At 42.7% G+C, this 108,981-nt stretch overlaps 1 protein-coding gene across 1 annotated transcript; it reads right to left on the reverse strand.

Moving 5' to 3' along the window:
- Positions 1-3,654: 3,654 nt before the first annotated feature.
- Positions 3,655-79,424, reverse strand: TMEM255B (transmembrane protein 255B; the record flags this gene model as incomplete). The annotated part of the gene is made up of 9 exons (XM_080363524.1): positions 3,655-3,822; positions 8,914-9,057; positions 14,312-14,471; positions 17,974-18,059; positions 21,945-22,025; positions 46,908-46,997; positions 66,540-66,602; positions 71,776-71,918; positions 79,358-79,424. The coding sequence occupies 9 exons, from the start codon at positions 79,422-79,424 to the stop codon at positions 3,655-3,657; spliced, it is 1,002 nt and encodes a 333-aa protein (XP_080219650.1).
- Between the last annotated feature and the right edge of the window lie 29,557 nt (positions 79,425-108,981).

Here is a 108,981-nt window from a genome sequence, read left to right on the forward strand (position 1 = left end):
TTTGCTGGTAAGGATCCCTGCTTTGTGTAGCAGAGAAGAGGAAGGTACTTTCTTAGCCATTAGACAGCATGACACCATAGCTGTGTATCATGACCAAATCCATCAGCAGTAATGCAGTAGGGCAGAAAAGACCAGAGCTTTATAGCTTTCATCTGGCCTACTCTTTTACACTTACAGAAGGACCTGTCAAAAGACTCCTTAGACTCATGTGTAACCAGATGCAAGTTTGAAAGGATGGTTGGTCACTGGACAGTAATAACTTATTGGTGGAGTGTGCATGGATAGGAAAACCCAGAAATAGTTCGACGTTTTTGCTTTTTTTTATTGAGCAAGGAAAACCATGTTATTCCAGAGAGTTCTTTCTATTAGAGTTGGTGACTCTGGATCAGCTTATGATATGATGGAGGACCCAAGACACATGAGTTTAGTATCTCCAGTGAGAGCCAGGAATCCTGAAGATACTGTGGTTAACAGCACTTCCACACTGCCGTGTTTTGTTTTCTGTGTGTTTTTCATGGTTATTTTAGTCCTTTACCAAAATATATCTCCCATCTTTTTTAACTTGGAGTATCTCTAATGAAAACAGTACAAACTTGGAAGACACCTACTATTTTTTAAATAGATGAAACAAACCCTGTTTTACTTTGTTCTTTTCAAAGGCAGCATGTCAGCAAAATAGTCTTATGTCTGGCATTTTGTAGCATTTCTATGGTAGTTCCCAAAAAACTACCATGTGGCATAAATGAATCACTAACGTGTCTGACCTTTGTGTTAATATAAGTGGTACTATTTATAAGGCCAGAATTATTTTGGATCCTGGAAACGTGAATCCTGTGGTACAATATGGTACTCTGCAGTTTCAGACTTAATATTATGTGAAAAATGACTATGATTCCATTTTCTAAACCAATCTAATTTGGAACAGAATTTTTTCCTGGACTGTGTATATGTGTGCATGTATGCAAAGATATTTTGTACAGACCACAACACCCCCAAACCCAAAACGTGGTTTAGAAGAGAAAGCCAGAGTTTGTAAGTCTGGAGAATCACATAAAGCAGGGTTTATTTTTGTGTCAAGCTGGATTGTTTTTAATACCCTACAGCCGTACCATGCTGGAGAAACAGGCAGCTGCTTCTATAATATGTACCACTGAAAAGAGGAAAAAAGCGATAAGCATTCCTTCATTCCTCCTCAGTCACTGTGCTTCACCCCAAGAGAAATATTGATTTGGTTTTTGTTCTGTTAGCAGCCTAGATGCTCAATTCAAAGGCAGCAAGTCTGTTCTAGGCTTTAAGTCCCCAAAATGAACCCAGGTGGATCCCCTGGTCATATTCATAGCAAGCAAGAAGTAGTAAATGTGTGGTTCCACTCATTTCATGACCAGGATCATTGTGCTCTTCACAGCATGGATTTCCACAAGAACGAACCATTTTGGGTGTGTTAAATTCATGTTTAAAGGAAAAGTAATTGTCTCCTCTGGCTTCTGTTTCTCTTAATCAGGTTCATGTAATTCACCTGATTAACGCTATGCATAAGGCACCTTGTCACTGATGTTCACATCGCTGGCCTAAAACTTCGCATCTCAGAAAATCCTTTTTGATCGAACAAAACATTTTTTTAACTGCCCATATAAATTAACCTCTGATCTTACGTGTGTCAATACTGAATCTGCTTTTTATGCATAGAGGTACAACAGAGGAATTAACAGAAATTTCTTGAAAGATGGAAAGTATTATGTAAAAGGCTGATCATTCTTTGTTCTATTTTCAGCTGGTCTGATGGTGTCACTTCCTTTCAGAGGAAACTGTCAAGTAGGCTGGTTTTGTTTATATAGGGTTTCTTAGTATTTTCATAATATGAAGCAGCTGCTTAAAAAATTAATGAGAAATACCTTCCTTCCCCTGCTTTGCTCTTTGGCCTTTCAGGAAATTTCTATAGCTTCATTGCTGTCTAGACTGGAAGATGTATACAGCAAGCAGCACCACCACCCTTCCTCCAGGAGCAAAATGCAGTGATGGGATGCAGCGATGTGGTGGGTTTTCATGCTGGTGTACCTGGTGTAGCTGATCCAAATGCTCCTGACCCAAAATACGACAGCTGTGTCCCAAGAGAGACCGCAGCTAATGCTGACGCACAGCAAGGAGGCAGGGTGAACATGACAGGGACAAGAATGTGTTCCTGTCAATGGCAGTGTGGATGGGTTTTGATAGATTAAGACCTGTTGCTGAATTAGTCAGGCTCAAAGGTATCTCAAGGCCACTTCGAGAACAGAGTCTGCTGCGAGAAAGAGGGGTGTTCCTCAATCACTAGGGTCCTGGCGTGGCATGAATCATCGGACGTATCATCAGTGAGACTCCAGAGCACGGACAGCCCACGATACTCATTTAACGAATCCATGCTTGGAGCGTGGACGCGTGATTAGAATATAGTTACGTATATAAGGAGACTTGTTTCTATAATAAATGGCTTAGCGTGATTCACATTGAATCGACTTGTTTTGCTTGGTCCTTATCTCGCTCTACATGGCACTGTTACAGGTAGCACTGCTCAGCCTTGTCAAAGTGTTTTTATACTGTACAATAGGAGAAAAATTGAAAAAAAAAAAAAATTAAGGAAATCTGACCCTTTGTCTGCTCTGTTTCAGTGGTTGTAAAATGACTAGACCAGGTCTTGATCAGTTTAAAAATATATAACTGGTGGGTTTGTTGTGGTCCTGATTCAATTAGAAAGGAGTTAATTCCAGCACTGAAGTGCAGCTTAAATACCTGTCTGGGAATTGCATTTTTAGCACACTGGCTTGACCTTTTACTAGATAGACTAGACTGGCACAAATTTTGGATAAAATAGTCCCAATAAAATTAACCTTTCTGTTTGAAACTTGAAAGAGGGAACTATTTGGTAGGGTACTTCTTCCTCTCTTCTCGTTTTCCTGTCCTTATGAATACACACAGCCTTAGGTACAGTACAAATATACACAGTCAATTTTATTGTAAAATAATTGCCACACTTTTTTTATTGATACCACACTTCCACCAAAAAGGGTTATTAAATAAATACTACAAGCAAACAAACACCTGCTCTCTTGCTACCCAAAGTAATTGACCCGGAGACCTACTTACTACCCACTCAGACAACACAGACTCGAACCCCTCTATAGTGGTTTATGAAAGCAGAACACGTATTGAGCGTATTTTCTTCGTATCTCCTCTTAAAGAAAATTCACTCTGCAGTGTACCAAGAAGGAAGCATCTCATGTTTACGGTAGAACCATAGAATAGTTTGGGTTGGAAGGGACCTTCAAAGCTCATCTAGTCCAACCCCCTGCAACGAGCAGGGACATCTGCAACTAGATCAGGTTGCTCAGAGCCCCGTCCAGCCTGGCCTGGAATGTCTCCAGTGGTAGCTGGAAAGTAACACTGCATTTGACTGCAGGCAAACTGTGTGGTGACTGTTCACCCCGCTGGTGGTTGTGCCTGCCATTACGTTTCCAGGGTCCTCCGCTGCTCACAGTGAGATGTGGGTAAAAGCAGAGTGGCCGTAACATGCTCTCTGCTGGGTTCCTTGGGAAGTCTAGAGCCTGCCCAGCACAGTTTCCAGAGATTTCTTAAAACAAAATAAAAGCCTACCAGCTACCTAAAATAAATGCTTTTGTTCTATGGTGCGTATGGTGGAGGCTTTTCTCCAGGCAAGAAGTAAGTCGGTGTATAGAGGGCTGGGGCATTGGGGGGAAGACCATAGCTGGAGCTGGACTGAGATGGCGGCTGAGTTTCTTCTGATAGAGAAATGTCAGTAGATGATGTTCCTGGAAAATTGCTGGCAGGCTGTATATAGACAAAGAAAAACACATTGTTCAGTAAAGCATTACAGTCCCATTTGCAGCTCTGAGTTCAGTGTTTGCCATGTAAGTGTTATATAATAAGCCTCATGATTAAGTTTATCATGCATTGCAGCACAACGTTCATTTTAGCATGATGGTGTCTAGTGAAACAAGACAGATTCCATCTGTAACCCAAGTCACTTTTAACAGACATTGCACATACAGCTAGGCAATAGAGCAGAACAGGAATTTCTGCAGGAAAAGGTGCTCTGGCTTCCTGGGTGAGGCACTGCACCCGGCTGGCTGATGAGGTGACGTGTAGCTGCTCATTTCCAGGCATCACTGTGAAATTTAAATTATCTCAGATGTAATTAATCTCAGTTATAATACTTGCATAAATGCAAGGTCCTACTCCTGTGCCAAATGCAGAATCCCATTAAGAGAAAATTTTACAGGTAGGCATGTGTCTCCCTGTAGGTATTACTTTGGCTGTCTCAGTGGCTGAAGGAGGCATGAAAAATAGATAGAGCTTAGGAAGCAGCCCATGTTCAGCAACAAGCAGATTTTGCTAAAACAAAAGAATGCATCTAGGGACTAATGTTCTGGATAAAATCCTACGACTACTTTAAACCAGGGTTTGTCATTGATTTAAAGCAGGTCAGGATTTCATCCCCTCCCTCATAAGCCAACACATGCCAGTCCTTAGGGTTCATCAGAAGAGTTGTGTTCAGCTCCCCTCAGGCTCAGGCCTAAAGTGCCTGGAATTTAAAAAAGAAACAGAACAAAACAAGAAATCATAACCATGCATCTTTTTCAAGGGAAATGAAAAATCTGGACAAGTAAACACTGCTTCCTGCTGCAGAAGAAGTAATAGTCACCATATAGAAGGCCAGTACCAGAGGTGGCACTGGGACAATGGCATCTCAGAACTGGCCAGGGCTGGCAGACCCCAGGCCATGGTCCTTCTCCGTGGGGCTCCAGCTCAGCAGGGATCAAACCCCCATGGCCAGGAGAAAGTTGTCCTGCATTTGTACCACAGGGTGAGTTAGTGAGTGAGAATGGGGACATCCTGACAGAAAGGTTGATTGTGCCCTTTTACTCTCCAGGAGGCAGTGCAGGTACACTGACAGACCTGCTAGTTAGACCAGCTCCAAACATAATAGCAGTTTTGAGTAGTTTGGTTTTCTTTAGTTTATTTTGAAGTTGTTGCTTCCCGTTCCCCCTCAAACTGCAGCCTGTTTCCATCTGTCTGCCTGGAATTGCTTCTGTAACGAGTTCTCCTCTGGCAGGAACGATTGGCACAACCCTTCCTGCTGTCATCACCACCAGTCCCTGCACAGCTAATCATTTACCTGACCAGTTGGCAGGCCTGTTACCACAACTAGTTGTGACTGAACTGTACCAGTAAGGGCTGAATGTTTTTGTTAGCACATGCCACAGTAAGCAAAAGAAATGCTGGTTACATCCCTGTCAAAATGCATTCTTGTTATCACCTTTTATTTTTTGCATTTGGCCAATTTCTGCTTGTGGACAAGGAAGGATGAGGTGAACTGAGAAGCATTTATCACCAGCTCAGGTTGTGATTTTTTTAAAGACTTTGTTTGTCCCTCCAGCAAACAGTTATTCAGTGAGATACGGGATTCAGCAGAGGACTAGGACTGAATCTGCTCAGTGATGGGAACCACAGGTGAACTCAGGTTCACAGCCTTTGAGCTAATGGAGCTTCAGTCCATGCAAATGTGGGAAGCACTTAGGCTGGGCTTGTTGGGTACCAGACTAACCCAAGGTGGGATATGTTCCCAGGAGGAAGAACTATGGCTGTAGATTTCCTCTGCTCGAGGTGAGAGTTCAAACTGGAGTTATTAGTTGGTAATTGATTGCTAACTGCTTTATTTAATTAACTAGCATCAATTAACTTTCTCTCCTCCTCCCCGCTCCCCATCTCTTAGCTGAAGAAGGTTTTGCTTCTTTTGTTGTACTGAACCATCAAGTGTGTGACCCTGCCCTAACTGGGGGCAGGTGCAGGGCAATGTGAAATGCAGGGGCTTAGGAACAGTGTTTAGCCAAACATTGAGCATGCCAAAGCAAAAACAGAGAAAAAAAAGTGCATCTTGGGGGCCTTATTTGGATCTTGGTCTACATGGAAGCAAAAACATGATACCTTTTGAGATGCCCAAGGGCACCCTCTGCCACCTGCTCCAGAAATATGTGCAAGTCTCACGTAGACTTTGGTCTACATCAGCCAGCCCTGTACGGATGTCTTGTGAACTTCAGGCCATCTCAGGTGCCGTATCTTTAGGCAACTGAACTGCACCCTTAGGATCCACAGCTCAGCCTCAGATTTTGACATCTCAGTCGAAGGTTCAAGGATGTAGATATCTAAGCGCACAGCATGGTGACATGTAGCAACCAAATTCCACCCCTAGTCAGTGGAAAGGCCTTTAGGGTACATTCATGCCACTCACATCATATCTCTTTAGCCTGAGTGAGAAGTGCCTCACTCTCTCTGATGACTCCGAAGGGTCAACCAGCTTAGGTGGAGTCTCCTGCACTGTGGATGCCCACATGTAAGTCCCCAGACCTTTTGGGATACCATGGGATATCCCAGACGTTCACACAGATGTGACATGGAGACTCCTGGGGGGACAGCAGAGGCCAGGTGGCTACCTGATCTCATTATCAGTCAGTACTAGATCGCTACACACCAACAGCCCCTGTGTTTAGCCAAATGCGTTCCTGCTCCAGGGCCTGTAGGTGCCTTAAGGACCAGGACCAGCTAAGCAGGGCTTGTGGAGGCCTAAATCACTGGGCACTGCTTGGAGCACTTACATGGGTCAGGAAGACCTACCTACAGCTCCATGGATTCAGCCCACAGCTCCCAAGTAATGGAAATGGATGACAGTCATGCTTCTGGCTGTTCCTTATCAGGCCTGCTTCTAACATTTACCCTTTTGTAGCTTTTAGTAAGTTTATTATGATTTTTTAACTCATATACTGATGCAGAAATTAATTCCCTCCAAACTACAACATGATGAGCTCATACACATAGGAAGGCTATTGCCTTTTTTTTTCCAGGAAAAGAATTAAGCACTCTCCTTTGTGGAGCCCAGTGCTTCCCACTAACCTATCCTGGCTTGGAGATAGCTGGTGGTGTCTGCTTCTGAATGCTATGAAAGGGAGAGAAGAAAAATGAACACATTTCTTAGAAAAAGCAGAAACCTAGGAAAAAAACTGTGTTTATTTTGGAATGCAGTTAAGAACTTGGGATAAATACGATGTATTTCTGTTTGTCAGTGGACAAAGAACTGAACAGTTACAATTGATCCTCATTACTACTTGTGTGCATCTTTTCAGCTTAATTGCTTTCTTTCGCCTGTTTTTATCCCTTTCTCTCTCTATTCTTGGCTACGTGCTAACAGAACGCAGCAGAGCAGCACAGCTTTTCAGCTAAAAGCAAACAAAAAAGGATCTCCAAGTGTGCTCTTTTTTTCCCCTCTCAACCCATGGTCTCCAAAGGCGCCTGGCCCCATTTACGTTGATAAATAAGATGTGCCAAGGACTGTTCTCTGGCTGTGAAGCCAACTGGCACAGCACATATCATATCGCTACAGCTGAACTCTTACCACCAAACCAGTGTGACTATATGCACACTGCCTACCAGGAAGGGTTCATTGCCCTCGCCGTCTCCTGACCCCTTCCTGGCCACTGCCGGGAGACTGTTAGGTGGTCTGGGCCAAACCCATACCAGGACCATGCTAACAATTCACTGGTCTGGATGGTCATCATGTCCCACTACTTGTGCCCAGTAGCTTACTGGACCTGAACAGATGTGGGGAGGCTGTGGGGAGCTGGTCCATAGCGAGTTCATGCTAAACATGCAGTGTTTTCAATTAAGAAGTATTGCAACACTTGTGATACCCACCAGTCTAGCACTGCACAATCAAAGTATAACGAGCCACTGGATTGAACAAAACACTCCTACTGTGCTTTAAAAATATGTAAAACTCCTATGATTACTCCAGGGTCTCGGTACATTCAGTTATTTACCAGCTCACCCTCACTCTGGGGCACCACTCCCTGCATTTTGCAGGCCAGGTCTGGCTGGATGCAGCACAGGCTTGGAGCACAACTTGCACCTCATCCTTCTGAAGGAGGTGAAGCTTATGTTGTAACCCCTACCCCAAGGGGAGAAAGCTGTACCTCCAGCAGCTTTTCCTCCTGCCTTCAGGCCAGCTGACCCAGGTCAGTAAGGCTCACCAACCTCTGCCAGCTGCCATGGCAGCTCTCTACCTGTCTCCCAGCAGTGAACCATCACAAGTGCTTATAGGAAGCTAAAAGATAAAAGGCTCCATCTTCTGATGAGCCCCTGTTGGTTCTTGTGGCAGGCGGCCATCTGGGAACTTGCTGGGCTGCAAGTGGCACTTGAATCCCTATGTTTAATAGCAGCTGATGGACTAATTCCTTAACCCCTCATTTATACTCTTCCACAATATCCTGTGGTATTTGAACCTTCTCTGGTGTGCAAAAACTCTTCCTATTTCTGGCTTGTCTTGCCAACTAATAGCTTTACTTGGGCAAGTTATCACTAATATCCAGCCACAATCCTTTCCATATCACTCAATTTCACAGACCTCATTTCCTCCCCTTTCTTGCCTCCTTTCCACCTGATGACTCCTGATCTACTTATCTCCATATTAACAGTAAGGTGGACTAAGTTGTGTAAACTTTTCTGCCAAAACCTGTTGTGTATCAGATGCTTCCTTTGGCTTCCCCTCATGCCTCTGTTGCTGCTTTATGTTGCTCAACACAGGGGCTACATTCACCTTCATGACTACTGCAGCCCAGCTCTAATCCCACAGTGGGATTCCTGGTCAGCAGAATCCAAAGGATGACCAGAGAAAGGATGAGATCTGAGAACAGACTTGAAAACTAGGCCCAGACTAAGTCATCTCAGAGATGAGTCTCAGTTGGCATGCAACCTCCTTGCCTCATTTCAAACCCCCAGGAGCCCAGATCTGCCACTGCAGAGTTTGTACTGAGGGGCCACTTATGCTTTTCTGATGGAGTAAAAGAAGGGTGCCATTTTGTACTGTACCTGAAGAGGTAATGGGTAGGATGGATATGTAGAAATAGTTGCTGCAGAAGGACAGAACCCAGCGTATGTCAGGATCTGTTGGGCTGGATTGTACAGGATCTGAGGAGGAGGTGCGGCACTGAAAGCAATTTGGGACAGAGGTACCTGTTGAACACAGGGGACAACAATATATCAGCACAGCACAGAGAGGGCTGGAGCAGAAACTGGCTGTTTTCCAACACAATACCAGTACTAGGAAAAAATAAACATAAAAACCAAACCAACAAACAACAAAAAAACAAACAAACAACAAACAAAAACAAAGCAAACCAAAACAAGCAAACAAGGAGCAGACAGAATGAGGAGGGTGTATCTGGAGTGAATTTTCTGGCCAGAATTACACAGTTATTTTAATAATCTTCCCTTGGAAAAAGACTGCTGGTACTTCCCTAGCACCAGTTACAGAAGCACTGGCAGGACTCCAGACCCGAGACAGCCTGAAGAGCTGCACAACACACAGCTTTGACAACCTCCTCTTATCCACTCCAGCACCAAACACCCAGTCCTTGCTGCAGACTCTTTCCAGTAGCAACCACCCATTGCCCTCATGTCTTTTCTCTCTGCTTTCCTACACTGATCGACAAAGATCTCCCTTTCCATACCACACGCTCATCTTTCACAGCTCCCTCTCACTTAGGAAACGGAGTTTGCTGCTGGCTGTCCAATACCATCCCCCCATGTGCATATCCCATTCCTGCTGCATAAAATTCATCATATCCCATGGCTTTATTGGCATGTCCCTTAACTGCAATGTGAGATGAGGTTTGCAGAAAGAAGTGTTAACACTAGCTCATATTAAACAAGCTGATACAACTGGGGGAGAAAAAAAAAAACAAAACTGAAAAAAACAGAAGTTAAATGTGAAAGGGGACTTTGTGTTAAACCCTAAAACCTTGTGCTACAAAACTATTTGTGAAGGACAGTAGAGCTCTGTGAAAGATTTTCATGTCCCTCTGCTTTGCAAAGCAAGACAAATCTAGTGCTTTCTTTTCTCTCCTTTGTTTTTGTTAGCAGATTCCTCTACATGAGAGCATGGAATTTTCTTTTTACTGAAATAATAAAACATAGTGCTTGCAAGACAAATGCTGAAGGCAACAGCCAGGATTTTTGGTTTTTTATCATTTCCTTTCAGATACATCAGTGAGACATACAAACCGCCGCATCCTCTGAAGATAGTGTGAGATCTCACTGTGACTGAGAAAGAGGCACAGTGATTGTGTTTGTAAATGGAAAACATCACCTAGGTCACCTCTGAGGTTACCTGACAGTCTAGGGCTTAGCTCTCTGGAGAAACTTATCACCCCAGGAGCTGGTGCAGAGAACAGCAAGGCCCAAAAGCAGATAGCCTATTTCTTGTGAGAAGGCAAGTCTCTCATCTTCAAGGTACCCTCACCAAAACACCTCCTTTCTACCCGCCCTGCTGGGTGGATATGGTGAGGAGAAACAAAGAGGCACATAAATATGGCAAGAAACATTTGTTTGGCCCAACATGAAACACAGATGGCTGTTCTGCACCTGTCACCAGTTTTCTGGTGTGGGTCCCTTTGCGTGCCACTGTCCTCCCAGGAACCTCTCTCAGTCCTCTTATGTTCTCTCCACTCACAGCAGCATCACAACAGTCATAGAAGACAGGTTTGGGGAGTCAGCCACCCCAAATCCACTGATCAGAGCACCTTATTATCAGGCTCTCTGATTCCACTCTGGAGCTAGCAACAACTCGCAGGTATTGAAGCTTTTATCAAGTATTCCAGTAATGACACTGTGTTAAATTAGTCACATACAATACAGGGGTAAGTGGAGATGTTTTTAAACTGAAACACCACCCAAATCAAAGAGATAAGGAGCTGATAACCAGCCAGGGAGCGCTGCCAGTGCCATGTGGGCACCTGGGGGCAGGGAACCGGGTGGTGGATGGATGGATGGATGGATGGATGGGTGGATGGAGGGGCTCTCTGGCTGCCCCCCACCCAGCCCACGTGTGTTTGGCTGTGCTGCTTCAGAGCAAGAGAGGTCAGCTCCACAATCCGACAGACTTGCCAAAGCATTTATTCCTGAGCTGCGGCTGCTGTTAAGGTCAGACTGCACCTTTAAGTTGTACAAGTTCTAAGGCACGAACACATTGGCAAGTAGCTCAGTAACTAGGGGTTCGTTTTGTTTTTCTTTACAGAGCAGGGTGAGGGAAGAGTAGAGGAGATAAGGGAATGATTCCCTTAGATTTCCTTGAAGACTCTCCAAAAAGAGACTAACTGAAAAAAAAAAGAAAAAAAAAGCTGGCAAGCCCCCAGCACCATACACAGTTCTGATTAGTGCAACCCTAAACTCAGGGCAGGCAGATTCCTTGGCAAGGTGTGTCAGGAAAACATCTACAAGATGGATAGGGTGTCAGGGAAGGGAGTATCTAAATGAACTCTTAGTACCTGCAAGTGAAGTTTTTCATGCATTTCTTTACCTCTGTCTTCTGTAAGAAATCATCAGGGTATTATTTTACCATTTTGCATATTATAGGTACATACCTATATGCATTATATCTTAACTCGCTTTTTGTTAAAACTGATTTTAAGCTAACTGCCCAGCCAATGTCCTACATCCAAGCACATGGTAGATCTGAAAAAGATGGTACCATTATAACCGCTGCAGTGCCCCCAGAACCCAGCAGATGACAGGGGACAGCACCATGGGTGACACTGAGGCCACTGAGAGCTGACACCTTGTGGGTCAGGAGAGGATGAAATGTTTCCCGCCAAGCCAGCACGGCCCTCTGGCAGGCAGCAAAATGGCGGGTAGCATGCCAGGGTCTGCAGGGAATTTGTCACAAGAAAGAAAAGCCACAACATGCAAGACAACTCTTCCTTTTTTCTTCTGTCCAGGAAATGTGATGGGTTTAGAGGCAGCGGCACTGTTTTGCAAACTCTCCCCTTTGTAACATGTTTTGGCTGCCGGTGTTCCCCAGAGATAAACATAACAGTTTTTGTTTGACTAGTCAGCCTGGCCCTGTGTTTTCTGGAAGTCAACCTCGGAGCAATGCCCTGAGGCCTTTCAGCGGGTTTTGCAGCTCTCCCTGGAAAATGCCATTGAGCATTTCTGTGGGAAGGTGACATCCTGAAAGAAAGAAAATTGTTCTTCCACACATTTCAAAGGTTTTTTCTCTTATTTCAGTCCCATGACCCTTTCTCTTCTTTTCTGCTCAAAGTTTTCTTGGCCCCATCTTTTCCCAAGAGTTAGTCCTTTCATAACAAAAGTGAACAGCAGATTAGCAAACCAGCTCTGGTCCGTCACTCAAAAGGATCCTGAAAAAGCAGAGGCAGGAGCAAGGAGTGGTCTCTGCATTTTGGATTGCTGCTTTACTAACACTTTAATAAGCACAGCATGGCTCCTGTGCTGCAGTAACTGACACAAACTCATCCTTCCCTTAAGCTAGTAAGGGTTTTTTTCCCAGTCCCGCTACAGAGGAGACACTAAACAGCTTATTCAGATCAGGTTTTTAGCCAGAGCCTGACAGACTCACTGCAGCTGAGCCCGGAGTTGGGGGAAGCTGCACATCCACTGCTGGTGTGATTTCCTTGCACAGTTTTATGCTGCACAGTCAGAGCACTCTGAGTTTGATCTAGGCTCTGTCTCTCAGCACAGGTATGGAGAGCCCAGTTGTGCCAGGAATGTCTCCCCAACTTGGGGTCCGTCGCGAGCACTGCAGTGATGGCCCCCAAGCAGCACAGAGGTATGCCTGGGCTGGAGCTCGTCCTGCTCAGCCTAAATCCCATGTAAGTCAGTTTTTGCGAGACAGATTAGGTGGAGTCAGGCTGGCCCTCTGCACCCTGCCTCATCTCAGGGGGAGTGCTAGCAACTCCCACAGCTACTCATCTGCCAGACAGGGGAAAATGCTTAGCAGCACTGAAAAGCTGCAGTGACCTACCAAGGACTTACAGTAGATGATGCCTGCATTCACCTCTTCAAGTAGCTGCTCTTCCCTTCGTTTCCCACTGTGGTTGTTTCTGCTCCCCTTCTGACATTGCTCCTCTCACAGGGAGGGAATAAATTAAGCTGGGAAAGCTGCTTCCACTCCCATCAGGCTGCCACAACTCTTCACTGTCTGGCTGCAATTTGTTATCAGATTCTTGCAAGAGTTCCCTCACATAAAGGATGGTTTACATACAAAGGCTCACTATGCTTGTTCGCCTTAAGCTGGAGAGAGGAATATTTCCAGCAAATGTTTTGCAACTCTTAAAAAAGGTGAATTTCAAATAATTCATACAGCCCTGCTCTGTCACAGGGTTCTAAGCACCCAATGCATGTTGTAGATAGCCTGGACATGCTTGCTAAGGGATGGTGAGTGGTCAGAGCAGGTCCTGGATGCCCTCCAGTCTGACTGGGTCCTTGGCTCACTGGCTGCCAGCTCTGAGAAGCCTCCTCCCTCTAGTCTGCCCACCCAGTGCACATCACCCATCTCTTGCTTTCTCTTCCCTGCTCCATCACCCTCATCTTTCCTTTCACCTGTCTTTCTGTTCCGTTTTCTCCTCCAAAACAGTCACCAGAAACATCAGGGTTCTGAATGACCTGTGCTGCTATCACACCTTGCCTCAGCTCCTACATCTCACCCCCATCCCCATGCTTCTGCCCCTTTAGTCTGGAAGACCATCTACTGTTCTGAGTGCCTAGTAAGTGGGGAGGCACTGGGTCTTCAGGCACTGCTGTAGCAAACATGACCACTGACAGTGATAATCCCAGGAACACCTACTTCACCCTTTTAACACATCAGAAAATCTAGGCAGATGAGGCAGTGTATCACAGAGTCCCTCCAAGCACACAGCCTCTTCTGAATGCAGTGGTGCACATCAGCACAACACAGTGGTGTGGCACAGGGAGCAGTTACAGGATGACATTCCTTAGTCAAACAACAGAGGAGGTTAATGTGACCTGAACACAACTGTTTAAATAAAGACTTGACTGCACTTAAGCATTAATCCCCATTCTTGGGGAAAGAACTACATAAGGTTAAACAGGCACATCTAGGACTTGAGTTTTACATGTTAGCTATAAACTAGCATCCTCAAACTGTGTGCTGGCACACACGTTCAGTGCTGATTTGTAAGGGAAAAAAAAGATGTCACAAACTGAACCGCCAGCATCTGTTCACACAGATGCCTGTTTTTTCCTTCCATTCATGTATGGACCGGGCTTGACCTACTTAGCTGTGAGCAGCTGGCAACAGCTTAGCCTAAAGATGTGACCCCAGACTCCCAGATCACACAGAAAACATGTTCAAAGTGCCTCCTTCACATGCTTACACTTCCTTGCTTTTAACCCTTTTGATAACATCAACAAGCACAGAACTCCTCATAGAAGGCAAAAGACTAAGCCTTACCATGTCTTTAAATGCCCCAAGAATGGCAGCCGTAATAATACCCAGAAACAACCCGATGATGTTGAGGACTGTGGAGGACCATAGAAGCCTATACAGGTGAACCACATCCTGACAGCTGCTCACACCGACAAATTCATAGTAGCTGGCGGACTGCTCTGAGCTGAAAGGGAATGCAGACAACGTCACTTCTGTGGGAATGGTTTTGCACATAACACAGGGCACCAGATGATCTGAAGCCCTCCTGATTACTTTCCTCTTTGGCAAAGTATTTCATCCATGCTCCCACCAAACACTGCTTAGAATAGAATAGAATAGAATAGAATAGTTTGGGTTGGAAGAGACCTTCAAAGGCCATCTAGTCCAACCCCCCTGCAATGAGCAGGGACATCTGCAACTAGATCAGGTTGCTCAGAGCCCCGTCCAGCCTGTCCTGGAATGTCTCCAGGGATGGGGCATCTCCCACCTCTCTGGGCAACCTGGGACAGTGTTTCACCACCCTCAGTGTAAAAAATTTCTTCCTCATGTCTAGCCTGAATCTCCCCTCTTTTAGTTTAAAACCATTACCCCTTGATCTATCGTAACAGGCCCTGCTAAAAAGTCCGTCCCCATCTTTACTATAGGCCCCTTTCATGTACTGAAAGGCTGCAATAAGGTCTCCCCAGAGCCTTCTCTTCTTAAGGCTGCACAACCCCAACTCAGCCTTTCATCATAGCAGAGCTGTTCTATCCCCCTGATCATTTTCTTGGCCCAGAAGAACTGGAGAAAGCTCTGCTATAGACAAAAACTGGCTCTGGTAATGCCAGCAATAAACATGTGCTTCAACTAATAGCAACCTTAATTTGGCTGATCAGTTGTCCGCATCAGCAGGAGCTTTTGAGCTTTGTTTGTTTTATTTTGTTTTTTTCTTGTGTGTCTCTGAGCACAGGCATAGACCTGGCATATGGATGCTGGTCTTATAATTTAGCTACCAGCTAAAGCATGCTTAGCACTGTTTTTTTTACCCCAGCTCACCTGGAAATCTGCTGGCATCTTTGAAACTGGGGAAGGCAAGTTGCTTAAGCATTAATTCAACCACAGGAAGGGAGATTTTGCCAGCTGGCTACGTTTATTTATGGTGCCTGTGGTTCCAAATTAACAGATGCAACACATTACAGTATAAAGATGTGCCTTTACACTGTAGATAGTACTATCCAGAAATCTTTATTTATATTTCTACACCGCACTGGTTATTGTAAATCAGACATGTTGTGAAGTCAATCCTCATTGTCTTGCTGAAAGTCAGAAATATCCTACTGCAAAATTTGAAACCACAGTTTCCTGCAGTTCTTTCCAGCACCTGCCTTAATGCCAGGGCACTAATGAGCTCCTAGAGCAGCTATTTGAATTGGAAAGGGTTTTTTAAATGCCAAGTCTGTTTTTGCACTGTTAGGAAATTGCCATCAGCTTATGGTGGAAACCAGAAATGTGCAGTTTGTGCTCACTATTCTCTTCTCTTCCTCCATCCCCAACACATGGGGCAGCAGTGGAGATCAGTTGTTAGGGAAAGCTCTGCAAAGGAAGGTAGCAGTGTGGAGAAACCCACAACACTTCTGGGAAGAACCAAGCCAAGCACAGTAATTCCTGGAAATGTCCAAGCATTTGCTGCGGGGCATGGTTCTGGCATTGCAGATCCACTACTGCTGAGTTCACTTGGGCCTTATTATGAGCCCATTGTTTAACTAAATAAACTTATAGCTTCAGCTGCCCTGAGGCTGAGGAAATTTGTGATCCTGCCTGTGTCTACTGCATGGCTGACACCAGGTCACTTAACTTCATGTAACTGTGTCTCCTACTTCTTCCTAGCCATCCTCTGAACTGGAATTGCCAAGTCTGTAGAGCAGTGAGATTTTCCATGCCAGTGCCATAAGATCTTGCTGTCCGCTGGGGATTGCTGACAATGGCAGAGCACACATCAAATCAAATCAGTTTATCATCAAACACTGGCACAGCAGGGATCAGTCCCAGATGTTTCAGACAAACCCTATGTCTTAGGAAGAATGGCACTGAGGATCTCCCTCTGGAGGGGGAGTATTCCTGACCTCTCCATATTGTTACCTTATGCTTTAAGGAACAGTTTCAGTCACTTCATTTGATAACTATGTATGCTTTCACCACTTTAAAATACGTCTTCTTTTCTGTATTGGGTTGAGCTCTTTGGTTCAGTGTTACTGTGCAACAATTAGTTGTGTACCATGGAAGAACGCATTCTTAGTGTAAAGACACTGTAACTATGATGTCCCCCCTCATTTGTCTATCATAGAATACATGTCAAGGTTGTGCATACTCTACCTTTCCTATGTAATTTGTTTTGTATACCTCCATCATGTCCAGATATAACACTTCTCACACAAGCAAAATACTATCACTTTCATAGGGGATTTTAATCCATTCCATAGACTTGCACTCACTTTGTGTGTCTTGTGTGCTAATACATCTGCATAGATGACCTCCCTCTAGTCCCAAATTAAATTTTGCTTCCTTAGATGAGTCAGGATCTGGGCAAGAGCTACTCTTCTATGCTCAGCCGTTGTGTAGAAGCCTCACTGTGCCAGCCTGATTACCCTACGTCTAAAATGTTTATGTCTGGCAGCATGCTACCAAAGGCCTATAGAGGGCTGGGGTTATTCAGGGCTGCTAGCATGTGAAAAGGACGCAAACTCCAAACAAAACAGGAGATGTAGAAAGGAAGAAAGATGAGAAATACATAGAGGGAAAGAAAGAAGAGTGACTGTGGGTGAACTGTAGAAGGCTGCAGAGGTTGCATGAGAGTGCAGGGTAAGATGATGCTGAGGTGTGTAGAGGGTGAGACAGGCAGCAGATCTGCTCTGGGAAATTCTCCTCAGTTTCTTGCATGTGGCAAGACATGGTGCTGCTTGCAGCTGAAATCTCTACGTGCCAGGTGGCCAGACAGTTGCACGGGTTTATTTCATCTGTCTTCCAGACAAACCCTTGGAGTTTGCTGTAATGTAGTTTTCCTAACAACTGTTTTTACTCGTGTTAAATCACTGCATGGCAACCCTGTGGTAATCTTTAGCTGATCTTCATAAACATATCCAGACATCTTCTCCGTTATCTTCTGACATCTCGTGTGTTGGTAATGATGAAGTAAAATGGACAGCTTCAGAAAACACTCTTGAGACCTTCATATCTATCCTATGGCAATTTAACAAAATCCCCTTCCTACAGAGGCTGTTGCTAACAAAAGAACTCTGCATATGCCTACAATGTGATCTCTGCTCATGGACACCTATGTTCCTATTCATTTTGTTTCCCTGAATTTGGCAGAAAAAAAAAATCATTAAATTTAATGAGAAAATTGCATTGCAAGATCAATAGTAAATCTTGACAGGGCTATAACTGCGTGGGCAATTTTGATCACAAAGTGAAGAGCTTATGGACATATTTAAAGAAAAAGAAACTGAAATAATGCTAACACTAATAGGCAAGCCCTGACCTCTTCTCTGCTGGCATCAGGACTTCAACCACAGAGGACCTGGGCTGCTCAGCACACAAGCACTTTGTCTTGCTTCTCCAGGCCTATGGGCACCCACCGCTGCCATTTAAGAGGAGGGACAAACAATGAAGGTTTTCTTGGAGGCCACTGACTGCACACAGGTACTTACTTCTCACAGTTGTACAGGTCACAGCAATAGCACGTGTTACTCTTTACTTTCAGCTGGCATTTGCTGTTTAAGGTATAACATGTCACCTGCCAAAAAAGAAGAGATTGACTGTTATTCTCAGTGTTTCAATATTGCGTGTATCATCCTCCTGACTGCAAAGAAGCAGCTAATGCAGTGTCAGGTTTTATCACGTGTTGTGCAGAAAGATCCTGAGATGTCCAAATCCATGACTCCAGGACATCCCTGAGCTCCCAGGAGTTTCATTCTGGACATCCGCCCCTGAATATTGGAGCATTTGCACTATGGAGCCCAGAGCCCCAAGCACTGACCTGCACCCAGCGCTGCCGAATTCTTCAAGCACTTTGCTGCTCTGCCTGGTGCCATGTTGCTAAGACACAGAGTCTGCAGGTGTGAGATGTGCATCCCTACGGCTGTGACACAGGGACCATGGGCCTTGAGAGAGACACCACAGCAAGCTACTGAAGTGGATAAGAATGCCACTCCATTGTAGTGGGAAATTGAGCGAAGAAGTCAATTTATCTGAACAGCTTCCGAAAAATGGGAGCTCACTCTTTTCAGTAACACCCTCCTGAAGAAGGAAATAATCAGGAACAATAACAAGAAGAACAATCTCCAAACCCACAAAGAAAACTGCTTAGAAAAGATCCAAGCACTCCAGCAAATAAGTACCATTTACCTCAGGCTCTTGAATAGAAAACTGAAAAGGTTTATTTGTGTGAGCAGGAATTGCAGGGATGGAGAGATGTTAGAACAATAAAGGTAGGCACACATAAGTCACTCTCTGTCCAGACAAGAAATCCTTAAGTGTGGTAAGCATTAATCACTTCTATTTGGCACTACATACCAATTGAAATATTTTATATTTATTTTTCCCGAGATTTTTAACTTACTGACTTCTAAATCCTGGAGAACTGTAAGGATTTTAAAGCTAGTAGGTCAGAAAATACATTCTTTCTACTGATTTATTTTGATAGAAAAAATGTACTGAAACCACTGAGAAATATTCCGTTAGCAAAATGCAAATAAAATGTATTATTGAATGGAAAATTCCTCATAATGAAAAAGTGGAAGGAGCCTGCTCAGGAATACGTGCCTGCTTTTGAAAAGCATCGGTCAGACAGTTTTGCTTATCCATGAATGTGTGTCTGAGGGATAGTCTCCACAGGAGACATTAAACCACGTTTTCTCAGTTTCTGAGTTCTGGATCTGTGCATCCTTTATAGTGTGAAAACTGCCACTGTTGATGAGCGTGTACTCCTCACGTGTTCCCAGCCAAAAGGAAAGCCTTGAACACACACTTAGCACCAAAGCTCACCTTGCAGCTGGTCACAGACTTGCCACACTTGTCCTTAGCAGGATTTGCTTGAGAAGTGGAAACTGGGTGACAAAACTAAAGTTAAAAAGAAGTTAAAATGGTGCCTTGGGATTGCTTTGCTGCCCAGGACAAGGCTGTACCTATGGTTAGTGTCTCATGTAAATCAGCTCTTCTAATCCAAAATGGAAGGATGGTCTCAGTCTAGGTTGCATATGGGAAATGTAGCTCACAGCTTGACAGGTGCACATCTCGCTTGCCACAAGAGTATCTCACTCTGAGATAGGACCTTGTTTCATCAGCCTCATTCTATTCTGTCTGAACTTATTGGAAAGTCACATCGGGGTATTGTTGGCCTGAAGCCACATTCAGCTGCAGCCATCCACAGCCTGAGCTGCAATTTGCTGCAGAAAAGGAGCGCGCTGCCGTCAGCCGCTGCCTCGGCTTCATAAGATCCAGCTCAGAAGTGACTGAAGCATCACATCTGGATGCTTCTCACAGCAGTTTGAAAACTGATCCTGGAGGAAAGAGTGCCAATGCACTTGCTACCATAGCCATTTTGTTGGGACACTCCAGTGCTTTTGTACTGAGTAGAACTTAAGATTTTGGGTTTGACCTCCTGTATGCTGTCAAAATGGCCTAGAACCTGCATAGTTAAAATATCCTTTTCCCTTTACACATGCATGACTGGGATCGAAGAACTTCGTAAGATGGAGTGGGCTGCTAAAAAGGTGGTTTGTTTGATGCATGGCTTTGGGGACACTTCTGATAGGAAAGAAAAGTAGTTTTCCCCTCTCCAAGTATCAATGGAGACAGTTTGCTCCTTTTTATTGTAGAAGACTAGAAGTACAAAACCACGAGATCAGCAAGATCTTAAATGTGTTTTTAGCTGCTTCTAGGCTACAAGATACATTAAATTATTGGCCAAGGGAGTTACTATTAGTTGTAGTTGTCTATTTTTATCACTGCATTTTAAAAACATGTAAAGAGCAAGACACTCCTTTTTAGGAGAACAGCAAATGAACCAAAATAAACAAGTTACTATGTGGTGTGAGCAAGGGTGGTAGAAACAGGCCATTTGTGGGTGTTCTGCATGTCAAGACCTATTACTTCATTTCAGTGATCAGACATTTAGCTTTTTCATGTTCTGGCTCTTTGTGTCTGTCTATCCCCTTAGCATCAGTTGAAGATATGTTCTCACCTCATGGTAACTGCAAGAAAAGCAAATTCCTTCTGCTTCAAGCAAAGAGAAGAACCAAAACAGGTAAACTACATGAGCTGGAGACCACTCACAGGATAGAGATGGCAATGAAAAGGTACTTTTTACTCAGGAAACAATCTGCCTGCCTAGTTAGGTGTTTTCCTGGCATGCAGAGCATGTCCCCAGCTCACTAGCTGGCTAACTTTGGAAAAGCAAAAGCCAAGTTCAAATGCCATGGATCATTAACTCTGAATTAGCACGTGCTGACTTTAGATCAGTGGTCAACCAGACAAGAATGTTATTACAAACTAACTAGACTTTTAAAAGATGCAGGGGTTTTGCCAGAACAGAGCAAGGAGCTCTGAGTGGCCCAACTTTAGACATTCCCAGAATGTGCAGAGCTGAGGAAACCTGTCTGGCCAGAAGCCTGATGCTGGGGTCACCTGCAGGGAGTTGTGGACAGTGTGATGCCAGCTACATGCTTATTACAGGAATCAGAAGCATTTCTTGGGCCATGTCTGCATCAGACTGTGCCTGCAGACTTCAGAAAAGGATGGAGTAAAACTTACAGGAAAGGGTGTTGTCAAAGATCATAAGTTTGTCTGGGTAGGTCTTCAGGCAAGGAAGTCAATGAAATATTTTTGTCATACATTTTCTAGAATCAACAACGAGGTGCCCTAGCAGCAAGATTTAAAGAGTCTTAGCTGCTTAACCTGGTAATATACTTTGCTAAACTGTCTAGAATTATTAACAGTAACATTCCCCATACGCTTTTTCTTAGCCATGGCAGGAATGGTGATGAAGGACATCTGGCTTCTTTTAATTTATACCACTGTTTAGCTGTTCTCCATCCTGCTCTGCCTGATTTTATTTTCATGCCCACCAATTTACCACAAAATAAAATGAAAACTAGGAATAGAAACTAAATCTGGATTTCTAGCCATTTGGGTATGGGCAGCCTTCTGACCATGTTAATGCCATTGAGATAATAAAAAAGCTGTATTTGAACTGCTGACATTCTTGGCCTGTGCTGGATAAATACAGAGGAGATTTGAAGTCTTCTGGACAATGGAAATGGATTCATTTAGGTATTTCCTATTCCACTTGAAGTGGAATACGAGTTAGAGAAAGATGCCAATGTGACAAATACATCCCAGACAGCTATTATACAGTATAGATGGACTAGGAATCATTCCAGTCCCAGAGTAATGTACTGGACAGAAACACGGATGATGACTCAAAGCCTCACTGGCTGTAATGATTTGCCATCATCAGAGGCTTGGACAAGCAGGGAGTCACTCGTGTGAGAAAAAACAGTAGGGTTTCTATCAGCTCGTGACCTACATGCACAGACATGCTCTCAATCACCTGCCTCCCTCCTCCCCAGCCCCTCAAAGCTCAGCAGAAATGACTGTGTGATGAGGTGAGTTTGTTTACCTCTGTCTGGTAGGCATCATATAGGAATCCTGTTCCACTTGAATAAAACTGGCACCTTTTGTTGTACAAAGGTCTGGGTTCCTGTAAAGAGAAAAACGGCCAAAAAAGTACTCAGTCTGGAGGAAGTTTGAAGGCACCACGTTCCATGTCCCCATGGCAGATGCTTACAGCATGAGAATGGTCCAATCACTCTTTTTCCTGGTACAGTTTCTTACCCAGCACAAAGAATTACTCCGCTATTTGTCTTCGAGATATGGGACTTTCTTTTTTAAGGATTTGAATCATGTCCATAGTGAAAAAAAATAAAATACTTAATACTTTAAGCATTTCACTTACTACACACACTTAAAATCTCAAAAGAAAGAGAAAGAATAATGAAGAAATGAAGGCATAAAGGGGAAGGAATTTGCACCAAATTTGGTTTTGCCTTATTTTCCTATGCTTACTGCAAAAGATGCATTCACCGGTCATATTTAATATTTTGCTTGTAACAGTTCCCACAAGCTGATACAAAGGAAGAACACAATGAAATATCCTTGGCCAGATGGAAGATGTGTGTTTCCAAACTTGGCAAACAGCCATTTGAAGGCCAAAGTGTGCACACCTCAGCCAGTTCCAGGATGAGACCATATTTACCTAGGGAGGATCTGACGACTGAAGAGTTCTCTATGATCAGATGTCTATCCCAAATCAAAGTAGGTGAATGATTTACGTTGGAAAAAAGTCTTCTTCAACTTTCTGTCACTTATCTGGTCCCAGGTCACGATCTGTACCTTCAAAAGCACTCAGGTGCTCTCCAGTATGTCAGTCAGACCCCTCTCAAGAGAAAATATGGTAGCTTATTATATGCTTTATAACTTTTTCCATGCTAACTTACAAGCAAAGGACTACTTAAGTTGTTAGCAGAAATCTGTGCTGATTAAATTTCACTGCATTTTAAAGTTTTATGACCTATCCAGCAATAATCCAGAAATTGCAGAAATATCTGTACTACTTAAGATCACTTCTGAGTATTCTATGTTTGTTGGATAATGAAGTGTGAACTGTATAAATCTGCTGACCCCAAATACATAGACAGTAAAAATGCAGAGCTAGGCAGGAATGCAGACAGGTCAATGAATAAAGCTCATCCATCAGCTTGTTTGCCTTTCTGATCATACTGGCAAACCCAAGAAAGTTTGGACACCAGCTCCTAAGGGTTAGGGAAAGGTTAGCTTCCTGAATCAAAAAATATTTATTTATATCACACAAGTATAATAAAAAATGCTTCAGTAACTGCTTTTCTCTAGAGGAAAAGCAAACGCTACGCAAACAGCATGCCATGTCTTGAGCTAGGACAACATTCTTCTGTAGGCCAGGGAAAGCATGACCCTTTCACCATGATTTCCAAGGACAGATGTGGTCTGGAGGACTAACAGGATTGGAGTTTCTCTACTAGCACAGTAAGCACAGGATCAGCCAAAGGCTGTGTTGCCCTTCTTTCACAGAGGGTCATACTCCAACCCTGATTTCATCTGTTGTGTGGGGATGAAATGAGAGAGGAGGGAGCAGTAGAAACGGCTTTTGCTACCATGAGGAGCAAATCAATGAAGAACTGCTTTTCATCATATTCACAACAATAACAAGTCTCAGTTTGATCCTGAAAGATCTTGGAAATGGTCAAGGGCATGGAGCCCAAGGGGTGTTCTCAGTCCTGATAGTGAGGAGAAATGGCTCGAGAAGGCTGGATGGATCCAGCAGGTCAATAACTGACTGTACATCTGGTGTCGGCAACAGGAATTTGGCTTTTATGACCATGGACTTATTGGAAGAGATGGGATCCACTTGACTAATCAGGGAAAAAGCATTTTTGCTTACAGTCTAGTCAACTGGTGATGAGAGCTTTAAATTAGGAGCAACAGGGGAAGGAGATGAGGACAAACAATCGGATGAGGAACTAGCAGATCAATGAGACAAGCAAGGGGAACAGGGTGATGCGGACAAGAGAAATCTCCCAATCAACATAACAGGGCTAAATGGGACACTCTCAAGTGTATGCACATGAATAAGGAAGCATCCATAGGATAGCACAAGGAAAGCTCTCATCCCTTTTCTGGGATGCCTAGCACTCTTTGAAGTCTCTGTACACTCACACACACAGCATGGATAACAAACAGTTTGAGGTTTGTGTGCAGTCACAGGGCAATGATCTCATCAGGATCAGAGACATAGTAGGATAGCTCACAGGACTGGAGTGCTGTCATGGATGGATACAGGCTTTTTAGGAAGGACATGTAGGATGGCAGAAAGGAGGAGTTGCTGTTTATGAGAAAAAGTAGCAAGAATGCATGGAGTTCTGCTTAAGGACAGATAAGGAGCCAGCTGAGAGCTTGTATGTCAGTGTTAGAGGCCAGAACAAGATGGGCAACGTTGAGGTGAGTGTCTGATCAGACTGCCTGATCAGGAAAAAGTAGACGAGGCTTCTTCAGACAACTGGAAGAAGCCTTGCACTCACAGGTCCTGGTGTTCACAAAGTACTTTAACTACTTTATTCCTTCAAAATAGTAAAGGACCTTACCCCAATACCTGGCAAAGGCACAATGTATCTGCTGGAAGGACAACACAGGAGGGCACAAGTAATCCAGAAGAGTTCTGGAATGCATTAACAACAACTTCCTCACATGGGTGATCAAGGAGCTGACAAAGAGAGGAGCTCTGCTGGACTTCATTCTTACAAACAAGGAAGGATTGGTCAGGTATGTGAAGGCTGGGGGAAGCCTTGCCCCTGATGTTGAGATGGTGGAGTTCAGGATGTGGAGAGGAGGGAGCAGGAAAAAAAGCAGGATCCCAACCCTGGACTTTAGGAAAGGAGACTCTGGCCTATTTGAGACCCTGCTTGGAAGAATCCCATGGGAAACAGTCCTGGAAAGCAGTGGGGTCCAGGTTAATATTCAAGGATCTCCTCCTCCAAGTTTAAGAGGAGTTCATCCCAACAAAAAGAAAATCAAGCAAAGGCAGCAGGAGGCCTATCTGGATGGTCAAGGAATTGCTCATATAACTCAGATATAAAAAAGAAGTTCACTATAAGTGCAGTCAGGGGCAAGTCACCAGGGAGGAAAACAGAAAAATTATATGAACATGCAGGGATGGGGTTAAGAAAGCCAAAGCTCACCTGGAGTGCAATTCAGTGAGGGCTGCAAAGGGCAACAAGAAGGGCTTCTGTGGGTGTATTAGCAGCAAAAGAGCAATTAGGGAAAATATGGGCACACTGCCAAATGAGACAGGTGACCTGATGACAAAAGACATGATAAAGGCCAAGGTAATCAATGCCTTCTTTGTCTTGGTCTTCAATGGAGACCACTGGGAAAATCTGGGACAAGAAAGACTTACCCTTGGTGGAGAAGGACCAGGTTAGGGAACGTTTAAACAGGCTGGAGACACACAAGTCCATAGGACCTCGTGGGATGCACCCGCGAGTACCAAGGAGGATCCATGATGTCAATGTAAAGTTGTTCTCAGTCATCTTTGAAATGTCACAGTGTTCAGGGAAGATTTCTGAGGGCTTGAAGAAAGCAAATGTCACTCCTACCTTCAAGCATGACAAGAAACAGAATCCAAGGGACTACACACTGGTGGGAAGGTGAAGGATCAAATAATGTTGGAAACCATTTCCAAACATCTCAAGGACAAGGAGGTGATTTGGAGTAGTCAGCATGGATTTACAAATGGGGGATCATGTCTGACCAACCTGTTAGCCTTCTACAAGGATGTGATTGGTTTGGTGGATAAATGGAGCTTCTCACTCATATGCTTCCAGATGTCGTTTATCTTCAGTAAGGCCTGTGGCAGTCTCTCATAATATCCTCACAGACAAGCTGATGAAGTGCAAGCTAAACAAAGGGGCAGTATGGTGGACTGAAAGCTGGCAGAACTGCTGAGATCATGGTGTAATCAGTGATATGAAGTCCAGCTGGAGGCTACTCAACAGTGGTCTACCCCAGGGGTCATTACTGGGAACAATATGGTGTAACATCTTAATTACTGAACTGGATGATGGGTAGAGTGCACTCTGCAAGCTTGTAGATGATACAAAACTACGAGGAGTGGCTGAAACATCAGAGGACTGTGCTGTCATTTAGAGGGACCCGCCCTGGAGAAATGGCCCATAGGAACCTCAAGAAGTTCAGCACAGGGAAATGCCAAATCCTGTACCTGGGGAGGAATAATCCCATGCACCAGAAAAGGCCGTGGGCTGAATGGCTGGAAAGCAGCTTCACAGAGAAGAACCTGCAGGTCCTGGTGGGCAGCAGGTTGAACATGACCCAGCAACACTTCCTTGTGACAAAAAAGGCCAGCAGTATCCTTGTCTGCTTTAGGAAGAGCATCATCAGCAGATCCAGGGAGGTGATCCTTCCTCTCTCTTCCGTACTGATTAGACTTGTCTGGAGTGCTGGGTCCAGCACCGGGATCCCCAGTATGAGGGAGACATGGGCATACTAGCGTTAGTTAAGAAAAGGACCAAGAAGAAATTAACAGACTGAAGCATCTGTCATAAGAGAAGAAGCTGAGAGAGCTGGGACTGTTCAGTATAGAGAAGAGAAAGCTCTGGTGTACCTTATCAATCTGTATCAATACCTGACGGGCGAAGTAAGAAGATGGAATCAGACTTTTCTCAGCTGTTCTTCTAAACGCATCTGTATGTGCAATCAGTCTGGGGACCCCAAATCAAAATAAAGGAGTGATGTTTCAGTATGTAAAAATAACAAAGATTAGATAACACTGACTTTATCTGGTCACCCACAGAATTCAACACCTAAACCATTCAGCTTTTAAGTAGAGGTACACCAGGGATACCAAAAGGTTGCATTGGTAAAAGCTTCTATTTGAATTATATTTTCATGTCATAGACGTGTTGTGGTCTGTCTGTCTACTAAGGCGTCTATATGAATAAGGCACCACACAGACATTAAAAAGTTTTTTAAAATTTTCCAACAGTATATCACATTGCATTAGCACTCACTGGATTTTATTGGCCTTTCTAATAACAAAGGCAAATGAGACATACTTCAAAGCTATAAAAGTACTCCTGAGAGACTGCTCATAAAATACCTTATATTTTCATATTCCTCACTGCAGTTGGTGTATGAATATAGGAAACCTACCAGTCCTTGATTCTACATGATTCTACTGCTTATAGCAATACTGGTAGAGACGGAGCTATTTTTACATATTATACGTGTGTGTATATATATTTCATCTACTAACAGTGGCTTTAAAGTATATGGCAACAATATTCTGTTATATCTTCACTTATCACTGTGTAGAAATAAGTAAGATTACATTTAAAAAACATTTTCTAAATCTAAACTGATGGCAATCTGACTGTAACTGCCCATTATATGCAAACACACAAATACATAAAGTAAAAGTGGCATCAGCATACAATAAAAAAGACCTGAATACGCAGACACCGAGCAGAAAAGATGACTACCAGTCTTAAGCTCTGTGGGAACACAGATAATGAGTAACCACAACAAAACCAATTAGCTAAGAAGTCATATTTTCCAGTGCTCAGAAGGACTGAATGAAAACCAGCCATTTTTCTTTTACATCAGTAAATAAACCCAAGCATGCAACTACATTTTAATACAGAATTCTTACTCTTTTTGCCAGCCTACTGGTGTTTGTCCTCTGTGTACAGGAGCAGAGTTCCAAACAACAGATGTTCCCTACCTGCCCATTTCCAGTTAAAGAGAGTTACTCAAAGAAGCAGAGAAGGGGAATGCATTATTGTTTATATATTAATATTACACATTAGTGTGAGATACTGCAGAGCTCTGTTCCAATAACAGTGTTTGAGGAAGCTCCTGGTAAAACCTGGTCATGTAATATGCTGGTTTGGGAAATACTTTTAAAGTTGTGGCAAAACTGGATGCACTGAAGTCAAAAGAAGTCTTGCTGCTGAATTTGGCAGAAACAGATTAAGATCAGGCTACTGAAGACCATCTACGAGCCTCTGAGATTGGACTCTCAAGGCTCCTACAAGGCCTACCAGTAATCATACTAGAATTTGGTTTAAAACTTTCAGAGATGTTAAAAAAAATCTGTACACCCAGTAATTCCCTTTAATTTCAGGCAAATCAGAATTGCTCAGCCTTGAACCCTACAGAGCAAACAATAACTCTCCCTGTTCTTGCACAGTTTTTATTTTAATATTTTGCTTGCATGTGTATTAGAACCTGTGGGTGATGAACAGACGGATAAGAGGGAAGGCTTTATGCCAAAGAAGACAAGATTTGATCCAAATATAGAGGGGTTTGGTTTGGTTGGTTGCTTTCTTTTAAGAGCATACAATAAAAAACTCACATTCTCTTTGATGGTGGGAGCATTGCAACATGTTATTTGTGTAAGGAAAGTATTCTTTGAACAGTATCTTTGGGAGAGGAGGTTGTATGGCTCTTAACTGAGGCATGGAAAGTAGATTTTTCTATTCCAGTTTTTGTTTCCTTGGAGAAAACATATATTTTGGATAAAACAGGGAAAATTCCATCTCCCTTTTACATCAGTCCACTTTCTGGAAACTGAAATATAGCATAAACTGTATTGACTGAAATTTATGTCATATTTTACAGACACAAAACATGGCTAATAATTTATTGAAATAATTATATAATGAGGGCTACTTTTTTCCAATTACGGTATTTATTCAGTCTTAGCTTCCATGGCTGCATTGATAGAAGTGTAGATTAATCAGTGCCAGGGAATGTTCACAGGCCTGAAACTCAATCATCCAGCCCATTAAATTGTTAGAACTGTGCCTCTGATGGCTTTGGCCTTGGCCTACTATCACTCTTCCAAAATAATTTCTGGGCATGGTCTGGAAATTAGCATGGACCAAGAACCATTCCCAGTAAGTAATTTGGACATTGCCATGCTGCCTGTGACTCTAAGAGACTTTAAGAGTAAGGTCGTGGGCTTCACCATGCCAGTTGGCCTGGGGACCACAGAATGGTCCTGGGCACATGAAAAAGACAAATATAGATAAAATTGAGGAGACTGAAACCAGACTGATGTTTTTAGTGGCTCATTAACTTGAAGTTTCTCATCTGCTATTTTCTTCCTGCAACATTTTTGTAGGTCCTTTTCATCTACAGCATAGCTAGGAGATGAATAGGAGAGGGAGCTGCCAAGATTTTTCACGTTTAATCCTAAAAGCAAACCAAAATATGAGCCTTCAGTGCCAGCTCAGCCCTGTGCCAACAGCTGGGTGTTCTGGAGATTATCACTCCCTCCAAGATCAGGCTCTTCGCTAACTTTCTGAAAGCAGGCATGCAAATATGAACAAACAGAGGTCATTAAGAACTAGATTTTATGTTTCTCTGGAGGGCTAGATGCAGCATAGGTATCTTTGTCTGCCTCACACTGACTATCTGAGAGCACATGGCACAGGGAAGCATACAGACCTGAGAGCTGTCAGACCAAAGACAGAAGAATCTCACAAAAGAAAGTGTCAACATATTAGGAGTCTGGGAAAGCAGGCAGACGGGACTGGTGTCTGGGGACCTGACCTAAAACTGACTGGATCCCACCCTGTACAAATAACAAGAGGAAATGCTACAAATCTTTTGTCGTTCCTGTCTCTCTCTGACCAAGAGATGTTTCTCGATCATTTTCAACAACATTTTCAATGAGATTGGCATCTACTGAGGAAGACCGCTGCTAGGAGATCCCAGGGGCTCATAGGAGTGTTTGATATAAATACTTTTGCGTTTTCACTCATAGACAAAATAAAATTGTGAATTTTTTAAATGTTATTAACAGCTTCCATATTGGCTGTGGCAAGATGGGTATTAAGGAACATGTGAGTCTAAGGTACAAGTCACTATCCTCAATACTGCAGTGAAGGGGTAGTTTGCTCCCAAGCCTTGCAAATCTCACATAAAGCACATGATGATACCTTCTGGAATTAGAAGGAAGGGTGTTTTGTTTTGTTTTTGTTTTTTACTGTTGCTTTGGGTTTTTGTTCATTGGCAGCTAAACATGCAATTTGGTTTTCAGTTTGCAATTTCTGGAGCAAAAGAGGCTTTCAGAAGGCAATTTATCTTGCATAATTTCACTATTTTAAGAAAAGAGCAGAAATAATACTGGCCCTCCCTCCCCCCCGAACTCTGCTATTCCAGATTTCCAAATATTGAACCCACATCAATTGATGGAAAAGAAAATAAACTATTTACAATAACCATTTTTAAATTGGCTAATTTCTTGCAAACCTATATCTTCCCTTGTGCTTGATAAAGAACCTTTAACCTCCTGGTAGACCAACAGAATGCTTTACCCATAATTAATGAGATGTTACATTTTTGGAGACATACTTTACAGATAGTTATTAAAATACTACTCCTCATATGCCTCACTGAGATTTATTTCTGTAATAATTACATTGTTTTCATAATCTTTGCATTTCAGAGAGCAGCTGGGAAGAGAGGGGTCACTGCCCAACTGCAGAAGCCTCTGGGCAGGACAGAGTGTGTGTTACCACAGATAAAGGTGCCTCCTTAGACAGGACAGTGCCCTGAGGCTGCCCACCACCACCACGGGACTCAGTGGGCTCCTCTCCTTCCCCTTCAACATCAGGGACTGCTCTTGTGGGAGCGCCAGGCATCAGCTCCTGGCCTTTGTTGCATTGCATTGAGAAGATGTGCTCCTTCAGTCAGTGCCAGGGATGCTCAAGGGGCTGATACTCGAACCAGGCACTGCATCTCCGTTTCTCTCATTCACTGAGAAACTCAAAACGCTTAAAAAATTGGCTATAAGCATTTGGCTGACAGTAATCTGGAATGTTGTGGTTGCTACAAAACCCCAGGTTTTACAAAACGATGACGCTGAAATTAAGTCTAGGTGCTAGAAAATAAAGTCCTGAATGTCATGGAGAGATGCCCGAAAAACGGGAGTTGTGAAAAATATCTGAATTTTATTTGAAACTGAGGAAGCTGGTCAAGTAAAGTTATGGGAAGACAATTAAGTGTACTGGTGGACTTGGCAAAGTTACGTTTGCGGTTGGACTCAATGACATTAAAGGTCTTTTCCAACCTAAATGATTCTGTAATTCTCCAATAATTCCTACCTGCTTCACATTTCGACCATGCACCAGGCAAGTCTTCTCTAGAGTTATTAACAGCTTTGATCTCATTGCCACCAAGCTCATCATCAGCTTTTGTATCCAAATGTCAGTTTAGTTTTACTTCGTCAAGTAGGCCTCCAAGTCTTTCAATTTCTGCATTTCATCAATTTTCCTCCTCTATGATATTGGTGTTTCCTCCCCTCCCCTCCCCTCCCCTTCCCTTCCCTCCCCTCCCTTTCCCTCCCCTCCCCTCCCCTCCCTTCCTTAACACTTAAACACTTCTTTACTCTCACAAACCAGATGTACTTCACACTGTGCTTTCCAGGGGCTCTTTTTAGGATTTCTATTTAATTTGAAAGACTAGATTCTACACAATCCTCTTCTCTTAATGCTTGGGAGTAGTAGATATTAATTTCAGTTCTTTCAAAACAGCAAGTACTCTGAGTACCTGTATACTGTCATGGCTGACAAACACACACACATGGATCTGTCTCACTTCGTATTTCCTAGTTGATTTTTCTTCTATTTAAAATATTTTGTAGTGGTAGCCTCGGTCTCACTTTCCTTTATTGGGGGAGATTTCTAGGCTAGTAGTACTGCTACAGTCAAATGAAAAGCCTCCTGATGCTGGAGCTGCCCCATTGCTAGCTGATGCGCACAGACAGGTCTATTCTTGATGTGAACAGAAAGGTTTGTTCTCGGATGGATATACTTCTACTAGGAGAGTTTCAATCCTCTTCCAATAGGTTTGTTGGGGTTTTTTTGCTTTCAATGATTTTGATGACATTCTCCCTGGCATGAAGGCTGGAGGAGAGGCCCATCAGCCTTCACCAGCATGTGCAGTGCAGTGGGACAAGCGGAAGAAACAGGAGCTGACTCCCCTGCACATCCCCACGGAGGTTCAGCAGCCTGGGTGGCTTTAGCTGACTCAGGCAGGTGGCAGCAGGAAGAAAAGAAGCATGAGCAGAATTGGTGAGTGACACCATGTCCATCTGCTCGTGGAGGGGGAAGGTACTGCTGTGCTGCAAACCAGTATGTCACCAGAAGCAGTTGTTCTTGCTGTACTGGGGAGCTGAGGCCACTCAAGGATGCAGCAAGGAAGCCGGCTCCTGCCTTTGTATCCCAGAGCTCTGGTAAACCCAAGTCTGGCACTGGAACATCACTGCTGCTTTAGTCAAGTTTTGCTAGATAATGTCTCTCAGGATAAGGCTGCAGAACTTCCAATGATACCTGCAACAGCTATTTTGCATAGCTAAAAACTTAGATTTACCATTGGCTTTTACATAAGTTTTTAATGATGCAATTAGCTGATGTTATTCAAGGTTGTAATTTAAGTTATTGCTTCATGCAGTTAGATATTTAATTGCTTATTATAGCTGATTACTTTCATTGATTACATTACCTTGATTATAGGGTTCGTTATATGAACTGATTGCTCTGTCCTGATTATAATGATATTGTGCCATATGAGTAATTAACTTTTCCACAAGAATGCAAGAATTGTTTATTCTGTTTCTGGTAAAGTAACTCAAATACATGAAATACAACCCATCTACTCCCTTTTGCCTTAGTGCTATCAGAATATGCAAGAAATACATAAGTTTCTAAGTATTCTACTGCAGGAAATGTAATTTTTGCAACACACTGGACTTTACACATCTGAAATACTGAATATCCTGCTGACTGAAATGTAGGGGGTTCATGTTTATAATGCTCTTTTGGATTTATTTCACATAAAAGAGAAGGAAAATAGGCTGCATTGCATGCATCTAGTTGAGCAATATATATATTGAATACCTACATACATAAATAAAATGCTGAAGGCTTTGTTAATGTTGCAGTGCTGATTTAAATTTTTGGGGCATGACACACCACTGACAGGGACCTTTAAATATCACCATTATAGTCCAAGTGATGTAATAACAATTTTATGTATGAAATTTTTATGTTAGATATTGAGGAGAAAACACACAGGAAGTAGGTGTTTATGACCAGCAATTTGCCACCAAACCTCCCTATCATTCCTGTAAAGGGAAAACCCTCACCAACACATCACAGCACACTAGAGGACAGGGCGACAGGGCTCATCCAAATGGAAGGGACTGGAGCACCAGACCCCAAAATGTAGGACAGTAGAAAGTCCCTGAGAGAAGCCCCAGGGTGAATAGAAGGACAGGAGTTACAAAGTTAAGATGGTCTAAACAATCAGTGAAATGATTTATGCGTACCATGATTGCTCAGGTACAATAAGCTTTCCCCCATCTCCACTGGCTTGTCATTTTAAAGCTCACATGCACTTCAGATCATTAGAGATGTTCAAATACATGGTGTTCAGTGCCCCAGAGGCAAAAAAATCACTGGATATACTGCTGGCTGGGAGTGTGGAGAGAACCACACTGAGGCATACAAATAAGGAAATTCTAGGCAGGTTTGGTAAAAACAAACAAACAAACAAAAGCAACTACGGTATCTTCAAAACACACTTTTTCAAACTTGGAATTTTTCATCAAAGGCTAAATAAATATATTACAAGTGTGAACTTTCATAATCTATCAACACTGGTGCGACATATTTTAATACGAACTTAATAAAGCCATAAATAATTATCAGTCAAAACTTTATTGCATACATGGGAACAAACTTTTCATGGACACTATTTGTAACTGAATAACCATCCACCCACAGAGAAACTCCTGCTACATTATATTATTACTCATACTAATAATGATTTCTACTTAAAGATGAAACAAAACCTCTGGCTTTTTGAAACACTTTGCTGTGGCAAAATGCAGCATATTGACATACTCTGCATTTTTACTCTAGTAGAACTTAAGGACTTGTATTAACACATGCTTTGCTACTTTAGATCCATATGAATAAAAAGCACCTTTTACCTTTTATTATTTTTTACTCCACTAGTCTCTGCACAAGGCAACTCAAAGCACTGTTTTTCCTTTGACAAATGACGGAAAAAATGCCAAGTATTTTTGCTGTAGTCTGAATTCTGCAGGTGGCTACTTCCTCTCCCCTCTATCTGCGTAGCAGCTTTGATTTTTTTTCATAGAACAGAAACATCTGTTGATGGTCTAGAAACATTTCTGAGAATAGGAAGCAACGAAGGAAATTATCTTCTGCTGGCGGCACATCAAAGGGAAGTAGATCATGCTTTTCACAGCAGACTGCAAACCCTTTGCCCCAGTCCCTCACCTTTCTCAGGATTAAACAGTAATTAACTTGCTTTGTATGCTTTGCATAAATTCCATCATGGCTAGTGCTTTGTAAAGAAAGGTTGAAGATGGAAGTAGACAGCGATCTCCCTTGATCCAAGCTGCTATTTCACAGTGCTAAATGAATTCCCCCCCAGATCTGATTTTTGGATGTATAGGAGCCACACAGATGCAGAAGACTATAATCTATGTACGAAGGCAGAAGACTATAAGCTATGAAAACCATAATGCAACTGTCATTTTAAACATGGGTCAAATCCTGTTCACTTTCTCACCTCTGTTATTTCTCACACTAATAATTTGATTCTTAGTGTGAGTAAAATGTGCAGATTTTCCATCCATATTTCTGGAGTTGATTTACAATATCGTCAGTAGAGTTCACACCTATCTAATTACAGTGAAAGAAAAGCTAAAAGACAATTATTCAATTTTCAGAGCCAAAGAAATCAGAAGTGCCAGATTCGCTATTACTCCAATGCGCTAAAAAGTCTGCCCTGTTGTGTGTTGATGTTGTGTTCTCTGTGAGACACGATCATATAACTAAATGGCAGTGGCATTTAATCATTAGCTTTCATATACTCAAATGCGGAGGTAATTCCCTTAATGTTTTCTCAGAATGAAAACTCCTAATTTAAAGTCTGAGGGTAGTCTTCCTCCCTCCATATCGCATGCAACCGTAGTAACATGTTCCTTACTGCCCCTTCTAGGTATTTTTACTTCAAAAATGCATTAACGCATGGTAGGTGTGGAGAGATGCTGCTGGGAAAAGAATCGACAATCTCACTTTTTCCTTCCCATCGACAAACAAGTTGCTCTTTGGTGGCCAAATACAATGTGTGCGCTGCTGCTTAATGGTTTGGGCACTTGTGTTTGGCTGGCACAATACCAGCCCTTTTCCCTCAGGAAAACAAGTCACAACAGGGAAGAAAAAAAAGGATTTTTAAATAATTTGCAGTTTGGCTAAACCTGAAAGGAATTTCAGTGGGAAAAAAAAAATAAAGGAGCTGTATAACCAAGGGACTTTGTCCCTGTTTATGTGAGGGGCTCTGCAAACGGGAGGGGGGATCATAAGAGGTTCTCCAAAAAAAGGGTTGCCATTATTTTTCTGGCTGGAAAATATCTGGCAACCAAAGTAAAGTTTCCCACCAGCACCTCTGTAATGTCAGTATCTTCAGGCTGTATGCATAATTCTTACCTGTCTGGAAATGGAGGAATACCAGACTGCAGATTTGTGGGGACAAATGCCCTGAAACCCTCCTGTGTATCTGCTTTCTAGCCCAGAAAATGTTAGTAAGATGACAGTTCTACTGACAAGCCCTTGGATGCATTCAATATATTCATCATTGTGTTGTCTTGTGTGTTATCCAATATCTGAGGAATAGTATTTTTAGTAGAGATATTATTTCAGTTATGTTCATGTTAAAGATTGGATTTCCTTTGTAGCTTTGAAGACCATCAAACCTGAATCATAAATCTTGATAAATGGTTTTTCAATTGCTTTTAATCTGTGAACCCCTAAAAGTTTTCCAGCAGGGAAGAGGGCCTGCTGACTAGAGGCAATAGACTTTCCACCTGACCATAAAAAGAGTTCACAGGACCCTTCTTTGAAGACACTGCTCTAGAACAACCTTCTGAATAACATAGGCTAAATAATTTCACTCCAAGACATCTGTGTCAAGTTCATAATTTCTGGATAAATTTCATAAGATCATGTAAAAAGAAAGGATTTAAGGATTTAAGTATTTTAGTGACAGAACCATCCATATCCTTAACAAAGCTGTTTCCATAATTTGTTATTGTCAAAACTGGGTTTGCTTCACAGTTTGAGTCTATTTTGGATTGAATTCAACCCACGGCACTTACTTGTGCTTTTGTGTGATAGACTAAAAGTCCTCTGTTATCAGATAACCTTCGATTATGGAGGTACCTTAGAGAGGTCAAGATCAATTCACCTCTCAACCTTTTCTTTGGTAAACTAAAAGGTGCCCCTCCAAATTTCAGATTTTTCTTCTCTGACTTTCTTGCAAGTTGATAATGTCCTTTGCAAAGCATGAAGAAGCACCAGAGCTGGAGTGAGTAACCTAGCAATGTCCCACAGGTTATACCTATATTGTCAAATAAAAGCCAGTGACCGATCTCCAGTCCTGAGGCCACATGTTCCCATCCACACTGCTCATACCCAAACAGCTTAGAGTCATTCTCCTCGTTCAAATCTGTTTTCAAGAAAGCTTGTGGGGGTGGTCTGAAACTGAGCTGAAGTGGGAGCTAACCAGTAGACAGAGGTCCAATGCTTGAGTCAATTCCATAGCAGCAGAGAAGACATGGCTACTAATATCTTACAAAACACCTGTCATTATAGGTAACTCAGCTTCATCGTACTAGTAGACACTATTGTCCACCAATTCATGTGTTATGTTAGTTCAATTAGCTACAGTATCCCCCTGGAAGATTGTATTCATATCCTTTACTGCATTGATGTTTCATCCCAAAACACAGTGGCTCCATCCTAGACCTCAGATGTTCTTTTTTCTCTGCTCTGCTCCTTATGCATCAGCTGAAAATATTAGCATGGCAAAAAGGCATCCAAAACCTGCTCCTTTGGCCCAGGAAGATTTGTCTGGCAAAACCACATTAACTTACAGCAGCACTCATATAACTGTGGTTACTGCAGGGGAGATCTTCACCTGGAAGGAGGTGATTTTGATTGAGTGTGTGCCAGAGCAGACAGCAAAGCAGAGCTTCCAGGTTCTGATATGGCTGGAAGCACCAGACATCTGTAGATATCTGTAACTCATTCCAGGGCTCTCCATTAGGCTGGAGACCCGTCCATCATGAGAGCTCTTCTGCTATCTGGATTGTGATGTTCAAAGAAGAGTATTCGTCCTTTGATTTAAAGAATATTCAACTATATTTGGATGCATGAACATAACTGTTATGTAAATGTGGTCATCTTGCAGTATGAAAGGAAAGTATTATTAGACTCACTTAAGCTGTTTGTAAGAGTCCTCCTTCGCTCCAACGCTTAAATTAAGTCCATAAAAAATAATTCATCTCCTCTTGTAATTCATTGGTACTATAGGAACCCAGTCTGTATTTCCCATCTCAGTGTCAGATGCAAGGACTATAGTATTAATGCTGGGGCATAGCTGACCATTGGCTTCAAAATGCAGTGCTTGCAAACTTAAGCATTTTGTATTTAAGAAGTTCATCAATAAAAGATTGTTCACCTCTGTGGACCATCAATATAAAAATCACTAGTGCTAGTTTTCAGTTATAAATGTTTAGTGCTTACTCTGCTAAAAACAAAACAAAACAAAACAACAAACAAAACCCTTTATGGTATATGCTATGCCATGCTATTATATTAATGACTCATGCAGGATGGAAATGGAATTAAAAGTAATTAGCTGTAATTTTATCTCATGTAGCAGCATGGAGAAAGTAAAATGCATTTAGTGTTCTTCTCCAGAGAAGCAACTAACTTCATTGCACTGAGAAATTACTCATTCTTTGAGTTGCGTTTTCTACCACCGGTCGTCAAGGTAACAACTTCATTAGACATTACAACTATTTGTTTGAGTTATTTTCTTCAAAGGAAAGGCCAACAGGCTTGCTCAGAACATTTTCAAATGGCTTTTTAGGAGGTCTGGCTTTTTAGGAGATCTGGCTTGAAGTGTGCAAGGCTTTGGGGCATGATGGTAAGCTGTGGGCTTATGAAGTCACTTTATAGAAAAATATAGAAATACAGAAAAATGTAGCAGTCATCAGTGGAGCTGCTGGGCACCTCTGCTGCAATTCTTGACTTAGTTTCTGTATTTGCTTCGAAGATGGGTAGAGGACTGAAGATCTCGGCCATTGCATGTGAAACCACCAGATGGTGCCACCATCTCCTGAGTGCACACATGCAGCACCTGCCTCTGCTGCCCAGGGCCTGGGGAAGCAGCAGGGAACCTGCAGCTGGCTGCTGGGTGGGCTCCATCCCTGCCTGGGGTCCTGTGCTGCCAGGGGAAACCATCAGACCTTAATGTAATTTGAGACTGTACTTCTCTGACTAACATCCCCAGCTGAGGTCTCGTAATGTTTGATTGTTTCGGTCATCATTGGACTCTCTGCTCCTAATGTGGCTCGACAGTGACTTTAAGCTGAGCCAAGCAAATGCTGCAGCCCCAAGTCCTGGTCCTGCTTTCCCTCCAGCTCCCAGCTTTGTGTCCCTACTGCTCACCTTGGGCTGGCACCAGCAGCTGTCTGTCTGTTGTGATACAAGCACAAGGGGTGAGTTTTCCCTTCAGTCATAGAGTCATAGAATCATTTTGGTTGGAAGAGACCCTCAAGATCAGAGTCCAGCCATTAACTTAACACTGTCGCTAAACCATGTCCCTAAGAACCTCACCTGCACATCCTTCAAACACCTCCAGGGATGGTGACTCAACCACTTCCCTGGGCAGCCTGTTCCAATGCCTGACAACCCTTTCCATAAATAATTTTTTCCTAATACGCAATTTAAACCTCCCCTGGCACAACTTGAGGCCATTTCCTCTCATCCTGTCACTTGCTACTTGAGAGAACAGACCAACCCCCTCTACACTACAACCTCCTTTCAGATGGTTGCAGAGAGCAATAAGGTCTCCCCTCAGCCTCCTTTTCTCCAGGCTGAACAGCCCCAGTTCCCTCAGCCGCTCCTCATCAGACTTGTGCTCCAGACCCCTCACCAGCTCCATCGTCCTTCTCTGAACTCCCTCTGCCCTAGACAGGCTCCGGCACCTTAGTGCAAGAGGTGAGGCAGAAACATGAAAGAAGGGGAAGGAGGGTGCCACTCTTTGACAGCCACCCTTATTTAAAATCCCACAGTTATTTTATTTTACTGCAGAAAACTGACCTGTACTCTATAACCCACCAAACACTAAAAGCACTCGTGTTTGCCGAGGCTGACAAACCTTACGGTGCTAATGCAACATCCCTGCTCTCCTCAGGAGCTTGTCTCCTTGGGAGGGAAGTTAGAGCACCACGGTGATTTTGCAGCTTCACAGTCTGAAGGTGTAAAATAGCACATAGCTAAGAATATTTTACATTTGCTTTCTGTGAGGAAAAAAAAAAAAAGAGAGAGAGAAAAAAAAGCACCATTCCTTGATCTGGTTTCTGCAGGACAGAAAGGTACAATGCAAAATAGCCATGATCTAAACCCTTTGGACAAGATGAAAGAACCAAAATGCACACCACCTCATTTTATTTTCTTCTGGGGCTGGCTGGGACGGCAGTTTTGTAATGTAGTCATTTGTTCTCTGGATAGGGGCTGCCATCTTCATACTACTTAATACAGCAGCTTTGAGCTCTACTAACCAGAGCCCAATCCACGTCAGCAGCCCCCAGATGAAAGACTCCATTTTCCCAGTCAGGTGTCTATGCTTCCCAGAAAGTGAGTTGAGTTTATACAATGCCACCTTTAATAAACAGTATTTTGAGTAAAAATTCATAAAAAGAAGATAAATATCTGAAGTTTATGTTCTAAACTCCCCAATCTATAGGTAATTACCCAGCTGATATACCTCAACAGTACACACACTGCACTTAAACCATGTGGGTGAAGACCCCACGCTAGGGATAAGTGTTTTAGAGTTCTCCAGTTCAGCTACAGGTTTATTTCAGGGCTAACTACCTGATGATACGTTCCATTTTAACTAATTACTTAAGTCACTGCTATAAAGAGGAAGAACCTAGATCATCTGAAAATGAAATTAAATGAATGTGACACAGAAGTGGTGGTCCTCTCCTCTTGCAGAAAGGACAACTTAACACTGCCTGGTTCGATGTGCATTTTAGATCTCATGATGGACAAGCAACTCTTCCCTTTCCACACCACCCTCCTTTTCCTTATACACATATCCCTCTAACATCTACATGAGTTTTAACAACTTCAGTCATCAATGTAAAGCTGGCACATAGGTATAAAGTTAGAAAGAGAACAAAATGGGAGGCCAGGATTGGAGCCTGACTTTTTTCTGTTCTAATTCTTAAACATTTGAAGTGCTGAGAACAGCTTGTGAGAATCTGCTGTTGTAAATCAGAATCTAACATGTTGTCTCTGCTTTTAGACAGGATGGGATTTGAACCTTTCCTTGAAGTGAGTGGTGTCACGCCTAAGGCACCCAGAAGCGTCTCCTCTGTATAAATGCAGTCACATAAAAATGCTACAGCTAGACAAGATCACTTATCATGTCTATATAAAAGATATGATTTCAAAGTCACCGTAACACATTTTTATCCCTGAGGTGCTACAACTGGGATCTAGTCTCCTTCAAAATAACTATGGTTAACAGAATTATCCTACATAATCAAAAACCTAAAGAAGGTCTCTTATTCTTCTATCATTTCACTACTATGATCCAGGGCAGTCTGTAGCAAGAATAAGAAAAGTCCCCAGATCTCCATAAACAAAGCAGCCATTTGTGTATGTGCTTTCTAGTGAAGTTCAGCAAACCCCCGGTGATCTTGGGCAGGATAAATGGATTTCATGCTTTCTCTGGACCAGTTTTCCCAGCATTTCACATTCTACCACTTTCTCAGTTTCATATTTGTGGAAACTAAAGAAAACTCTTGAATGGATATCGGTCTATGTATAAAAATGGAGGTCTGAAATTGCAAAACAACACAGCAAGATGCTCCTCTTCTCAGGCTCTTATGACATGATATCCCTTAGCATAGTCCATTCCAGGTTTCAGTTCCTAATGTGGTACCTTATCATAGTGTTTCCTCAAATTGCTAGCAATAAAGTAATGAAGTAAGCCATGTTGTTGGCTACCTGTAAAAGCTAACATGAAGTGCATCTGATTATACTGCCAGTTTGGCACATCACCATTCACAATCAGAAGCTGTAAGCAGTTTATCATCTTTCAAAGGGTCACCATCCACTACACCATCCAAGTCTTCATTCAAAGATGTGTCCATTCAAGCCACCCAGATAAAAACCATGGAGGTTGCTTTTAGCGGGGAGGGGTGGGGCTGAAATAAAGACTATTTCAGAAGAATGTCTTAGAAGCACTTCTAAGACACTTGAGCCACAGAGCCCTTGGCCGTGCTTTTCACTGGACCTTTCAGCTCTCCGTGGCAGAGAAACCAGGCTCCAAGCACAAGGCGACAGGACAGTGTGTATGTGCAGCAGTTCTGATCCACAGATTTATGTCATCCCTTCATTGCACCACATAAAATCAGACTCTCTTAAAACCCACTTCCTTTTAAAGCAAGTTCATGCTTGACCATAAACTGCATTAAAACAGAACTTCAGCTAAGAGGATGTAGCAGTAATTAATAATAAGGTATATAAGGGTCGTTATCAAAGTCTTAGGCTTTATGAGCACAGAAAATTCAGCCCAGTTCATGCTTAAAAGAAAGCCAAAAATGGTAATGAAATGTCAACTGATAGACTACTCAAACATTTTCAATTTTTTCTGTTGTTGATAGAAACTTAGAAAGCAGGTGCATCTTTAAAAACAGTTTAACTTGAATCTAAATTCCTTGACTGTATTTTTTTAGTTTTTGTACAGTGTCAAGGTAAAATCCTGCACCTGAGCTGGAATAAGCCCAGGCAACAGTTCAAGCTGACCCTGTATCAGCTTGGCAAAAGTTAAAACAGATGTGTTTGTGGACAAGTTGAACATATGTTAGCAGGGCGCTTTTGCAAAGATGATGGTCAACTACATACTAGGCTGCATTATCAAACCATCACCAGCAGGCTGGAGGAAGTCATGATTCCTTTTTGATAAACACTCATGAGGGCACATCTCAGTCTGGTGTCCAATTTTAGTCTCTCTCCAGTATAAGAAAGACCTGGACAAATTACAGTAAAACCAGTGCAGGGCCACTAAATGATCAGAAGGCCAGACAACAGGCTGCACCTGGATGGGCTGGAGGAACTGGGCTTGTTTAATGAGGAGAAAGGAAGACTTAGGGGTGTATTTATTGCTGTATTGAACTACCTGAATAATAGTTACAGAGAAGACAAAGCCAAGAAGTGCATAGAGAAAGGATATGAGCAACAGTCCCAAGGTGGAATTTCACTGACCTATCTCCTGGTGTTCTTTCTGGTATTAACTCCCACTCTTCAGCTCTGCTTATCTTTTTACTGTACCTCCTCTAATAAATCTGTCTGGATATGATCTGTGAATTCCACTCAACAAGATCAACAAGCAGTTATTATATTCAAGTAGAGATGAGTTCCCCTGCCTGAGGCCTTGGTTTCTCATAGAGCTTTCAGGTATGTCTGAGTCTCTTTTTATCCTGTACTGCAGGAAATGCAATTGGCCATGTGTCAGTACCATAGTTCCATGATTCCCAGCCAACTATGTAAAAAGATGATATAAAGCCTTTGTCTCCACAGCTTAAAATATCTGTCCATGCTTTTGCGACTTGTCATCTTCCTGACCTCCTCAGGAACCTCTTGCAGGCAATTTCCTCACCTCATAATGGGATTTTTTGTTGCTGGCTATTTTAGATTCTGCCTGGGGGATAACTGCAAAGCTAAGGACCATGTGGCAATGGCCAAAGCTTGCAGCCATGGACAGGAGGGTGGTAGGTACTGCAGAGAATGCATACGTGAGGTGGGACAGGGGATCTCCCTGTGTGGTGAGAGGAGGCTGTTGAGTGATCTCCATTAGCTGTTGTATAACGGGACTATTCCCATCTGCTAAATAACAAAATATCTCAGGCAAACACAAGTGCAAATAATGGATTCATGTGATCACCATATTTTTCTGAAATAACATCATTGCACATTAATTCCATGTTCAACTTGTTTCGTTTGATTCTGGATGCTTTTTGGTTCTTTCGAAGGTGAAAAGTGCACCTAAAGGGACCAGTAGTGAAATTAACCTTATACAGTAAATTACATGTGCATTATTTTTTTAATAAGCTACTGCTATTTTAAATCAAGCTACTTTTCCTTCAGTATTCTTAATTTTAGAAGTGCTGTGCTCCAGAGCCTTCTATTAAGCAAAGTGTTTTAAAATGAGTCTTAAATAATTTAAATATTTCTTTTCTGAAATACAGCCCTTTCCTGAAAGAGTTTTTTGTCAATTTTATGCCTTCTTTGGAAGGAAATAAAACAGAGAAAGCATTTTATTATTCTATCCACAGTTTTAAAAGATTGGGAGAAAATGTGCATCAGTAATAGTGTCCATTCAACAGCAGGCACTAAGTAAGAAAAATCTATAATAATGTGATTTGTCTTCTTCACATCCCTTCCAACTCGAATGAAGTTAAAAATAAAATGAAAAACAGGAGATATTTCTATTTCTAAATTGATGTGAACGAGGATGTTGTATTTGTTGTCAGTCTGAAGCCTGTCTGGTTTCAGCTAGTACTTCTACCTCCAGGAGAAAAGGGACCTGGAGCCTTGCTATCAGCATCCTGATGCTGGAGACAGAAAAGCAAATGCTGCTCAACTTCTCCTCACTAAAACTTCATTACTTTAGTGTAGACCTGAGCGCCTGCTCTGACATGCCAGGAGTTTGTCCTTTCCCTGAGCAGAGGCCAGTTTAGTCCCATTCTCCAGCAGTTATCCCAAAAAGGCAGCAGCCACAGTAGCAAGAGCACAACACAGGCCTGAACACCACTGGAATGGGCCTGTGGGGAATGGACTGAATGTGGTGTTACTGCTCTCCTTGAAGGGAATAAGCTGTGATACGAAGAGGATGTAACGCAGTGACGATGACATCGTAGTCTGCACGACACATCTTATTTTGATGAGGCCTCACCATTCCTATAAATCAAATTGGGGGTGTACTTACACTACAGCCCCTACAGATTTCCCCAGGTGTATTACATTCAAGGCCAGGCTGGATGAGACTTGGAGCAACCTGACCTAGCTGAAGATGTCCCTGCTCATTGCAGAGGGTTGGACTAGATGACCTTTGAAGATCCCTTCCAACCCAAACTATTCTATAATTCTGTGATTCTATTGGTCAGAGAAATTAGGTGATGTACACCTTTATTTCACCTGATCCTGTGAAGCTCCATATTAGACAGAGGAGGAGAATGAGATGGAGTGTGGCCATGCTCATATGCAAATTAGTTTTCCAACAAATGGTACTCCTAAGTATTTTTTTGTTCTGTAATATGTGAAGGAGACCAGAAGAGACATGTGACAAACAAAACTCAGCTCAAACACAAGAACAGCTGGAAACTGATCTCCATGAAGCATATGATGCCGTGACTGAAGCGGGTTCATGTCATTGTGTTGTACATCTCCAGCACTCTGAGAGATGGCTGGATGGTGACCAGCCCCTTCCAGGCCCAGTTCTGCACAGGTGATGCAGTCATACCCAGAGACAGAACTGCACCCAAGCTGGTAAGATACTTACTTCTTGGGTGAGTGTAACAACTTTGTGATTTGGTGCTCTCCTACAACACCTCGCTGGCCTGCTTTCTCGCACTGCAATGACCTGAGCCACTTTTAGTCCATAACAACACATCAAGTGCATGCCATGACAGCAAGCAACACCACGCAGATATTTATGCTACAATAAGGAGGCGGCGAATACAAATTCTAAGTATCATGTATGAGATGCTGTTCCTTCAGATATAAAGGTACAATAATACTTTAATATGATATTGTTGATTGATTTAGATAGGGAAACAGTGCCATTTCTAGAATACCTAAGCAACATATGTGAAAGGAACTTAAAGCCAAAAGAGTCCAAACTGACCGAGGAAACTCCTAGAGAGATAGAAGGGGTGATGCCTGTCTCTGTGTTTGAGGTTGAGCACACGTACTGTTCCCTGACACAGCAACTTGCTTCAGGGAAGGCAATGCCATGTCCAGCCTCAGCAGTGGAGGCTGTGGCTGCATGGCTGCCTTGCACTTATAAGGTGTAAGACTGCACAAGTGCTGTCTGAACACTTCCTAACGATCACATTGAAGCAGGGCAAAAATAAGTCTCGTTCCTGGGAAATTAGGAGATGGATCCAACATCTGAATAAGTGGCCATGATTTTCTGAGGCACAACCACTGAATTTTCAGGAGCAGGAAACCTAAATAGGAATCTGTTCTCTTTTTTTAAGAAGTTCCTATGGAAAGACTCCCTGGGCTTACGCTAATCGAAGTTATACCATATGTCATCTAGAGCAACAGCAGGGCAAATCCGAGTATAAGCAGGCCACTTTGGCATCCAGCAAGGTCTGCATGGCAGAAAACATGACTACAATCCAAAGTGTTTATTCATGCTCACATTGCACAGCTCGGTTGTTTATACCAATAGATGTTTCCTTCCTTGTGCAATGCACACAAGGTTCTGAAGCCCACATTTGGTTTAAAGTCCTCTTCAATAACAGTAAAAAAGAAAACAGTTTACAGCTTTATGCTCCAAGAGATCCAAAGCCCAATTATTCTGATGCATTTGCTAACAGAAAATTAAGTAGAATTCTACTGATGCCAGTGGTGTTATGCTGCCCCTCAATGAGCATAAGAAGAGAGATGAACAGGCGTAGCAGTGAGGGAGTCATACACACTCATACTTGCTGTGTTATGCAGCACACTACTTCTGAGTTCTGGTGTCTCTTACAACATGTAACTTATTATTTCCTGATGCTTTTGGAAATCCAAGCTCAATTAAAACACTGGGTTTAGACTTATTTTTAGGCATTCTGTCACAAAAGATAAAACAACAAACACCACACATCTAACATATAAACTGGCAAATTCAAACAACCCCACAACCCAGTCTGTCTTGTTCTTCTATTGATCCTTTTTGTCTAATATTTTTATTTGAACTCTGTGAGCCAAAATAAAAACACAAACAAAGCAGGAATCAAAAATCAAAACCAAACCAAACAAACAAACACACACACACAAACCAACCAACCAACCAAACAAACACCCCACCTTTGTTCTAAGTTTGTCTAATACTTACACAAGAAAATCATGAGAAAGACTCCTAGGCACTCATAGATAGTAATAAACTACTAGTAACACTACTGCTGCTGCAGAGCTGTGAATGCCTATAAATGTCTTTTCGAAGCAGAGATGGCAATAGGCTTGGATGTAGAATGAGGACTGGGTTTGCAAAACACACTGGAGATACTAGTCCCTCTGGTTAAATGACCCACCCACCCTTTGATGGCTGGCAGATGGTGAATTTGGGGTTGTTTGTCACTCAATAGGTTCACCCTTCACACTAACTCTAACCAAAGCCCACCACCTCCTCTGCTGTCTTTTCTTCAATAAAACGTTGCCTTTGTGCTGCTGCAATCCCACGGGGACTTCTGGTGCTCATCACCGTCTGGTGCGTTCCAAATCCTGACCATGCCCACAAAGCCTTTGTGCAAAAGGAAATAAATGCTTGTGGTGGCTGAAGTGTCTTCCCTTTCCTAAGCAGGTATGCATTTTAGTATGCCTGTCATTACGTCATTTCACATCACCTCTGTATTTGAAACTCCCTGAGAAATGAATAAGCAGTTGGCACCATCTGTCGGTATTGGCATAATGGGCTTTCCTATCAGTTTCTTGCCAAAAGACATTTCTCCAACAAGAAAATAAAAAAAAACACCCTAATATGCTACCAGACATAAACCAAAAGAAAATACTTTCCTGCTAGAAATGACATAAGTAATCAAAAATGAAAGATTACAGAAAATCATTGTACTTACTACATGTCGTGCTGCAAACACTCCATCAACTATTGCACAACAGAATGCTGCCACCACGCCAAAGCTGATAAACACGATGGATGCTACTAACTGAGAAGAGAAAAACAGAATAAGTAATGTTATCAATATAATTCTTTAAATAAAACAATTACACTATTTTTTCTAGTATTCTTAAACAACATTTTCCCCTACTGTAACTCTTGTTAGGTCAGTGTGGCAGCAGAAAAAAGGCAGAAATTCTTGATGCTGGGTTGACATACCATCAAGTCTACTAGAAAAGCTTAAATCTTTCTAGAGAAAATTAGGTCAGCTGTAAGAGTTAAATTCAACAGTGATTTCTTCTAAATCAACTTATTTAATAAAATAGCAGTGGTGTCCACAGGGAGCATGGCAAAAAGCCATGGTCCTGTTAGCTCTCATCAATATCTAGAGCTTTATTACAGTGGTAATAGTTCACACATAGAAACATAGAATAGTTGGGTTGGAAGGGACCTTCAAAGGTCATCTAGTCCAAGCCCCTGCAATGAGCAGGGACATCTGCAACTAGATCAGGTTGCTCAGAGCCCCGTCCAGCCTGGCCTGGAATGTCTCCAGGGATGGGGCATCTACCACCTCTCTGGGCAACCTGGGCCAGTGTTTCACCACCCTCACTGTAAAAACTTTATTCCTCATGTCTAGCCTGAATCTTACTGCTTTTAGTTTAAAACTATTATTACCCCTTATCCTATTGTAAAAGGCTCTGCTTTAAAGTCTGTCCCTATCTTTCTTATAGGCCCAAGTACTGAAAGGCTGCAGTAAGGTCTCCCTGGAGCCTTCTCTTCTCCAGGCTGAACAACCACACACAGATAAACACATCATAATAAGTTAATAACTAGGTATGAGGTCTCCAAATGCTTTTATCATCCCAAATTGTTCATAATGAATTATGCCACAGCAAAATCAGAGACTCATAGGACTTATACCTCTGGAAGGGCTGGGGTGTGCTGCCTTGGCTCCTGCTCTTGTTGGGGCTTCCAGCCTGTCCTTCAGAATGGCCACAGCAGAGTATAGCAGGGCTCAGTACATGTCCCACCTGCAGCGCAGACACCACGCTGTCTTTGTTACCCTGTCTGCTACAGCTGCAGACAGCATTTTACCCCCCAGACTGCTTCGTTCATTAAGTGTTTTTAATTCTTTATGAACAGGACTGTGGATGGTGTCATGCTGGCAAGGTGCTCCCCTTGGGCTCATTAGCTTCAGTGCCATCAGATGAGGAATAGACACGGTCACTCTGTCTCTCAGATTAGAGGGTTTGGTGATTTTGCAGACTCTGTGCCTTAAGTTTGGATGAGTGGGTACCAGCAGGACACAAAGTGAACGTAACATGCACTCTCTGGATATGTTTTTAATATAATTTAATGTACTTCTCACGTCTTGCATTTCTGATAAATAGTCACAAAAGCAACCCTCACAAGCATCCTATATGATAGGTTAATTTTAATCTACAACAGTACCATGTTATAGTTAATAACTACAACCGACTAAAAAGTTCCCTTGAAAACCGACAGAACAACATTCTTAATAGATAGAGCACACGGACCAGAGTTTCAGTTAAGAATTTGGAACCTCTTTGTTATTTACCAGTCATTAATTGCTCCTTCACAACGTGTATGTCAGAAATGCTTCCATATAGATTATCCAGCTTATATCGAAACAGTTCATATATCCCTTTTGACTATATAAAATTCATATCTGCATTACCTAAATACTGCTTTCATATGTGTAAAATTTGTAAGGCAACACAAACACACTTGAATAATGGACTCTAGATTATGTTAAGCTAAGAACAGTACAATGTCGATAGTGTCAACAGTGGACACAGCGTTGGTGATTTCCTAAAAAAAATGCATGTTTGGCAGGTAAGACATTACAGTCTTGTAAACCCATAGCATTGGACACACAGTTCAAAACAACATCAACCAGTTGGAAATAAGAGCTTGCAGAGAATGAGCAAAAACTGCAAATTAAAAGTACAAGAATCACAGCTTTCAAACACTTTCTGATACACGCTTTTAATCTCTCATTAAGTCACAGCTCCTAGCTCATGCAATCAGAGGCAAGCCAGCGCTGCCACACGGATTGCTGTGTAATCTGGATCCCTAGTGTGGAGAGGAGGGGGACACAGAGAAGTGGCTGAGGCTCACAGTTCTGGCTGATCTTGGGAACCTGCTGCATCCCTCCTGCATACCTCTCCATCCTGCCATAAGAAGGGAGAAACCCTCAGAAAGCACTGTTGGCTGCATCACCCCTCAACCTCCACTACCCCTTGGCTCTCCAGTATGGTGGGTCATGTCTCATGCATCTGGTTGTCTAAAGATCTTGGCATGCATCTCATCAAGAAAGCTGTGGGCTCCTCATAGAGAGCTGTTATCATGGCAGACCTGTGGGCCATGCTGCCTTGCAGCAGCTGCATTTGCTGCAGCTCCTGATCTCTTTGTTTGAAAAAGCAGCAGTGTTTAAAAGTTCAGATTAAGTCATTATTGTCTGGAATCTCTATCTTGTTTTCCAAGTCATAGCAGTCAATCAAATAATTAGTGGGCTTAGCCAGGTGTTTCCAAATTGCCTGAGCTCAGGATGAAATTACTGGAAGCTGACCTCAAGGTGGCTTTTCATTTCACACATGAGCAACTTATTGATGACCTACAACTCCCAAACGAACATTTTCCATTCATGGAGATAGCTTAAATCAGCTAATGAGTATTCTGGCCTTTTAGTTTCACCATATAGCTATAGGAGACCACATATAAAGGTGCACAGTAAATTGTAGCATAGGCAGGAGAAATGGAGTTGGCTCTGCACTCCTCAGTTGTGTTGGTGAACATCTACCCATTCAAGGAGTTCTGTGCAAGTCAAAGGCTGTCAGCCAGAGTCCGCTGTTCTTATCCATGCCTACTAGCAACCACTTCAGTGAGTGTTCCCTTTGAAATGAAGAGGACTATTTCTTGACTGACATAATATTTATTACAATGCTGAAGTGTCAAAATGGGACATCCAGGGCTTCTTATCGCTTAAATTGACTTCCAAATGTATTAGAATGGTAAAAGAAGTAATAATACAAGAACAACACAAAGAAATCCTTAAAATGAAATTACAGATTTATATTATTTCTCAAGCCTCCCATTGCTTATTGAGAATGTGAGAAACGCATAAACAAAGTACGAAACTAATTACTCCTAAAAATTGCAGCCAAGACAGCCAACGGAAGAGCTGATGTAAATTCACAAGCTAATTTTCCTGAGCGGTAGGTGATTGCTGGAGTTATGAGTTCATGAGCCTAGCATGGCCAAGAAAGAAAAGCAGTACAGTTCATTTAAACATAGGGAATTTTTGTTGATAGGTTAAAGAAACAGCACTTTAAAAAATAAATACTGATCCATCATATCGTCTCATCTCCATTTTCAATAGCAGTATGTTTTGTCAGGAAAACTATTCATTATTTATAACAACATATTTTAACAGTAATTCAATAAAGAGTTTTGCTCTTGCTGTCCTATTGATGGGCAACCAGGCTTCTCTACAGCTGTTATTATCAGAACAAGTTTACTCCTGGTTCTGGTACAGAATACAATAAATTGGTTATATACAAGGGAACCATGAAGCCAATTATTCAAAAGTGAAAACTGCACTATGTGGGCCTAACAAACAAAACCAAAAGCCAGTTGTTTAACAGTGGTGTTTTAGCAAAAAAGAGAACAAAATAGCACTTATAATGAGGGACTTTTGCATATAGTGTTAACTGAAGAGCTGTCATATTTACTGAAAACGTTGTCGAGCATTGGAACAGGCTGCCCAGGGAAGTGGTTTAGTCACCATCCCTGAAGGTGTTTGAAAGACATGTAGATGAGGTTCTTAAGGATGTGGTTTAGTGGTGGACTTGACAGTGCTAGGTTAATGGTTGGACTTGATGACCTTAAAGGTCTTTTCTAATCCAAGCAATTCTATGATCTATCTTCAGTCGTGTCACATAAACACGGAAGCACTCAAGAATGCAAAACTAGTGAAAGGCTGGACCACTAAATTCCTGCATGCTGCCTTTTACTGCAGAATTCACTTGTCTTGCCCTGCAGCAGGCATACAGCGTCCCTGGCTGCACGGTGTCACCCCCATGCAAGCAAGCCTAGTGAAGAGAATGGTGCCAGGAGACATCCCATGGCCATGGAGGTTGGTCACGGATGCTGTTCACATGTCAGAAATGTACCTGGCACAGGAATTTGGCAACTAAGAGTTTCCCACGATTCCCAGGCATGGTTTTGGAGCTCAAAGGTGGCTACAAACCAGACCCAATGGGGAGCCTGATGCAGCCACCCTGGCTGCAGCTACGCTCTCAGGTAACCACCACCCCTCAGGTCCCCAGGCACTGTGTGTGCCGAATCGTGCTCTACTGCCACCACATCCCCGCTGTGTGACACCAGGAGACGTGCAGCCACAGTTTGCCAGCAGACATACAGAAAATCACCTCGGTATCAGATCTAAGTTACATTGTACATAACAGACTCACTTTGCTCATGCTAAAGGTCTACCTTTGCATCACACACCCTCCCATGTCTCCAAGCATTGTGCTGTTCGTTCATCAGGTCTCTCTAGGATTTTTTTTCCAGGCAACGAAAGAATCACAATTACCCTCTTAAATGTAAAAGGAGAAACACTGTCATCCAATACCTTTTGCTCTGGCAAGTGAAGGCTTTGAAAAACGCTGTGCAAATCTTATGCCACAGGTTTGTAAAGCCGTTTTTATCCCCACACAGGTTAAAGCAAATGTATTTTGAAAAGAAATACATGAGGCGGTTTGTTGTAGGCTGCCCTTAACATTACATTCCCCAAAATACAGTTTAATTCTGTGGGCCTCTCTACTGGTTTCATTTCCCTGTGTCTCTAAGCTCAGAACTTAGCATAGTCTTAAATAAATCTGCTGTATTTTTTCACCAAGCTGAGGATGGAGATGTAAGAGCAGAAGTTTACAAAAACTATGTCACAAACCCAAAACAGAGAATTACTTTCCACTCTATGCGCAGTCTCAACCAGGATGTTACCATGGAACCTCAGCAGGGCTGTAGATTAATAGCCCACAAAGCTAAAACAATGAAACCCATTGCACTGCACTTCAGATGCTGCTATCAACTAAACCCTGCCTGTATTGTGAGGTGGGATGATATAAAAATACTTTCAGTTGTGAGTTAATTTTCTCTAATTTGGAAAGTCCTCTTGTGTGGCCATTACCCCTCCCACAATGGCCACTTTTTTCCCCCTGCCCTTGGGACAGAAGTTTTGCTGTTGTGATGAAAATTAAGCTCAGGCAATGCTCCTACTACGATGGTTTTCACAACTGGGCTAATTAGGAGGTTTCTCACTACACCAGGTAATGTGCTTCACAATTTATGGCCTGCCAACCTATTATTTCCAAAGGCTGGTTCTTCAGTAATAGCACTGCTGTGACTGAAGCTCTACTGGAAGCTTGTCATGTCACAGGAGACAGGATTATGTCACATCTGTTATTCATTAACACCAATTCCAGTCATAGCACTAGTTACAATGACACAAATTCATAATGATGAAAGACTTTAATGGCTGCCCTGAAGAGCTCTTTGCTAGACTGGCCCTCAGATGAAGGAGAGAAGAAATATCAACACAAAATGTCTCTTGGCTGTAAGAGCACTAGTTTTGGTACAGCTCAGGAAGACAAGGACTGGGGCTGGGATCCCATGCATAAAGACATAGCTTGATTCTGACTGTAATACACCTAATAACGTAGCCAATGCCTGTAGCAGATACCTATATTACCAGGAAAGCCTTCAGACAGAGATGTTGCATGTGATGTTGTCATGTGTTTAGATCAAGTTCTGTGTTCATGTCAAGTGACCAAGTTGGAAACCTGCAGCCTTTCCACAGTATCATCACTGTTGAATTTAAAAACTCCAGTCATGTGTTGGTGAATACTATTAGTGAAAACACAGAGCTTTGATACAGGTTTTCTTCTCTCTCACTGTTGTTAATAGCACCTCAGGGTACAGAGCTGAGCCTATGTGACTGCTTGCTGCCATCTGAAATGGAGATCTAAGGAGAGATGAGTCTTAGACCCAGTGCAAGAGGATGGGACCCTGTGGCCAAGACAGAAGTGAAGGAGGTAGAAGTGCTGGCAGCAACTACTAAGTTGTCTCACCTATTTCATGTAATTTGCGCTCCGAGGGATTAGCAAAGTAAAAGCTAGGTTTTAGCTGTAATGAATAAATTATAAGGACTGGGGTTATTTTGCTGTTTGCGGTCAAGAAGACTTTTGTTTTACTGCCTGTGAAAAACGTCTGCTGTTTTCCAGCATCGTGTCAGGGATAATTAGGAAAAATAGCAACATGAAAAGGCCAGTTGGTGTAACACAGGCAGGGGAGAGGTCCCATGGGAAATGTAAGCAACCTCACATGCATAAAAAGGCAGAATTCATTAGATAAACAAACGCTGAGAAAGAATACAGAAAACACGTGAGAGGTATGAATTACTATGCCAAGGAGAAAAAACAAGATCAAAATCCATTTTCAAAATAAAGGTGGCGTTTTCATTCAGAATATTTCCCCTTTTTTCTTGCCCCACATCCTGAAGGGCAGAATGGTGAAAGGCAGAATTGGCGATATCTTTTATTATGCCTTAGATGCTCACAGTTAATTTATGATATGTAGGCATAGTTAAGGTATATTGCTTTTTTTTTTTCCGCTTCCAGTGGTGTTGATGCTCAGCTTCTGCAGGTTATTCATCAGTTAGGCTCCTCACGAGGGCAAGGGACCATAGAAGTGCCCACAGACAGGAAATGTGCAACAGGGTGACTTAATGGTCACAGTTCTTCTCCAGCCCAAAAGGGCTGATGCAGCACAGCTGAGTAGGACAAGAACGGGAGTACAGGCATCTTAGTCTGCCTATTCCAGCTTCTCCGGGCACACATGGAGATCTTTAGGACAGGGACTGTTTATTTACGGGTCAGGTAAACAGACTTCCTGGGTTATTAGGAACTTTACTTGCAGCATTTGCTCTAACAATTATGGAGATGGGGGAAATGCGCATCTGACAACAATGATGCAGGCGTGGGGCTGTGTGACAGCTCTGCTGGGTGCCACAGCAGGAGGTAGCTCACACAGCCACCTTTGCTGGCCATTTATCTTTAGGGCGTGAAAGCCTGTGGCTCAGACCTGACCCTTAGTTCCCTCATTAAGCCTCTCAGAAGGCTTTCCCAGCTACCCACGCATGGAGCATCTCTCCTGTCCTCTTTCCCTGCAAATTTGTATTCACCAGCCAGCAGTGGCTGTGCCCTTCTCACAGGGGTTGAGTGCAGCAGCTTAACGTTTGCAACTTCAGGCATCTAAAAATAAGTGGCAGGGAAACATTTTGCCTTAACATTGTACTGTCCAAACAAAAACCTCGCTTTTATGTAAACTGATAGCGCCCTAGTCTAGGTCTCTCAGCTGATTTCACCTTCTAGAAACACTCTTGTGAGCATTAATCCTTAATTTATACCAATCCACTTTGCACTAGACTTTCTGTAATTTAGTTTGTCTTTTATTCTAGCCTACTAAAGCATTTGAAGATTCCGTTTCTGTGAAAAATGCTATATGAAATAAAGATGAATCTTCCTGCATTTTTATCTTCAAGTAATGAAAAAACAGCAGGAATTAAATCAATAGTCATTATGAAACATAGAACAAAGTTATTGAGAAGGTTTACCTGATTAATATATTCTTTCTTCTCTCATAATCTAATATCAGCTACAATACCCCACATAAAACAGCCAGGAAATTATTTCAAATTGTTTTACAAGCAAATCTTTACTAGAGTGACTAATCTACTAAATTTAAAAACCTATATCAAGCCATTTCTGTGCACTTAGACTTCAAAACTGGAGTCATCATTACACTGCAATCAGAGAATTAATTTGATGTATGTGTAAATGAATACATATGAAATTCAAGATAATTCATTCACTGATGAATAAATGCTTGTCTTGACTCAGTGAAAAATGTCAACACTGACAATGCGCTATCAGTTCTCCTTGGAGTTTGGGAGAGTCTTAGAGTTCCAGCCACTCGAGTCCAGCAGATGTTACTAAAACAATGTTGGACAAAAGACTGAATTGTACTTGGTTCATATTTTCCAAGACGAGAAACAGAAGCCAAGCTAAAGAAAGCCTTAAAAAAAAAAATCTTATGGTGCAGGGTTAGATTTATTATTGGTGCTCTTTTAAGCCCTCACAGCACCTGAGGACCCCTCTTAATATCTCAGTAACCCTTACCACAGTTACTGATTTCCTTCTAGCAGCGGCACATCTCAACTTCACTCAGCTCTTTCAAACAGCAATGCTATATCTTGCCCCTAATCTGAGCTGATACAACTACCCTAATCATTGGCCCTCTCTAGTCTGAGCAGTTGCATCTTTTAGGTGCTTTTAAAGAGATTTGTTTAAATAGCTGCTCTATTTTTCTTTCAGCCCATTAAACAGGGTGCTGACTATATGATCAAGCCCCTTCCCCCTGTTCCACCTTCTTAGTAGTAGGTAGAGGAGCCCTGGGGCTTCCCAGGGAAGTTCCACACATCATGTGCTTTTACAGCCAATGTTGTTCTGGCCATCTTCTCCTGGTTTTGCAAGTCCTTGTCTCCCTATTCCAAAGCCACTTTCAGAATGAGAGCTGGCACCCCCAAATTATTACTTTGTTTAAGAGCTGCCTTTTGGTGATGTACTTTTTCATTCATTTTCATCTCTTTACATCTGTATGGGTTTTAGGTTTTTATTTCATAGGGGTGTGTTGCTGTTTTTTAAGCCAAATCACATTAACTGATCCAGACGACTTTTGAGACCAAAATTATTGGAGCATTTGGTATTATATCTTCATGACTTGATTAATTCATGCAGATATAAGTATAGATTGGGCGATACCAAAATGGGGAACAGCATGCCTTCGCTAGACAGATTGGCCTGTATTATGGGAATCAACCATGCTCCACTCAGTAGCAGAACAGGGTGTGAAGCCTCAGTATGTATTTCTGAAAGGAGAATGTTGCAGTTCTCCCTCCAAAGTGAAGCAGTAGTTCTCATCCAGGCTGACGGGTGGTACTAAGCATGGTGTTTTCAATGTGGTGAATCTGCTAAGAAAATTCTCCTAAGGGGTAGATTTCATCATTAATAATTCCAGCTACTTAAAATAATAGTATTTGTCTCAGCTGTCCTGTGCTCCTTTGTAGTAAACAGAGAGACAGACACTTCAAGATTACTTCTACAGCTACTGTAGAGTGGGATGAAGTATGTTCTGATGGTATCTGTCTTTTTTTCCACTGGCTATAGAGGGAGCCTCATTGAGGAAGTATCTGTGCTGATAAAACATCTTGTCAATACTGCTTTCATTCCCTTAATGTTGGCTGGTCTGACTTGTGCTTTCTCTTCTCTGCTTCAGGACTTTCCTTCAGTCATTTGCCTGGGGCTTGCAAGGGAGTGAGGGCAGTAATGTGGAAGGTGAGAAGGATGCCTGGGGTTTGATGAAGACAAAGTGATGTTATACAGAAAATTAAAAAAAAAAAAAAATCTGAATTTCACAGCTGCAGAAATGCTAATAGTTTTGCAAAGAGCCTAAACAAGTCTTAGTCCAGTAGGTATTTCAATCTGGTAATAATTCCCCCTTGCAAACATCAACAAAAGCATTACCTAAGAATGGTTAAAAACTATTACAGATTTCAGGATATAAAATAGTCAAGAACCAAAAACTAAACACAGCATTAAAAGGAAAAGGGACAAAAGTGAAACATAAACTTAGATTCACTGATCAGCAGTGCTGACTTTATAGAAATCCATCACATACTTCCTTTCATGGATGCTCTTTTATTGATTAAAATGGAACAAGCTCATTTCATCACTTAACCAGAGGTAGCTGTTCAGAGCAGTATGAGAACAATAAACCAGAAATAAATAGCATACCATAAAAGTTTATGCTTCCTGATACAAATAGTGGAATTGACATAGATCGGACTACTACAGTTGACACTGTTTCAGCAGCAGGAACTTTTTTTATGTCGAAGTCCATTAGTGTCTTTACAAATCCTCTTTCATGTTACACTGACTGCATTGGTTTCTCAAGGCACACACACTCCTTATCAGAAATGCATTACAATTAATTTATAAGCTTTCATGTAGTGAAGTTTTACCTGCAGAGTCTGGAAGATTGTATGTGGCCAACAGGGATACTCATCTGTATAATTTGATCTCATTCTTCAACAAGAGGCCTGTGTTTTTCACAGGGCACACCCCACCTCACCTTCTGCCCTACACATGCGAGCACTTATCCCACATTCCTTACCGAGATGTTTTATCCCCTGATCCTGCTTGCTAGGGAGAGTAATCGATTTCTTTATTGTTCCACAGACACATTTCATGAGTCATAGGGTTTACTTTTGGTTTTGGCTGTTTGACAGTAAACAGGATAAGAAAACAACCTGGCAGTTAAAAAGTGTCCTATTATGCACTTAATTCTGTGTACTGTTTCCAAGCACAGGTCTTAGAGGAACCACATGCCAAAGGACTTCAATTGAATTGGTAGCTCTAATCTCTGACTCAAAAGAACAGTGCCAGCCTTCAAAGACTGGAGTATCAAAAATAAGCTGTGCTGTTGCATTCATATTTTCATACATACATATGTATGTATGTATGTATCTCGTTTCTGCTTCTATAGAATTTAAGCTTCCAAAAGCAAACTGAAGCCACTCTGGTTGCCAGGAAATCTCTCCAAATAGAAGACAAAGTCTCTCCTAAAATTTTCCCTTTGTAATAATTTTTCCATTTAGTTCTACCAATGATAACAGTGAAAAAATACAGTGGTTTCTTATCTGAGACTGAGCTAATGCTGTGTTGGGTCACAGGTTGTGGAAACTGGGGTGGGCCAGACCTGGGACAGGTCAATCAACACACTAGTATAGGGTTGTATGAGAAGGAAAGAACTACCATGCTGGGCTACAGCTAGATGTACTTAGTGGTATCTCTCTAGGTATGTCAGACAGACACAGTCCTGATGATGGAACAGAAAGATTACTACAGCCCTGCCTGTACTTCCCATTACAGCTTTATTAGCTAAACCGTCCTGGCAGACACATCTATAAAGAGTGCAAAAAGCACTTTGCACAATAAAGACATAGTGTCAGTGGCACAGACATTTTTGGCAGTATGCTAGGTATTTGCCAGCACGTCAGCTGTAAATACATATACATATAGGTGAACATAGGTTACATGTCATTTACTATGTGGTTATAATATCATAGTATATTTGTGTATTATAATACTTATATATAATTATTTGCATGACTAGCTGCTGAGTCTGCACTGGTAAAACCTGAAAACACAGACCTGTAGATAAGTAATATAAAATGCTGGTCCATAAGAAATGAAGAGGGGAAGACCTGAAACATCCCCCACATTTCCTTTGGTAATTCACACAGTGAGAGCATCTATTTTTGTCTTTGAGTCCCTGAACTTCATATTTTGTGGGGAAATTTATACTATCTCACTTCAGGCATTCAACTCACTGACAGCTCTTAGATGATGGTTTCATGGCAGTGTGAGATGATATAACATTTTATTCCCAGCAAAAGAGACAAGTCCTGTTCCACTCTCACACAGGCTCCTCTCTACTCTCAGCCATGGAGCCCCACCAGTTATTTCTGCTATGTTTGATGCTCACTTGGCTCTGAATCTTCAAACTCACTAATCCAGTGGGAACTACTTTTGGCTGGGGCAAGTAAGAGGAGAAGGAGGAGTCAGCAAGACAGAAGAAGGAGGAAAGGAAGGAAGAGGAGAAAGGAAGATGTCTCTGTGTCAGTGGATATTTATATTTACTATAAATTGGAAATCCTCATGTTAAATGCACAAGGTCAAATAACTGCATTAAAAGAAATCCCAAATATTTCACTTGGTCCTCCATTCATGGAATACGACATACTAATAACAGCAAAATGTCTCTCATAATATTATACTAACTAAAAGAAATCATAAACAACTTTTCAACTATATAATTGCCCAGAAAATTTTCTTCTTCTAATTTCACTTTCCTTCACTTTGGATGGTGTTTTCATACCCACAGACATACACCTGTCCTCCTCCTCTTCAGCTGAAACAACTGAGCTTTCAAAACATCTCCAATTATTTATATTGCTTCTATTTGTGGCAGATGCACTTGACCTTCCCCACCAAACCAGCAGCAGTTTGGTCCAGGCTCCAGAGGAGGGAAAGGCCTGAGCTGTAGCCAGGCCAAGAGCTCCTTTTAGGAAACCCACAAGGAAGCAGAATGGCAACTGAACGCTGATGAGTTGTGGGTGCAAGGAATCTCATGCAGACCTTTCCCACTGTATGCGATTTGACTACGAGTCAACCACTTTATTCTATAAATATGACAGCCCGAGTGAGCCTACTTTGAGCTCTCTCTGCTAAATAAGATGGCTGTATGGTGATGGTTTTACTACTCACAGGTCACTGGATGAGCCCAATTTAAATTTAATGTCAATCATTTAGCTTAAGTAAATGCGTACTGCATATAATGAATCATCTGGAAGTATAAAGTTGTGTGATTTTTAATATACTCTCTGCTTCATGTTACTTAGTAAGCTGGATCTGCTGAAATCTCAAGCTGTAAAGTTCTGCTCATATTTACCAAAAGCAACTACAAACTACACTGAACACTTGCAAGATAAGGCCTATTTTGCACTTTGCTGGGAAAAATAGAACTGACTGGGAAAAATAACAATCCAAGGCTAATGCAGAGACATTACAGACATCTGCAAAATGGGGCCTATTTCTGACTTCGCTGAGAAGAAAAGGGTTTATTCAGACAAAATAACACCTACAAGGCTATGGACCATAAACAATGTCTACAGCTGAACGAAACACAGGCCCATGCGGAATCAGAGAAAAAGATCCAATGAGAAGCAAGAAGACCCGAAAGTGAAATATTGCTATTGGACTGAATCATGGTATGAATGATTTGTAAAGTTATAAAGGTCTATGGTTTCCTATGCTCAAGGGACCTCTGTGCAGGTACTCAGCTTGAGCCAGCCCTCCTGCTATTCTACTCCATTAATTTTTTCTTTTTTCCTGAGAATTTTGTCTCCTGAAAGTCTGCACTGCCTATGGTTATCAGGCCTTGACTGAAAGTTTGCTTCTGGAGCTCTAAAATATAGATTCCAGAGCGAACAGTTATCAGGGAAGGAATGCCTGAAAGTTTGCTTTCACAAACAGGTACAGGCCTCCCCTGAAAGTTTGCCTTTGGAGCTCATAAATACAGACCCTGGTGCGAACAGGTATCAGGGGGAGAAGAATCTTGAAAGTTTGCTTTGTGAACAGGTACAGGCACCTGGAGGGAAGGTCAGCAGCATTTGGTTTGGCATATTTCCCTCATGCAGTAAGTAATAGAGTGAACGTGTCACCAAACTTTTTAAGTCGCACTTCTCTTTGAGAAATCCAGATATTGTTCTGCAGTAAGCAGAACCCTAAATTACACCTCTGTGACATCACTCATGACTTTGCTGAATACTCTCCTGCATTACATGGAATAACACAGATTTCCTAGACCTACCGTGGATAGACTACACTCAAAATCCTTCCCCAAAAGGTTTAAAAAGGAGTCACAAAGTCAGTAAAACCTGTACAGGTTATCTTTATATAAATCAGCTTGTCTTGTTCTGAAATGTGCACCACAAAATCTATCACACGCTTATAACTGAAAAGATAGCAGTAGGTCTCCTCAGTTTTAATCATTTTAAAGGTGCTAAACAAGACAAGGATGATTGCTAATTTGTTCCATTTGTATCATTTTTACATCAGCGTTAATTGTTTTTCCCTGAACTATGCGAAATTAGAGCACACAAAATAATCATCACTGAAGAAAAAAAAAGTGCTGTTGACTTTCTCTGAAGCTTGAGTTCAAGGTAGAAAAATAATAACCTCATAATGACGACTGCCTTTACATGATCTGCATTTCCCCTGCACTACAATAAAGACTTCTTCCTTTTATTTGTGCAGGAACATCGAAGATAGTCTCGGGAGATCTACTGAATTGTAATGGTTTTTCTCTTTATGTAAACAAGCTGCTTTAATTAGCTTAATCTGTGATATGGAATCTATCAGCAATTAGCATCTTCAATCAAAATCTGCACTAAAGTCAGTTTCTTCCAGCATGTTCAATTTACACAAAAAAGCAGATGAAACACAATGTGTTTGAAAATAACACAGTAGGTATCCATATCAGTATATTTTTTCAGTGTAGATACTAAAACCAACCACCTTTACAAAAAATGTCCAGTGGGCATTTTCTGATGGACATCATAACCAATTTACAAGATACATTGATTTTGAAAAGTGGAAGAGGTTTGGCTCTTATAATTCTGAAAACTGGCTCACACATGTAACTCCTTTAAAAAGCTTTTCTTCTGAAACAGATGCAAAGTCTAGTGGCAAGAAAATAACATTGGGCAGGAACATATGCATGGTCCAGGAAGTCTATCAACTAAAACCAGAAAAGTGTTGCTTTGTTTCTCCAACTTCTGCTGTAGTTTCTTTTCAGCACTTAATTTGAAATTATTGTTGACAGAGATGGGGAAGGAAGCATATCAAGGCACCTAAACTTAGCATCCCTTGAGAAGTCTGAAGAAACAGCTTTGCCTTTTCTGTTTGTGTGCAGAGCTCCATGTTTTAACCTCCCTCATGTTTTGAAATTCCGCTTTTGTCACAAGCATCATCTCCTTGGCTAAAATCACCACAAGCATCTCTCTGAACAAGCCAAGGACCAAGCTGAGCCGGCTGAGCATCAGTTTTATATCTGAATATGTCCTAGGCATGCCGGCAAGAAAATTAACTGTGTACTAGCATGAAGAAAACACAAGTAAGACTCAGCAATGGGTGAATTCAGGTCTCAGACCTACTGCCGACAGCTGTCTTCACGGCAAGTATAGTACCGAGGTTTGCACTAACCCCTAGAATAATTTCAGCTGGAAGAGACCCTCAGGATCATTGAGTCCAACCATAACCTAACTCTGGCACTAAACCATGCCCATAAGAACCTCATCTAAGTCACCTCCAGGGATGGTGACTCCACCACTTCCCTGGGCAGCCTGTTCCAGTGCCTGACAACCCTTTCCATGAAGAATTTTTTCCAGATATCCAATCTAAAAGTCCCCTGCTGCAACTTGAGGCCATAACTCACGCCTCCTGAGGGGTCACCCCCTCTCTGCTGACCCCTTCCATTCTCTCTGTGTCCGTCACACTCCTGTACCTCCTGCCACCCCCTTCCCACCATAGCTGCGCTGCTGTTGGGGTGACTCCCACCACCCTACTGAGAGCTCTGGCAGGCAGCACTGGGACATCACAAATGTTCAAAACCCTGACACTTGTTACAGTGCCCTTGCATCTCCCCATCACTCTTGCAGGCATTGCAGCTCCAGCACGCTCATTTTCAGCGTCATGAAACAGTACAGCTTGATGAGGCTGGCATTGGAAAGAGGTGTGAGTGGAAACTGCAAGCCAGCTCTTGGTTTGTTCATTTGGTTAGCCAAAACAACACACATGGTGTCTTATCAACATTGCACGTTAAAGAGTGCTTCATTTCTGGGTGCTAGCTCATGCCACCTCCACATTCATCTGAGGAGAAACCTTTTGCAGCACTCCCCCAGCACTGCTTGCTACTCTCAGCTCAGCTCCACTGCCACGAGCCCCCCGTGCATCCAGCCTTCCCCTCCCCTGCATGCAACTTCAGCATCTCATTTTCTAATTTGAAATACTTTGTATGTAACATGAGGAGATGGCAAGCAGGCAAATGAGCAAGGACACTTCCTTCATGTCTTACAATCAAATCCATTTGATTTGAGCAGTATCATATTTTCCACCCACACGGCTGAAATGATTGTGCCTTTGGAATGGAACAACGCACAGCTATACTCTGTTCTTTAACCCATGACCTGCTCTACAGGGGGCAAGAGAGGCAAAAAGGGACAGCAACACATTATTCTTCACTTTCTCCTGTTTTCCAGTGAGAACCATTTGAAATCAGTGCACATCTTTAGTCAAAGGGAAATTTTGTTCTGCTGGTGCCAAGTTCTGGGTAGCAGAGCCAAGCAGGAATGCTAAGAGGTGAAGTGAAATCATGCTGGTCAATGAGGCAGAGCCTGCTTCTGCAGCCTGCAGTTCCTTTGAATTAAGGGTTATACCTTGGTCAGCACATTGAGCTCCCACTGTGGGCCCTGGGATGCCAAGAACGAGGTCAAAGAGGTGCCACGTTATTAATGTCATGTTTTAAGAACAAATCCTTGTCCATTCTGCCTAACTATGCTTTCATTCCTCCTCAAACCCTGTGCTCGCATTTATTGAGTGCTGGATATTTGCTGGACTAGTTCTGCTAACCATTACCTATTTCATATTGCACTTAGCATTTCATCAACCATGAATAAACCTGGGCTTGCAGTGGATAGGTCACAAGGAAACAGAACGTCAAAACAAAAAGTAAAGTAGATTTATGGAGAAAAGGGCAATTAAAATAGATCTTTTTTTCCAGTGTAATTGAATCTACATTTATTTTCAATGTTAAAAAAAAAAAAAAAGAAGAAGTATTGAGTCATTACGAGGGCCAGATAATTGTCAGAGCTACACTGGGTTGAATTTAAATTATACTGCACTGATTGCTGAAAGGAAGTCCAGTTTAAATAGAAGCAACTGAGTAAACAATTTATTTTCCGTCTCACCCCCTTTTGTCCTGCTGCAACGCACAGAATTTTTAGTTACAGGAATATGACATTTCTGTTACATTTCTGTGCTTATGTAAGTCTTCAGAATCTTATTGATGGCTGAAAATTTGTTAAAACTGCCCTAAATGCTTTCAATCGAACATACTCAAGTTACCCTCCAGGGAATAATTACTGCCCTCAGTTGCAGCATGACATAAACCCTTTCAAACTCATTTCCATAATACTTGAAGACAAGCAGCTCGGCCTTAGCAAAGACAGTGTTAAAAGGCCTAGCCCAATGTGGATGGTACTCAAGGCAAGAAGCACAATTAAACTTTCTAGTTATTTTCTTGGCCTGTTCCCCAGAAACGCAATCTTTCAACAGCCAGATCACCACTAAGTGTTACCAGCAGAAAACAGTTTTCCTTGTTCCATGCTGAGAAATGCAAACAGGAACCAATACCAAATACACTGGATATATATTTCTCCACAGTCCTTGTGTAAATGACACAACACATTGAGTGTTGCATGGTTTAACCGCTGCTAACCCACCTTATGTCTTTTTCAGCCATTCTTCTTTTTGCTGAGGACAGAAGCGATAGTAAACTAGAAGAGGCAAATTAGCAAAAAACTGAGAGATAAAACAACCCTAAAATGTTATGCCTGGTAGCAAAGCGGAGTGAATGCTGTGGAAGACAAAGTTATTTTCATCTGTCCACCACTGAGTCTGCAACTTGGAACCTGCTGTTCATCCTGGTCTCCGATGTAGAAATGAGGGGCAAGAGTTCTTAAAAACAAATAAGCTGTTTTGTTAGTAGCAAAATTAATGAGCCTGCTGCAGATTTGTGTCTCACAGGTCATGTCCCATTTTGATTTTCTAGTTTTTAATAAGAGGTGAGCTGACATTGCAGCCTTTACCACCACAGGGGAGCTAATTCAAAATGCTCTCCTGTGCCCACCTGCAAATTTTCATGAAACTTGAAGGAACTGCACAACTTTGAAGTCTCTGCCTCCCTGCTGAATTTGTCTGAAATTGGTCAACATGTTCAAAAACTGGAATGGGGAAGAGAGAAAGACACAGACAAACATTATAGCTTCATAAATTGCATTCCTTTGGGAAACCCAGCTAGAAAAAAAAAGCAGGGGAATAGTTTCAAACGCATCACTGAAACTTAAAGAAATGCAAAAAAAAAGTTATATTATGAAAGATGTTTGCCTACAAATAGGGAGAACAAGACATTTATGAAGAAAACAGTAAATCACAGCAGACTACTTGTAAGTAAAGTAGTAATTTCTTAGTAAAAAGCAAGATAAATCCATAATTTCCTCCTCTGAGCTTAGTATCACTCTCAATTTATAGCAGTGAAGGCTCTGCATCACTGTGCTAGTTTGTCTGAAAATGAGTTAATTTTCTTCATGCAGTTAGAAACCTTTCTTTTTCATAGCTAGCATGGTCATTATTTGGACTTAGTTTGAGAACAAGAGACAACACTCCAGCACAGAGTTAATGTTTTTAATTGCTCTGATCTGAGAGCCAAGGGCATTCTGAGTGTTCTGCCCACAGGTGTGAGGCATCGAGGAAGGATGGCATGGATGGGGCAGAGCTTGACTGATCAGTAAGAGTATTCCATCCCATTACCATCAAGCTTCATATTTAAGGAGAGTCAGGATCTTCCAGTAGCTTTCTTGCTCTCTGGTTCTTCTCTTTGTGCTCAGAGACCTGCTGGGGGAGTTCTGTTTGGTGTGTTTAGTTCAGCCTTTTGCCATCCTTCTGTTTTGCAGGGACCTCTGGGCCTTTCTCCCTTTTTCCTCTTTTCTCTCTGTAGGATCAGCTGTTGGGACCAAGTGCTGCTGCCTGGGACTGGCTGCTCGGTGTGGACAGAGTTTGTGAGGAATTGCATTGAGTTTCTTTTATTTTATGTTCTATTTTATATATATATTTACTAATAATGTATTAGTATTTCATTGTTTTATTAAACTGTGTTTATCTCAATCCAAGTTTCTCTTTTCCTTTCAATTCTCTCCCCTCTTTAGGGGTTGGGAGGGGGGTGAGTGAGCGACTATTGTGGTTGTATTGCTAGCTTGGGTTAAACCATGACTGTTATAAAATTAATCATATTTCATGATACTTGACCATAATCAGTCTACTGTAAAGTGCACATTTGATGTGCTGTTATTCAACCAAGACACTGCTATTTTTTGCCAAGAACAAGGAAGGTGTAAAACTTTCCACAAATCCAGTCCTACACACCTTCCTTTACCCAGATGCCCCAAGGACTTTCTGCAACTTTCTCACATAAATAAAAGCAAAGCCAAGCTAAATCTAAAACCAACACACAGTGTCATCTGATCCTGTCTGATCTAGCCAGGGAATCTTGATAACAAGAACTCTGGGTTTTCTATTTCTTTTTAACACATATAGTTTCAGGAAAGTGTTCCTGACTTAAACTTCTTGCACAGGATGAGATCACCTGTTGCAATGGAGCTGATGATAGTGTGGCTCATTGCTGCCCAAACTGGCACGACCAATGTGTTTTGCCTCTCTCCCCATCCTTTTCTCAGCTACATGGTCCCAGCCAAGCTCTGGCACTCATCTGATCCTGCCCTGGGTCAACTGAGCTCACTAAACCAGCAGGAAAGTAATTCAGTAAAAAACAAAAAGCAGGATGCTTCTACCAGAAGCAAATCCAACCCTTGCCCTGTGCAGATGGATTCACTGGCCAATTCATGCTTCTCTGAAACTTCTCAGAAAACAGTGGAAAAAATGACTAACATTTTAAGGCAGATGCAGCAGTTTTAAGTCAATTGGGAAACCGCGCTCTTCACGTTTTTAAGACATTCTGATATGAAAAAATGAAAAGGGCTTTTGCTTACCATTTGTCTTCTGTTCTCTACCAGGTGGATGCCAACAATCCCTAGGAAAGATCCAAAGCCAAGCTAAGGCAAAGAACAAAACCAACAGAAACATGTGAGATCAGCTTATTTGGTCAACATATCAATGCATTACAGTGATACCTGAGCTTATGTATCACACAGATGGGCTAACTGGGGTGGATCAGGGAAAAGGGTGGAAGTAACTGCTGGATATAAATCATATGGGAAATGACCAGAACTGTAGCTCTTTGATATTTCAGAGCAAACTTGTCTTGTAGTAAACAGAAGTCTGTATAGACATACTCTTCTATAACCTAGCTGCTTTTACCATAGTAATGTATAGTTTTACACACTGTAAAGCAAAAACTAAGTGAAACAGGAGAAAAGAACACTTACATTTAGCCCATACATAGTTGTTTTGGGAAATTGCAAACCTATAGGCAACTGCAGACAAATAGTTTTCCTCGAAAAATGGATACGTTGCAGCCATGCAAATGACTCAAGTTCAAACCCTAGGGTTGAGTTTGTTTGGTTTTAATGACTAAACACTATCACACATCCCGGAAAATGTTCTTGCTAAAATTCTACATGGACTAGCACAGTTAGTTTCAACATGGGACAGCTGCAGGAGAGAGAAGAGGAAGGGACACTGGAGCAAGCTGGCCTCACTATTCCTACCAGCGCTGCTTCAACACCAGGCTGGTAGGAAAAGCCTCCTCCTTGTGACGAGCCCGTGAAGGTTTGGAGAGGTAGAAACTCCTTCAACTCACGGTTAACATGAGGTAAAGCACCAACAGGTGATAGTGACCTCTCCTCAGACCTTCCTGGAGCCAGGACTCCTGCTGGGCTCACACAGGCTTGCAGAAAATAGGTCTCCTTGATACAGGGAATTAACAATTAACTAATTAACACTTAAAAAACTAACACTTGACACTTAAAGAACTAACCTGTTAACCCACATCACTATTGCCTAGCCTTGCTTAGCTCTGTGTAACTTATTGTATGAAAAACAGGACTTCACTGATGCCTTGCAAAAATAATAATCCTTGGGTGAACTAGATTACAGAAACTTGGGCACAGGACAGGAGATACGCCAGTTTTAACCAACTCAGCAGTCTGAGACCTAACCAACTCATCACACTGGATAAAAGGTGACCGTGGACAGAGAAAGAGGACCCGGGTTCACGATCACTGCGCAGCTGCAACCAGGAGGAGCCAGAGGTGGAGACTATGGAAATAGTCTCCCGGAACTCATTGTAATACGAACCGCCTTCTTGGGGACGGGTTATGAATATGTATAGGCATTCTTAAAACTTTCATGAATATGTAACACTTTACTGCATTTAACCAAGCTCACAGGTACTGTAATTTTACAGATGCATTGGGTGAAATGATTCCCCATGTGTCCAGCGTCGTAAATAAATGCATACCTTCCTTATAACTTCAAGGGTTGTAAGGTCATTCCGCGCCTCATCCTTAGTGCCACGCACCTGAGATATACCTGGCCTTACCTCAGAAGCAGCCCCAGCAGGAGAGCAGGTGTCAACAGGCTCTTTCCATGGAGCTCCTTCCTTGCCTTGCCTGATCACACACTGCCCTGAGGTTACTTCAGCCTCAATCCCCTGTCACTTCCACGCTCCTTGCTCCCCACTTTGCCTGGGCTGACACCTCCCCCAGCCCTGACACAGCCCCAGACAGCCCCTCGGCTCCCACCCAACCCACCCCACCCCAGGGATAGGCATGACATTTCTGCTAAGGAGTCTAAGCTCCTTTCTGGAACAAGGTCTCTGAATCTGGTTCAAGGCCTCTCCTCCAAGCACAAGTTAAGTTTTTAAGGACGACGTGTCCCAGCCAAGGGCTTGACCAATGCCCGTGAACTCCTGGCTGTTACGCACAACCGCTCACAGCAGAAAGCAAATCCTCTGCAAGCACTTTACTTGCTCGGTATGACAACAGGAATCCGTCACTCCCTCTCAAGAAAGCAAATGTAGGGAAAGATTTGCTGTAAAGTGCTTTGGGAAGATTTATGTGAAAGGGAGGCACAAGGACTAAAAGCAGAGACATTGAAAGAGTGTGCCAATGACAGCTGAGGACAAGAGAGACTTGGAACCCTGAGCAAGGACACTCTGTTCAGGAGACAGCAACTTTGTAAATTAAGACAACTACATCAAAATGACATCTGGTTTCAAGCCACATTTTTCATCCCAACAGGAACAATCCATAAAGCCCCATTTATGGCTGTTGCAGGGGACACAGAGTGGAGTAATATTATCTGTGTGAAGAAGACATGAGTAAATACAGAACAATAGCAATTAAATCAGAAGGAGCAGAACCATAGACAGAGATCGTGATGTAAGCCACAGCATTGCTGAGATCAGTTTAGCTTTTTCTGCCTGTTCAGACAATGGGCTGTTTGGGTTGGGAACTCTGGAAGTCCAGCTCAATATGGTGGTTGGGACAATCAGACCCTGTAGACTCCTGGTTGAAAGATTATAAATATAGCAAATGCAAATAATACAAGCAGTAGTCATAGAGAAGTGACATTAAATATAAGCAATACTTATAAGGAAGTGAGGCTGAAGAATCTCCAACTCTGGCTTTGGAGCTCATTCCACAAAGACAGTCTTAAACCCAAACTGATGATCAGCAGTAATCTACTAAATGCAGACAGACACCTTCCTAAGTGGTTACGTTATAAGTTATATATTTTATGTTAAATTGCTTTGGATATAATAATGCAGATAACACCTAACACAATAAGGATTTATTCAGAAAAAATCTTTTTCCAAAACAAATTACAAGTGAACAGATATGCAGAGAAATTAAGGCACTTAATTCTTCTGGAAGGCAATGGCAACTAAGCAGAAGCTGAAATTATATTATGGGTCTATCCGTAAAGTCCTGCTCTGCCAATGCTTCTAGATGCAAGTAAATATAGGCAAGTAGATTGTCTTATTCACATTTGTAGGTGTTTGCAAGGTAGGGCCTAATTCTGCACAGTTTTTAAGACCAAAATCGCTGACCTAAGGCTGGTGGAGATTTACTTCACCAGCTCTGAAGTTAATACTTTACTACTAAAGTCTATGAGAACTAGACCTTGTTTTTAATTGTAATTAACACTGTCTGACCTCATAATCTTTCTTTCCTTTGAGCCCAACAGTTAAATATGTAGTGTCGAATTCAGTCCCCTGGCTTTAGGTATCTACAAGTTTTGGACCAGTGCTATGTTGGTTTTCTAAGCTCCCTCTACTGTCATCTACTGTCAGCGGAGAGGAGAAGCGCCTTTGGAGAGTTCTTCAACTCATTGTGAAAGAGGCGGCTAAGGTTGTGGGGAGGTGGAGGAGAGGCCACCACATAGTCCATCTACCAATGGAGTCAATAACCTCTGGCCACGATGTGGGAACACAGCAGTGTTGTCATACAACTGTGACCAGGCTTTTGGCAAGATAATATGCAGGGTTTGCATAGCACCTTTAACTCTTGCTAAATGTTTGTGATATTTAGTGTATTAATGAAGTTTACACTGACAATTACTCATCACTCTTTCTGAGTGACTTCAATAATCCATCATATGTGCACAAAAAGAATCCTGAATTTTATGAGAATTATTTAGCTCCAACAATCTTTTGAGGGGGGAAATTATTAATACACAAGGTTTTGTTTACAAAGTGTTCTGATAAACTCTAGCTATTCTATCTGGTTAGTAATGACTCCAAGATTTTTTTATAAATATATTTTAGTAGATCATATTTTTCATCTGAGTCAATAGACATTGTCTTATTTGTAAAAGAAACTAAATGCTGAAATAACCTTTGCTGTGCATATGGGTTTATTAAAGACAATAGTCTGAAAAATAAACATCTTTCTAAGGAAAAAATACAGATAATATGGTCTTCTAAAAGATTTTAATTCAAATTATGGAAGAAGAAGAGACTTCTATCAGTATTAATGTATCTATTTTAGCTTAATGAAAGGAAAATTCATTCTTTCAAGGTTTTATTCTTGGAACTACCTTTTGTTCTATTTTTAAAACACCACTCCTTATAGATCATTATCCCCAAATTATCTTTCTGAAAGACCTGTTCACAGCATGAGACTAAGATGTAAGAGGGCTTGCTTAGAAGGAGCAGTTCTAACTCGCAAATTATTAATGGCAATGCAAAATGTATGCACTGTGTTAAAAGATACATAGGCCTCTTCTCCTGGCATTTCATTCCATAGAGAACAAGAAATAATGGTACCTGACAACACATTTTAGTAGTGGTGGAGCCACATACCTAGGCAGATGCCTAACCCTAAGTACATGAGTTTCTTTCTTCACCTTGCACTGTCTGTCGCCTCTTGGCTGACTTGGGGAGACTGAATGAGGCAGATGGGTCTTTATTTCCTGCCCATATTATTTCTTTCAAAATTCAGCCCAGGAATCTCAAAAAACTTTCTGGCTCCAGGAGTTTCCAACCTTTTGGATATGACCAGTCCCTTCTTCCAGGCCACGGGTGTTGAATTAGCAAGGGCCTGTCAGGGCCACCCCTCCCAAGAAATCATAGAGGCACCCCAGGGCTAAGCAGACACAACTCAAATCTTGTGCCCAGCCCAGGAATGTGCTTAAGTGGTCTGTTCCCAAGGCAAAAACAAGACTAAGGATTTTGGAAGGGGATCTTGTACAAGAGGGCTGGCAGCAAGACTGCACAATAGGACGTTTGGCAGGCTCCAGGGAGAAGCTCCCATGTGCCCATCAGAAGGACCTTCCCTGCAATGGACCCCCCAGACTTTCTGGCACATGAATACAGCAGTGGAGTGGCTCTTTCTGCCATCGGAGTAGTAAACCTCTAAAAGGTCTTTTAAATCTATCCCATGCCTACTGCCTGGTCACTTACATGCCGACATTTAACAGAGATCAGTGGAAAGTCAAGCAGAGGTTCTCACATAGGGCCCTGAGCCCAGCATATGCCTGTGCAGTGCAACCCTAACCCCCTTCTGCCCCCTAACAGCCTCCCCTTTGGGGCACGTCAGAAAAACAGAGCCTAACCCCCTACCTCATCACACATTAGAACTAGAGCAAAACAAAGGAGAATCTCTCTCTTGTGAAATGCATCAAGACTGAATTTTCTCTCTTTTTTTTTTCCACCTTTTTTTTGTTTTGTTTTGGTTTTTAATAAATCAGAGCTTCCCATATCCAGCTGAAAATAATTTATCTGGTTGTACCCAATAATCTAAAATAGGTTTCTTTACTCACAACGATGCCTGGGTAGTAGCCTCCCACGGTCACATTTTCTGTTCTTGTGGTAGCTGCCAGACCTATGGTCAGTATGAAAAAAGACACTACCAGCAGTGAGACTGTGAACCAAAGTGAAGTCTTCTTCCTTTTTGCAAATTGTCCTATAGGGAGTGGGAAGGAGAAAAAAAAAAGAGGTTTTCATTGCAATCATGGCAGAACAAATACAAAATAACAAAAGACTTTCCTTCATTAATCTTTTCTATTGTTAACCCACTGTTGTTCTCTCAGTAAGGAGAAGAGCTGGCAGAAAGCTGAGGGAATTAAAAAACACAGAAGTAGCTTAGCATAGCTTAATCCATGCACGTTGGGTACTTGCATGAGACGAGTTTTTATTAAGCTGAACAGAAAGTCAGTGACAATGATAATCATGCTTGTCTTCAGTAATATTTATAATTAAGTGTTGCTCACATCCATAAGTCAGACCCTGCAGGCCCTACACGCTCACCTACATGAAGTGCCAATTTGACTCTACCTGGGCAGAACATAAAAATTAATATTTTAAACAAGATTAGCAGAAGCTCTGCATGCTATCATGAAAATGAATGTGCTCTTCATATTTACTAGGGTAAGCAAACCAATCTGCATCTCTGCAGCAAAGCTCTAAGGTAGTTGGTCAGGTAATGATATATGGGACTACCTTTTTAAACAGTAGCTGCTCACTGAAATATACTCAGTCTCACTGAGGTTTGGATTCAGATACCCCCAAAGTGAAAAAAAGCAAGCTCATCTACTGCTTTCAGCCTGCTTTAAGCCACTTAATGTTGTTACGGTGATGATATATCTGAGCTGCAAACACAGGTTACTAACATCAGAGCTCCAGCCCAAAGCACAGACTTATGGAAGGCAAGCAATTGGCACATGAGCCTAACTAACAAAAAACACCCAAATGAATCAAACTGTGGTCCCCCTTGTGGTGTTTTTGCTTTGAAAGGCAAGTCAAGAGTCTTATGAGGCTTATGGGGAATGGCTGGGGGAACTGAGGCTGTTTAGCCTGGAGAAAAGGAGGCTGAGGGGAGACCTTATCGCTCTCTGCAACCACCTGAAAGGAGGTTGTAGCATGGAGGGGGTTGCTGTAAGCAAAAGCAGGGGAAACACAGGAAAGTCAAAAAGCAAGCAGAAGCTATTTGCAATATGTCATTTGAGTTATGTGGCCAATTTAAAGCCAGGTAACTTGGCTAAATGTTTACAATTCAAAAGCCAGGCTAGCTTAGTGATGTTTGCAAACCAAGTCAAATAATTTCAATTAATAAGTAAATGCATTTATAACAAAAATCTTATTTCCTGAAATTTCTCCAGTAGAAAAAACAGCCAAAATGAGCCTAGTCTTTCAGTACGAGACACAAGCAAATTTACTGAAGACAAATATCACCTATTGAGCTTACTTAAGTCTCTTTCACCTGTATGTACAAAATCTGCCTGCTAAAAATCAAGAAATAATTCATAGGACCCTTCAGACACCTCCCCCTTAGCCTATGCCCCAGCTGTCTGTCTCTGGAAATTCCCAGTCATTCCATGGAAGATCATTAGGGACATGGAAACGGAGAGGCTCTTCATTATCAATCAGTTCTTCATCAAGTGTATGGGCTTAAAGGCAACATTCAACAAAGCCAGTTCACGTGGCCAAGAGGGGAAAGCAGACTTCAGACTTACAACACCACAAATCAGCTGCCCTTCCTGTAAACTGAAATGATTCATTTAATACATCTACCAGATTTTAATAATATCTGATGTTCTTGCCACACTATCATCTTTGAAAAGTCATAGAGGCCAAGAAATCCCCAATAATTGAAGAAAGGCAAATGTTCCACCTATCTTTAAAAAGGGCCAACATGATGATTTGGGGACTTACAAGCTAATCAACCTCACTTTGGTTCCTGGGAGCCCGAGACTAAAAATATGGAGCAAATCCTCTTGTAAGACATTTCTGGCCACATTAGGAAGAGGTGATCGGCAACAGTCAACATGGATTTACCAGACCCAAATAATGTCTGACCAATCCAGCTGCCTACTATGACAAAATGACTGGACTTGTGGAGCAGCAGATGTCTTTTACCTTAAACCTAGTAAGGTTTTTAACATGGTATCCCACAACATTCTCATAACCCAGTTGGGATGTCATGACCTGGATGGGTGGACAAGCACTTGGTTAAAAAATTAGCTGGATTGTTGGGTTCAGAGGGAGTGGTTTATGCATTCTACTCTATCTGGAGGTCAGCAAAAAGCAGAGTACCATGGGAGTCTGTCTTGGGACCTGTCCCATATAATGTATTCAACAATGACCTAGAGAAAGTGGTAGCATGCCTGCTCAAAAGGCTGGCAGATGACACAAAACTGGGGGGCCAGTCAATAGCCTGGAGGGAAGGGTGGCCATTCAAAGGGCAAAAAAATGGGCCAGCAGAAACCTTATAGAATCCAACAGACAGACAGAGAGTCCTGAGTAAAGGAAGGAACAATGCCTTAAAATGATACAGGTAAGGGACTGCCAGGGTGGAGAGCAGCTCTGCTGAAAAGGACCTGGGGGTGTTGGTAGACAATGAGCTGCAAATGGACCAGCAGTGTGCCCCGGCAACAGCATCCTGGGCTGTATTAACAGGAGCATCACTATTAGATCAGAGGAGTAACTATGTCACTCTATTCAGTACTTTTTACACCACATATAATATCACACCCACTTTTGGAGCCCCAGTAGAGGAAATACATCAATTAACTGTGGTGAATTCAACAGAGGATCCCAAAGAAGGTCAGGGGCTGGTGCACTCATTGTGTGAGAAAAGGCTGAGGGAACAGTGCTTGCTCAGCCTGGAGATGAGATGGCTTTTGGCAGGGCTAGTAGCAGTCTTCCAATGCCTACAAGGTGGTTTTCAAGAAGACAGACTCAGGCTTCTCACAGTGGAGTACAGAAGGAGACAAAAGACAGTCAACATAAACTGAAATGCAAGAAGTGTTTCAGACTGGGTATAAGGAGAAAAACACTCAACATTAGGACAGCCAAGCATTGGAAGAGGTTGCCCAAAGAGGTTGTGCTGTCTCCATCCTTGGAGGTCTTCAAGATTCAACCATGAAAAACCCTGAGCAACCTAGTCTGACCTCATAGCTGACCCTCTTTGAGCCAGAGGTTGGAATAGCAACTTCCTGATCTACCTTGCCATCTGAATTTTTCTATGGTTTTATGATAGTCAAGACAGCTAGACTAAAGGTGGCTTCAGTATGTGTGTTCACATCCACTGTCGTGAAACTGCAGCTGCAATGTAGATATCCTCTAAAGGGATGCAGGAACACAAACCTTCTGAAAGCCCCAAATGCTCCTTAGACAAGTGTTTCTGCAATCACTGAATGCTCTTATAAAAAGTGCCTGAGGAGCCAAGCCTCCACATTTTTCTTGAAGTAACACCTGTACTGGCAAAGGTTAATCAGATTGTATGGAGATAAACTAAGGGTCCAGCCTGACCTCCAGAGTTTTGGTTATAAGTAACAATGTGTAAACAAGAAGGATATGACTTTGATTGCCCAGACTGAGTTTGATGGAAAACACCTTAGGAAAAACATGCTTTTAATTGTAATTGGAGAAAATCAGACGTGGATTTTGTGAGATAAAACAGAAAGAGATGTTATTATTTATTTGGTCATTTTATGGACAGAACTACATTTTGATTTTGAAATTTACACATGCCAGAAGGCATGTATTTACGTGATACCCTTCAATCATGAAATTCATTGATCTTTTAGCACCTGCATCTAAAATCAGAGCCAAATATCCAATCACCTCTTTTACTCTTTCATAATCTGGTTTGGAAACTCCCATAACTACATGTAGTTAGCTATAAACTCCACCCTTAGGAGAGATGACTTACAGGCAGTAAAGGACCCTTCTGGAGCAGAGACCTTGTTCTCAAATGTTGCCAGATGCTCAGAAAAGATGTCTAGAAATCAGGTCAAAATGGGTTTCTGCTCTGTCTGTCTAGGTTTCTTTGGTCACATCAATAAAAATTATTGCTCTGTATATCAAAATGTGTATAATTTCACGTATGTAAGTCACCAGCATATTGTGAAGCCAAAGCAATACTTGTAAAATAGCATAATATCTTCATACTAAAAAAGCTACAGCTGCAAAGGGTTCCTACCATTAGCTCCTTTCTGCTATTCTGTCACGTTGGCTCCCAAGATTTTTTGAGTCTCTGTTTACTGCTGTTTGTAGCAGTTGCCACGCAGTTTTTTGGACCTGTTTTACTGTAGCTACCAGCCAAAACTTGATGCCAGACCGTTCCCTCAGGGCCCTGACCACAGCACAGACAGAGTCTGGCCCAGCCTCCTTCCCCGACACTCTCTGTGGCAGAGCTTGGACGGATGGCTGACCATACATGAGACTAGCAGGTAGATTAAGAACAGAAGAAATGCTGCTGTCAGTGTTTCTAGCTTGAATTTTCTTCTAATGTTCCTGTAGAGCAGGAGACAGTTAATGTACGGTACTGACTTTCCAGTTTTGTAATACTGAAGTGACTCTCAGTCTAATTTTGACATTTATCCCCTTTAACTTCTTTAACAATGATTCAGTATGAACACATAGACTCTTAGTCTGGATCTTACTCCAATTTAGTTATAGTTTCAAATTCTTGTCTCTAGCACACCAAAAATCAAGCATGTAGAAAGAAATCTTCTCATCATACCCTTACAAGCATTAGCTTGAGGCTGGGGTGAATAGAGGGTGTGAACATGTTATTACCTTCTATTGGCAATATTCTTCAGGAGTTTTGGCCAGGGAAGTATTAAGTTTTGATCTTGCAGCAATGGGCACTACAGTAAAAACTGGGAGATAAATCAGAGAGGTAACGCTTCTTCCACATCACTGGCTTATGCTCTGCCTGGCACAGACTTAAATTGTGCACAAAAAGGAACACTCCCAGGAACACTGTCTGCTTTGCTTGCTAAACGTCTGTCAGGCAAAGGACCTGCTTGAGCCACTCAGCCCTGCAACCTGACTGGAAGGAAAGAGAATGTCATTGGGACAAGGAGGAGTGCTGCCAGGGTGCTGCCTCCTTGGGACAGAGAAAGGCCCGTGAACAGAGAAATTGAAATCATCCTCCAAATAAGTAAAAAGAAAAAGTGCCCGCTGAAGACCAAGCTCTGCTGGACTCAGCAAAACCTTTCATCCGTTCCTCAGTTGCAGGAAACAAAATCATATTTACAATGCTCTGTTCATGATGGCTGGGGAATAAATCCCATTTTTAGGAAGACTATGGAAAATGAATGTTTTTTGGGGGAAGGTATAGATTACATTGCTGGTAGCATGCAAAATGGTGTATCTAATGATGAATGGTAGGGTCTGGATTTGAATGAAGCAAAAGGTGAGTTTAAAAGGAGAACAAATAAATTTATGATGAAATGTGTTCATGGACCAGAATGCATCCAGTGGTCAAGGGAAAGAAAGAATAAAGTGAAACGGTATCTCTCAACCTTGGAAAACTTGCATATGATCTGCAATTTAACTCCAGAAAAAGTCTACATTTAGGTCAAAGCAACTATACTTTGCTGGCTTCACCACTCCTTTTAAAATCCAGCTTAGGACATCATAAAGTCTGTTAAAAAGTGTGGGATGATTTTTGGCAAGGAAAGAATTGCTGCAGGATGTGGTAATTTGCTGGGGTCACTATCACATTTGCTGAATATTAGCATCACACAATTTCATACCTTCCTCTTTGATCTAGTTAAGGTGATCTAAATGGAAACATATTTCAAATATGCTCCAGCCCTATGTATTTTAGCATCTTAATATGAGAAAGGGGAGGAAACTTTTGTAGCAAAAAAAAAAAAATTCAAATTTTTTATTACCTAATGAATACTACTCAAAATTGTGACATGTTTCAGTGTGGCATTAATCATATATAATAAGATAATTTAAGCAGAAATTCACCATAGACAGAGGAGTATAGCACCAAAGGTATCCGCTGCTTTGCTGCTATCACAAAAGTATTTAAGGGAAGATCTTTGGAGCTAAATTAAAATTTTTTAATTACTGCAGTGCTGACTTCAGTGCGATCTCTCTCTTGGCTACAGTTATCATTGTGTATTTTCAGAAATGGTTTATGCCAGTGAAATTGAATTAATCCTGCATTGACTCCCAAAATTAAATGTGATGGACTGAGATGCTTAAAAGAGATATTCACACCTGCTATTGGTGATTAGTTTCCCTTTTCTGATTAAATGCTTGACTTGTCCAGAGTGCTGAACTAATTAAACCAGATGCACCAGCATGCATTTCAAGCCGTAAGATAGCAGCTTTTATCAGGCCTGGCTCTTATCTTTATTATGAATTTGTTGAGGAAGAATCCATGAGTGTGATATATATTCAAGACCAAAGGAAACATTATGGTGCTCTTCTATAATTCTATAACAGAAAAGGTAAGAAAAAAAGAAATCCAAACCCACAAACCCTGCTATACTATGTAATACACCTATAGTAAGTGATATCATACAGTAACACCATGACTTCATTGTTTTGGCAACAATTGTTTCACTAATCAATAATTTAATGAGCAGCTAATCACTAGTTTAGAGCTAGCATACAGATTCTTCTTTTGCTGCTGTTTACCTGAAAACATTTTTAAGCTACAGCACATCTTTCACTGCTACCTTTTCAACAGCGATACCATTTTTCTTCCAAGTTAAAGATAAAAATTAAGATCCAATACATTTTTAACTGACTGTTAAGATCCTTGAGTACATAGCAAAGTCTCTGTTTATCCATTCAAACACTACACAAAGTAATTCCTATCAATAAGATCTGTTTTTCCTCTGCTTCAATGAATTTCACTGGAATAATGAAATATTTGTCCTTGCTTTTGCATATATTTCTATTTTTCAGGATGTACGCTCTAAGTACAAGCAGCATGCCACTTTAGCAACGAACCACTAAATTAGTAGAAACTGGAGGCAGGAAACCGCTGCCACCAGGGTCGGATGCGAACTAACCAAGAGCCTGTCACCGCCACCTGCCGCACAGGGCCACCAACCTGCCCTGTGCCAGCTCCACACCCTGCTGACATTTCCACCTGTTCCAGTACCGCAAATGCCCATTTTCACCCAGCGGATCAGGATACCCCTGAAATTCTATTTCTATTAGCGTCCCGTGTAAAGCTATGCGATCGTGTGTTAAACCATCAGCACAGCGATTGATAAAGCGTGGCGGAAAGCTCACTAAAAGAACTGATATTTTTAAACACCTCAATGAACGAGAGTAAGAGAGACAGCGTGACCCACCCCGGCAACCTCAGCCTGAAATCCCGCGGTGCCCCCACTCTGCGGGACACACCGCGGGCAGAGCCCCCGCCTGCGCCTCTCCAGCCCATCAACTAAAGCGCTGAGGCAGCTGCGCGTCCGCGGGGGGAGCTTCTCGCTGCCCCCAGCCTCGCCCGGAGAAGCCCCGCAGCGGCTGCCGGCTCCCGCTCTCTCGCTCCGCTGCCGGGGTGGGTGCCGCTCCGCGCCCCCGGGGCTCCCGCACTCAGCGGGGCAGGAAAGTTGCGGCGGGGACGGTGCCGGGGCTCACCTGTGGGATCCAGCACGGCCAGCGGACCCGACACCGCGGGGGCGGGCGGTGCCGCCGCAGCCATCATCTTCCGCGGGCGCCTCCGCTCCGCGCCTGGCCGCGCTGCGGCCGCTGGCAGCCGCGGGGAGCGGGCGGCCCGGCGGGCCCGCCCCGCGGGGGAGCGCGGCGGGGGGCGGGGGCGGGGCGAGCGGTGCTGCCCCCCCCGGAGCCGGTGGCGGTTTCCGACCGCCGAACCGGCCGGTGGCCCCCACGTCCCGCGGCTCACAGCCCCGCGTGGGGGACGGGGCGGCCGCGGTGCAGCGCACCCCGGGGGTACCGAGCCTCGGCCCTGCCGCCTTTGCCTGCCCGCAGCCCCGCGGGAGCTTCAGCCCGTGATGGGGGGCGCGTTCAGTGGCCGGTCGGTGACCCGTGTGAAACAGGCTTGACCCAGGGCCTGGGAAGGGGCGAGCTGCCTTGTGGCCCCCATGGTCAGGATGGGCACAATGAGTGTCTCAGCCCAGGGTCGCTCAGCCACCGAACACCTCGGCTTCCCTGAGCGCTGCCTCTGTCCCGTTCCACCCAGCCTGCCTGAAAACTAACATGAAGTCCTACAGGGCAGCTCTGGGTGCAGGTCTATTCCCTCACTGCCTTGTGGTTTCTACTTGACGGGGCACAGCTCTCCTTGTATTTTGGTTTGGCACACTTCTCCCACCTACCTATGAACAGCTCCAGACTGACCTTTGAGAATATAGGGGGCAGGGAGGGGCGAGGAATAAGTTTTCATTTGTGCAGCGGTCAATAACCTAATTCATTAGATGTTCTACCCGTGTCCCGGGCTTTGCTTTGCTTCATGGCTTGTTCTTGGCCTATGGCAGGGGACCAATTTGTCACCTGGTGGAGATCAGAATTATCAAGCTTTCCTTTCAGCTTTTCTCTGCCCTTTCTTAAAAAAAGAAAATCAATATCAATCAGAACTAAAACACCACAACAACCAGAAATATTAATAAAATTAATAACAAAACCAGGCATCTTGGAGACACAGGTTAAGGTAGGCACAGGCTAAGACAGGCAACATCAACAGTCAAGAGATACTGTAAGGCTATTCTTTTTTTTTACATGCTATCTATCCATTTCTCAGCCTCACTGGCTCTCTCCTTCTGTGTTGGTTTTCATTCCCACAGCAGACCCTGCCACTTGTCCTGCTGCTACCCAGGACCCGCTGGCTGCTGCTTCTAGTGCTGCCGAATGCAGGGATGTGTGACTTCTGTCTGGAAGAGTCTGGGAACAACTGAGAAACACCCAACAGCCACTGTGCTGGTTTGTTGCCTGCAGTTTCTTTTGCAGGACTTCCCCACAGCAGAGAACGTAAGAACGTTTTTTGTGAACAATGTTTTTGACAGGCTGCCAAGCACTTTGCTTACACTAAGATGTGCTCTCCTGCTTGCAACAAATGCAGCTCTGTCTAACATTCTTGTTTAACTTTTGCTCAAACATCTAAATATATGTGTGTGTATGTAGTTAACTTCTTCAGTCTTCGGCTGATTTCCCCAGAAAATGGTTAGATGAACAGAGGCAGCTTTCTCAGGTACCACCCCTGGTCTGTGAAGTCAAGTAAGACAGGAACTGAGGAAAGCCACAAAGCCACTTTTTTCTCTTTGCGTCCTCTAACATGGAGGGGTGGGAGAAAAGAGAAAAATAAGGATAAAGGTAGTATTTGTACAGCCTGTTAGAAGCAGGTTGAGGTGGAGCGTGCACACTTGAAAACTGACAACGAGAACTCGTATTGTACCTTTGGAGTCTCCTCAGTTCAGTGAATCCGAAGGGAGATCTGTGTGCCACCGACGGTGCTTGCAAGATGCCAGTGCAAAGGCTGCTAAACAGATGCATTCTGGACATGTTATTTAGTACCTGTTAATTAGTCCAATGCATTTTAAGTATGGAAGAACTTACTTGTATGTTTATGGTACTGGTTGTTTCTAAAGCCAAAAGGATTTTTTTTCACATTTTTGATCTGTAACTTGGAAGTGAATTTTCTTAATTAATATTTAAAGGTTTTGTTTCTCAGATGCTTGGCTCATGTACCTCGGTCACATGTCAAAATTAAAACATTTGCTAGATTTGTGCCTAGGAGTCTCTGCACCCCAAAGGTAAGCTGGCAAGGCTATTAGAATTTTTCTAGTATGTCTGTTGCATGGAACATGGGCTATTTGTCAGGATAATTGTTGCATTCTCATCTAAAAAGTACCCTGTTGGCACACAGCCTGAAGGCTTCCGTGATGACATTGATCACCCCTGCTCCTTTCCTGTGGCACACTGCAGCTTGGATGGTTTTTGTCTTTTGTTATACAGGTCATCATCATGCTGGTGAATGCTTTGGAGCTGATGTTGGTCACACATGAAACTTGTATCTTTTGTGTTTGTGAAGTCTTCTCTTCTTTGTTTTAAATAAATCCAGTCTGTTTGGTCATATTTTGTAGGTTAGTGGACCTTCCAATTACTTCCCTCTAGTCTCTATGTCACCGCTACATCTTTCTTAAAGGTTGATGCTTAATGGCTGGGTAATATTAAAAATCATTTTGAATTCTAAGCCTGTCTACCAGCACACTTCTTCCAATATACTAAGCAGTTTCTTCCAACTTTATGTCCTCTCCAAATTTAATATACCTTGTACCCCAGAGCCACCAGTGACAATACTGAATAGTACCAGAGAGTGGAAGCACCTCAGCACTTTCCATCTTCCAGGATCATTGATAGGCATTACTCTCCAGTTACTTTTTTTATCCCTTCTGTAGCATTGTCATTTCCACTGTAACTCTGTAGGAGGACTTGGTCTGGTAATAAGTCCTGTTATATTGGCTTCATTCTCTTGCAAGGGTTATTTTCTCAGTAACCCCTTTTGGAAATCCATTGTGGGCTTTTGGTGGTGGTGGTGGTGTCTTTAGGGAAGGGCTGTTTGTTTGCTTTTAGTAAAACTCAAAGCAAAAAAAACCCCATTCCTTCCAGCCCTCCTCCATGACTCCTGTTCTCAGCAGGGCTTTGTTTCCCAGATCTAGGCTCAGAGTGACCCCGATACTCTTGACTCTTCACCAGAGTACTCAGTCTGCTTTTGTATTCCTCAAAAAGTTTGAGCACTGTCTCCTCCTCCCATTGAATGGACCCCCACCAGAAAGGTAAGCCAGTCATCACTGAGGCTAAACTTGGGATTCTTAATAAGCCAGCTTGCCCAGTCATACAGGGTCATGGCAATGAGGTAAGTAGATTTCCTTTGTTCATAATTTATAAATAGTATTTATTGGCATGGTTACTGGTACAATCCCTCTAGGAATACATTACCTTAGTTCAGCTGAACAGTGTGAGGAAATCATGCAGGAAGTGAAAGGAACAAGAGAAGTAGCCATGAGGTTGAGGTTAATGGCCACTGACTATTTGACTAAAATAGTCGCTGGCTATTAAAAGACAATTGCTGGCTAATTCACTTCAAAAATTCTGCTTCCTGGTGCCAGCCAGTTTCCAAGGTGTGGCGTGGTTTGGTTTTATTAGCAGAAGATTTAGAAGGCTCTGTCTGGCAGCCTAAAAAGGGTCTTCAGAAGGTGTAGCTATTCCTAACATCATTCAGAGGCATCTGAGATAAATGGCACAGGGGTACGTGTTTGTCAAAAGCAGATTTAAAGTCTTTAATTGCTTTCAGTAGACTTTGCACCCATTAATTTGTGCAGTCATTTTTCAACACTATAAACTTTTAGTATTCACAACATGTTGTGACAAGGCGCTCCATGGGTATCTGTGTGCTCTGTGAAGAAGTGGGATATCCCAGTGGGAGCCAGAAGTGAACTGAAAAGAGCAAGATAAAAGTCAAGTTAAATGTCAGGTATATTTAGAATCATAGGAGAATGTACCTGAGGAAAGGTACATTGCCCTTACAAAAAAACCCCAACTGCTACACGATACCAAAATTCATTATGTTGCTTATCTCTTAGTAAAGCTGGATAAAGAAAAGTCAAATGGATGATGCACATAACCATATCAGAGCAACAGTTTTGGGAGAAATGGACTTGACTTTGCTGAAGATTGACAACTGTCTTTTATCTGGGCTGATGACAATGCTGCTTCCTCCAAGAAAAACTTATTGCTTGGTGAAATAAGTGAATTAATCTGATTCAAAGGATTTAGGAAAGGAAGACAAAACAAAATGCAAGGGGTAGCCAAAAGGCAGAGATGAAGGTCTGTTGCAGTAGCTTGGAGACAGGCATAACAAAATGCAAAGATGTCAGATATAACCTATTCAGAGTCCTAATAATTATATGTTCCTGTTAACACAGGCTGTGGAGACACGCCATGTCAGAAGACATACAATCCATTATGTGAACATGCTACTATGAAAATGAAACATGCTAAGGATTTGTGTAAATCTGTAACAACTAACTGAAGTCGCTGTACCCTAATCTTGCTTCATGGAACAGTCAACATGGTTCTAGTAAAACACAAGACTATCTTCTCTGTCAGTTGCCTTCCAAAGGATTGACTCAGTACAGAAGTAAAATCTCTGAAAATGGAATTCTTCCTCTGATGGATTAAAGTGACTTTCTTTGGGTAGTTGTGGGTCAGCAGCTGAGAGGTGTAGAAATAATATACCAGACCTTTGTCAAGAAACTCCTATTAATAGTAATAATCCAGTGTTACGGTGAAGACTGGACAACAGAAAGCCTTTTTATTGGAAAAAAAAAATTATCTAGAAACTAAAGTAATAAAAGGTATTCAGAGAAGTAGCTGATTTGGAAATATTTTTATATCGACAGAGCCTGAGTTTGTGTAAATTGGGTGTGTATTTCTGCAGGATGATTAGTAAAGGTATGTTTGAAATGCACCAACAATAACCCATCAGAAGTGTGACTGAACAAAAAGCCCTCTTTGTGTTGTGAACTGTGACATTAATTTGTACATAGGTAAAAATGTATATACAGATGTGTTTATAACAGTCCAAATAGGAACAGATCATCAATTTTTTCAATGCATGAGGAAACTGCTCTGGAAAATGCAGCTTAAGTTTCAAAAATGTGCCATCACCAAAAGAATAAATCAATCTGAAATACAGATGTGGTAATGATATTTTTATAACAGGCATAATTTCAATTACACTTCTCAGTGGTAAACATAAAGTTTGATTAATTATTTAGCCCATCTCAAGGCATCTTCAATAATTCCTTTAATAGCACAGTGAATTATACTATCCATTCAAATTATATTTTTTTTTAAAGCCCAAAAGTAAGTGAGGCATCCTGTACCTTTCTTCACATCAGCTGGTACCTAATTTAGTCAGGTGCCCTTCATGTCTGCTGTAGCAGACACTGTTAAAGTCAAGGACGATATATAATACAGTCTCAGTGAGGCAAAATAGCATCCTCTCTCTTCCCATGCAAGGTTGTTTCCTCTGTATGTTCTGAACAGCTTTGCTCAGTTCAGTTTTAAAGTCTCAGTTATGAGGCTCTCCTCCTTTCCCTTGACAGGCTGTTTTACAGTTTTATGGAAACTGAGGAGATTTAAGAGTCAAGTTCCATACTGAGAACCACCTCAATAGTTGAAATCTACTGCAACATTTGTCAAACTGATCTCATAATTGTTTTACCAATGCACTCCTTAAACTTCAATAACTCACCGCACTCTTCAGAGACTCTGGACAATGAAATATGAAAATATTCTGACATGCACTGCTGTTTGACTGGATTAAAAATATCTTGATAAGGAGAGCAGCAATATTTGGAGAAGGTGATAGCATGGCTCAACTGGGAAGACGAGAGCAGAAGGAGAGGATGAGCAGAGATGAGTGGGTCAGCCTTTGAAGCTCTCTCTAGAAGAAAGTGCACCAGTCATGGAGAGGTGTCCCAGTAACGTCTCCTTCTTCCTCCCAAAGGGTCCTTAGGAAGCACCTGGGTATTTAGAAGAGGATAAGATGGTGGGCTCTTATTGTGGTCCTGTGTCTCAGTATTTTTACAGTGCACGCATCCATCAGAAAGATCCCAACTGCAGTTTTTTTATTTCACACAGGAGAGAAGCAGCTTACCAATTTTTTAAAGATTGTGTTTAATTTTGTTTTAATTGTGTTTAATATTGTGAAGATGTAACAGAAAGAAGGCCATAAAACCTGACTCAGAGGCTGGGTCCTCCTGCAGGACGTTGTGTGGTGTTGGAGAAATGAGGATTCCTGGCTACTTGGCAGAATAAGGCAGTGAACGGGGTGAATCACGTTTAGCTGGTGACAGGACAGGATATATAGACAGCAAGCGGGGTCTGGGTATCAGAGTCCAGGTGGGTCTCCACCAGTCTCACTAGTTAGCACAGTGACCTACAGTGGCCAGCACTTCAGCTCAGCTGCACCTTTCAGTCCTGGAATCAGAGAATCATAGAACAGTTTGGATTGGAAGGGACCTTCAAAGGTCACCTAGTCCAACCCCATGCAATGAGCAGGGACATCTGCAACTAGATCAGATTGCTCAGAGCCCCGTCCAGCCTGGCCTGGAATGTCTCCAGGGATGGGGCATCTACCACCTCTCTGGGCAACCTGGGACAGTGTTTCACCACCTTCATTGTAAATTGGAAAGGGGCGCCTTTACACCATCCCACTTGTGGCTGTACCCACACTGGCTCAAAAACAGCAGAGAAACTTGGCCTTTAATTTTAAAACGAAGGATGAAGTTCCATTCTCTGTTGATACCTCTGTGGGGCAGAAACTCTTCAATTAAAAGTTAAAATGTCAGTGCTTTTTCTTCCTAATTCCTAGCCAGGTTCATTATGGCAGCACAAAGGAAGGGCTACAGCCTGGTTTATTTCTTCTGCTTGATTTGAAAGTACCAGAATCAATGGTGCATGTGGTGACATGGGCTGCATGTGGAGATAAAGAGGAGATGTAGGGCTTACATAAAAAAGGTGATAGATTTTAAAATGCATTCTCTATGCTCAGGGCCAAGGCACTTTCAGCAGCAGTTCAGAGTATTCCAGAGACTTTGTTTTGTAAAATACTAAACTGTCAATACGGGAAAAAGAGTTAAAAGTAGCTGGTGGACCATGACTTGCTGCTGGAGAGGTTTAACCATCCAGAAGATGGAGTATGGCTTGCTGCCATGGAGGTTTAGACATCCAAGTAGAGGACAAAAGATGCAGAGGCACTGCAGCCCAAACATTTCACAAAGGAAAAAATGCATAGAAGAAAGTTATATTTTGAGATTTTTTTAGAGTGTTTTGCTTTTTACTGTCTGTTTTTTTTCAGCTCTGAGGCTCTCATATTCAGAGCAGTTAGGGCAACACGTTACATGTCTTCCTCTTTTTGCCTCTAACCTCATTGTCCAAAGTGTTCTGTGAAGTCATCATATTCTGTTGCTAATGATAGCAATAAACTCAGTCTAGGAAGCACACAACACTTCTAGGTTTCTTCTGTCCCTAATTGATGTTTCCTTCATTTATCAGTCCTAGACGTTTCTCCTAACCTCAAAGCTGTCACTTAGGCAGCGGAGTCCCTGTACTTTGTGTGATTAGACCATGAGTACATTTTCCACAGTGCAGGATAGCACCCATGAGAACCCAAAAGAAACCTCTCTAGGCTGAAAAGATTTGAGCCATGAATAAATTCAGGCTAGACATGAGGAAGACATGAGGAAGGAATTTTTTCCAATGAAGGTGGTGAAACACTGTCCCAGGTTTCCCAGAGAGGTGGGAGATGCCCCATCCTGGAGACATTCCAGGCCAGGCTGGATGGGGCTCTGAGCAACCTGATCTAGTTGCAGATGTCCCTGCTCGTTGCAGGGGGGTGGACTAGATGACCCTTGAAGGTCCCTTCCAACCCAAACTATTGTATGTTTTGTGATATTAACTGTGATATATTGGTAGCTGTGATCACATTTACTGACTCATTTGGACCTTGGGTAAGTATTATTGTAAATGAAAGACATGCATAGCATGTGGAAAGCTGTTTTTTCAAGTGCAGAAAACACGTTTTCAGTTACATCCTACATCCCCTTTCTGTCTTGTGCAGCCCAACCAATACAGGGAACAACAAAACTGCACCCATCCCCAGAGCCAGAGCCCATTTTTGTGAATATTGATGCAAAGTTCCAGTTTCAAGGTCTGTTGGTTTGTTTTTCCTATAATTATCCCAGTACTAAACTAGATTCATAAACATTTCTTCTTTATAACTACTAAATGTGTAACTTTTTTTATATGTTGTTCATAACCTTTGTGTGGGTAGGATTTTTTGTTTGCATAGATGCTCAAGAAATGGCCACTCTGTATAAACACATATACTGATGAACCAACCATAGTATAGGAGGTATGTCAAATTGCTATTCAAGTCCCCCTTTAAAAGTCTGTTTTCCTAGGCAAGGTGCAGAGGCACTGGGACAGGAGCAGGTGTGTTTCTGCTATGAGGGTGGAAATCTTGGGTTTGAGAGCCATCAGGTCTCCCTCCAGCATGGATAGGAAGTTTCACGTCTCCTTGCACCTCGATGGGCAAAGAGCAAAGCTCAGGGTGTACAACACCACCGAGGGATTATTATGAGGCGAAATCCTTCATTCCTTCCTTCTGGTGCCATCTCCTGCTGCAGTCACAGGAAAGCCATAGAGGTAGATGACTGATCACACACAACAAAAAGAGAGAAACAATGAACAGATCTAGTGAATCACTTATTCATTTTTTTTAAACTGTGTCTTTAGGATTAATCATGGTAACAAATACGTATGTAGGCTTTAGGATCAATTCATGAAGAAAGCATGAAAGTAAATTCCAAGATTTACAATTAGCTGCGATAAAATATTCTACTGGCTCTGAGCCCTACTAAGGACTTGTGGTATAGCTCACATTTTTACTAATCCAACAACATGTTTTAAGGGGACACATGAGCATGTCTATATAAATATTTAAATAGGAATAGATATGCCCATGTGAGGGAGTTAGGGCAGTGCAACAGCTTTAGCTATGTGCAATTACGTTTCACTTATCAGCCATTTTTTAAAGTCTCACTTGTACCCTGTTGTACTAATCTGTGTCCTTTGGGACAAGTTTGCACACTGTAAAACCCTGATACTTCCAAACTGCTGCTGCCAAGGAGGATGAACAAGTGATGCCCTCCCACTAACATGAGTTCTCAGCAAACATTCCCTTTCCAAAGACGGATCTTTCACTGACTCCATCTCCACAGTGCTTTTCTGCCTGTCCTCATGTCCTTCCCCTTTCCTCCCAGTGACGCAGGCAGTGAGGCAAGGGAGCATCCTTTCCTGGAAATCTCAACATGCAACAAAGCCAGGACTGAAGGTTTTGTGCAAATGGAAATGGAGATTCTCACCTTTATAGCTCATCTCCTGACAGATGGCCCAGCTCCTAAAACCACAAGTGCTACAGATGTTTTCTAATTTTTTCTTTAATACAACTTTCAAAAGGGTCTTCATTTGGCTGTTAAATTTTGATTTAAGTTCTTTCAAGTAAAGGCATTTTTCTCTCAACGTAACTCCTTCAGTAGTAACTAAGTTTACTTATCCACTTGGTTATTGTCCCTGGAGGGCCTTCTCAGCAGAGATTACAGATGTACATTTCCAATGTCACTTTTTCATCACTCAGGAACATTCATGTCCTAAGCCGAGTCTGCTTTTAAGGACCTTGATTTTGCATTTCCTTGGCATCCAAATTCCTGCTAAGCATGGTGCCAGCCTGGCATGTGCAAGGGAAGTGGCATCAGACCCCAGGGCTCTCTGCCCTGACAGTACACTTAGCATAATTTAAGATTTTGAGTCTGGTCCCTCCTACATCTGTACTGAAGCTTTTATACATTATGTCAGAATTTGGCACAGTTCAGGTTAGCAAAGTCAAATGAGCAAAGCCTGAAGTCACAATCTTTGGAAAACAGAACTTCACACAGTTCAGAAAAATAACACAAGGCAAATATTGCTGGTATTCGGGGTTCAAACTGAACACAAGTTTCCCGAACACAGTCAGAGAGAACTGGCTGGAACCAACAGAAGCCACTTATAAACTGCAATATAAATGTAAGAGTTATTTAATATTAACATATGAGACACGATGTGTTTAAAGACCTGGCTTTAGAAAAGCTCCTTTTATCAGGCACCATTTCATGCATCTACATTAACTCTCTCTGCAAGGTGCTGACAATTATTCCCTTAACAGTTTGTATTCACCATTAACAGAGGGCACACTTTTAATCCAGGTCCTCAGTAGCCCTTGACTATGGTGAGATACAGAAATATGTCCTTTATAGGGCACAAACTCCCCCACCTTTGCTTCCAAAGCACCAGTGGAACTGAAACTTTTCTATAAAGGATGGTAAATGGGCAGAGGTATCTGCCTGACGCCTTTTGGAGTATAGGATTGCTATAAAGCACGCTTTGTGGTCCCTCCTCAGTGTGCTCAACATTTGGGTTGTCATGTGAGAAGGCCTAATTCCATATACTCTGCTTAACAGTCCCTGGGCTGCCTCTGCTTCAGAGGTCTGAATTCAATTTGAGCAGGATATTCAGCTTATGGACAAACACCCATTTTACTAGGAGTTGAACCGAAGTTCAAATTTTATATGTATCAGATTCCTGCCTTGCCCTTCTGCATGTTTTTTATCCATGATAAACACAAGGCCACTTTCAACCTCACTGGAAAAAAACGGATGTTTAATTTGAAAAATTATAATAAAGCAGCATGAACAATGTGAATAAGACAAGAGCTGAGACCAAGATTCCTGGTAGAATGCGGGAAACTTCTGAAAGCAGTCAAACAAAAATGCACAACGTTCTAAATTCTGATGCATTTAGGTTGTTCTTTCTGAACACAAACTTTTAATAATTCTAATTACTACAGAATGCTCATAAATCTAGAGGACTTCCATACAGTTGAACAAAGCTGTTTTCATCAGTCTTGGAGATTATGGCCACCTGTTGACAACAAAGCTTAATCTAACCCAGCCTTCAGAGACTTTTAATTATCAGGGAACCATTCATATGCATGTATGTGGGTGTTCGCCTCTGCTTTGGACATAAATGACTACCCTTTTTTGTCGTTTTAGCCACAGTGCACCATAAATAAGCACAAAGCATTTCCTTCCCAGAGCATTTTGTTCTCTTTTTTTACTTACTTAGACCTTTCTTTTTTTCTTTAAACTAGAAGATTCTTTCTGATTTATAAGCTGCAATTTTCTTATTGTGTTTAAAATTTCCTGCTATACAGCATCCTACATTTTCCCTACCAAGCAGAGGACATCAGCTCTTTAATCTTAATATTACCTCCTCATCTCTTTATGTATGACAGTTGTTTGTGGAAACTTCTATCCTTTTCATTTTGACTAAGGATACCTGTAGGAGAACATGCACAGTCAGTCTGCTGTCTTCATGAAGCACCCAGCAAGTTCCAGCTTCACATTTGAGGATAAAAGAAGGACTGGTGCCTGCTTTAGAAACCCTAAACCTAAGAAGCAAAACAAATGAAAAGAAAGGAGATGAGACACGAAAATCTTAACTGAGTAGGAGGTTGACCATGTCCTGCTTACTAAAGAGGCTTTTGGTTTGATTTTCTCCTCTGGAAATGTGGCTGGAGCGGCTATGCTACCTGCAAGTGTTTTTTGGGAGGTGTCTCGCTAAGAACTTTTGAACCCTGGCCAAAGGGACACCCCTGGACTTCAGCTCAAAGCTCACAAGTCGCTGGACATCCTCTGAGATGTTTAGGGTGTATATGCTCAGAGGCAGGCACAGATGAACATGCTGTGAGGGACAGAGGGTCTTAGGGGACCAAGAGGCCAAGGCAAAACCTCGGCAGAGGAAGGAAAATGCCTGAAGAAGGATTTCGGGAGAGCCAGGGGGGAGACAGGTAATAAATGCTGTGTCTTTTTAACTCCTTTAGTAGTAACTGTGCTTTCAGCAGGACAGAAATTGACCCCAAGCTTATGGTGACTTTACAAATAAAAGATAACTTTTTAATTAACTGCGCAGTGAAAAAGAGAGAAATGAATGCTTCTTATCTATAACGATGACATGTGTTTGGTCTTGCTCTCCTGGTGCCTAAATAAATGGCAGGCAGGGCACATCTAGCAGCGCTTCTGGAATTGGATTATCTCCCCTCCTCCACTTGGCATAGCGGAACAGTCGCTCTTAATTGTGCATCCTATCTGATTATTAACCATTGCGTCTGATCATGCTCCATCTCTTCCCTCATCTGCTTTTCATCCTTCGCGTTGTCTCTCTATAATTGCAACAGACCTGCGTCGAGGCCCCAAATTATTTCCTATCATCTTTGGATGCAACAGATTATTTTGGGCATTTTGACGGCCCCACTTGTCTTAGTGCTGTTCATCTCCCATCTGAAGCTCTGGGCTCTTGAGTTCTGACGCTGGCGAAGAGCAGGAGCAATTCATACAGACACTGGTGATCTGAACTCAATGTCGGGGGATAAAGACCCTGAATCAGTACAACCTGCATGTGGTGACAGTCTTCAAATAGCTTGGAAGGCCTAAGAGTGAGGTACCATGAGCTACAAAATGGGAATCACAGTTTTGATACCACGCTACCCTGCCTGTCTTCAATAGGGCAAATAAAAAATGTAGCAGTGGCTGCCAACCCACGGATGTCAGGTCAAGCAATGATCTTTGCATTGTGATCCAGAGATACTGGCATAGTGTAAGCAGTGCATGGCACAGGCTGCAAAATGCACTCATAAGAAGTGGTTTGTGTATGCAGTCATTGCCTTCTAAAAATCCTCACATCAACTCTCCATGGGAATTGCCTCAAATCCATTGAAGTAAATATATTTCTTTTTTAAAATCCAAGGAGACAGCCAGTCCTCCTTGCCAGGAGTATGATTAGGCCATCACTTGGAGGCTGGAGCAGAAGAAAGGAATAAATGAAAGAGATAATAAATCCATTTATTCATATTACAGATCATGAAAGGGGAAAAACTTGCAAGAACCTGGCATGTAAGAAGCTGGTCTGGAAGTTGGGAAACAAGCAAGAAAGAGCTTGACTGGAGCCAGACTTCTCTAGAGGAGTAAAAAGACCCCAAATCTCTAAGTACCACAAGTACCCTACCCAGTTAGATAGCAAATACTGAACGAAAATGAAACTCATATTGGCTGAATTTTTGCTAAATGCCCAGCGGGAGCCAGCTCTAAGCTGCAGTGCTGAGTACAGCAGTGCCAGAAATTTCAGACAGGGAAACTGAATACTGAGTCTGTATTGCTCCTATCGATTACTTTGCTTTCATTTATAAATAATGCTGGGTTGCTTAAGTTGCCCGTTAGGAGCTCTCAGACTATCCAGCATGATACCTCATTCCTTTAGAAAGACTTGGTTTAATACATTGCACACTCTAAAGGGCATCACTGCAGAAAGAGGCAATCAAGTCACAAAGCAATAATCAGTTGCATGGAAAAAATGAGCTTTCATCCCATGTCAGGGGGATTCTGAGATCTTCTGTCTTTTTTCCCAGGTGAGAACAGAGATGCCTGCCTCTCAGAAAGTCAGTCACCAACAAGTTGAAAGAAGTCACCTACAGAAACGCTCTGGTGTTTTGGACCCTGACCCTAAAGGCAAATTCTGAGAAAGCAAATCCATGCATCCTGATGAGACCTATGATACAAGAGCTAGTACTGGCAGAAGTACATCTCTGATGTAAGAATATACAGTACATCCAACACACGCACACCCACGCACATGCACAGCATTCAAGGACCAGTAAGCTTGGGTTGAATGAGGTAAAAAAAGTCCAGAGGTTTGCATGAGAAGCTACAAATTAAAATCATCCGTGCAGATGATTTGCCTGTTGAAACCTGGGATAGGGTTGGCCCCTTTCAATTTGAGGCCTCTTAAAGTGAGACATCTACCATTCTTTCACATGTCAAAATGGGTATCAGAGGCACAAAACTCATATTTTTTACAGTATCTATGTTATAAATAATTGTAAGGCCCTTTTCTTTTGCAGGTTATGGTTAGCTGATGTGCACATAACATACCTATCCATACAGTACCTGTAGGTCCAGCCTTGTGTGATGACTGTGTCTGCAATGCAGAGATGCTCTTCCAGAGCGTTGCCTGGGGAAGTCCTGCTCACATTTTAGCCAATGAATGTTTAGAGGTTTCTTAAATCAGGTTATTTGTCTCCTTTTTGCTCTCTCTGGGGGATTTTTATCTTTGTTTCCCCTGGAGCTGAGACTTGTGTGATTGTGCTGCCTGTCAATCCCCTGTAATAACATTTTAACCCACTGGCCGAATGTTATCACACTTGGCAGGGGGCTGGACCTCTCAAGGATAACACAGCTGGGAAAAGAGGCAACCAGACAATGGAGAGGGTGAAAATTAGCGCATGCACTGCAGAAGGGTTTCAAGGCAAGAGCAACCGCATTGAGAGGCACCAGGGAAGTTACACGGGGGAGAGAAACAGGGGAAACAGCCTCTGCTGACTCTGATCATCATGGAGCAGCTTGTCTGAGGAGCATTAACTTTAAAAACCCAGATGGATCTTTTGTACTGACAACATCAAGCACGTCTGCATGTATATGAATTGCTTCTCCGTCTTTCAGCCTCCCAGTAAATTGACAAACAGGTGAGGTGTGCTGGACTAGTTCAGCCCAGATCAGTTTTATTTCATCTACAGAATAAGATTTGTTCTTCTTTTGCAAACAACTGTGACAGTGTTCAGGAGGCATTCCGGGTGCTCTGCCCTTCAAGAATCCATTGCTGAGTGCTTATAGCAAACCACTTACAGAAAAAAGGATGTCTGGTAAAAAGCAAGCTAGCTTTCTTCCTCTCTTTTTGTGGGAAGTGCTTCTTCAATAGTCTATGCCATTATACAGAAGAGGACAGCAATTCTTCTCCATTAAGACCATACAGCATAGTCATGTTCAGCACAAGCAGTGGCACACTGGCTGGTTTCCTGAATGCAAACCAAATGTGCTGATTTGTGTCACAATATCTCATCAATGTCCTGTTGAAACTGTAAAGTCCATTGAAGGACATTTTGGTGGACTGCAGGTGTAGGGAAGGAAAAGTTTTCCATCAGAACCCAGCAAAGTGAGATTCAGCAACTGGTAATACCGCAGCAGGTTGGTGTTACTTGCAGAGGGACCGGCTCCCAGCAGGAAACAAGGCTTTACACTTCCTTATTATGAAAGGACATTTGATAGCCCAGACTACCAGGCAATCTATCATTTATGTATTGGGCTTTAATGGGATCGAATAACTGTCTGCTCCTCCTGGATACATCCTGCTTTCTGCTCTGTGACTGATAGATCCTGTCAATATTGCTATGGACAGACACATTGATTTTAGGGGGAGCAGATGTTCCTTAAGTTGAACATTATGCACTTCTACCCACATCCAGGAAGCTACAGTAGAAGTACAGATGATGCGGAGATGCATCGGGATGCATCTGTGCATTGGCAGTAAGGGCAATCAAAGGTACCAAGTGGCTTATGCACCAGAAACCAGTAAATCGAGGAGGGCTTTTCTGCTTGAAGATGAATGGTAGCAGCATGAGAGCGATCAGTAAGACCACAAATGGCAGGAAGAAAGCCAGTGGGGGACAGTTGCTGGCTGTCTCTTCTAATCCAAGAAGGAGAGGTCAGCAAGTGAGCCTGTCAGGCAGCAGTTTTAAAAGACAGAAAAATACCTGTGTACATAATATGCAAGTAATCTGTGGACTCCCTTGCCAGAGACCTTTTGTGTGCTAAAATGTCACCTGTGCTCAGGAAGCACATAGACTTGTTGAAAAGAGAGTCATCACTACTGGTTCTGACAGTAGAAGTGTCCCTCTGTCCCTTTAATCCTCAGGGGCATTTAGGTCTGTGTCTTACACTCTGACAAGATGACAGGCAGCAGGACAAAGGCTGCCAGGAGCCCCACAGCTGTCTCCCACCCGCAGCCCAGCCTACAGTGGCTGCTTGAGCATGGGGATGCTCCAGGGCTTTGGGCCTCATGGAGTATGGTGGGGCTGGATGAGGTCAGAGGGGTCACCTCTTGTGTCTCGCTGGGAGAGTGGACTCAGGATGTGGAGCAGTTTCCCGTGTGGTGGGTGTCAGACTAAGGGGCTACACAGGGCTCAGCAACCAGGGCTGGGGAAAAACACACGTCGTAGCTGCTCTGTGTTGTCCTGCAAATCATTTGTACAAAAAAAAAAAGTAATTTAAATGCAAAGTGTGTGTGCTGGGGAGACCGTGCCCTCATCCTCCTGGGGCCTCGAGCACATATGCTCATGTTCAGCTCATTCAGCACCTGCATGTGTGCTGGTGACACCTTATACACCCTCCTCAGGTTGCTCCTCAGACGGTCAGACTTACATTATTTAACGACTCCATTGGTTTGGTGGCAAATCGAAAAGCCTGTACAAGACCAACTGTGAGAACCAAAAGGGAGGGACGCTACAAAAGCAGCACAGAAAGGTGTCCTGCTGGAGAAGAAGACAACAAGGAAAATATATCCATTTTTAATTTTTAAAAATACACTTGAAATACCTAAAATTCAAAAACATTTTACTTTCACATATTCACTGCATGACTTGCATTTCTTAAAACCTAAGAAATAACAGGCAATAGAGACCTAAGAAGACATTCAGTCCATATCCTTGCTGGTGAAAATGCTTGACAATGCTTGCTTTATTGATTGAGAGGCTGTGCTTTCATTCATGTCCCTGAAAGACTCTTCCTTACCCTCCGCACATTGCTTCATACTGCTGACAGAGGCCAGAGAAAGACCTCATGGTTGCTCCTGCTCCTCGCTATGCACCCCATGCCATGAAATTCTACCTAGTCTTTGCTAGATCACCTAGTGATCTTCCAGCTTACAATTTCAGAAGCTGTTTACAATTGTTCTGAAAACCTGTGGATGAAGTTTCCAAGGAGGAACACATTAAATGTTGATACTCGGCACTTCACACCTAGCTCTGCAGAAACTTAATTTCCCTAGTTTTCAGCCAGTAAACTCCCTAAATAGCAGTAAAAGCGGCTTCAATGGAAAAAGAACTTTACATTTAGAATAAAGAAGGTTTTTTTTATTAATCACACCCTTTCTGCAAGGTAACCAATAATGAAAGGTCAAGCGCATCATTGCCCAAAAGCTCTGCCTTTCTGCTCCCTGCTCTGTGCCTAGGACACCTGTACAGGCAGGTCCTAACCCTCAGAAGCAGGTCTGATTTTGCTGGAGGGCCATCCCACAGCAGCTATTATTCCCATGCTCAGAAAACGACGTGACAGGTTTCTGCAGCTATTGCTTTCACACTGAGCCTTTGCAGCTGTGATACAGTTCTGGAAATACAGTACTAGATAACACGGTCAGTAGATTACAACCTGCCATCTCATCCATTCTCAGTGTCTGGGAGGAAGGTATATATTCACCAAATCAGCCCTTAATCCTTCAGGTCAGTGCAATTACACAAGTGCATCCTTAAGATATGTAGCCTGAAAGGCAACTTCTAACAGCTACTACACACAGTCAGCTTTTACTCTATATTGTGCATATCCATATTGTGCAGAGAGGGGATCAATGCTGTATAGTATACCGAGTGCTAGTGATTATTGATCCTCTTGACCATCTGGCTGAAATGACATCGATTTATACATATATTTGCAGAAAAGCTTAGGAAGGAGCAGACGTGCATGCATTCCTCATGGACATAAATAGAGGAGAAGTGCTGTCAGCCTATATCTGCACTCTCCTTCGCACACCTGCAGCAACATAGGATTCAAACAAGCAGACCTTTCGTGTTTTGATGAAATGAGACAACACACGAGCCAGTGATGGGGATATATATGTATACTTAGCTACCCCATTTCTGTCCATTATCCCTGGGGAGTGGAAGCTCTGGGTGAGCGTTGGTGTCTGTTAGTGAGTCCTGCAATGAACTGGGGGAGATGTAAATAGGAATTCAACTAGGAACACTCTGGACATTCACTGTTATTGTTTTAGATTATTTCCTAAAGAGGACAGAATTTTAACCAGGCCCTCAGTAGACAGCACTTTTCACCGCGTTTTGCAAACAAGTACGAGGTTCTTAAGGACATGGTTTAGAGTTGTGCTTGGCAATGTTCGGTTAACAGTTGGACCCAATGATCTTAAAGGTCTTTTCCAAACCAAATTATTCTATGGTTCTATGTGCACATTTGCTGAGCACAAGCACGTGCTCTTTGCAGGGCTTTTGGTTGGCAGATGGGGAATACTGCCTACTTTACACAGGTAATGCACTTTGCCTTGTAGTCTGGGCCCTGACTGCCCCTCAAGCAGTGAATGTGACTGAGGTGGAAACCTCCCAACACAGCAGCTTTAGTACAACCCGTGAGGCGAAGGCAGCTGCCATGTCCAGGGACAAGGCCAGATGCACCCCTCCAGGCCATCAGCGCAAGACAGACGAAGTTGAAGGGAGACAAACAACAGTGGGATATATGGTGGGAGATGAAATCAGGTGAGCAGCAGCATCCCAGAGCAGCTGGAAAAGCAGAGGGTAGAGGCAAGGAAGCAAAAGCTGAAACGCAGGAGAGAAACAGAGCAGCAGGCAGAGGAGGGAGAAAGCGTTGAGCAACCTCAACAGGGAACAAAACTGTGTTCTTTGCTATGCTCAAGGTGCATCAAAAACTTTCCATTTTCTCCCAAAGTTCACCAGCTTCATCCAGATCTCAGTGGCAGAGCTCTGGGTTCCTGAGGATGTGTGTGTTCTGGTGACTGGTCATGGTGGAATTGGAAATTACCTACATTTCCCCGATTTTGGAGTCATGTGGGTGTGGGTGTTCATTATAACCAGGGTGGCTCTTGCTGCGAGGGGTCCTGGGGAAGTGCTGCTGTTGCTCTGTAGCACCTGAAGGACGAGGTGAGAGAGAGGAAATGCTGGCAAAGACAAAGCATGGGGCTGCAGGGCACCTACAGCCCCCATCACTGCCTGCAAAGCTGTGGCCAGGGCTGCAGGCCAGGTTGGTGGCCCAAAGGGCTCAGCAATAGCCAGATAATGCTTCCCCCAAATCTGCCGGCAGGAACGCATCTACAGAAATGATCCGAGGTTGGAAAAAAACCTTACAATTAAAGGCATTGAGGTAAACTGGGTCATTGGGACATAACAGGTCTGGGAGATGGTGTCATATGCAGTTGTGCTGGCTGACTGGAGGGGGGCAGCAAAACATTGGGGAACTTCAGACCCCAGCTCAGCCCAGCCTGTGTCTGGCTCTCATTGCTGTTTCCAAACGTTTGCATCAGCCTTGGTACCCACCCAGCTGCACCCCACGCCCAGTTTCGGAGCCCAGCAGGCCTCCACACAGGCCACGAAGTGTTAAGTCCTCCAGAGAGCACCTTGGCCTCAGCGCAGGTCCTATGGCCTCTCGCTGAGAGTCTCCGGATTCCTCTTTCCCGTCCTCAGAGCCACCCACTAATAATTCATTTATCAATAATAGCATTTTGCAGTGTTGGCATTTAAAGCAACTCTACTGAGTCAAGAAAGAGAAGCTGCTTACAGGGGCACATCACAAAGCAGACAGAAAGTGAAGGCAACTGGAGAGCCCTTTTCCCCCCTACATCTCCAGCTAAGAGGGTGCCGCTGTCCTGGGGCTACGGAAAGGACCAGCCTGCTCAGCTCTGTGGTCCTTCTGCACCAAGTGATGCTGTTGCTGTCACAGCTGAAGAAAGGAGGCTGTGGGCTTGGATTTTAGGACATTTTCGTGCTACACATATAATGGAGATCATGACTGCCATGAGACCAGCTGGAGCAGCCATTCCTGTAGGGGTTAGTCAGGGACTTGTAAGTTCCTCCTCTGCCAACTCTGTGGCCTTGGCCAAATCACTGAGCCTGTCTTGGCCTTCATTTCCAACCTGAAAGTGGCTGTGACAGCCCTCCCCTCCCATCCTCATAAGAGTATTGCAAACTGGCAAGATGCCACAGTGTTGGGACCCACATATATAGCTGCATTGCAGAGTCCTGGCAATGGAAAATGGGATTTCTTGTGGATCTACAAATTTTGGGAGTTCAGCAGTAAGGCAGCAGTTCAGATAAAATCCATGATGAGGCTTCACAAAGGATGGGTACAAACTTTAAGGGGTTTTCATTTAAGCCTAAATTTAGCTTGAAGGGGTATGTCAGCTCCCAGGTCTGAATTTTACAGATTGCTTCTGCTTAGTTAAAAGCAGGCACTGCTGCATGTCCGAGGTATCTGGCCTCTCCAAGGTCCAGCTGGAGCCAACTGCTTCCCTCCTCTAGTCTCCACGCTGTTGTTTTCATGCTCTGTCAAACAGTGAGACAGAAGGAAAATACACCTAGATCTAACCTTGATCTGAGTTGTGTTGAGACTGGGCTTGCTTCTCAGTGTAGAAACCAGCAAACTGCCAAATCTGACTAAGGAAACCTACAAGTAAAGCTACTGATCTCCCCTCACCTGCCTCCCACGCACCACAGTAACACTGGTGTTCATTGTGGGGCCATTCTGTGCGTACACACAGCTCCCCTACCTGCCCGGCAAACGCTGCGCCAGCAGAGCAACAGGGCCAGGATTCACCCGAGACAATCTCCATCCAGCCTTGGAAATTCAGAAATGATCCCTGATAAGTAATTTGTATTCATCTTCAGAGAAGCTGAATTGGCTGTTGTTTCTTCACTGATGCTGCAAGAAGCCCTGACTGGTTACATAGGTGCTCTGTCTCCATGCCAGCAGGCAGGCAGAGTGAACATCTCCCTTGTTCATCCATGTTTTAGCCACTTGCAGCAAGCCACGGGTGCCTACATGCCTAAGGATCCCCAAAGATATCTAAGCACATGGCTTTCACTGGGTCACTGTGAAGTATATTCATGGCTGAGAGCAAGAGCAGGATGCAAAAAACGCGAGACACAATAACAGTGGAGTCTGTGCTAGGCCATTTGGAGGTCTGTTTATCCACTACACAAGCAAGAAGAGCCAAGGATATGACCTATGTAACTGAGAAGAAAAAGGACTACTGGCTTACTCACCAGCCTGACTTCCCCAGTAGCCACCCCCTGGTCTCTCTTACCCATTAGTCTTCAGTGGAGCACTTGAAGAAATTTCATAATCCTGTCTGCTGCCCTACAGCAGGGTTATGAAAAAGCACACCCCCCCCTCATGTCCTTATGAGGATGTTTCTGCACTTTAGCAATTAAAGAGATTTTTTTTAAACTATTTATTTGTTTTCTGTGTATGTATGGTCACCCTTAGGACAAGCCTCAATATCTTTCCAAACTGAAAGAAACTCTTTGGCTAACTTCCTGGATTTCTAATTAGAAACTATCTTTTTGCCCATTGTAGATATTAACCATTATATCCTTTCTTATTGTGCTTGTCTCCCCCTGTTTCTGCTGTGCATCATTCCACTCACTCTGTTTTTAGCTGAGCACTATTACATGAGACACTTTGCATATGATCAGTCATTACTGAGCTGCGCTTCAAGAGTGAAGTCAGAATTCGCTTGTAACAATTTCACAGTGATGGATTGCAAACTGGAGTTGAAAGAGTCAGGGGAAGAATGCAAATTGTTAAACATAAATGGGGGCGGGGGGGAGAGAAAAAAAAAGGTACGATCTGCAGATATGCCAGTGATTTGAGGGGATCAGACCAAAGGCCCTGCGCCATTACTCCTCTGGACAGCAACCTACAGCACTGATTAAATCACTTATTCAGAAGATGTTTTCTACTCACCTTTCTTCACAAAGAAATAGTATTCAGTACAGCTTGTGAGAGCCTATCACCCCATCTTTAACATTTGATTCACCTCCATGTTGCAGCCTCAGGTCTTCATCACAGTTTTGTACCTTTTTTCATCCTGTATGTGTCCTGGAATATAAAGTACAAATATCCATGTAAACAGAATAACCTGGAAAAGTGTTATAGCTACCTGCTCAGTCTCACTCACAGAGGAAATAAATAAGCTCTTACAATTTCATTGGAAGGCCTGAAATTACAAATTTAAACTTGAAAGATAAATTTTAAATTCATTTTCATACACAGCTGAAAATCTGGTCAGGGAGGAAACTAAAAATATTAGATAAAATCTGTTTCTGGACACGTGTGCTTCAGGGCTGAAAAAAAGCCTGTCTAGAATTATCAATCAAGGTCATGTCCAAAATATTTTTGCCAAGTCTCATGAATGCCCCCTACCTGTCTGTAAGCATGCCATAGGGGTGCTGACCCTCCTTTTGGGAATATTTTAGGGTCTTGGGTAAGTGGATCTCTGTTGCCATGTATGAAGCAGTGCTGTTACTCATTAAGAATACTGACAACCCAGTTTGCTCCCCTCAGGCTGCCAAAATGCTTGGTTTTCAGGGCACCCTGGCATGGGTGACTCCCCATCAGGTGCTGCTGCAGCCCACAGCACAGAGCATACCAGACTTGCAGAAAGGTGCTCTGTGACCATGGTGTGGACCATGTCATCATGTGCCTCTGACTGATCTGCAGTTTGTATGAACTACTTACAAAGAAAACTTTATCTCCTTTGTTTAAAAGACGCCAATGAATTATATTGCAGTCTCTTACTTTCCCTCCTGTATCTCTCCATTATACTTTTTACCTCTGATAGCAGCAGTTTTTTGAGGACTATCATTATTCAGGCATATCTCACTGGTTAATGTAGAGGTAAGAACTCTTCTCAAATATTGCCCCAGTGATTTGGCAGTAAATACACTTCTACACACTGAACTCTCCAGCACTGCTCTCTGAAGTTACTGAATCTATTGCATATTTCCTTATGAATAGCATTTAAAAAGGCATCAAATCCTCCTCACTTATTCAAAGAGTGTTTTGATTTGTTGTTCCTTCAGTAAAAGGATCCCACTGAAAGGCAACTGGCAGCCAAGAAGCTGAACTTGCCAGTCTCACCATGGCTCGCTTCACTGAAGACCCTCTGCAAGAAGAGCCCTACCTAGCAGGGGGAAATTTTTATTGAAATCTGTATCACAAATCTCAAACAGGGTCTTTCAAGTCATTGAAGTAAATTGAAGGCTAAATGAGATCTGTTGTTTTCTGTATCTGTATTTGATTGTTCGGGTTTGCAAGTTTGGATTTGTGGTGATGCTGTAAGCAGGTTCATCATCTTGCAGGGTGGGCAGCGATCTTTGCTATTGATCCTGCCGCGTCTGCCAATCTTCATCCTTATTTCTGAGAAGAAATAAATCTAGTTACAGGTATGAGGCAACTGATAAATGTAATTAATACATCTTTGTGTCAGCCAGTCTTGTAGTTTAGGAACAATGCAAGTTCTTTATAGCAACTAGGGTATATTTCAAGAGCTAGGCCTGGTATTCACAAGTATCTCCAGAACTTCTGTTTATAGCAGTAGTTCATTCCAAATACCGGGACTTCATAATGGTTACTTGGGATCACAAGCTTCCTTTTCCACCATGAATGCTGATCCCACACATTCAGATCAATATAAAGATGCGCTGATACTTAAATTCTCATGCATAGCCATATTCTGAAATATTCTCATCTCAGCAGGAGGACAGCTAAACATAAAAGCGCCATAAATGCTCCTAAACCATTTTAGCGAAGCACTCAGTTTCTCAATCTGGCCTTCTCTTGAGATGTTGATTCAGCCAGCATTTTATTAATGGTATCTCCATTAAAACTGTTCACCTTGTGTCTCTGAAGATACAATTTTCTAAGTTTTGTAGCCAAATAGTGGAAAGTGGAACTTTTTCAGCTGTAGCCTTGTACCTCTCTAATGCCAATTTGCTAAATATAAGATTGTGTCAGAAAGCAGTGTAGCTTAGACCAATGGTCTAATAGCTCCACAAGTAGGCATGCAGAGATCATTTGATACTAAAACCTGCTTGTGCTCAGCACTTGTCCTCATATTTCTCTCACCTCCTGTTTTCTTGAGGGTCCCTCTGTAGCTCTTACAGTCACACTATCAGGAAAAGTCTCATCAGTCTGCTCCCAGTTGCTAACATTTAGTGAAACAAGAGAAATATTTCTGCCTCTGGAGAAAGACTGAACACGTTATTTTTGCCATTTCCTCCATCATTTAGGCACAGTTTTAAAAGGCTTCTCAGCATGCATAGTTCAGATGTGCAAGGGGAGATTTGTAGTGGTTTCCAGAGCCATGCCATCGTTCACAGCTTGTCACAGAGGACCACAGTGAGCTGTTCTCCCCGCGCTGCATCCTCTTGGGCAGCCCCAGAGGGATGCTGTGTCACTGCCTGTGCTAGCACCCTGCTGCTGCTGCTGTGCATAGGGATGCAGGATGGCAGCAATGAAACCCCACCAGCACCCCATCTGCACGTGAGAGTTGGCTCATTGAAAAACAACCTGGCCTGATTTTGGGATCCCTTAGAGCAGGGGTGTCAAACTCATATTCACCGGGGGCCACATCGGCCTGGCAGTGGCCTCCAAAAGGCCGAATGTAATTTTAGGACTGTATAAATGTAGTAGTAACTCCTAAAACTACATTTGGCCTTTTGAAGGCAGACACCAGGCCAATGTGGCCCCTGGTGAATATGAGTTTGACATCCTTGCCTTAGAGCAAAGCACTGCTACAATCATGCTTTTCGATAGCTCAGAATACTTTATTCAACACAAACAAGTATCTCTTTATGCAGTGTTGGGAGCCACGTCAATTAAAAGAGCATCGGGCTGCTGTTATAACAAGGCCAGGGGGACAGTGAGGCAGCTCCAGAGGGGCAGGGAGTGAATAAGGATGTCTGCATGCTAAAGTGAGCTCATTAACCACTGAACAGCCACTGTGGTTATACTGGAAGGTAATTCCACACTTTCTAGCTGGCCTGATTTCCTTGTATCAGCCTGTAAAAAAACTACTTTATATATATATATGTATTTATATATGCATATATATGTATATTCACGTATACATAATATATAACTATTGCGATATCTAAATAGATATATATTAGATATAAATATATATGCATATATAAATATATATATATTATATAACTATTGAGATCTCTAAATATTCTCTCATATATATATATCTATGTATATGTATAATTGGCACCAGTAGGGCAAAGAAGGCCTATGGGAATTTAGCTCTTAACAAATATGGTATTATTCAGACTGATAGCTAAGGAGGAATCAGCCACGCATACTCGAGGGGAATTTTCAGTGAGTACGAGAGGCATCTGTAAAAGCAGATTATCCCAATGGTATTTTAACACCCACATCTGGAGGCACCACTTTCCACTCGGTATTGATTTCTCACCCAGTTGAACTGACCTTTTGCTGCCCAGTCTGAGACAGAGTTAACATCCAAACCAGCAAACCCAAAGGCTGCATTAACCCACCATGGTCAGACAAACCCTGATGCCTCCAGGCAATTGCAGCTGGCTAATCCTTTTGTTGGGATGTCTCTCTGTGGTATTGGGCAGGGGGGTAGTTTTCAGTGCTCACTGAGCACCCGGCTCTGATAACATGGTAAAAAAATAGTCATCTTGTCACCTGGGTATGGCCTCGCTACGTTCAGCATGTGTCTGGCTGTCGCTTATACCAGGATACGTCCTTCATCTGTTTTGGCTGGGAGGGAAGGGGAGATCATACCTTGATCCACCCATTAACCAGGGGGAAATTTGTGTTGCAATCAGCAGACAGCAGTAGCCCAGTATCAGAGAAAGCCAAGACTAGATGCAGGCCAGAAAAAAAGGGACATCAGGTTAAAGAACATGTAGATAAATGAATGTTTTCCAGATGGTCGAGAGCAGAGCAATTCAGCAACGAGGCAAAGCAACCTCTGATAATCTTATTGTGGACCAGCCTCTTTCTCAGGGACCCAAAGACAGGTAAATACAGCACCTTCATTTAAAAACAGACACAAAAGAGGGATTTGTGGAAATAAGTCAGTCCTGCTTCAATGCAGATGAAGAGGCTACAAAAGGGATTACACAATCAGTTTATAAATACCTGTAAGTTCACAGGGTGATTTAAGTCATGCTGAAAATGCTGGACCAGCCTCATTTCTCACTTTGTTAGGAGGTCAGGTGGTAAACTTGGCATATCTTGGTTTAAGTAAGGTTTCAAATAGTTTCATATAGAATTTCTCAAAGCAAACTTTGACAATGGGATCTAGGTGAAATAACAATTAGGTGAGTTCACAAGCATTTAAAAACCTGTTCCCAAAGAGGAGTTTCAAGAGTTGTCTGTACTTATCCATGCTTTTCTGGAAACTGGGAGGATATTCTGGAACAAAGTACTCTTTCTCCCTAAAAATATGCTACAGGTTTAGTGAAGAACTGGTACTTTGTGACCTCCTTACCTTTACATCACTCTTAATGTGCCACCTGAGTTAGTGATGGATTTATTGGATAGTGTCATTAATGATCTAGCAGAGGCTGGGTAAAGAGTGTATTCATGAATTCAAAGAATATCGCTTGTAATATGGAGACCTGCTGCACGAGAGCAAGGGAGTGATGCAGTAGTGTGGTGGCAGGTGTCACTTGAGTGCCATAACATGTAGTTTCCCCAATATCTCGTCCCTAACACGTAAGCAAATGCTGAGTCTTGGGGGAAGAAAAATGCTTTGAAGCGTCTTGCCTTTGCTCTGATGGGTGTGGGTTCGTTTCTGAAAACCAGGCAGAGGAATTGATTTGGGTGTCCTTTAAAAATGAGGTCCATTTAAAAATGGATCAGGGTTGGTTCAAACCTCTAAACTAAGTGAGGTACATTAAAATCAAGACACAGAGTTTGTTTTGTTACTTCTTCATCTCAGTTAAAAGCTAATCTGAGAATCAGCACACATCTGCTCTCTGCAGAGGGCTTCAGCAACAAAAATGGAGCAAGAGCACAGGGAGATCTGGCAGGATTAGAAACTTGGGCAGAAAATAACATGGATTTCAGTGCAGCAAAGTACAAGATATGAAGCCAGGGGCCAAATATGTGAATCGCTAACATTTTATGGGAGGAAGGACTGTGAGAAGAAGCAGCACTCAGAGGGGTTTGGAGTATTTGCTGAATAGCAAGTACATGGTAATTTGCAATTTGACAGGGCTGTGTTAGAAAAAATAAATGTCCTAAGTCATTCTGAGTGGCTCATGCTGAGACATGATGTTACCAAGCTGAAAAGCAGTGTTCTCTTTGGGTCAGATCCCAAAGTCAATTTAAGCCAATGGGCACATTGCCATTGATTTTAGTGGGTTTGTGGTTGCTGAGGCCACATCTTGAACAGCACTCAATATGGGGCTCCTTATTACTCCCAAGACACTGGCAAGCTGGGAGAAGTTCAGAGGAAAATGGCAGTGGCAGAGCGTAGCAGAACTGGCTTAGAAAGTAAGATTGAAGAGTTATTAAATTATTAATAGATTGGCTAAGCAATACCTCAACAGTCTTTGAAGTAGGGAGGCATAGAGAAATGAGAGAAAACTGACGGGAGGCAATACCTCACAAGGTGGCCACAGCACTATAGCCAGGGTGAGATCAGAGCTGGGACTAAGCCCAGCCCAGTGCACCTGGATAGATTTGAAGTTTGAGCCCAACATAACTTAAATGTGATAGGATTTTCCTGAGGCTAAGGGAAGCCTCCAGCTGTCCCTGCTGCCCGTTATGCCCCCCCAGCCATGCACCGCAATTCCCAAGGGGTGCCTGGCCTGCCCAGGGGTGTCAGGGTGCCCAGTACAGGGCTGCCATCACCACTGGCTAAACACAGGCTTGGCAGTGAGTCTCAGGAGTGAGGCCCATCAAGGTGCTGAGCCCGGGCCTTTCTCAACTTGCCAGTAGTTATGGCTGATTTGACTTAGTTGTAGCAGGAGGTTTTCTAGTGGAACAGGTTCCATGTTTATGTTCATAGTATATTGCCATAGTTTCACACATAGAAACTCCGCCTGGCTGTGAACAACTCATGGAGGGGTAGATGAGGACATGCAGCCTGGAGCTGGGCAGAAAGGGCTTCACGGCTCAGGATGAGAGCAGAGAAACCAGGCCTAACAGCTGGAATAACTGGTAACAACATAGACAGTACACACCATGCATAGCAAATTCTAATGCAACATGAAGCTGCAGACCAGTCAAGAAAGAACAAGGTGCAAAAGCACGTTTGCGAACATGAAAGTGACCCCATGTGGCTCCTTGATAGAGGCAAAAGAAGCTATCAGCATACATGTGCCTTTGTTCCCAGTGCAGGACTCCAGGTGCTCATGAATCTCCATAGCCCCACCAGGAGGATCCCACCGACCTCAGGACCCTAAGGAGCAGGGGAAAATGGAACATAACAGGAAAAGGGGTAGAAGCTAAAAAGTGTGTGTGCAGTTTTAACTGCATGATTTGTTTCTCCTGTAACAGCTAGATTTGGAGTAATAATGATTAGACTCTTAAGATTTCAATTACACGAACAATAAATTCTTGGCTTTACTTGATGAGCATCCCCTTTGTGCATGAACAAGATTTTGAGTGTAACAAGAGCCAGGGTGCAGCTTTGCACGTGGGTGTTTGGCTAGACACATAGCTTATTTCCTTGCAACTCCACATGAAACTCTGTGGCCTGTGGTAGTCTGTGCAGATGGAGAAATCCCTTCAGTGAAAACTGATGAAGCCAGAACTGCTGGAGATGTTTTATGGGATGTTTAATGCTCCCAAAGACCCTGTTACTCATGGTTGTCTGAAAGAGACCGTGAGCAAGTTTGCCTCCATGACAGCAGGCTTAGGCACTCAACCATGTCTGAAAGGAACATCGCTGGGTTTTGCTGGGTTTATTTTTCCATTCAGTTTAGCAGGTTTTCATAGCAATAATGTCCTCTAGTTTCTAAGGAGGTGGAGGGAGTGTGAAGGGAGCTGGCTGGGCTCATGGTGGGATCGGCAGCCCTTGGACAAACAGGAGCAGGACAGAAAAGCAGAGACAAGCCAAGCTCCTTCTGGAAAACCAGGGTGAGTGTTAGGTCAGCCCTGAAGAGAGGCTGCTTTGCCTTTTCCACAGCCCTGATCATGCTGTGCTGTCACTGTGCTTTTGCCAAGCCCCCCTCCTTGCTCTTATCACTTGCCCTGAGACTGGAAACAGCAGGAACGTCACTACAGTTCAACTCCAAGATGTTTTCACTGTTTTCCTCCCCTGAATTGCTCAGGCTGCAGATATGATGTCTTTATTCTCAAATGCAAATAACTACACTCCCCAAATCTGAAAAATGCCAATGTATTTTCTCTAGTAAACCCAAAGAACGTGGGAGAGAAGCAAATGGAAGCGATTGCTAGTGAAACACACAATCTATATTTTAAAAAAAAAGGTTTCGAAACAAAATACAACCCTGGACATGAAAAGCATCCCTTCATCATGTTCCACCATCTAAGGTGTTGGCAATAATTTCTGCTATATTCTCTTACATTCTAAATTTTAGATTTCAGAAATTTTCAGAAAATTTTCTTCACCATCCCCATATCTGATGAGCTGCTGGCCTTTTAATAGAGAAAACAGCCACGAGCCAAAGAGAAAGGCATAAACCTCATTCTTCCCACAGGAATTTCCCCTCCAAATGTCATCCTTAATGTGGACACCTCATCAGTGCACCCCAGGCACAGTGGTGAGGGAGTCCATGGGAGCCTCCCCCCATGTCCCACTACACCAGGGTGCGTTTTCCTCCCCACCTGCCATTATCATGAGTGAATGAAGTTAGCATTTCATTAACTTTGACACCGAGCTCCCATTTGGTGCCAGGCAAACCTAGAGCAGCTCCAGCAGGTATGGCTTGCAGGAAGCTCTGCATAAAG

The sequence above is a fragment of the Nesoenas mayeri genome (genome assembly GCF_963082525.1).
Source record: "Nesoenas mayeri genome assembly, chromosome: 1".
Classification (NCBI taxonomy): domain Eukaryota; kingdom Metazoa; phylum Chordata; class Aves; order Columbiformes; family Columbidae; genus Nesoenas; species Nesoenas mayeri.